The sequence below is a fragment of the Mytilus edulis genome, chromosome 11, assembly GCF_963676685.1.
Source record: "Mytilus edulis chromosome 11, xbMytEdul2.2, whole genome shotgun sequence".
Lineage (NCBI taxonomy): Eukaryota > Metazoa > Mollusca > Bivalvia > Mytilida > Mytilidae > Mytilus > Mytilus edulis.
In genome coordinates, this window is record NC_092354.1 from 80,866,781 (window position 1) to 81,010,959 (window position 144,179).

The 144,179-nt window shown below is 32.1% G+C and overlaps 6 protein-coding genes and 1 long non-coding RNA gene across 19 annotated transcripts; 5 read left to right on the forward strand and 2 right to left on the reverse strand.

Moving 5' to 3' along the window:
- Positions 1-4,877: 4,877 nt before the first annotated feature.
- Positions 4,878-34,102, reverse strand: LOC139496402 (CDC42 small effector protein 2-like). 11 transcript variants are annotated; one of them, XM_071284986.1, is made up of 7 exons: positions 33,973-34,102; positions 16,440-16,982; positions 15,938-16,036; positions 15,367-15,399; positions 12,744-12,793; positions 12,619-12,673; positions 4,878-10,708 (listed from the first exon to the last, which is right to left on the reverse strand). In XM_071284986.1, exons 2-6 carry the CDS (start codon positions 16,494-16,496, stop codon positions 12,619-12,621), a joined length of 294 nt encoding a protein of 97 aa, XP_071141087.1. In that variant the 5' UTR covers positions 16,497-16,982; positions 33,973-34,102; the 3' UTR covers positions 4,878-10,708. The 11 variants fall into 11 exon arrangements, with proteins under 11 accessions (XP_071141087.1, XP_071141088.1, XP_071141089.1 ...); XM_071284987.1 differs by lacking the exon at positions 12,619-12,673 and having other exon boundaries at positions 12,689-12,793; positions 15,938-16,033; XM_071284988.1 differs by lacking the exon at positions 15,367-15,399.
- Positions 34,061-50,875, forward strand: LOC139496401 (protein disulfide-isomerase A6-like). The gene is made up of 9 exons (XM_071284981.1): positions 34,061-34,292; positions 35,507-35,590; positions 36,468-36,575; positions 40,103-40,256; positions 41,076-41,129; positions 42,270-42,365; positions 44,917-45,051; positions 45,851-45,887; positions 47,147-50,875. The coding sequence occupies exons 1-9, from the start codon at positions 34,148-34,150 to the stop codon at positions 47,273-47,275; spliced, it is 942 nt and encodes a 313-aa protein (XP_071141082.1). The 5' UTR covers positions 34,061-34,147; the 3' UTR covers positions 47,276-50,875.
- A 3,154-nt stretch (positions 50,876-54,029) lies between these two features.
- Positions 54,030-67,377, forward strand: LOC139496395 (tyrosinase-like protein). Of its 2 annotated transcripts, none has more exons than XM_071284973.1 (4): positions 54,030-54,125; positions 62,425-62,895; positions 64,967-65,088; positions 66,460-67,377. In XM_071284973.1, the coding sequence occupies exons 2-4, from the start codon at positions 62,425-62,427 to the stop codon at positions 67,337-67,339; spliced, it is 1,473 nt and encodes a 490-aa protein (XP_071141074.1). In that variant the 5' UTR covers positions 54,030-54,125; the 3' UTR covers positions 67,340-67,377. The 2 variants fall into 2 exon arrangements, with proteins under 2 accessions (XP_071141074.1, XP_071141073.1); XM_071284972.1 differs by lacking the exon at positions 54,030-54,125 and adding an exon at positions 54,877-55,042.
- A 3,869-nt stretch (positions 67,378-71,246) lies between these two features.
- Positions 71,247-93,631, reverse strand: LOC139496396 (uncharacterized). 2 transcript variants are annotated; one of them, XM_071284975.1, is made up of 4 exons: positions 93,487-93,631; positions 79,045-79,228; positions 74,956-75,918; positions 71,247-73,829 (listed from the first exon to the last, which is right to left on the reverse strand). In XM_071284975.1, the coding sequence occupies exons 1-4, from the start codon at positions 93,491-93,493 to the stop codon at positions 73,808-73,810; spliced, it is 1,176 nt and encodes a 391-aa protein (XP_071141076.1). In that variant the 5' UTR covers positions 93,494-93,631; the 3' UTR covers positions 71,247-73,807. The 2 variants fall into 2 exon arrangements, with proteins under 2 accessions (XP_071141076.1, XP_071141075.1); XM_071284974.1 differs by lacking the exon at positions 93,487-93,631 and adding an exon at positions 84,037-84,445.
- Positions 77,304-78,866, forward strand: LOC139495345 (extracellular serine/threonine protein kinase FAM20C-like). The gene has a single exon (XM_071283648.1). The coding sequence runs from the start codon at positions 77,304-77,306 to the stop codon at positions 78,723-78,725; it is 1,422 nt and encodes a 473-aa protein (XP_071139749.1). The 3' UTR covers positions 78,726-78,866.
- A 4,731-nt stretch (positions 93,632-98,362) lies between the features above and the next one.
- LOC139496397 (uncharacterized) lies at positions 98,363-102,556 on the forward strand. The gene is made up of 3 exons (XR_011657646.1): positions 98,363-99,006; positions 101,468-101,585; positions 102,103-102,556. It is a non-coding gene; the product is annotated as an uncharacterized lncRNA (long non-coding RNA).
- An 18,339-nt stretch (positions 102,557-120,895) lies between these two features.
- Positions 120,896-142,792, forward strand: LOC139496398 (uncharacterized). The gene is made up of 8 exons (XM_071284976.1): positions 120,896-121,017; positions 123,900-124,132; positions 127,857-128,193; positions 128,716-130,443; positions 131,035-131,385; positions 136,861-137,388; positions 138,623-138,920; positions 140,660-142,792. Exons 2-8 carry the CDS (start codon positions 123,926-123,928, stop codon positions 140,820-140,822), a joined length of 3,612 nt encoding a protein of 1,203 aa, XP_071141077.1. The 5' UTR covers positions 120,896-121,017; positions 123,900-123,925; the 3' UTR covers positions 140,823-142,792.
- Positions 142,793-144,179: the final 1,387 nt, after the last annotated feature.

The following is a 144,179-nucleotide window of genomic DNA, read 5'->3' on the forward strand; positions in this document are numbered from 1 at the left end:
TAGGTTCAGTAAGACCCCTTTATGGCCCCAAAATATAGCAGTTTTAATTATGAAAATGTAATCTTTTAGCTTTTCATTGGAAAGTAGAATGCTTCTGCTACACAAATATGGGCTGTTTTTGACAATACAATGCACATATAACGGGTACTACTATCATTAAGTCATGCGTAATTACTGAAATCTTCACAATTTTAGCATTTTAGTTAAATTTTAGACGGTTTCCGTCTTAAATGAAAGTGGCTGCATTCGTGTTCATTCATAATATTGAAATGTAAGTTGTATTTGATGATAATACATAACATATATAAAGGTTGAGGATGACCACGGATGCGGCCACTTTCATTTGTGACAAAAACCATCTGAAAAGTGACGATTTTTTGCATATTTGATAGATTTTTCATATTTAAGCTTGAATCGGAGCGTTTTTTATGACTTAATCAGTTAAAATCTTTCACTTCAACGAATTGAATCAATTGAAATAGACACTAAAGTGTTTAAAAAGTGACCAAAATATTTCGTTAGATGAACCTGAAATATGAGGCCAAAATCGGCCTCTAACGGACCTACTCCTTTCTTGAAATGTTCTTGGAAAGGGTTTATAGATTTTTGTAATCAAAATAAAATTGAGAAAGGAAATGGTGAATATGTCAAAGCGACAACCACCCGACCATAGAGCAAACAACAGCCGAAGGCAACCAATGGGTCTTCAATGTAGCGAGAATTCCCGCACCCGTAGGTGTCCTTCAGCTGGCCCCTAAAATATGCATAATAGTACAGTGATAATGGACGTCATACTAAACTCCGAATTATACACAAGAAACTAAAATTTAAAATCATACAAGACTAACAAAGGCCAGAGGCTCCTGACTTGGGACAGGCGCAAAATTGCGGCGGGGTTAAACATGTTTATGAGATCTCAACTCTCCCCCTATTCCTCTAGCCAATGTAGAAAAGTAAAAGAATAACAAAAAGCCGTTCTTTTATTTATTTTCTTTTGAATTGTTTTACATATTCCATTTCAGGGCCTTTTATAACTAACTATGAGGTATTGGTTTTACTCATGGTTAAAGGTTGTGAAAGTGACCAATAGTTTTGAACTTCTACATCATTTAGTTTCTGGTGGAGAGTTGTTTCATTGGCAATCATACCACGTCTTATTTTTATACAGTTTGGTTTATATCAAAAGAAGAATTTTCTGGAAAATTTACACAACTATGACCCAAGCCTCATCAGGGTTTCAATTGCAATTGTTATTAATTAGAATGATGCGACTGTATGAGCATTTCAATTCGCCGTTTCAGAATCTAATGCATCCTGGGTAATATTTTCAAAAGCGTATACCAAAGCGTTTTGATTGGTTAAAAATGCCATAAACAATGGAAATTTAACCAATGACGTGACGTTATTTTCACTTTGGGGTACGAACAATGAAATTACCCATGATGCATTAGATTCTGAAACGGCCAATTGAATACGGAATTGCGCTCTGATAACTGAAATATAGTCTTATTTCTATAGTATGCAGATTTTTTCACGATTTCAATAATTGAACTCACATTTTTGTTTAGTCTTGAAAAATTGCAATAATAAATGCAAGCAATAATTTCTAAATTTACAGTAGTTTTCCTGAGATTTGAGAATAAAAAAGCAGTCATTTTGTCAGCTGTTAGTCAACTAGATTATATCTGTATTATTTTATATATATCTGTATTTACATGTACTCATTCCAATACAATTATGTTTTCAAATGTCAGCTCAACAAATTGACGGATGATTTCCTGATGATGTAGTTTGGGTAAGATGTACTGTTAAATATGAGTTGTGTGGGATAGAAACCAACCATGTATGGAAATGCAAAGTGGTTGAATTTCATATCATAAACTTATTCTTGTTCATAAAATTCTAAACGATAAAGCACCTGATTACTTAAAGGAACTCTGTTGTCCAATTGTTAACCTACATAGTAGAAATCTAAGGTCATCTGCAAATAATAATTTAGCTGTTGTACGACCGAACACAAATTCAATGAAGAAATCTTTTGCATATAGCTCATCTATACTTTGGAATAAACTACCAAATGAAATAAAATGTTGTGAAAACCTGGACACTTTTAAACAAAAATATGTTGATTTCTTGACTATAAATAATTTATAACAACTTACTCAAATATTCTAATGATTTGTATGTTTTGTATATATATATATATGAATTTATTTTTCTCTTGTTCTACAGACAGTTTATAGTTTGTATGAGTAGTGCATTTACATAATATGTTAGAAACTGTAAGCTTTGTAATATTTGTACTGTTTGTTCTTTGTGAGGGCCTCAAGGTAGATTAGCGAAAGCTAATTGAGTCACCCTCTATAAAATAACGTCATTACTTACTTACTTACTAACTTATATGTCAGCTCAATAAATTGTATGATGGTTTTCTGATGATGTAATCTGGGTGAGATGTACTGTTAAAAAATGTGTAAGGGTTCCACGCCTACTTTATGAAGCTAATAAATGTTTTAGGAACTTTAACTGCAGATTGTATGTAATATTAACTGGAAGAAAACTACGTACATGTACATAATTAAATAACATATATGGAAAAAAATATATTTTTACAAAATTTCCTTCTAGATACTAGCTTTTGATCATAATCAAGCTTCTGTCCAAGTTTGGTAGAAATCCAGGATTATTAAACTTTTAAAAACTTTTACCACAGAGTGATTGTAATGTTAACTGGCAGACAAACTAAGTTCATTTATAAGTAAAATAGGGAAAAAAGGATATTTTTTTTTACAAAATTTATTTCTGGACATCTTATAATCAGAAAACAAGATTCTGTCCAAGTTTGGTAGAAATCCAGTATAGTTTAATAAAGTTATTCAAATTTCAAAAAATTTAACCACAGAGTGAATAATTGTGGATGCCGCTGCCATTGCCGACAGAATGTAGGATCATTATGTCTAGCTTTGAAGGCTCAACAAGAGCTGGGTCAGTTAGAAGTCTGTGCATATTAAAGACTATGGCAATAGTGCACATACTGAAATGTCTAGCCTTCTTTACTAACAATTGATTTTAGTTGATAGTAATACTATTAAGTTTTAACACTTCTATCACATGAACTTAACATGATCCAAGAATATTCAATAAGGTCAAGGTCAGAGAGATCAAAATTAAAATATATGCCATACACCAAATATGCTTTGAATATAGTTGACCTATATATATATATAGCAAGTCTAAAGTATCCAAGAAACACATTAAACCAGGAAAATCTAACATTGATCAATGCCATGAAAATTAGGTCAAGGTCAGAAGAACCCAGCCAAACAGACATGTACCCCTTACAATCATCAAATGCTTAAAATACAGTTGACCTATTGCATATAGTATCCAAAAAAATACTTCACCAGGCAAACTTAAATTTACAAATGAACCGATCATTTCACACACCAAATATAATTTACCTATTGCTTATAATATAAGAATAAATTGCTTCACCGATCGCAGCTGAATATGCTGAACAGTTGGGGCAAAAATGGACACATGCGCTTGATACAGGTTTGAATTTGGATTGTAATTAAATATTTGACACAGAATAGGTTTCTGACACAGAATAACTGTAGTCAAAGAACTAAAAATTGGTGATTTAAATTAACATTCAATTTTTTGTTATTGTACAATACACCATGCTGGTAACGTGATTCCTTGTTTTCTTCCTTTTTCCCCCCCATTTCCTAAACGGTTTGAGCCATAACCTAAAAAATCAAATCCCAACCATCCCTTTGTGGTATGGACACTTGTGGTCTAATTTCAGAGAGATCCATACAACTTCCACAAGATATTGTCTGGAAGCTACAAAAATGCTTGTTTTTGGCCCTTTTTTGCCCCTAATTTCTAAACTGTTGGTACCATAACCCCCAAAATCAATACCAACTTTTCTTTTTGTAGTATTAAACCTTCTTGTAAAATTTCATAGCGATCTATTCACTTTATATAAAGTTACCGTCTGGAAACCAATTGCGTCTTCAGACGAAGACATCATACCATTATACAAACCTAAAACATTGATTGTGGTCCTATAACAACAGATTAAAAACAAAAACTTATCATTGAGCAATGAACTGTATCATATTCATTTAATTTAGAACATTCAAATACATAATAAAAGATAAATTTTGGTCTGTTTTGTAGATTTTCTCATATTACCTCAACTTTTAAACAGTTACAGTTATCACTGAACTAGTATATATTCGTTTAGGGGCCAGCTGAAGGACGCCTCCGGGCGCGGGAATTTCTCGCTACATTGAAGACCTGTTGGTGACCTTCTGCTGTTTTTTTTTTTCTATGGTCGGGTTGTTGTCTCTTTGGCACATTCCCCATTTCCATTTTCAATTTTACAGACAGTCAAATTGTGATTTGGATGGAGAGTTGTCTCATTGGCACTCATACCACATCTTCTGATATCTATTTCCATAGAGACTTTTTCAACCTAAACGTTCATTTTGATTGGATAACGTCACTTTCTTACATGGCATCAATTGACAATTGATGCTATGGGACGTACGCGCAAGCGCAGATGGCATATGACAGATTTTAAATACATGTTTTAACGTTGTTTTCTGTCAGTTTCATTAGAATGGAGATAACAATATTGTATTTTAAGCTTCGACGTTACGCGTCGCCAGTAAACTTAATTTGCGACCATCAAATCCCCAATTGATGCCGTCGGAGCTTAAAATACAGTTATCTCCTACTTTACAGAAGGTTGATGTCTATCTGAGGCATCTCTGATGTTGTTACAAAATTCAAATAACCTTGTGAATTTAACAAAAATAAAGCCAGGTAACTAAGGGGAGATAATAAATAATAAAACATAAAAGAACAATGTAACATTTTATTTGTCATCTATTGCTAAGCAACATAATTTCTGGGGAATCTGAGCATTGTGTTGAGCATGTGTAGCAGGTAAACTAAACAACAACTGAAAATCTGAAGCAAAAGTTTACAACTATTGAAAGCAAAGATTGATATGAAATCTTGTGACAGTGTTTTATTCTAAATCTATTGCACTTGAACAATTTACACATATTAGAGCTAATTTCCTACTGCAAGTTGAGTAAAACTTTGTTTTGTTTGTTATTGTACAATTGTAAATGGGAAAATGTCAAATAAAAAATTAAAATATCATCCATACATGTTGTACTATCCCTATATATATTGTTTGACGATGTCATTCTCAATTGCAAAGCTTGAGTAAACGTTTATACAAACAAAGTAAGCAAACCAACCAAAGTTTTACTCTACAAACAGAAGGAAATTTGCTCTAAGTATCCAAATTGTATAGATTAAATAAGTGATCAAAATATTTTTCAATCTTGAATTTATTTTACAAAATCTTTGTAAGAAAGGATATCTATTTAGCAATATCTCATATGTATTTAGAACCTTAAAAGAATTCAGTACTAACTTTCAGGCTCATTATATAATGATACCTAATTGTATATGTTTATTTGAACTTACTAGAGATTTAATATATTTTCTATTTCATATTTACTTTAAAAAAACATCTTTGTTAAATAGGATGTCCGTTTAGATGTATTAAATATGTATATAAAGCCTTAAATGAATTTAGTACTAGCTTCCAGTTACATTACAATTTGAACATGTACTGTTGAGATTGATTGGCTAAACATTTTTATCTAAAGGTAGACAACTCTAAAGTTTAAAGGTGACTATAAGAGATCATTAGTATCACTGTATTTTAACATCACACCAGTTTAATGTTAACATAGTGAAACAGAAGGGACTTACAGGAGAGAACATGTTCATGTGTGAAGGAAATTCAATGAAAACTATTATTTGTTCCTTTAAATAGTTAAAAACAATATCTTCTTGCGTTATTAAAGGGGAAAGATGCACAAATTTTTAGAATACTTAAAGATCCAAATTGGTTACCATATCTTAACTCTATTAAACTGTTGTGTCAATGCTTTAAATGGAGAACAAAAATGACATTTATACATAGTTTATTCCATGTTTTTCTTGAAATTTTCTTTTTCCCCCCCCCCAATATATTGTACTGTAGACAAATGAATAGAATCAACTTCATGATATTACACAAAGACTTATTTAGTAAAGGTATATTTTCAAGGATAGTATTGATATTCCATAAAGGAGTAGGTCCAGTTTTTGGTCCCAAAATATAGCAGTTTTACAAAATTGTTAAAATGTAAACTTTTATTTATTTATTGGACAGTAGAATGCTTCTGATACATAAATATGGGCTGTTTTTGATAATACAATGCACATATATCGGGTACTAGCACCATTAAGTCATGCTAAATTACTGAAATCTTCACAATTCTAGCATTTTAGTTGAATTTTGGACGGTTTTCGTGTAAAACGAAAGTGGCCGCATTCGTGTTCATCCTTAATATTGAAATGTAAGTTGTACTTTATGATTATACATAACATATATAAAGGTTGAGGATGAACACGGATGCGGCCACTTTCATTTTTGACAAAAACCATCTGAAAATTGACATTTTTTGGCATATTTGGTAGATTTTTCATATTTAGGCTTGAATCGGATCGTTTTTAATGACTAAATAAGTTAAAATCTTTCACATAAACTAATCAAATCAAATGAAATAGACACTTAAGTGTTTAAAAAGTGGTCAAAATCTTTCGTCAGATGAACCTGAAATTTGAGGCCAAAATCGGTCCTTACCGGACCTACTCCTTTGCCAAAACTTTTTACACCATGATTAATATGGTTTTTAAAAATAGTTTGCCTGAAAGTACAACTACAGTACTTTGTAGTTTTTGACCAATGACGGGGCTCATACTTGAAAAATGCTCAAAAATTAAATTGATGCCTGAAAAAAAGGGATTCTTTGACGGTTTTCAACCATTTATGTAAATAATAAAAACATGATTCTTTTAGGATTTAAATACTTTCATCTATATCAGAAAGAGTAACATTTTGGTGTGACCTTAAAATACATAAATGTGTAAACCAATACAGAAAAAAATAGCCTCTTAGCAAAACAAACAAAATGCCGGGAAAGGACGAAGACAACATTTGACTAGAAACAATACAGAACATAAAAAAAATAAGAAAAATAGATAAATTACGGGAAATAATAAAATTAAATCATTAAAGGTATCAAGCCTATATTTTTGTACTCCAGTCGAGCGTTTCATTTACAAAAGACTCATCATTCACACTACTGAAGTGAGTGTATAATTCCCAAGTTTTTTTTTTAGTAAGAATTAATATTTTTTCTTTCATATCATCTAAATTTTTGTACTCAACATATCAGTATAAAGAATAAATCAAAAGTCAGAAACAATGTTAAACTAAATTCATTATTAGGATTTTTTTCCTTATCTATCTAAACATAATTTTTTTTCTAAATTTCATATACAAGGTTAAAAGGCTTTTTATATTGAACTTCATGCATTATTCATCATGACAAAATCTTGTAAAAAAAAATTATAATCAAAATGAAGATTTTCTTCCAAACTGCAAAATGAAAATCCTCAAGAAAAAAAATATTAAATTGGTACAGGAATGCAATCTTACATGCAAATTATAAAGTTTGTAAAATGAAATATAAAGCACATATATTCTCTAAGGAAAATGATAGGAATTGTTATATACAAATTATATACATGTTGTTTAACAATATATACAAATAACATGAACTATATAATACTACAACTAAAGGAAATCAAACAGCTCTCACTTTCTACTCTAATGTTGTCAATCTTCGGGAGAGGCACTGCTGAAATACCCCTGGCATTTTTTATTTTACAGAAAATCTGTCAAGAACAAAATTTATCTTTAATAAAAGAAAAAGTTCTAGAAAAATGTATGCCCTTTTTAAAAAAATTGCTTAATTTAAACTTCATTAAATTTAAACTTTGGAAGACTTTTGCTCTTAGAAATGAAACAGCTTAAAAGGTAGTTAAAAAAATACAAATTTTAATTTAACATTTAAAAAAAATTCAAGACCCCTACTATTTTAAAGTCCAAAGTCTAAATACATGTAGATGTGTCAGAGGTATATGTCTATGAGACAGAAACCTAACAACATAAAAAACCAAGACACGTATTAAATCTAGAACAGTACATTTTTCCATTTAACATATTTAACAAGTAGCATATTTCCTGTAGGTGACCATAAACTAATCGTCAACACAGATATAAGGCAATCTATAAATAAACAATATTATAAATCTATTTTTAGGGATTATAACACCAGTTCTATAAATAAACAATACTATAAATCTATTTTTAGGATTATGAAACCCATTCTATATATAAACAGGATTATTATAAATCTAATTAAGGATTGTAACACCCAAGTATATACATATAAATATAAATTTTGTATAAAAATCCCTCAACTGTGTAATATGGGTATTTAACACATTCAAACATGAACAAAGTTTTCTGGATAACAGGGGAAAAGACATTTCATCAATATTCAGAATTAACTTGTATTCTATTGGTTAATAACATGTCATGTGATGCTGTCAACAGCCTTCATTCCACATAAAAGCAGGCTACCATTATTAACATATCAATTATCAAATCTAATATTTATAAAATTAAAATTTCACGACTTTTCATGCAGGTACAAGATCTTATGTATTCTAATTTATTCATCACTTCGTAAATACCCACATCTCCATATTCTCATATAGACTGACATATATTTGTTTATATTTAAATATTGTCATATATTTGTTTATATTTAAATATTGTAAATTTTACAAGACCATTTAAATCCCAAAATAAAATGAAACACAATTTATAAATGAATATCAATGCACTGCACTCTATTCAAACTCAATAAAACCTAAATAGCTTCTTTAAAAATATAAAGTTGCACATTTGTGAATTTTTTTCTATACCATGATAGCAAGTGTAAATAGTGAGTTGTCTCCCCTATACTTATTGTTTATAGTCATTTCATACAATAAATTTCTCTGTAGCACAGTGGAAATGAATATAGTACTTTCATGGTGAACCAATATAGGCAGTGTTTCCAACATCAAAAGTGCTTCAAGAATTGATCTGATTTAAAAAAAAAAAATTCCAAATTTAATTAACTTTAAAAGCAATAAAATTGATCTTACATGATAATGGAAGAGTTATCTTTCTTAGATCTGAAATCAGGTTCATTTGTTATCCAGAAAACAGTTAAAGCTTAATGAATCACATGATATAAAAAAATAGATAGATTTATACAAAAGGATAGTTAATACCAATATAAATGGTGAAAAAAATTGTAAATATGAAATCTGCATTTTTAATTCAGCATTGAACTAAAGTCAGAGTCATTATGTAAAATTATTAATTCTTTTAAAAAGATTTTACAAAATAAGTTTTAGTGACAAAAAATTAATGGAAACTTTTCTTCAATTATGTGAATTTAACGTTTTTCTGCATGTTTTATACCTATACTTTTAACCATTTCCAAATGTATATTGTACACTAAACTTAAAAAGATCATAGAAAATACATAGATTTCATCAAAAATTTGTCAAATTGAAAACATTTGTTCAAGGATAAACAGATATGGCAAGTTCATTTTGGCTTTACAAGTTAAATGGCAATTTGAAATTTCCATGTTAACAATGAAAGAATGGATTAAACACGTTATGAAATTACATCTTCATTATTATTTTTCATTGCATATCCCAATGTACCTGTCAAAGGTCCACCATTATATTTGAACACATAGTATATTAAACTGTTAGTATATATCTGCCAGTCTTTTATACAACTAAATGTGTAAAAAAAGAGGGGGGAGAAATATATTTAACAAAATTAAGTATCTACAACAAATTGCTGTAGTTATAAAAGAATATGTGCTTTTATACAAATTGCAATAATAGAAAAAGAATATATGAGGGGTTCAGCAATGGAATCCAATATTTTGATCAACTTTTGCTACCTTAATTGTTATTTATTCAAATTCTTTACTTATAGTGAGAATTTTTTGCTTTGAGTGGGCATTTGAGCATTAACATTTCTATTTATAACCCTTAAAATTTTAAGAAAAATAAGCTCCAAATTTCAAGTATAATGGGAACTAAATTTTCTTATTACAGTGAAACACTGAGCTATTTTAGCTTGTCCTGAAAACATAAAACATTCTTCATATAAGAATTTATATTTATAACTTAATTTTTAGAAAGTAAGCTAAAACATTCCAGGCTGATCAGTGTTTAGCCCATGCTATTTTCTTTCCCTTAAGTCAGCACTCTCAACAACATACAGGAGGATGTTAAGGTTACATTTCAATAACTTAATTTACCCTCTCACTGAATTACCTATTGTTCATGCTGTCAATTATTTATTCTAATACAAGTTGTGTAGAAACATTATAATGATCATGATGAAATGAAATCTTTATAGAAAAAGCAAAAAATAAATTATATTGACACATATATATAATATTTCATTATGATACATTACAGTAACAAAACTATATATATAGTAACATGACAATGAAAGAACTGTATAACCATGGAAACAACTAACATCCTTTATGTCTTTCATCCAATCAGAAGCATTGTTACATTTAGAGCTTCATAACCATGGTAACATCCAACTAAAGCACTATCTGTGAATATATACATTTCTGTTGATCAGACAGGAGTCCTGTGATTAACTACGCTATTCTTGTTAATTCTGAAAAATAAAAAAAAACAAGAATAATGTCATTGTTTTAATTTATACTACAAATTTTGTAAAAGATCTTATATTTCTTCATGAATCCTGTAAACTATTGGTCATTAATTCATAGAGTATTCATTTATAAAAGATTTTAAACATAATCTTCCTTTATACAGTAGTAACAAGCTCTAAAATTAGCCAACTGTCATTCTTGAAAATTTGTAAGAAAATTCATGTTTCATTCTACCATATAAACAGTTTTTCCTAAAAAAAAAAAGATAAACAGACAACAACATTTTTTTTAACTTAAGTCTTCAGTTTTCAAAGTTGTGTCTTGTGTACTGTTGCTAGTCTTTTTGTCGTTTTTTCACCTTGTTCAAATCAGAATTCCCATATCATATAAAAATATAAAAAAGAAGATGTGGTATGATTGCCAATGAGACAACTGTCCATAAGAGACCAAAATGACACATACATTAACAACTATAGGTCACCGTACTGCCTCCAACAATGAGCAAAGCCCATACCGCATAGTCATGCATATTTCATTTATATACTTGAACAATTTGGGATAACCAAATGTATACTAGCAGGATCCTGGATTGTACTAAATGAGTCTTAAACAGACACAACATTTTTTCAATGGCATCGAGAGGAGTACTTACTCATCTTTGTGATTGAGGCAGATCTATGACATTTAACTTGACATCGTTTGGACACGTGTGGAGTACTTACTCATCTTTGGGTTTGAGGCAGATGTATAACATTTAACTTGACATCGTGTGGACACATGTGGAGTACTTACTCATCTTTGTGATTGAGGCAGATGTATAACATTTAACCTGACATTGTGTGGACACCTGTGGAGTACTTACTCATCTTTGTGATTGAGGCAGATCTATAACATTTAACCTGACATTGTGTGGACACGTGTGGAGTACTTACTCATCTTTGTGATTGAGGCAGATCTATAACATTTAACTTGACATCGTGTGGACACGTGTGGAGTACTTACTCATCTTTGAGATTGAGGCAGATCTATAACATTTAACTTGACATCGTGTGGACACGTGTGGAGTACTTACTCATCTTTGTGATTGAGGCAGATCTATAACATTTAACTTGACCTCGTGTGGACACGTGTGGAATACTTACTCATCTTTGTGATTGATGCAGATCTATATCATTTAACTTGACATCGTGTGGACATGTGAGGAGTACTTACTTATCTTTGTGATTGAGGCAGATGTATAACATTTAACCTGACATTGTGTGGACACCTGTGGAGTACTTACTCATCTTTGTGATTGAGGCAGATCTATAACATTTAACCTGACATTGTGTGGACACCTGTGGAGTACTTACTCATCTTTGTGGTTGAGGAAGATCTATAACATTTAACCTGACATTGTGTGGACACGTGTGGAGTACTTACTCATCTTTGTGATTGAGGCAGATCTATAACATTCAACTTGACATCGTGTGGACACGTGTGGAATACTTACTCATCTTTGTGATTGAGGCAGATCTATAACATTCAACTTGACATCGTGTGGACACCTGTGGAATACTTACTCATCTTTGTGATTGAGGCAGATCTATAACATTTAACCTGACATTGTGTGGACACCTGTGGAGTACTTACTCATCTTTGTGATTGAGGCAGATCTATAACATTTAACCTGACATTGTGTGGACACCTGTGGAGTACTTACTCATCTTTGTGGTTGAGGAAGATCTATAACATTTAACCTGACATTGTGTGGACACGTGTGGAGTACTTACTCATCTTTGTGATTGAGGCAGATCTATAACATTCAACTTGACATCGTGTGGACACGTGTGGAATACTTACTCATCTTTGTGATTGAGGCAGATCTATAACATTCAACTTGACATCGTGTGGACACCTGTGGAATACTTACTCATCTTTGTGATTGAGGCAGATCTATAACATTTAACTTGACATCGTGTGGACACCTGTGGAGTACTTACTCATCTTTGTGATTGAGGCAGATCTATAACATTTAACTTGACATCATGTGGACACGTGTGGTCATACCCTCCTTTACTGGACATCTGATTCTGGACAGTTGTTAACTGCAATAAAAAATAACAGGAATACATATCAATAAGAACCCTTACTCATGGACATTAACCTGAACATTGTTAAATCAAGAAACAAGGCTAAAACTTAATACCCCCTCTACTACGGCAGGGCTTAAAAGTTAGTAATTAAGGTTTTAATTTTTGCCTCCAATCTGTTTTGACCAGAAATCTAGGATGAATTATGATTTTGATTAAACATGCATTGAAATTAATTTTTTGAGAATATTTGCCAATGAGTTTATTTGTTTGTGTGAACCCTGAAGGTTGAAAGTCTCTGTGAATAAATCTTAAATAAATAATGGAAATTTTTACTGTCTTCTGAAAATACATCTTTTCTTTTCTATGTCCATGAAAGGCACTTTGGACAATGTTGGACACTACAAATAAAAGTTCACCTTTGGAAAAGGTAATTATTTTATCTAATAAATATATGTAAAGAGAGTGCCACGCTCGTTGCACGTTAAGAAACCTAGCAACAACTCGTTGATGGGTCCGTAGGTGGCCTGTTGCAAGGCAAAATTTCTGTCCCTATCAAATATATCCTCATTTTCCAGTGGCTGTCCAAATTTTCCTGACCATCATCTTGGATGGCCTCTATTACAAGACCTACCTATTGTATTTATTGTTAACTTGTTCTTATCCTGAACATGCATGAAACATTTGGATGTAAATCAACCAACAATCAATCAATCTAATGAATATGCATCAGCATCTAATGAATATGCATCAGCATCTAATGAATATGCATCAGCATTTTAAATTTGCTATAGAGACAACTCATGCATCGATCAGACAAGTGTAAATCAAGACTGGTTGATTTTCTTCATCAATAGTCAATTAAATTAGTCTGAAATTTAAGCGTAGTTCACATTTGAGATTAGATTTTAATTAAGAGAGAAAAGCCGCTGAAAATTCAATGAAAAGTAATTTTAAGATTTTAAAACTGAAACATTTTAGCCAACTCAAAAAAGAGCAAATAGATATAGGAAGATGTGGTATGAGTGCCAATGAGACAACTCTCCATTTAAGCAGCATTTAAATTTCTATGTCCAGGAGAGATGCAAACAAACAAAGGCGTTTTCAAAACTCTTCCTATTAATCATAATTGCAAAAATGTATTATCATGATTATAATTATGTGAAATTTCTTATCAAAATAAAGTAAACTCTAAATTCTGAGATATGAAAAATAGTCATGACAGTTATAAGATGCTATACTGAAACATTTCATTTTAGGATATACATGTTCATTAAAGCTATAAAGATAAATATTTGTGGTATAATGACCATTCTGAAATAATTGTTTAGGAGGGATGTCTATATGCATATAGTGGTCGAATACTAATACAGGGTCAGGGATTAAATAATGAATGTCTATTTATAGACACAGATCTAGAGTGATCATTGTGATGATAGTCAAAGATAAGATAATGAATGTCTATTTATAGACACAGAGTGATCATTGTGATGATAATCAAAGATAAGATAATGAAGTTCTATTTATAGATGGGGTGTCTAAATTATAATCCATAGAATCTTTTAATAATTTGCCAAAATGTAGTTCATGTCCTGCTTGTTTAAAAACATTAATAAAAAGAATTGGTCAACCGACTCATTTTCACGCTACAGGTTGTTCAAAATTGTCAAGATTTTGTATAGATTATGCATGGAAGACCCATTTTTTTGCCATAAAACGCAAACCACACCATAGAATTTTGAGATAAAATATGAGAAGATAGCTTCAATTTTATGCTTTTAGAAAAGAAAAAGAAAAAATGGGGTCACCGGACTCGTTTTCTTGCTACATGTAAAAATGGGTAAATTCCTAACACATTCTATTGTAAAAGTAACACTATCTGGATTATCTGCCCTTGCATTTGAGTTGCCTCCCCTTATTTGACAAAGTTGGAAAAAAATTAATCAAACAAAAGAATTCTTATTTTTGTAAAATACAATCATAAATATGATCAAACATGGCATTTTCTATATTATAATGAAAATTCTTACACATGAATTACCTACTGCTATAAAAATTTGCACATTTCATCAAAGATCTAGACCTTGTTTTCTAGTATTTCAAAATCCAAGATGGAGGAAGACACCCTATCTACCTTAAGGAAACAAATGCAATAATAAACATGATATAAGGTAAGACCATGATAAATATTTGGTTCATCTAAAACAATAAATAAGAAACTAAATATATCATGTATATAGCTACCATGAATTTAATGGACATGAAATTTCATCATGTTCAATGAGAAATTTACCATGATGCTAAAAGGCCCTCGTGATAAGAATAAGAGAGGGTTTAGTTGACGGAGTCAGTAGAGCTTTTTTGGCGAAAAAATGGATGGTAGTGTGACAAATAAAGGCAACAGTAGTATACCGTTATTTAAACATCAGACAATTAAAAATGCTTTGTAATAAGAAAGCAAAATAGAAAAATAGTTCAACTTTGAAACCAATTATTAAGGGGATTTAATTTTTTTTCTTTATGATAAATACCTGTATATTTGACAAGCATTTACGAAATATTGTGTACAGGAAACGAGCCATACTTACTGAAATAGCCTCAGTATTCTTGGTTCCATCTGCCTAACACACAATCGTATAAAATTAACAACTTCATTATATATTTTGGTTAATTTACAAAAGGATAGGTTATGAAATTAAAACTAGGATTTGTTTGAACAAACTCATATTACGGTTCAAAGTTGAGATTACAAACTTTATTTTAACCACCTGAGTTGGGTTTGTTTCAAGATTTATCAAAAATGGAGATCCAACACCTCTTGAATACATATGATAGCCAAAGACCAAGCCATATAAACTAGTGTGATTGTTTTTCAATAACAGTTTTGGTTCAGGATTCAAAAATAAGAAAACTGCTTACAGTTTTGAACAATCATGATTCATTTCATTAAATTACTTCAAAGCAAAAACTGTTTTTGAATTTTCCAAAATGATTATGTGTAAACATGAAAATGGTTCTGTGGAAACATAAAAATGATTCTGTTGGAAAAATGTTAATACCATTTATGTATGAAACATGAAAAATGTAAAAGAAATTGAAAATAAATCCAGTTCATGGCCTAGTCCAACAGAGGACTAAAATAACCATGACAACACTTACATTTAATGAGTTTCTAGCTTCCCCTGATCCTATGTGAGCAGTGTGTCGGAATTCAGTAGGTTCTCCTATCATACTGGGATCAAGTCGTCGCCGCCTCTTCTGGGGCAAAAAAGAAGATATTAATAATTAGTAATGACTTCATTGTATAGGAAATAAGGAGAGTATGTGGACTTTTGAAACATTATTTGTGATCAGATGAAATTGTTTATTTACATTTCTGTCAGATCTGTAATCTTACATACATAATAAACTGTGGATACATCTATTTTCAGAGATACTAATATTTGTGGTTTGAGTTCACTTTTTTATATTTAATTTCTTTGTAATGTGTATGAATGACAAGGTTATACATTTTTTTGGTCATTTGTCTGAATGTCAAGGTTATACTGTTTTTCTGTAATTTGTCTGAAGGTCAAGGTTATACTGTTTTTCTGTAATTTGTCTAAAGGTCAAGGTTATACTGTTTTTCTGTAATTTGTCTAAAGGTCAAGGTTATACTTACAGGTTGAGGCTGTTCAGCTATGCAGCATGTAAAACAAAATAAACCATCACCCATCATTACAGATTATATCTGGCCACGCTTCTCAATATCACAGTCTGTCAACACCACAGGAAGGTACACACAAAATAATAAGAAAAATACAACTTTGCAGATGGTGTACTCAAAGTTTTCAGTTGTATATGAAATCACAGATTAGAGCTGAGATTGCTGAAATAAAGCCTGGATATGCTGAGATCACAAGAGGTTCACGAGTAGATAATGGATACGGCTATGTTTAAGTTACGATGAGATCAGAAGTAACTCCCACAAATAGATTTATCTTTCTTCACTCATTCAAACAAATGTGAGGTATCAATGAAGTCGGTGTTGCATTTGCAAAAATTCCTTTAATCTAAGATTTTAAATTTAATATTTTTGGAATAAATACTGATTAATTTTCAAACACAAAGGGGGAGAACTGGAATATCCTGTTTGGAATGTTTTAACTTAGGAATTATCTCCCCCTAATTCTGCACTGTATCCCTAGTCTGTCTCTCTCTACTTCTGAAAAAGACAAAAATTACATTGTAATACTCAGAGCATGTATACACAAATTGTTTATGAATAAAATAACACTATATGTACACATGTATAACACATTGCTAAATGGGGGATAATGTAGATTGTTATCTAGTTGAACATTGAACTATATATGTCAAAATAAGGAATTATTTAAATCTGAAAATAATTTTGAATTCTAGGAAAGTGATAAGAAATGTAGGATGAAAAAACTAGAGGCTCTAAAGAGCCTGTGTCGCTCACCTTGGTCTATGTTAATATTAAACATTGTACACAAATGAATTCATGACAAAATTGTGTTTTGGTGATGGTGATGTGTTTGAAGATCTTACTTTACTAAACATTTTTGCTGCTTACAATTATCTCTATCTATAACAGTAGTTTCTGTGGAAAATGTTAGTGAAAATCTACAAATTTTGTGAAAATTGTTAAAAAATGACTATGAAGGGCAATAACTCCTCAGGGGGTCAATTGACTATTTTGGTCATGTTGACTCATTTTTAGTTCTTACTTTACTGTACATTATTGCTGTTTACAGTTTATCTCTATCTATAATAATATTCAAGATAATAACAAAAAAACAGCAAAATTTCCTCAAAATTACCAATTTAGGGGCAGCAACCTAACAACCGATGATCCAATTCATCTGAAAATTCCTGGGCAGATAGATCTTGACCTGATCAACAATTTCAACTCTGTCAGATTTGCTCTTAATGCTTTGTTTTTTGGGTTATAAGCCAAAAACTGCATTTTACTCCCATGTTCTATTTTTAGCCATGGCCGCCATCTTGGTTGGTTGGCCAAGTTACCGGACACAATTTTTATACTAGATACCCCAAAGATGATTGTGGCCAAGTTTCAATTAATTTGGCCCAGTAGTTTCAGAGGAGAAGATTTTTCTAAAAGATAACTAAGATTTACGTAAAATGGTTAAAAATTGACTATAAAGGGCAATAACTCCTACAGTGGTCAACTGACCATTTTGGTCATGTTGACTTATTTGTAGATCTTACTTTGCTGAACATTATTGCTGTTTACAGTTTTTCTCTATCTATAATAATATTCAAGATAATAACCAAAAACAGCAAAATTTCCTTAAAATTACTGATTCAGGGGCAGCAACCTAACAACGGAATGTCAGATTCATCTGAAAATTTCAAGGCAGATAGATCTTAACCTGATAAACAATTTTAGCCCATGTCAGATTTGCTCTAAATGCTTTGGTTTTTGAGTTATAAGCCAAAAACTGCATTTTACCCCTATGTTCTATTTTTAGCCATGGCGGCCATCTTGGTTAGTTGGCAAGGTCACCGGACACAATTTTCAAACTAGATACCTCAATGATGATTGTGGCCAAGTTTGGTTAAATTTGGCCCAGTAGTTTCAGAGGAGAAGATTTTTGTAAAAGTTAACGCTGGACGCAGGACGACGACGGACGACGACGACGGACGACGACAGACGACGGACGCCAAGTGATGAGAAAAGCTCACTTGGCCCTTCGGGCCAGGTGAGCTAAAAACTAAACAAACATGCTATTACTTTCACTAATATTTCACTATGAATTTACTTACCCCCCTTAACCATACCTGCATGGCTAATTTTCATCATAAATTTCTTATCAATTTTCCAGTATTCAAAATTATTCTAAATTTAAATTTTTCCTTGTTTCAAGTATTTTTTGATACTACATTTAAAGTATAAGATTTCAGAACTTACTGCACGCTTTCTGTTTTTGACCTGATATTGACCTGTAATTGTTCTCTAATTGTTTGTATATATATTATTTGATTGCTGTTTTCTTTCTCTCTTCCATGTTAACCAAAATATTAAAATCTCAAATTTCAGTCAAAAAGTTAGAAGACAAAATTTATTCAAGTACTTACTTCTTAAAGTCAATGTTGTAAAACAAATTTTACTTGCTTATGGTATAAAATGTATAAGATTTTTATATCCACATACTTTTTATATTTATAAGATCCTGAGAAAAGTCCTGAGATAGTTTTACAAATTATCGTTATCTTTATTTTAAACGAATTGTACCATGATATACTCATTGACCTTTAATCTCAAACAATATCATCAATTATACGGATGTTATAAAACTAAATTTGTCTATTTTTAAAAATAGCTAACAATAATTCCATTGGTTGAGAATAAAAAATGTGGGAGGATTTGGATGTTAAAAACCTATAGTCCTTTAACGAATGCTGATACATGTAAATTAAAAATAAAAATATGTTATGCTTATAGTTATTTTTGTTGTTTGTTTGCTGTGTATCATCATCATTGATGTCACATTGAGCTAAATCACTCCAATGTTCAGCTATAGTTTTTTTTCAGTTTTTTTATGTGATGAACATGACGAAATTCTTAATCTTAATTACAAAACAGTCTTCTCATCATCTAAATGACAGATTTCAATTGTTTGGTTTTCTATTATTAATAATATTCACAGTTTTACTAATTTATGCATGATGATATAAATATTTTAAATAACAAACTTGTATTATTTCCTGGATAATGTGTACAATGTTATTAATCTAGGACAAAGTAATCATTTAACTACATATACATGTACAATGTGTCAATACAAATGTAACAGGTACTTGTATACATACTCCTACAATGTTCCTTAACACACGATTTATAACCACAAAATGTTATCACATCTGACTCTGAATCAGAAATCATTACATACACTTATCTATTAATAATTATTATTTCTTTCTTAAAATCCTTTGTAACTTATATTTCTTATATCTATGAAATAAATATTTTGGGATATTAATTTGGTTATTTTTGGAATGATCCTTTTGAGGTAATTTTCATAAGTTTATAATGCAATAATCTACTGAGTTATCAAAAAGCAGTGTTCCATTCAACCACCAAATTTGTGCAAAGGGCAGACAAATAACCTAAAAATACTATAATAGGTCTAGATTCAAATTAAAGTTTAACTATTTAAGAGTTGAGATTTAGATTGAAGTTTTACTATTAACATGATTAAAGTCCTAGGCTGCTAGTCCAATTAATTATGCCGTCTCGAAAGGCTATTATATTTTTTTGCTTTGACTTTTAAATAATTATTTCGACTACTCAGCTGCATGACACCAAATAACGACCCTCCCAGACATCCTGGCTGTAGGCCTATACATCAAGCATCCTTTTTCATTAATACTACATTAGCATATGCTGTAATGATTGTTTGTAAAACCCCATGCATTATTCATCAAAACACCCAATCATCTTAACATTTACTTCTAACAGATACATATCATATATATTTGAAACCTACAAATTCATTTCTGATAATAATCAATTTCTTAATCAGATAACTGGTGTTATACTGTTAACATTGATATATAAAACTTGTGATCAGGGGGAAATAACCAGCATCTCTCTACAGTGGTAGAAGTAGAGAATTATCAAAACACATAAAGTAAAATCCCCCCTGTATTAATCAGATAAATGCTGGTATACTGTTTAATATTGATATATAAAACTTGTGATCAGGGGGAAATAAACAGCATCTATCAACAGAGGTAGAATTAGATAAAACATGAAGAGTAAAATCCCCCCCCCCCCCCAATAGTAATCAGATAAACGGTGTTATACTGTTAACATTGATATATAAAACTTGTGATCAGGGGGAAATAACCAGCATCTCTCTACAGAGGTAGAATTAGATAAAACATGAAGAGTAAAATCCCCCCCCCCCCCCCCAATAGTAATCAGATAAACGGTGTTATACTGTTAACATTGATATATAAAACTTGTGATCAGGGGGAAATAAACAGCATCTCTCCACAGTGGTAGAAGTAGAGAATTATCAAAACACATAAAGTAAATCCCCCCTCTTATTAATCAGATCAATGCTGGTATACTGTGAACACTGATATATAAAACTTGTGATCACAACAGGGGAAACAAAACCATGATCTCTCCAGAGAAGAAGAATTATTAAACATAGATAAAAATCCACCTCATGTAGAAGTCATATCAATATTATTATAATACAAAAATATTTTCTTCATTCAATAAAAGTGTATGTTTGATAAAATAAAATATATCAACTGAATCAGTCAGCACGAATTAATGAAACAAGTCTCTTTTTTGTTGAAAAAAAATAATTTAAAAAAAAAAGATGTATCACATATATAATTGTATGAAAAAAACTTTTCTTTCAATTGCTAATCAGAATTTCTACATGAGTTATTTCTGTTGTTCGGGTTAAACATTAGCACAGTCTCATTGACAGATGTTAATTATCTTTCTTCTTTCACACAAATATTATTTTGACATTTTATATTAAATCAAAACTCAAAACGTAAGGTGTTCAGTTGGTCAATTTAGGCTCCTCTCAACAAATTTACTACAGAGATTCTAAATGTCATATTTAGAGAATTCCTATAATTTCAGATCTCAGATACAAGAAATCAGTGTCAACCAAAAATCTACGTTTAGTGTATATACAAATCTATCATAGGTGCTATCATTTCATACACTTCCTTTTCATAATGTTCTGGACATTATTTTTTTTTTTAACTTTATCTTAATTGTAATTTGTAAATTTGCTTTATTTTTGTAGAGTAGTAATTAAAATAATTAATAATTACACACAAATTTACAATCGAACTTTCAATCTTCCCAGAAACATGAGGAAATGCATACTTTCATGGTAAGAAATATTTCAAACTGATGAGAGATTAAGAGTTCAAAATATTCAGTCAAGAGTTTATTAATAAAATATTTGTGTCTGATAACAAAGACATTTACAATGTTTTATAAAACATCTGTTATTTTCACTTGGGTGATGATCTGTATTATTCCAGCACACAGCTGGTTCATATTCAGTGGCATATTATAAAACATAGAACCTATTTTGTGGACTGGACTTTAATTGTGTATATTTATATATGCACGTCAAATTCTTTTTGGGTTCTAATTACTACATGTATATCCTGCAGACATTCTGTGGTTTACTCTGGTTACTATTGCTTCCTCTACCAATTAAAACAGACGGACAAAAAATCGCAAATAAGGGTAATTGCTAAAAGTAGGTTTAAACATCAATCATTAATCAAATTCATATTGTAACACATAGTCACATACATTCAAATATTTCATGATGGACTAGCAATTAAATACAGACATTTATCCGATATTTTTTAAGAGGCAAATTAAGCCGCAATGAAATCGATAAAGCAGTAAAAGTCTTGCATCTATCCACTTCTAATATGAAATAAAAGTTATATTTTATTTATGTTTATATATAATTAAAACTGAGAACCCAGTTTATAAGGACATTCCACATTTTCATTGATGCCCTACTTTTTAAAATGAATCCTTCAATATGTGGGATCAAAGGTTGATATTATCAACAGTTGTAACTCTGTTGATTGAATTATTCAAAGGAAATTAGTAAAATATGTTGGCCATTGTATTATATTATGTATGTCAGTACAAACATGATCAATCATTACATTCTGTGTCATATATATTAGTAAAACAGTGATCTATTTCTCCATATAAAGGCCTTAAATAAACTTCAGTACATTTTCAACTTTCCACAATTTTTAAATGATGACATACCCCTTAAGTTGCCAAGTCTGATGCTTGTAAAGATAATATGCTTATATCATTTATGTAGCTCCATAAGTGGGGGACAGCTCCCTGCACAATCCTCCACCCTCTTCCCTCTAAATTAGCTATAGCCTCAGCTAACAATCACATCCAAGTTTACTTTACAACAATGCATTAAACCAAGAGCTCAATTTTATACATGTTATAATTATATTACCAGTGGCGGATCAAGGGGGGTTCCAGGGGTTGGAACCCCCCTCTTTTGGACGATCAATGCATTTGAACGATCAAACATTGAACATGTTGAAGGCCTGTTGGTGACCTTCTGCTGTTCACTGCTCTATGGCCATGGGCTGTTGTCTCTTTGACACATTCCCCATTTCCATTCTCAATTTTATTTGAATGGGGACCTTTGGTTGGAGCCCCCCCCCTTTTATCCTGGGTTAGGACCCCCCCCTTTTTTTTTAAATGACTGGATGCGCCCCTGATTATAAATATATTTTAGTTTAAAAAAAAAAGGAAACTCACCCAAATTAAAGTATGAATGAGGTATTACATACATTCTAAATATATAAATAAAACCCAAGTGAAAGTCCAACTCAGATCATAATAATGATAACATAACAATCCCAGTAGCTTTATACAGATCTGTTCATTCATATATCTGTGGGAAATCTATCACTCACTGACAAACACTTTTGATGTTTGGTTGTGTATTGGATTATTAACACCTGTTTACCTGTTATTTACCTGTAAATTGTTTACTTCTAGATGTGTAATTATAGATTTGTTTATAAATCAACTGTTGTTTTCTTTCAAGATAACAAAGGCTAACTTAAAAGTTTTATAACAAGTTTTTAAACAAAAGGTTTCATAAGTTTTTAAAATAAAAATATAATTACGAAAACAATGGTTTTAAATTACTTTCCCTTTGCAGCAATTATAAATAAATAAGTTTTGTCAATCTATAGGCTGGGGACAATTAGAAAGTGTCTTCAATTCTTCATATATATATTTATTTAAAACCATGCACTTCAAAATGGATTTGACTTTGATTAATGGATTTGAGTTTCTTGTCCAGTGGCAAATATAAGATACATATATATATATTGATATCACTGGACTATTACATATTCTTGTGTAATGAATATCAGTGGTGAATCCAGTGGGTACCAGGCGTTGGAATCCCCCCTTTTTTGTGGATCAATGCATTTGAATGGGTACATATGGTTGGAGCCCCATCTTTAACCTTCTTTGGGACCACTCCTCCCCTATTGAAAATGATAGGGTCCATCCCTGAATATGAACCTTATATTTTTGTAATAGACTACCATATATGCATGCTGAGTTGATCTTTTAATAAGCTACATAGTAATTCACAAAGTATGAAGTAACAGTCCACAGAATGAAAAGTTAAATTTAACTTCAACTGAGAACATATTATCTTACTTATAAGTCAACCAGACTATACTCTTTCTCCATAAGATATCCCATGCTGAATTGAGAGGCAGCAAATACCAATTTTGTATGATTTGAGCTTTTGAACCTACAATACCCCACACTCAACATGCTCAAGGCAAGCATACTTTCACAAGGCCAGTGAGTGGGTGTTTTTGGAGTGGAGACTTGCTTATGTGGTTTTGGAAAAATACTTAAACATGTTAAATGGAGGTGTTAGAAATTAGCAATAAGACAACAATTCAAAAACACAAGAAAAAGTAGAAAATCCTCTTTTAGTAATCTTTTTCTTTTGGGTCACAAGGCTTAATTCAGTATTGGAAAATACATGTTATTGACGAAAATTTATACAAATTCATAAAGTCACCATGCATGACTATGAGTCATCGTTAAGACATACTACATTTTTGTACTAGTACATGTAGGTTCTATGCCAAAACTGAAGGAGTTAATTAAGTCAACAAGAGAAAAGGAATGAATACTCTGGCACCTTTATATTTGTGAACTGTAAATTCAGAAATTATTGCATGCATTTATTATTGCGATTTTGTCATTTTAGACTATAATGCGATTTTAATTTTTGCGATATTGAGAAAAAAAACTGTTCAATTCATATATAAAAATGTCAAAATGCAAGTTTAAATTATTGCGATTATAACCCTGTCTCATTTTTCGTAATAATAAAAACCTCGCAATAATTTCTGAATTTACAGTACTTAATTTCAGTCAAGATGCATCTATTTCTATTGTATTCTAAAAGTAAAGCAGTGGGGATAAAACGTGAAATATTTTTTTTTTTTTAAGTTTGAATTGTTTATATTCTAATTTATTTTTTTTTAATTTCAACACTTGGTCAATCAGCTGATTTAGCTTAAGATTGCTTTTATATCTGATGACCTTTTTTTATCATTCTTCTTCTGGTTGGTAAGAAGCCTAAAGTCATTGCAATCTCAGGCTACCAAACAACTTAATTGTAACACAAACTTGCTATTTTGATTTCAAATTTCAGTACTTTTAAATCTTTTGCAATATATATATCATAAGTATAAAAATTATTATAAAAATGAAATTTATATCAAGTAACATTACAAGATTTGTTAAGATACATGTACCTCCATTTGTATAGTAATGACAAACAGGAAACTATTTCCTCAAAGTTTTCCTTATTATTAAATATAATATCTTAGTACATGTATGTATCAAGGTACATTTTTACATGTAGTAAGCAGTTTCCTTTTCAGATAAAATCTATTATTAACACTACGACAAGTACGAAATAATACAATTAATAGCTTAACTTATTGTTTTGTTAAAAATAGTTTACGTTAAAACACTATTTAATCTAAAATAATTGTACAAATATTGAAAGATGATGATTGAAAATTCTGAATATATATCTGAATCAGATTTTATGAGTATTAGATTTAAATGAATTTGGTGTAATATTTTAGAAAGTGTATATTACCACAGTGGCAGATCCAGAATCTTTTATAAGGGGGCCCACTGACAGTCATAAGAAGGGGCCTGCTACAGTCATGCTTCTGTGATTCTCTATATAATCAACCAAATTTTTCCTGCAAAAGGGTAGGGAGCCTCAGTCTGTCCTCCAGGGCCCCTTGGATATGGCTATATTACCTATCAGACATGTGATTATCTCCTCAATGATGTGTTTAATCATTTATAAAAAAAAATAATGTCTGAAAGTTAATTATTATCATTTCGTCATTTTCTCCAAAAAAAAACAACTAAAAAATAACCCCTTTGCTGTTTATAAGATTCTCTCAGATTTTCATTTTCATCTCTAAACCATGTATGCAAGTCCTAAAACTATCTTGACTTCTTACACTTTGCAATAGACCAAGATTTATTTGTTGCATCATATGATTACAAGTATCATGATTATAAGACATTCAGTAATTTCATGTATGACCCCTAGACCTTGTAATTGTCTATTTATATACCAACCTTTATATATGCATGTACATTGTATACCGGTATAATATATATATTGATTGTGTTGTTTATTTGTGTGACCTATCTGTACTTGTATTCTAAGTGATAATTATCTAATAAAGAACAACTTATTGATTGTATACTGTTAGGTATGATAATACATGTATAATCTGTCTATATAGTATACTGTTAGGTATGATAATACATGTATAATCTGTCTATATAGCTACTTGTAATCTGTCTCCTCATATACAATACATGTAACAGTCGAAGTTTTAAAGCAGGTGCTTGTTAAAAGGACACACAGACAGAAGGATATAAATTCAAAACATCATTACTAACAAATGTACAGATTTCAATAAACTAGAGGCTCTAAAGAGCCTGTGTCGCTCACCTTGGTCTATGTGCATATTAAACAAAGGACACAAATGGATTCATGACAAAATTGTATTTTGGTGATGGTGATGTGTTTGAAGTTCTTACTTTACTGAACGATTTTGCTTCTTACAATTATATCTATCATGAACTTTGCCCATTAGTAACAGAGAACTATATTTGGTAAAAATTTACATAAATTTACCAAATTAATGAAAATTGTTAAAAATTGACTATAAAGGGCAATAACTCCTTAAGGGGTCAATTGACCATTTAGGTCATGTTGACTTATTTGTAGATCTTACTTTGCTGAACATTATTGCTGTTTACAGTTTATCTCTAACTATAATAATATTCAAGATAATAACCAAAAACAGCAAAATTTCTTCAAAATTACCAATTCAGGGGCAGCAACCCAACAACCGATTGACCGATTCATCTGAAAATTTCAGGGCAGATAGTTCTTGACCTGATAAACATTTTTATCCCCTGTCAGATTTCCTCAAAATGCTTTGGTTTTTGAGTTATAAGCCAAAAACTGCATTTTACCCCTATGTTCTATTTTTAGCGGTGGCGGCCATCTTGGTTGGTTGACCAGGTCACGCCACACATTTTTTAAACTAGATACCCCAAAGATGATTGTGGCCAAGTTTGGATTAATTTGGCCAAGTAGTTTCAGAGGAGAAGATTTTTGTAAAAGATTACTTTAATTTACGAAAAATGGTTAAAAATTGACTATAAAGGGCAATAACTCCTAAACGGGTCAACTGACCATTTTGGTCATGTTGACTTATTTGTAGATCTTACTTTGCTGAACATTATTGCTGTTTACAGTTTATCTCTATCTATAATAATATTCAAGATAATAACCAAAAACAGCAAAATTTCCTCAAAATTACCAATTCAGGGGCAGCAACCCAACAACCGATTGACCGATTCATCTGAAAATTTTAGGGCAGATAGATCTTGACCTGATAAACATTTTTATCCCATGTCAGATTTCCTCAAAATGCTTTGGTTTTCGAGTTATAAGCCAAAAACTGCATTTTACCCCTTTGTTCTATTTTTAGCCGTGGCGGCCATCTTGGTTGGTTGACCAGGTCACGCCACACATTTTTTAAACTAGATACCCCAAAGATGATTGTGGCCAAGTTTGGATTAATTTGGCCAAGTAGTTTCAGAGGAGAAGATTTTTGTAAAAGATTACTTTAATTAACGAAAAATGGTTAAAAATTGACTATAAAGGGCAATAACTCCTAAACGGGTCAACTGACCATTTTGGTCATGTTGACTTATTTGTAGATCTTACTTTGCTGAACATTATTGCTGTTTACAGTTTATCTCTAACTATAATAATATTCAAGATAATAACCAAAAACAGCAAAATTTCTTCAAAATTACCAATTCAGGGGCAGCAACCCAACAACCGATTGACCGATTCATCTGAAAATTTCAGGGCAGATAGATCTTGACCTGATAAACATTTTTACCCCATGTCAGATTTGCTCTAAATGCTTTGGTTTTTGAGTTATAAGCCAAAAACTGCATTTTACCCCTATGTTCTATTTTTAGCCGTGGCGGCCATCTTGGTTGGTTGACCGGGTCACGCCACACATTTTTAAAACTAGATACCCCAATGATGATTGTGGCCAAGTTTGGTTTGATTTGGCCCAGTAGTTTCAGAGGAGAAGATTTTTGTAAAAGTTAACGACGACGGACGCCAAGTGATGAGAAAAGCTCACTTGGCCCTTCGGGCCAGGTGAGCTAAAAATTCAAATTCAAAAAAAAAAAAAAAAATAATCAAAACATCCATTGAGATGATACTTCACAATATGAATAAAGATAGAATTTATACCTCAGATTTGTCATTTTATGGATAATTTATCTCCATCTGATATACATGATATATGAGTATTTCCTCTTATTTTTTTTACAATCATACTCCTTTTTACCTTTTTAATTTCCCATAACTTTGGACCATTACTCAGTGATATCTCTAAAGGTATGTCTGACATATATTCATATGCTCAGCACTTAATGCTTTCAGAGAGCTTGTGACTTCTATAAATATCATTCCAACTTATATAGATGCAGGAATCTGATGTTCAGTAGTCATGGTAGTTGTCGCATTGTGGTAATAAGCATCTACATTGTATAATAATAAAATAACGGGGTCTAATTTGTTAGCCGTCATGGGGTAAAAACGACAAATCAAAGAATTCAACTTTATATAATATAGCTTATACATGGATATAGGATGTTCCAGACCGTATGAGTATTTGGACCGTACGTGTACGGTCTGGACCGTATGCATACTTTTTCAAAATACTCATACGGTCGGACTGTACGCGTACGGTCGGACTAATATTAAGAAGTTGTCAAAGTTAATTAGATCCATATAACATATCAATATAACTTAACTCTCAAATAGATATAAAAAAGTTTAATTGTAATTGAAAAAAACCAACAACATATTTTAATGATTTAAAAAATTCACGCTAATTGAATCTGTTAAACTCTTGTATTTAACATGTCGATCACTCAGTAAAATAATTGAATTATGATCACTAAAATTGAAAATATCGGAAGTAAATATAATGTGGGAGGACAATTGTTTTAGAATATTTAGCAACTTTACCAAAAAATATTTTTGCTAAGGAACATACACGAACTGCAAAAATGTAAATGTAAAAAAATATTAGTACGTTACTTGTGGTAGCAAGTGTAACATTGGTTGAGAGTACCAAAATTAGGATCAAGATATACAATTAAACAAATACTTAATTTCAATTGTTCATTTGTTCATTTTATCCGTGTAATTGTAATAATATTAAATTAGTAAATCTGAAAATAAAGATTGTGATAAATGTTTGTTTAAATTTAACCCATATGATCTAATAACATGTACATGCATGGTCAGCTCGTACTGGACCATATGCGTATACTCATACGGTCCGACCGTACACGTATGGTCGGACCGTACGAGTATACGTATACGATCCAGACCGTAAGCGTACGGTCCAAATACTCATATGGTCTGGAACATAGGACAATGGTGTTGATTAAAAATTACACCACTCCAGACCCTTTTGTTTTCCATATAATTGATATTACCAATAATTAAAATGTTCCGGTACCAATAGCAAATTCATCTGTTACCTATTACCTTATCTGTACGTTCAACATCTGACAGGCGCACCACCAAACGGTGTATTTAGGATTTGCTATATGGGTCATAATCACAGGGTTGACATTACTAAATTCAATCATTGATACTTTGTTTCCTATTGTCATGATTGTTTTATTTAAATCAGATGACAATATGAATACTAAAAATCTAGACTTTAAATAAGGTGTATAGGTACAGTTTCCAATTTAATAGCCGGTATGATGTAAAACAGTGATTCAAAGAATTCAACTTTTTTTATTACTAATACATTGTACATGTATAGGACAATGCTGTTGATTATAAATTAATCCATTCCAGGCTCTTTCGTTTTCCAAATAATTATTATTACCAATAACTGATAAGTTCCAGGTCGACAGGTTCAAACAGAAAGATTTTGAAAGCAGAGAAAACTGTGCATCTTATAATCAGCATGACATTATCAGATGACAATACCAATAAAAAAAAATCCAGGCTAAAATAAGGCTTACACATAGTTAAATACTTTAAATCAGTCACGGACCCGCAATATCACGGGTGTGTTCTAGAACTACTTTGTGTATAAGTTTCATAACATTTGGTTAACAACATGGTAAAGGCAAACTGCAGTAAGAGAATGGAAAAATTGAAAATGGAAATGGGGAATGTGTTGATCAAAGAGACAAAAACCAGACCAAAAAGCAGACAACAGCTGAAAGCTACTAATGGGTTAAATAAATGCAGCAAGAAACATGGGCAACAGGAGGCGTGCTGAAACTAATTTCAGAACCTTTGTACATGTAAATGTAAACATGGTAAATATAGATGGACAAGGTTCATACTAAATGCCTCTCTGCTATGGGTGGGGGCATAATCAAAAGTACCATGCAATTTCCTTTGAGGGAAAAGGGACATCATCATCAGATCTTAATCATGTTAATCCTGTCAAAAAACAGTGTATGTTATATCATCATATTTTAAGTGATTTGTGTCTAAACCCAAGCAATTTCAAATGAAATGGTGTTGCATGTACAATGAGCCAAGTAATTTCGCTTGTTTTATAATATCATGAATATGGACCATAATTTGGTATTCGGCCTTTGGTTTCTTTTTGTATCCTTTTTTAAAGTTCTAAAACTTTAACTTTTATTCTGTGGGTTGTGTTGGTGTTAGAATAGTATTAATGGAACAATTGAGTTTTTCAAGAAAAAAATAATACATTTTGATTCACCGTTTACATGACAGGAAACCAATCTTTATTTTCTTTATTTTGTACAATATATTTCAAAAGACATAAATGAACACCATTACTAGTGTTACTTGCTTCATGTTAATATTTAAAATTTATTTTCAATGTTTAATTAAAGTTTTTTTTAAACGCGACAGGAAACCATAAGAAACCAAAAGCATTTTTATAGTTTTATTTTATTGCAAAATCTGCTTAAAATAGTCTGAACAGTATACTCTTTCTTAAAATCCATCTTAAATGTAAGAGTATTATAAAACTCCTAAATATGTGCTTGTTTTGAAAACAATTAGTACAATTTATTCAGAAATTTCCATATTTTCTTCATTGATACAGGATACCATAATCGTTGTATCTTGATGTTTTAGCCAAAAAAATGTATTTATATTTGGTTTTGAAATACCAGTTATATACAATTTATTCCTAATCATTGGCAATGTAAAATTCTTTAAATCCAGTAAAGAAAAAAACTTTTAACTTGGAATTAAAATCTTTAAAATAGGCACCATGTGATATTTGTGACCTGTACACCATCTACATGGTTTCCACATTTTAACCTACTTTAGTGGGCTAAAATCAATAAAGTACTTCCTTTCAAGTCATGCATGGTACTTCTCCTTTGACAAGTTTATTGCGTTTCTGAAAAGTGTTTGCAGAACATGAATAAAAAAAAATAATTAAAAATTGTGACAAAGATACCAACTTTGTACATTCCAAGTGTAACGGTATATTAACATGTATTTTGTATTACGGTAAGTTATCTTTATTCACCTAAAATATCCACTGCTGAAGCAAAATCAATCCAACGAGCATCGGCACAATGATGAGAGACGTAATGTTGATTGAATTTTCCAAGGACCCTTTACATCGTTATCAGGAAACAAAGTGTGTCATAACGTCTGTCAAATCTGAAATCGATTTTGTCAAGTCATTGGGCATTTATTTTCACACAAGATCGTATGTAACATTATGCACATAGGAAAAACAATAGACCCCCGGTGCAATCTCTTTGAAAATTGTATTTTCCTTTTTTAAACAAGACGAAACAAGTCTACAGATTATGTTTGCCAACATCCCGTTGGAAACAAAAACAATGTTTAGACCTAGTATTTCATACATCTGGCCGTAAGGGTGTGATCACATGTTAGTCACATGTTTCACGTATGACCGGAAATGATTAGAACTTAACGACAAAAACAATTTTAATAAAAAAAAGGAAATAACTGGACTTCTGTTTCGTTTGAAATGTAACGCATAACGATAACGTCATTTTCTAACTTAATTATTACGAAGAACAAAACTAGAATGTAAATCATCTCTGATTTACCTGTTTGAACATCTCGCGAGAGTTCATATTTGCATATTGTTATAAAGAATTCTATTACAACAAAGCAGATTACATCATCTAAAATTTGCGTTACGAAATTGGAAACCAAAGTAACGCTAGTGTTCTTACACCTGCTACAGAAATACTTATAGTTCTCGGTATTTTCTTCTGACTATTCTTATTGGTCGATGTTCTTTATTATTTGAAAGCAAAAGTTACGAATTTGCCGGTGACGATTATCTATAAATCAGTCAGCGTTATGCACTTCGGAAGCGAAAAGTAACGCGAGAAACGACACAAAAATACTGTCATATAATCTTTGAAATTTGTTAATTTCAATTTTTTTTCTAGGGAACAGTAGCATACACTTGTATGTTGATAAAAATAAAGGCATCTTTAGATGTAGTTACAACTTTTCTTACAGTAATACACATTTTTATCACCTTTCTATCGTTATAGGAAACGAGCCCAATAGCAAATTATGGTCCATATTGCTCACAACAATCATGATAATAAATGATTCAACTTTAACAACAGACCAGCATCATATAGCAATTACAAAATAACACTGGACATTCCTAAATTATTTTGAGGATGATAAATCTGAATCAGTCCATGTCCTCTATTATCTATATATTAATTGTCATGTGTTTTTATATCAACAGATTAATAAGTTACACCATATGCATGTACACTGGTCGAACCAGGTTGATCAGCATAAAGAAGCCACTGAAGCAATTGGTTCTCACTTTGACTTAATAATAACGTTTACAAGCATTGTTACAAATGTACATAAGACAAATTACGGGAAAGTGCAGAAATTGGAAAGTCTTCTGTTCTATGTGAGGGTCAAAATGGGGGCACGTTCATGACGAATAGCTGGTCAATATTCTTGCTAAATAACATTAACAGCAATTTTTGGTGCATGAAAAAAAAAACAATACGTTAACCATGTTAACAATAATTATTTCAGATTACGCCTGACAAATCACGATAAGCAATGATAAGGATATTTTGACGAATCACAGTAATATTTTAACCAATTTGACATGAACAATAGCTGAAAATTACCATTTGATGGCTGGCAATAAAGGGCATAATTTCCTACACTCCTATCAAGGCTATAACAGTATAAGTAAATAAACTCATCACAGATACCAGAACCATATAAAATTATAACCCGAATAATTCAGTCGTTATATTCCGCTGATCTAAGAAGGCTACATTAACGCCTGAACGTCTTCCTCGATCAAGTATCAACCGGAAAAATCACACTGCTTTGCAATATGGGAATTTTTATTTAAATTGGCAGCTATAAAGAAGGAGGAGTTCCGGATGTTAATTGATGATAAATGATGTAAACTGATGTCAATTGATGTTAATTAATTATTATCGAATTTGTGTTAATTGAACACACGTGTTTGGTAAGACAATTTCAAGAGAGTTGCGCAGACTCATATCCTGAGCGTCGCTGATTGGCTCTCTCTCACAGAGAGCAGGCGACGCGGCCAATGATCATACGGAGTTCAAGCCCTCGTGTTGGAGAAAATCGGACACGGAAAGGGCTTGAATTATTCAAGTTAATAAAATTAAAGATATAATATACAATTCAGCGATTCTTTAAATATTTATCACAATAGACTGAAAAGTATAAGGATCACCTAGCATACACATTTTTATAGCTAATGGTGTTATTGTACTTAAATTTAAAAAAAAAGAAAAAAAAAAGTGAAATTTTATAATATTTTTGTTTTCACACACCCTGTCACCAAACACAGTTCTCAGAAAATGTTGGCTAGCTTTATACTTTTCGGAGTTTTATATGGAAAAACTGTGATAAAATATATACAGAAACAGGAGAATGTGGAGACACAAGACATTTACAAACCTAAGAATTCTATATACTTCTGAAGTTTCTTTACACAACACAAGTACCCGGAAACAACACTTCATGCAGGGATAAAATTACTTCCCTTTCACGTGTTGACGAAAACGACGACTTCCCATCTGCCGCTTAGTACACAGAAAAAAGGCCGGTGTCGCTTACATCCATAAAACAGACAATGTGTGACACGTTCAGAAGTCTTTTGCTGTTATTTTTTGTTTTCTCACTTTGTCATGTCATAAATTCCTCTGATGTGAAACAAGTGACTACACAAGAATTCCGTGAAACCATAGAAAAGGAAAAATATGTCCTAGTTTTATTCTGTAAGACATAAAAACATTCCACACTGGAGTGTTCCATATGATCCATATGATTTCTCTACAAAATATTTTATGAATCTTTTTAAATGTTTAAACCATTGATTGAAGAAATCATAGATGACAGAAAACATTTTTCGTTCTACAAAAATATTAAAATGTTTGGAAGTTAACTAATCAATAATTATGATTTTATCATTTATACCCTCTTCTTCTTCTTCTTTATATACCCTGAGGCCTGATAGAGCCATATATAGAAGGTATGATAGCTGCAGAATTGTAGATCTTAGGTCCTGCTCGGTGTGTAATTTTTGTACTATTTGCAGACATGTATGGTATGCAAATAGTTGTCACAATATTCAACGTCCTATTAATAAATGACCAATGACCATTTACCCTGTGACACTCATAAATCGAAAATGAACTGACAACGCCATGGCTAAAAATGAAAAAGGCAAACAGACAAACAATAGTACATATGACACAACATAGAAAACTAAAGAATAAGCAACACGAACCCCACCAAAAACTAGGGGTGATCTCAGGTGCTCCGGAAGGGTAAGCAGATCCTGGCCCACATGTGGTACCCGTCGTGTTGCTCATGTTATAACAAATTCGGTAAATAGTCTAATTCGGTAGGTCACATTCATGAAATAGAAGGGGATTGTAGTTACGACGTAAGGAACATATCTGATATCATTTGAGAAAAGATTATTCCATAACGGTCAACCAACTCGTGATGGCGTCCGTAAAATTTACGAAGGGATGATTTCAACTTCACCATTTGGAACTCTTGGTTTAATAGCTTCCTTGTGAGCAGCAACCCTCTATCAAGAAAATCATGATAGGAAATGCAAGCACATGAATATCGTATCAATTGGGAGATGTATACGCAATATGCAGGTGCTGCTGGAACATTGCTACTTAGAAATGGAAAGTTCACAATTGGAAAGCTGAAATCATCTCTTTTGTCGTAAAGTTTTTTTTCCAACTGACCCTCATTGTTAACTTCTAGATGTAAGTCAAGATATGAGGCCGACTAACTGATCCTTTATCTCTAGTTTGATGGGATATATATGCATTTTACATAGTCACCAAATTTTGAATTATTTAGTGAAAGAAAATCATCTATAAAGCAGAAAATAGAGTTAAAGGATATTGCTACTTATCTTAAGTATCTACCTATTCCTCTGTTTTTATGAATTCAATCTTTCTTTCAGATTATGATACAGCTACTTGTACAAGATGTGCTGATGCTGAAAAGGAAATTGAAAAAGTACAAACACCAGAAATGTTTGATCAAGGTAAGTGATATGATACATACATAATATGAAAATCTGAGGTGTGGTATGATTGTCAATGAGATAGCTATTTATAACATGGATGGTAGCTACTATTACTATTACTATTGGTCACAGTAATGAGTATGATTAGTTTTCCACTCAAACAAAAGAACTGTTCCCTAACCAGTCTTAAACTTAAGAAATGGAAATTAATGTATGATTTTTATCCATATGACAGTGACTTTTTCTCAAAACAAGGAGAAAATTAACAAGTATCATTTACTTCAATTTATGTTTATGCCCTGAATATAATAGTTTAGGCAATGTGCTTTTGTTTGTCTGTCTACTGAACTGTTGATTCCTCAATCCATTCATCTCGTATCAGGTTAAGGTTTGTGTTTTGAAGAGTTTGTCCTATATTTCATTGTAATGAACAGTATTTAAAGTTACATAGTGCGAGAGAAGCTTATTGTCCTATGGACTCATATTTTTTTAATCTATAATTTAATAAGTCTTGGGGTGGTGTTGTTATTCTAGTCCATCATATTATGAATAAATTGTATGATTCAACCAGACAGAAACCAACGAAATAACAAAATAAAGAAAGACAAGTCAACATCATGCTTACCAACTAGTCACTTCACTAATTTGACACTAAGTCCCAATTGCACAAACATGATCATAAAAACAACCTGAAACATGATATTGTGAAAATCTAAAAGAAAATACATATGTTGTTTCCTAATTTAGATTTTTTCCCAAAGGAGACAATTGTGATTGGGGATGATAAGATAACGAATCAGTCATTCCTGTGTTTATGCAGGTGTGGTGATAGCGGTTACTGACTGCAACCTTAAGTGTGATTGTAATGTCCCTTAATGTTTTTCTTTTATTACAGATATAGTAAAAGTGAAATGCGATGATCCTGGTACTGCCGTTAAGTATGGTGTACATACAGTCCCACAGCTTATATTCTTTAGAAAAGCCAGTCCTGTATTGTATGAAAGTAAGTATGGTGTACATACAGTTTCACAGCTTATATTCTTCAGAAAAGCCAGTCCTGTATTGTATGAAAGTAAGTATGGTGTACATACAGTCCCACAGTTTATATTCTTCAGAAAAGCCAGTCCTGTATTGTATGAAAGTAAGTATGGTGTACATACAGTTTCACAGCTTATATTCTTCAGAAAAGCCAGTCCTGTATTGTATGAAAGTAGGTATGGTGTACATACAGTCCCACAGCTTATATTCTTCAGAAAAGCCAGTCCTGTATTGTATGAAAGTAAGTATGGTGTACATACAGTTTCACAGCTTATATTCTTCAGAAAAGCCAGTCCTGTATTGTATGAAAGTAAGTAGATTGTACATACAGTCCCACAGCTTATATTCTTCAGAAAATCCAGTCCTGTATTGTATGAAAGTAAGTATGGTGTACATACAGTTTCACAGCTTATATTCTTCAGAAAAGCCAGTCCTGTATTGTATGAAAGTAAGTATGGTGTACATACAGTCACACAGCTTATATTCTTCAGAAAAGCCAGTCCAGTATTGTATGAAAGTAAGTATGGTGTACATACAGTCCCACAGGTTATATTCTTCAGAAAAGCCAGTCCTGTATTGTATGAAAGTAAGTATGGTGTACATACAGTCACACAGCTTATCGTCGCTGTTATGCAGAAACCACGTATCTAAGGTTTTGATAATTTTTCACCAGGCATTAAAAACTGAAATCTTTTAATCGATTATTTAGAATTAAATATGTATGTTCAACTGTATGCCAAAATATCTGATCTTCTAACCAATCAATTACCAAGACGAGCAAATATTTCTGCACCTATATTGTTTTTTCAAAGCTTTTCATTATTTTTAAGCTATATTAGCTTTGAAAACCTGAAATTGATAAAACTGTACCTGTTATAATATAATCTGCCGTGCCATGTGTTTTCTTTTGAGATACGATATTTTCGCACAACAAAATGTCTCACCGATCCGACTACACTTTTTCGTCTCGTGTCAGAATTCGAGTAAATGATTGGTTAGAAGATCAGATATTTTCGCATACAGTGGATCATACCTATCTAATCTTAAATAATCGATAAAAAGATTTCCGCAAAAAATTGAGATACGAGGTTTTTGCATAACAGCGACGTTATATTCTTCAGAAAAGCCAGTCCAGTATTGTATGAAAGTAAGTATGGTGTACATACAGTCCCACAGCTTATATTCTTCAGAAAAGCCAGTCCTGTATTGTATGAAAGTAAGTATGGTGTACATACAGTTTCACAGCTTATATTCTTCAGAAAAGCCAGTCCTGTATTGTATGAAAGTAAGTATGGTGTACATACAGTTTCACAGCTTATATTCTTCAGAAAGGCCAGTCCTGTATTGTATGAAAGTAAGTATGGTGTACATACAGTTTCACAGCTTATATTCTTCAGAAAGGCCAGTCCTGTATTGTATGAAAGTAAGTATGGTGTACATACAGTTTCACAGCTTATATTCTTCAGAAAAGCCAGTCCTGTATTGTATGAAAGTAAGTATGGTGTACATACAGTTTCACAGCTTATATTCTTCAGAAAAGCCAGTCCTGTATTGTATGAAAGTAAGTATGGTGTACATACAGTCACACAGCTTATATTCTTCAGAAAAGCCAGTCCAGTATTGTATGAAAGTAAGTATGGTGTACATACAGTTTAGCTCATATTCTTCAGAAAAGCCAGTCCTGTATTGTATGAAAGTAAGTATGGTGAAGTTACAGTCCGACAGCTTATATTCTTCAGAAAGGCCAGTCCAGTATTGTATGAAAGTAAGTATGGTGTACATACAGTCCCACAGGTTATATTCTTCAGAAAGGCCAGTGTAGTATTATATGACGTAAGTATGGTGTACATACAGTCACACAGCTTATATTCTTCAGAAAAGCCAGTCCAGTATTGTATGAAAGTAAGTATGGTGTACATACAGTCACACAGCTTATATTCTTCAGAAAAGCCAGTCCTGTATTGTATGAAAGTAAGTATGGTATACATACAGTTTCACAGGTTATATTCTTCAGAAAAGCCAGTCCTGTATTGTATGAAAGTAAGTATGGTGTACATACAGTCCCACAGGTTATATTCTTCAGAAAGGCCAGTCCAGTATTGTATGAATGTAAGTATGGTGTACATACAGTCCCACAGCTTATATTCTTCAGAAAAACCAGTCCTGTATTGTATGAATGTAAGTATGGTGTACATACAGTCCCACAGCTTATATTCTTCAGAAAGGCCAGTCCAGTATTGTATGAATTTAAGTATGGTGTACATACAGTCCCACAGCTTATATTCTTCAGAAAGGCCAGTCCAGTATTGTATGAATGTAAGTATGGTGTACATACAGTCCCACAGCTTATATTCTTCAGAAAGGCCAGTCAAGTATTGTATGAAAGTAAGTATGGTGTACATACAGTCCCACAGCTTATATTCTTCAAAAAAGCCAGTCCAGTATTGTATGAATGTAAGTATGGTGTACATACAGTCCCACAGCTTATATTCTTCAGAAAGGCCAGTCCAGTATTGTATGGAAGTAAGTATGGTGTACATACAGTCCAACAGCTTATATTCTTCAGAAAGACCAACTCAGTATTGTATGAAAGTAAGTATGGTGTACATACAGTCCCACAGCTTATATTCTTCAGAAAGGCCAGTCCTGTATTGTATGAAAGTAAGTATGGTGTACATACAGTTTCACAGCTTATATTCTTCAGAAAAGCCAGTCCTGTATTGTATGAAAGTAAGTATGGTGTACATACAGTCCCACAGGTTATATTCTTCAGAAAAGCCAGTCCAGTATTGTATGAAAGTAAGTATGGTGTACATACAGTCCCACAGCTTATATTCTTCAGAAAGGCCAGTCCTGTATTGTATGAAAGTAAGTATGATGTACATACAGTTTCACAGCTTATATTCTTCAGAAAGGCCAGTCCTGTATTGTATGAAAGTAAGTATGATGTACATACAGTTTCACAGCTTATATTCTTCAGAAAAGCCAGTCCTGTATTGTATGAAAGTAAGTATGGTGTACAGACAGTCCCACAGCTTATATTCTTCAGAAAAGCCAGTCCAGTATTATAAGAAAGTATGTTTGAACATAGAGTTATTGTAGTTACACATTAATGAATAAAAGACAAGAAAGTAGTGAACAGATATTCAATGAGTGAATATACATTAAATGAAAACAAACCAGAGAATCATAGTAAAAACTTAAATTTCATGGTTTACTAAATTGTACCAATTTTTCAATACCATTCAATGAGGCAAAGACACTGCCATAAAAAAAAATTTATTGTACCTAAAATGTTTACTATCGTTTATTTTTATATGGAAATTTTTATGCAGGTTATTTTTTTAAAGGACACAAGATATTGAGAATAATTAAGATCATGAGAAGCAAGCATCATTAATGTATTGTTGTAGTTCATAAATACACGAGTGTTATCCTTCAAAAAGATTTTTAAATCTAGTAAGATACTGATTTATACCCGGTATTTTTTAGTTCCTGAGGACACAAGAGTTATACTATGGGAAGATGTAACACTCTGGTTGGATAATGCTAAAAAAATTGCCACCCAGACTCTGTACGAGGACTCATTTGAGCACCTGACACAGGCATCTACTGGGGCCACAACAGGGGACTGGCTTGTAATATTGTAAGTGATTTATATTATTCTAATGGGGCTACAGTAGGAAACTGGCTTTGTTATAGTGTACATTTCCAATTGGCTTGACTTTTGTAAAACAAAGAAATCAAACATACACCATGTTCACCAAAATACAATTTTTTTCTTAATCCATAAAAATTGGAACCCAGGAAAATAAATGAATCCACAGTAGTACCTGTAATTAAACGACTTATGTTTTATGGATTTTCATGAGTTTAACTAGATAACCTATGATAGGATGAACTCGTCCAGTTAAAGGTAATAGTTTTTGTCTTGCTATCACCATATCTCTCCTTTAAAGAGACAAATCGTTGCCAGATATTAAATGACATTGAAGGTTAGCAAAAATAGGCCACTGGACAGCCCACATCTCATCTTTGTTTATTCATCATCATTTTCTTTTGTAACAACTAAATCAATTTGGACCAGAATAGAAGGATTATGGATAATTGAATGTTTTTTAGGTTAGATATCCATTCTTTATGACATTGTAAACATTATATTGTTTTAATATTACCCAGAGTGCTTTAGAAGGTTAATCATCCCTGTTGTTTTTTTGTTAATGTCACAATTTGTATGTTCTTTTACTTTAAACCAACCAATTGAGAGTGTTGCTGCTACAAAAGATAAATGTTCATATTGATTTTGGATGCATGTTGTTTGACTCTAAATCAACAAATGAAGATTGCTGCTATTACTATAGAGAACAAATTATGTTCAGGCATCAAAATTTAGTTGTACTCATTAATTTTTCAGTTACAACTCAGCTTGGATATCAAAATGTAATTGTATTTATTTATTTTTCAGTTACAATTCCGCTTGCCAGAGCTACCTGTCTGCAATAGAAGGGGCTGCCATAGAGTAAGTTAAGTATTATCCTTAACATAAGTACAAGCTATAAAAATCTATTAAGGGGCTCGCGGGTCTAAATCAACTTTTTTTTCTAATATAGGATTTTGCTATTTCTTTCTAAGATTAAACTTTATCTAATACCTAATTGAAATATAAAATAAGAATAAGGGGTCACCGTTCATTTAAGCTCACAATCTGCCTCAGAAAGAAGCATACATTTTTGTTAATGTCCTTTTTTTCTGTTGATCTAATAGGAGAAATTTTGGTAATATCGAAATAAAAAAAGAACTAAATTACAGAAATCGCTTAAATTTTACAATTATTTAGTTATTATATAGCTTGTTTGAAAACAATAATAAAAAATATAGGTCACCGATGAGTTAAAAAAGATATTTCAATTTAAACGTCAAAAATTTACATTTTTGCACCAAAAGGGAGATAATTTGGAGCTTTTTCAATGATATAAACATTTTTAAAGTCCTCTGTGGCCAAACCAAAGCGATTTGTCTGGATGATTTTTGTACCATATTATAAAGTAATAACTAATAGGGTAATAAATAAAATTTGTAATGAAAAAACAAATGTTTAATTTTTTGATGATTTTTTTTATACCCGCGAGCCTCCTAAAGCAGAGAAAAAACATCTTAAAAAAATCAGATCGGCCCTGGCAGACTACTTATACATCCCTAACAACAAAAGTACAGATTTGAGGGTACTCACAATTGCTGAAGAACTTGTTTCACTCTATATACACTATATAAATGGTTTTAGTTTTTAGTTCTTCAGTCTTGGTCCTAGTATCTGAAACTCTTGCATTTCTTATTATATATGTTAAAGTTTTGTTATTTAAAATTCATATTTTGCACTACACTATCAAAATAGCATACAAGAAAGACATATATCTCTTTACCAACAAAATTCTCATGAGTAATGCAAGATATATAAAAATATTCCTTGGTTTTTTTGCCATGTCTTAAGAATATTTCAGAAATTGCTGGTGTTGACAGTGCCTACAGCTGCAATTACCTTGTCATATTTACTTGCAAAAATAATCATGATAATGATAGATTTTACTTTTAGAAATTTACTAAAATATTAAACGGTATAACCCTTATCAATGAAGCTTACTTTTATATAAAAATTTTGCAGATTAAAACAAAGAATGAATGTAGCCAAAGTTGATACAGATATAAACCCAGTACTGGCTACACGATTTGGTGTCAAGGAATGTCCTACCACTTATTTGTGAGTAAAGGGGAGATAATTTGGTTATATTTATAGGTTACAATACACCATTAGATTTTATGGGCGCAGCCATTTTATGAGCATAATATGGTATTCAGAATTAAGAGTATGGCGAATCCTGATTGGTCAATATGTGCGCCCGTTATTTTTTATTATTAGAGACTTTGTGCACTCTGCTTTATACAAAAGGCAAAATAAAAATTATTCCGTAGCCCTAAAGGCACTGAGATGACTTTTAAGCGCTAGGACAAGACACATATTTTTAAGGGCAAAATTGATAGGCATGGGAGATAAGTACAAAATACGCTAAGAAAAGCAAATTCATAGGCATGGGAGATAAGTACAAAATACGCTAAGAAAAGCAACGCGAACTTATATTTTTTGGACCAAAAAATACTGTCCTAATAACTTTTCTTTGATTCTAGTAAGGTTTCGTTAAAAAAATCAACTTTCTAAAGTCTGTATCTGGAAAAAGGCTACCATTGTAGCCTACGGGGAAATTAATTGTTTATTTCAATCAAAAAGATAGAACCTTAATAAAAGGGAGATTATTGGGTTATATTATAAAAGAAAGGGAGATTATTGGGTTATATTAAAAAGATAGAACCTTAGTAAAAGGGAGATTATTGGGTTATATTAAAAAAGATAGACCCTTAGTAAAAGGGAGATTATTGGGTTATATTAAAAAAGATAGAACTTTAGTAAAAAGGAGATAATTGGGTCATATTAAAAAGATAAAACCTTAGTAAAAGGGAGATTATTGGGTAATATTATAAAAGATAGAACTTTAGTAAAAGGGAGATTATTGTGTTATATTATGTAAAAAAGATAGAACTTTAGTAAAAGGGAGATAATTGTGTTATATTAAAAAAGATAGAACCTTAGTAAAAGGGAGATAATTGGGTAATATTAAAAAAGACAGAACCTTAGTAAAAGGGTGGCTATTGTGTTATATTATGTAAAAAAGATAGAACCTTAGTAAAAGGGAGATAATTGTGTTATATTATGTAAAAAAGATAGAACTTTAGTAAAAGGGAGATAATTGTGTTATATTAAAAAAGATAGAACCTTAGTAAAAGGGAGATAATTGGGTAATATTAAAAAAGACAGAACCTTAGTAAAAGGGTGGCTATTGTGTTATATTATGTAAAAAAGATAGAACCTTAGTAAAAGGGAGATTATTGTGTTATATTATGTAAAAAAGATAGAACTTTAGTAAAAGGGAGATAATTGGGTTATATGAAAAAAGATAGAACCTGAGTAAAAGGGAGATAATTGGGTTATATTAAAAAAGATAGAACCTTAGGGACGACATCAAAAGATCGATGTAGGATAAAAAACTTAAATCAAATAGTTTGGGGTGGGGGTTTAGTAAAAGGGAGATAATTGGGTTATATTAAAAAAGATAGAACTTTAGTAAAAGGGAGATAATTGGGTTATATTAAATTAAAGATAGAACCTTAGTAAAAGAGAGACTATTGTGTTATATTATGTAAAAAAGATAGGACTTTAGTAAAAGGGAGATAATTGGGTTATATTAAAAAAGATAGAACCTTAGTAAAAGGGAGATTATTGTGTTATATTATGTAAAAAAGATAGAACTTTAGTAAAAGGGAGATTATTGTGTTATATTATGTAAAAAAGAAAGGACTTTAGTAAAAGGGAGATTATTGGGTTATATTAAAAAAGATAGAACCTTAGTAAAAGGGAGATTATTGGGTTATATTAAAAAAGATAGAACCTTAGTAAAAGGGAGATAATTGGGTTCAATTATGAAAAAGTTAAATCTTTGTGAAAGGGCACCTGCTCTTTACTTTCTAATGGGTGTGAATAAATATAAAATCAGAAATTAATGTGTGCATTTATTACTATGAATCACTGTTTACAGGCAAAAGTGTGAGGTTTAAATAATTAATACGATGTGAAAATTTGTAAAAGGGGAAATCACTACTAGAATTATGAATGCGTGCATGATATATCTAAGTCTTCCAAGGATTATCACTACCATTTTGATACACAAAATATAGTGCATTGATTCTTACATTTTATACATCCTATCCATTAACATTTCCAGAAATTTATCAATATAACATTATATGCTCAGATATTCAAATCACAAAATGATGTTACACTTGACCAGAAAATTAAATTTTCCAAGGTGCATGAATCTGTTATCTGTCCTTAAAATGAAACATGGCAGTTATCTCCCTTTGTCCAGAATTGTAATTGAATCAACTACAAGCTATGTTTTATTCAATGCAATATTTAATTTTACTTTCCACTTATGAATTAAAACAATCTTTACCCTTCTGTGCTTACAAGCACTTTGAATCTGTATAAATAAGTAAGTAAACCAAATGATAAAAGTGTAAAACCTATGAGTTATTCAATATTTGCAAATAACCAAATTTTTAGAGAATATCATTGTTATTTTTTCTCTCATGAAGGAATTTATTTCTGAAAGCTAGCATTTTTTTTTGTTTTGTAATTTACAGTTTCCATAAAATTGTTAAAATTGATTTTATAATTTAATGGTTGCTTTGTTGTATAGTTTCAGACAAGGTAAAATGTATCTGTATTTCTCTGATGACAAGAATCACTATGATATCAAATCTCTACGATTGTTTGCCACCAGCTGGTATAAAAATGTGAAGGCAGTCAAAGTTCCTAGTATACCTACTTACTTGTAAGTATGACCTCTTGTCACCTTGGTTACCAAATCTCTAAGATTGTTTGCCATCAGCAGGTATGCAAGTGTAAATAAAGGCAACAGTAGTTTACCACTGTCGAAAGTCATAAATTGATTGAGAGAAAACAAATCCGGGTTACAAACTAAAACTGAGGTAAACAAATTAACTATAAGAGGAAAACAACGAAACAACAGAAACACTGAAGTGTAACAAAAAACCAAAACGACAATGACACACACACAGAAACAAACTATAAGATAACAACTGCCAATTAATTTCCTGACTTGGTACAGGACATTTTAATAAAAAATGGTGGGTTGAACCTGGTTTTGCGGCTAGCCAAACCTCCCGCTTTTATGACATTGTTAAATATAGCACTAGAATCTGGATTTTTTATCTTTTCACCTGGGCCTATCAAAGTTTGTTATGTATGTTTTGCTTGTTTCTATATTTCATTGGTTACCATAGCTCCCACATGGAATTTCTTTATCTCTTTGATTTTGTTCAGCTGTTATGCAAATACAAAAGTTATTTGAAAAAATTATTTTAATCATAATAAATTATTGTAATCATAATCAATTATTTTAATCATTTAAAAAAAACCTTAGCCAATATACTTGTTTTTACTTATACTGTAACATAATGTAATTTCAACAGCTGATTTATCTTACTCCACAAAATGGTATAAATGAATAAAATTTTTGACGATTTAATGGCAAAATATTATATATTTTTCGATCAAAATCCTGAATCTACCACTGTCATTTGACTATGTTTGTTTGTTTTATTTTACAGTGAGAAGCTGACAGAATCAATAGCCATGAGTTTAAAGGTAAATATGATTTTTTAGTAGTGGGAAATAACTTTTGAATCAGAATTTAGTAATATTTTTTTAATTATTAAACTTGCTCATACTGTTCATTCATTTGACTAAAATTACTTTTCTTAGATTGAGGAATATTTTATTTTATGTTGATACATTTAAATGGTTTTGGCAAATGCTTCATAACAAGCCTTTAGTTAATTTGTATTTTGTTTAAAGGGGCACTTGCTGTCAAATTCATGTTCACCGATTTGACTCGAACTCTCATATTTGATTTATACACATGTATAACATTTATCCAAATTATAAAAAGATTTAAATAAACAATTACAGAGCATGGGCTTGATAATATGTAGCTTCATTTTGTTTGTTTTTCATTCTTGATGCTATTTTATTAACTATCAAATTGACCTTTGAGGACCTCTGATGGTCATTTAGCAATATCAACATAAATAAAGATATAAATAGAAAGCCAACTAGATTTTTAAGGTCTTTTTAATTTTATATTCTAAATTAAAAATATATGTATTAATCATTGTCTTTACCTATTATAAGAATGATATTTTGTGAATTAAATCAATCAATCAAATGATTTACCTTTGTTTCACTTTCAATGTTGACATTCTGTTTCTTTAAATAGCCAAACATGCACAATGTATGCGCTATCCATCTCTAGCTAAGGGGTTAAACTGAAGTTCACAAGAATACAAATTCAATGAGATAGAATTATTGAACCATACTGGCTGCTAAAAGCAAATTATTATTCCACTATTTCACTTTCATTAATGATTGAACAAACATAATCATACTTTAGATTTTTTTAATATATCTAGTAGCTATTGCCCCTTTAACACAGTTTTCCCAGGTTTGTCAATACCTGAAATATCCACAACAATAGAGTACCACATAAACTAGATTTTGTTTGAATGCTTTTACACTAGTTAGTATTTTTTGGGGCCCTTTATAGCTTGATGTTCGGTATGAGCCAAAGCTTAGTGTTGAAGGCCGTACCTTGACCTATAATGGTTTACTTTTATGAATTGTTACTTGGATGGAGAGTTGTCTCATTGGCACTTATACCACATTTTTCTATATCTATTATCTATTTTTTAGGGTACCAATTTTTCATGGTTTAAGGAAAACTGTTTTCATTGATACATGATTTTGTAGTTTTCCAAAATATGCTTACAAGCAGATAAAAAAGTTGTACTTTTTCAAATAAAAAATAAATTCACATTAGTTTACACATCTTCAAACTTTATTTGTAGGAGAAAATGAACAGTCCAAAGAGGAACCAGTTCCTGATAATAGTAGGGATAGTTATGGCAGTCATAGCATTTATTGTCTCCCTTGTTGTCGTTCTCTGTGCAAAACGAAAAGATGTCAAAACTGAATAATAAATGTGGAAAGAATATAAAAAGGGAGTTATGGTTATGTTTATATGAAGAAAGGAATGACGGAAGAAAGTGGTGACACTGATAAGATTTGAAAGATAATATTAGTACAAGATAATAAGAAGCTGTGAAATGTAAACATGTATTTTATTGCTGACTATTGGATATGGGCTTTGCTCATGTTAAAGACCATACTGTGACCTATAGCTGTTAATTTCTGTGTCATTTGGTCTCTTGTGAAGAGTTGTCTCATTGACATTCATACTAAATCTTCTTTTTTATATTTACATGTTTTAAACATGCTTGGTAATAGCATGTGTATAAGCAACACGATGGGTGCCACATGTGGAGCAGGATCTGCTTACCCTTCCGGAGCACCTGAGATCACCCCTAGTTTTTGGTGGGGTTCGTGTTGTTTATTCTTTAGTTTTCTATGTTGTGTCATGTGTACTATTGTTTTTCTGTTTGTCTTTTTCATTTTTAGCCATGGCGTTGTCAGTTTGTTTTAGATTTATGAGTTTGACTGTCCCTTTGGTATCTTTCGTCCCTCTTTGCTAAATGTGGAAAACATCAAAGAGAAAACGAATATAGTTTCTCAGGCAGCTCACCACTGAGTTCAATTTGCAAAGCTTTCTTTATTTAATACAAATCTACTTTATGTATTTTCTGATTATAAACATGGTATAGACTAGCTCTTATTGAAGTAAGGTGGTCTAGCAATAGAGATGATATTTGGTATTAATTTCCTTTGTTTTGCGTATCCAAATTTGAATTATTTATTTATTGTATGAATTAAAATAACACATAATAGGGTTGAATTACATATTAAAGGATGTGCCATTATAACATATCAAAAAAGGCACTACAAAATTTCATCTTTGGGTTTGTGTCAAATTCTTTTTGGCATTATGAAAATATAAGTGAAAAAGATTAGCACAATAAAATTTTTAAAAAACTAAGATATTCAGAGGTAATTCGGACCATATTAAAGTGTCCAAGTCAACCTGGGTATGAATTTAGAAAAAATATTTATAGATAAAGAAACAGTTTATTATACTCAAGTTAAACAAAAGCCGAAATTCCTATAAATCTGTTGTTGGGTTTCTGTCTAATTAGTTTATTAAATAAAATTGTTATATATATTGGATAATTACAAAACAAAAGACCTAAAGAACTAGGGACACAAATAATTTGCATGAAGTCAGGGTTTATATATTTGGTGGTGGAGTATTTATTTTGAGGTGCTTACACAAGTATTGGGCTTGTATTTTAAAAGTTCTTCCAGAAGTTACTGAAAAAAAATAGTATATACATGTATTATTATAAGATTTGTCTATGCTATAAAATGAATTGTTCATGAATTAAGAATGTGTTTATCATTGAATATTAATATTGGTGCTTAAATTTGTTTGAATAGTAACGTTTTACACTGTTAAGGAGGCTCGCGGGTATAAAATTTTTAGAAAAAAATTAAACATTTATTTTATTCATTACAAATTTTATTTATTATATTTAGTAGTTGTAACTTTATCATATGGCAAAAAAATCTTTCCAAAAAATCAATTTGTGTTGGCCCCAGGTGACTTTTAAAATGTAGATATCATTGAAAAAGTTCCAAATTATCTCCCTTTGGTGAAAAAAATGCCATTTTTTTGGCATTAAAATTGAAATATCTTTTTTAACTCATCGATGACCTATATTTTTTATTGTTGTTTTCGAATAAGCTGCACATAAACTAAATAGTTGTAAAATTTAAGCGATTTCTGTAATTTAGATCTTTTTTTATTTCGATATTGCCTCTATTTCCCCTATTAGTTCAACAGAAAAAAAGGACATTCACAAAAATGTATGCTTCTTTCTATGGCAGATTGTGAGCGTAAATGAACGGTTACCCCATTTTTTTTATTTCATTTTTCTATTAAATATAAGATAAAGTTTATTTATAGAAAAATATATCGAAATCCTATAAAAAAAATTTGATTTAGACCTGCGAGCCCCCTTAAGTATGGCAAAAATGACCTTGTTTAATGACCTTAGTTAATCTACAAAGAATCTGTTTTAGTTCAGTAAGCAGGTTGGTTGAGAAGACCATTTTGAAAATTGAATGGTTTTTATTTGAAGAGGTTTTGTCTTCTATGCTATTTGAACATTTTAAGGTTTTGTTGTATCCCTGTAAACAGGTCTTTAATGTGAGTAGTTGGTTTATTTTCTTTTTCTTATCCTCAAAATAGACCAATCTCTCAGATCAGTTTATATAAGAAAATATAGTCAGCTTTGAGCTGTTTCTTATAACAAGAGTGTAAGTTGTCTTTCTTTTCAAGGTCCTATGTAAGAGGATGGTCTACTTTTAGGACCTGTAAATGGGATGACACTAAATAAGGGTTTTATAGAAAGTCCTGTCAGCTTTGAGGATTTTCTTTTAACAAAAGTTTGTCTCTCTTATCAAGATCACCTTTTATAAATGGGATCACACTGATAAAGGGTTTTATATAAAGTTTTGTCAGCTATGGAAAGTTTGTATAACAAGGTTTGTATCTCCTTTCATAATCTTGTCAGAGAGTGGTATGTATTAATCTAATGTTGGTGATGGTTAAATTAAAGAGGGATGTTTATTTGCACGGAGCAACTGTTTAGACGGTTGTTTTAAATGAATTTTATACTTCTATCCTGTTATTTTATTATATAAAATGTTTATTTGATACTCTGTTAGATATGATTTTGAGGTTCACATTTATGTAACTATTTTTTTTATGTTTTTTGTATAATATTTGATCTTCTCATGTTTGTGTGCTGTACAATTATCAGTAAGAATGATTTTTATGTGTAAATGATTTAAGTCCACATTTATCATGGTCTGGAAAATCAGTCGTATATGAATTTTGTTAAAAACTAAATCAGTATAACATAATAGTATAATCCTTAAAGTATCTAATACCCACTCTATAAGGTATTTTTTTCTGAATTCACCTTGTACATCCATCCTTTTGTCTGTCTGCATTCCTGACGAATATTTCTGTCACTCTTATCTCATGTACCACTGAACAGAATGATTTCATATTTAGTTAGTAGCTTAACAGTGATGACTGTTTGAACACACTTTGATACTGTCCTACCCCTTCATCCTGTTTGTCAATACTTTCAATTTTACAATATGTGGAATAAATTTGTATAAAATATTATGTTACATTTCTTAAGTGTGTCTGTGTGGAACGACTTCATATGTGGTCAGTAGAATGAAAGTGATGAGTTTTAAAGTTTAATAGTATCAAAACAACAATTAGGTCTAGTCAGCAAGGCCAGTAATCATACCCATTACCATATTAATGTGTTATGGAGTAGTACTCAGTTAGATTTCTTGTTAAATTTCAGACTAATTTGTATGTACATGTAAATCGATTATTTCACCTAATGTAATTGTCAGAAAGTGTAAAGTTAAAACATGTACAAGTCTCCCACGTATTATTTAAATCATTGTTTTATATATTGTTGTAGACTTATATATTATTTTTTTAGTGTGGTGTTCATTTCAGAAGATATTGTTCATGGGAAGCTTGTTAATATGTCATTGTGCAATTATAGTGATTAAAGATGTTTATGAAAATACTTATGTTTTTCTTCTTCTTCAGTTATGCGACAAAAATCAGGGTACTGAAGAATACTTGACATTGGGCATGCTTGGGAAATATTTTTTTTTTGTAAGCGTCAAAAATGAAATATATACAAATTTATGGCTATAGGTAGCATGTTCCATTGTATGATGGTATGTACCAATGCCAACACGATTGTACCAATGCCAACACGAACTGAGATGTTTAGCTAGCTATTGATCCAGCTTTAATCTACAATTTTCTACATGTACCGATTATCAGGTTATCTGCATGTTGATATCGTAAAATATCAGCTGCGAGACATAATATGAAGCTTTTTGTCGAGTGAGCGTAGCGAACGAGATCAAAAAGCCTTCATATAATGTCAAGCAGCTGATATTTTACAATATCAATATGCAGATAATCTGATAATCGATTTATCGGGCTATATTTGCGTGTTTCAGAAGTGTTTTCTTTGTTTCACCAGCACACAAAAGATGACTTGATAAGTTCGGGTCAAAGTTATTAACGTCGGTTCAAACATTATGACGTCGCTGATATGTCCGGGTCAAAGTTATTAAGGCCGGGTCAACGTATTTGACGTCACAAAGACATGATACGGAATAATATTAAGAGCTGAACAGAGTGATATAGACAGTGGGACGACCGATAAAAGAAAATACCTGTACCTAGTCAGGAATATGACAGTTGTTATCCATTCGTTTGATGTATTTTGAACTTTTGATTTTCCACTTTGATTAGGAACATTCCGTTTTTAATTTTCCTCAGAGTTCAATATTTTTGTGATTTTAATTTTAACTAATGACAACACAATTTTACATAAGTCAACCTGATATCACCAATGTCAACAATATCACCAATGTCAACCTGATATCACCAATGTCAACAATATCACCAATGTCAACGATATCACCAATGTCAACCTGATATCACCAATGTCAACAATATCACCAATGTCAACCTGATATCACCAATGTCAACAATATCACCAATGTCAACAATATCACCAATGTCAACCTGATATCAACAATGTCAACAATATCACCAATGGCAACAATATCACCAATGTCAACCTGATATCACCAATGTCAACGATATCACCAATGTCAACCTGATATCACCAATGTCAACCTGATATCACCAATGTCAACAATATCACCAATGTCAACCTATATCACACAATGTCAACGATATCACCAATGTCAACCTGATATCACCAATGTCAACAATATCACCAATGTCAACCTGATATCACCAATGTCAACAATATCACCAATGTCAACCTGATATCACCAATGTCAACAATATCACCAATGTCAGCAATATCACCAATGTCAACCTGATATCACCAATGTCAGCAATATCACCAATGTCAACCTGATATCACCAATGTCAACAATACACTCTGACAGTGAAAACCATTCTACATTTGTCATCAACAACTAACCAATAGCGTCACCATCCTAAAAATGTCAACATAATCATCCTGTAACTATCAATACATCCAAACAAAATTCTACATAGCATGAAATACTGTAAAACCATCATATTAAACTCTTCTGTGTTTGTTGTAAATACATAGGTGATCTTGACGATCATCATTGCTTAAGCTTTGTAGAATTGTAGTGAATATAGGATGTATGAAGTAAAAATGAGGTTTGCTGAAAACACAAAAACAGAATAATTGAAATAGAATGAATTTAATCAATAACAAAGCCTTTTTGATTTGCATTATCATTAGTATCAATATACTAGTACTATAACTTCAGCCCTTTTGCATTGACACGAATCGTCATTGATATGGTCATAGTTATGAATTAACTTTAAAAAGCTTAGATTTTTGTCGAAATTCTTAGGTATGTCTACCCTTGGTATAGTTATTGAAGCTATTTATGGTAATACCTTTAGAAATTTGGGTCCTCAATTCTCTTCAACTTTGTTCTTTATTTGCCCTTTTGGAAAGATTGGATCGTGTTCCAATTCTTTTCCTTGGCACTGGCATCCAAACAGAAAGTCTCCAGACAAGCTACTAAATCTATACACACTGATATAATAGTTCCCAATTGTTTTCTTGTATGTGTTCCTATGCACAAGTGAACTGGAAAGCCATTTGGTTATATCTTCATTACTTTTTTTCAAATACTGACCGTGTTTTGCCTTTTTACTTTAGTGTATTTTTACATTAACAGTGTGATTAACAACTGCCATGATCAAGTTACAATTAAACACAAAGGGTGGGACAATACTTGAAATTATATATAGACTCTTCCTCCTTAATGCCAAACATAAACGACCAAATGACATGAACTGAGTTTATATTTAACACGGCAGACTACTCAATACACCCACTTTGACCTCTAAAACATTCAATAATCCATAAATTAACATGTTCTATCCCAAACATGTTTAGATCCTTATCCGTCTGTATTTTTGGATCCATCAACTTATGTTATATATATAAAATATATGAGACATGTATTCATGGAGTTTTAATTCCACGAGGGTATCACCAGCCTAGTCGTCAGCACTTCTGTGTTGGCTGGAGTTATCATTGAAATGTTCATAATTATAAATTAACTGTTAACAACACTTTGAATTGTTGAAATACTTAGGCTTTTCTACCTCAGGAATGGATTATCTTAGCTGTATTTGGCAAAACTTTTAGGAGTTTTTGGTTCTCAATACCGTCAACTTCGTCCTTCTATTTAGCCTTGTTATCATTTTTTTTATTCGAGCGTCACTGATGAATCTTTTGTAGATGAATCGCGCGTCTGGCATAAATATAAAATTTCAATCCTGGTATCTATGATGAGTTTATGTATAAATTCAATTTCATGTTTAATGATTTGAACAAGTATTGTATGTAAGGACCATAAAAGAATACATTGCTCTAAATGGCTTTATTGGGTGGATAGGGCATCAAAAGACGTTTTTGTAATAGTTAAAAATGACTATAGTAGCTAGCTTTTATACATGGTTTTAATACAACATTTTAGTAAAAGATTGTGTATATGTTTGAAACATGTGTGCTTATCAAAGTTTTATGTTTTACCATATGTTATCTATAATTTGATAATAATGAATATATCAGCTTTTGATGTCCTCTTGTTTGATAAATGTGAATAATATCTTATTTGAGAAAATAATTAAATTTTTGTTTCTATCGTCACCAAACCAGGGAAACGTTTCTTTCAACAATCTGATTTATCGAGATTGTGTATGACATATGACTTAACGGAAACAAGGTAATATTTCTAAATTGTTTTGCTATTGTAAATAATGACTATAATCGTACATTAGGTAAAAGTATTATAAGCACAAAATTAGGAGAATGAATTTGAAATTGTTTGTAAAAGAGGGTCGAAAGATACCAAAGGGACAGTCAAACTCATAAATCTAAAACAAACTGACAACGCCATGGCTAAAAATGAAAAAGACAAACAGAAAAACAATAGTACACATGACACAACATAGAAAACTAAAGAATAAACAACACGAACCCCACCAAAAACTAGAGGGGATCTCAGGTGCTCCGGAAGGGTAAGCAGATCCTGCTTCACATGTGGCACCCGTCGTGTTGCTTATGTGATTACAAATCTGGTAAATAGTCTAATTTTATGGGCATAGAGATGTAAGACAACATCAAAAAGTTAAATCACAAAAATATTGAACTTCGAGGAAAATTCGAAACGGAAAGTACTTAATCAAATGGCAAAATCAAAAGCTCAAATATCAAACGACTTAAAACTATTTTTTTAACTACCTTCCTACCTTCCTACCAAGTTTATTCTTCGGAGAAACAGGAAACAAATGTATATTTGTTCGCATAAATATTCATTAACACAGTTGCCAAGACCTTAGATTGTTTGAAATTATATTGAAAACATTCCATATGTCATATGACCTTTACACATGAAAAACATACACGGATTAACCTGTATGTAAACAATAAAACAACAGTGAGATGTTTTGTCCACTAGTATACTTATCTTGTACACTGGTAACAGGTGCTTTAATTATGTATATGTACATAAATTAACATGTACGAAAATATGTAGTTACGTTGGGAAAAAACATGAAACTCAAAGCTATAATATAGTTAATAAATCAAAGTTATGAAATTCAAAACCTTTGGAGAATTTTGAATAAGAAATTCGGACAAGTGAGTTAATTTCTTTTTGTTTTTGTTTTATGTGTCTTTGATATTTCAAAACAGCGTCTTAGTAAGTGTTTATAAACCGAAGTTTGTCGAATAATGAAGTTAGATTTTGATTTTTTTCTGGTGTGGGTTCATATAAAATTATAACACCAGGAACACGTGCTGTTGTCCACAATGAAGGCTACGGGCGCTTTCTGTTGTCTTCAGTAACGGGTACACGTGCGTGCTGTTGTCTTCAATGACGACTGCGAGTGAGTGTTGTTCTCTTCAGTATGAGCTACGAGTGATGTCTTTTAAAACGGCTGTGCCAGACCTTATACTGCTTGATAACATTTTTTTTGCATTGAAACTGGTCGCAGTGCACACACTGTTACTCTAAAGCAAGGACGTATGTAAGTTATATGTCCTTGTATCAACTTTATTCACTATGATAATATTAAGATTATATATTTTACATGTCAAACATTATAATACTTATATCTAGGAGTTAGTGAACATGAATATGTTCGAATTCATTGCAAAACTCAAAATGAAAATAATTCTATCAATGTTATGCGTCCGAATTCGAAGTTCATTGCTGGATTAATGTTCACCAGAAATGCTCCAAGCATATTCAGATCCATTTTCTACATTAGAATATAACACAGGAACAGGAAATATGGCTATTATCATGTTCAGATCCATTGTTATACATAAAAACATATTCACAGGAAGCAGATTGATAGCCAATAATCATATTCCTCAGATTCATTGTAATACACGAGAATGCATACACAGGCAGCAGAGTAAGTGGCTGCGTTAATTTTAGATTCATTGGCATACAAGATTAAATAGACAGAGAAAGCATATGGCTATGGTCCTGTTCAGATTAATTGTATCTGGTTTGAATACATACTAAAGAAGATACTCATTGTAATATGAGACAAATGGTACATTGGAAGGCCCTTATTATTTTCGTGATACCTTTTGGTAATCAGATAAACAAATTTGAGATATATCTACAAATGTCAACTAACTTCAACAGTGTAATGCGAAAGTGCAAACGTTGTTGTAGAATATTGGGATTCTCTAGTAAATAGATTTTAATAATGTTTTTTCTTTGATTGGTTTTCGTACAGCTATTAGAATACTTTTTGCGGTAGGCAGAGTCAGCGGTCGTCTGCTGTTGTTTCTTATCGCCATTTTACTGTTGGTTTATATTTTAAGAGTTTGATGTTGATTGCAGATATTTACCAGTTTTGAATAATTTATAAAAAACAAAATTAAAACCACCAAATCACACCATGAGTGGCATATGTGGAGCAGGATCTGGTTACCCTCTGGACCATCCCCGGTTTTTGCTGTGCGTTTACGTTTTTTGGAATTGATAGTTTCAAGATTTCCATCAGTATATACAGCGTCTTTTTATTATTAACTTATTTCTTTTCCTTTTAATACTCCATATTTTGGTAGAAATAAAAAAAACCAAAACAAACCCATATACATTTGTGTTTTCTTTCGTGTCACTTGCTATTGAGACTTGTTACTTGTTAAAATCAGTCAGGTCCAGTACCAATCCAGCATATCTTATTATATTTCATTGTAATGAATTAAATTTTTAATGAACATGTATTAAGAGTTATCAAGAATTGTATGAACATAATTTTTTGTTGTCCGAAACTAATAGACTCAACCATATTTTGTAGATGATCTTCTTTTAGGTAAAGAAGGTCTACAAAACAGAATAAATGAATTAAGTAGTTTCTGTGAAAATTGGCAACTTGTTATTAATATAAGATAATATGAATAGAACTAAAATTAAGAAATAATTCATGGGGGCTTGAATATATCGTGATTTTACCACGGGTTGGCCCTTTATGGCAAATATTTTACCCCTGAGCGATAGCGAGGGATAAAATATCGGCATAAAGGGACAACCCGTGGTAAAATCTAGATATATTCAAGCCCCCATGAATTATTTCGATTCTGATAGGACACATACGGCAATTCTTTTGGATCGAAGCGCTCTAGGTGTAGGCAAATATTTGCCGTTCCCATAAATAAACGCACTGATAAACTAGCGTAAAAGAACGGAGCAAACTGCATTAGTGACATGCTTAAACTATTTAAAATAATGTATTTAGACAGTTTTGGATGAATTTGAATGATAATTTATTTATATGTCTTATATGATGTACAATAAAGGGCTTTTGCCACATTTTAGCATCATTTGTGTATGTTTCCTTGTGATGATTTTCGGATTCACAAGCGTGTATTTTCCCCGCAAATGCTTACATTCTAACGTCATTGTTCTATGACGTCGGGTATCTCATTCATAAAAAAGCATATGACGTGGGAGTACAATCGGAACAGCACTGGCAGTATATTCATATTTTACCACGGGTGTGTACTCAAAGCGTTTGAAGGACGTCATGTTAGAATAATGATTTTACAGCCACATATTGGCAAAAGGGTATGTTTATTTCTTAATTACAATGGCAATAAAAATGTATAAGAACATAAATTCCTAGGAACTCTTACAAAGAGTAATAGTAAACTTACTTCAAGTTTAGAAAACCTAGCAAGAAAAGTAATGCATTTGGTTAAAGCCAATGTAGCTTCTACCAATAGACATTTCTAGTAATCTTTTTGCTAAAGAATTTCGAACAACTTGGAGATACTTAGTATACTCTTTATAGATAGCTATTTATTTAACACTTGTGTTCATTTCTTTTAGGGTTGTTATTTCTTTGCTATAACACGGTTTTTTTGGGTTTTTTTCCACAAACTTATTATGTTTATATGACAATAAAGATATTATATGATATAATGGCTATATCGTTTTCTTTTTGTAATATTAAGAATTTTTTGAATTTACTTTTTGCATATAGAGGTACAATTATATATCCCCATATACACATGAAAATCAAATTCGATCAATTCTTATTAATTGAAATAGGGAAGATATGGTCAGGGATACATGAGGAGGATAGGATTAGGTCCATACGACCTTATCATAAACCCTTTTTTATACAGAGCTGAGTCTGTATTGTTAATTGTATAAATTTTATACAAGGAACACATACTCAGCTCTGTGTTTGTTTCTAAGGATACACACATTATTTAAATTACAAGCACGTGTGATTTTCTTTAAAAGCACAAAAATAAATGCGGAAAAAAAATATTCAATAACAAAAAATATTACATATTGAGTGAACCAATTCTGGGTAACTCTAAATAAATGTTCATAGAAAATTGAATTTATTACATAGGGTTATACTTAGATATACTAGAATGGTCCTGGACCCGACTGATTTTATGATGGTTATATGATGTGTATGTTGCTGGAATCCTACTCCGAAGTAGGGACCACTCTCTTATCAGAAAGACCCAAATGTTCAACGATTGTAAGTTTGAACTGATGATTGGCTGTCAAAATGCTAACATTCCAATTTTCAATAACAGTTAACCCTTCCCTTTCATGAATTTGACCTACCGAATTAGACTATTTACCGGATTTGTAATCACATAAGCAACACGACGGGTGCCGCATGTGGAGCAGGATCTGCTTACCCTTCCGGAGCACCTGAGATCACCCCTAGTTTTTGGTGGGGTTCGTGTTGTTTATTCTTTAGTTTTCTATGTTGTGTCATGTGTACTATTGTTTTTCTGTTTGTCTTTTTCATTTTTAGCCATGGCGTTGTCAGTTTGTTTTAGATTTATGAGTTTGACTGTCCCTTTGGTATCTTTCGTCCCTCTTTTTTTAACGGCAAACACATTCTCACAATAACAGCTAACACCACATTTTATTTCTTCGGAATAACAGATAACAAAGAATTAAATTGCCCCAAAAACATAACAGTTATACACACCTAAAGTACTTCAGTAAAGTAGGGTACTACAATATATGCTTCTGTTTTCATGTCACTAAAAGTTAACGTAATTAGTGTTAATTTATTAAAAATCATATTTTATATAAACAGTAAACAGGAATTACAAAAAGAAAGTATTACACAGTAGAACTGATCACTGCAATTGATCATAGAATTAAAAACAAAAAACACATGGTTCGGGTACCCTAACTTGGTAGAACCGTGAACAATAAATAGTGTTGATACCCTAAATGGGTAGCGTTACAGTATGTTATATACAGCGAATCACAAAAAGTCTGGATGGCCCTGGATAGCGGCTCACTGTGTAGTTTGCTTCAATTTTTAAAATCATTATTTTCATTAGTAACTGATTTTTAAGTACATTATTCAGTATGCATAGTATGTACTTTTTTACCTTTCTTACAATCATGTTGTATTGATTTCAAATAATAAATCAATTAAATTAACATGTAACTGATTGACATTCACCATTAAATAACTATATAATGAACAAGTATAAGATATTTCGGTTAACTGATATCCTTCGTCGGTAATAAGACGATGTCAAATGAATCATGTCAATATATTCAAATTGAGACACTATCAAAATCCTGAAAGTTCATACATTTTAAGCGGACATCACAGACGTTGGTACAATTTTAAAATGTCCAAACACGGCGCAAAGATTACAAAGATATGCCAAATAAAAATAGTTATTTTCGATGTGAACTGGCACAACTCTAAATTTCCAAAGGCTGTGAGAGTTATCATGCTATTACCGAGGAAGGATATCTCGTATCCAAAATATCTAATATTTGTTCATTTTATAGTTATTTAATGGTGATGTTGTACCCTTTTTGACTTGTTATACATTATATTTTGTAGTGTACAGAATCATATTACATGATCCATCGCCCTGTAAGATTAATCTTTAAAATTGAGAATGGAAATGGGGAATGGGTCAAAGAGACAACAACCCGACCATAGAAAAAACAACAGCAGAAGGTCATCAACAGGTCTTCAATGTAGTGAAAATTTCCATCACCCGGAGGCGTCCTTCAGCTGGTCCCTAAACAAATATATACCAGTTCAGTGATAATGAACGCCATACTAATTTCCAAATTGTACACAAGAAACTAAAATTAAAATAATACAACACTAACAAAGGCCAGAGGCTCCTGACTTGGGACAGGCGCAAAAAAATCGGCGGGGTTAAACATGTTTATGAGATCTCAACCCTCCCCCTATACCTCTATGTAGACAAATAAACGTGACTATTTATTCAGTCATTTTATATATATATATATACAACTCGTCTAAACATCAACCCAACAATGTTAGATCTGTAAATTTGCTTTCGCAAATTTTTGGTTCTTCCCTCGCCGGGATTCGAACCCATGCTACTGTGATATCGTGACACCAAATCGCCTGCACTGCAGCCGTCCCGCTAGACCACACGACCACCTGGGCTCTCAAAAAAAGAGCTTTCGCTGGCCGTGTGTTGTATATATATATATATATATAAGATAATAGTTTCAGACCTCCTTACTCTCTTTAGTTATTTGGTCCATTATCTCTTTAAAAACTATAACCATCATTCCCATTCCTGAAAATATCATCCATATCTCCATTTAGGATGACTGTTTCTCGGTTTTATTTTAGATAGTTTTGATGAATTAAATTTGATTTTGTATAATTTGGGTTTCAAATCGACAACTTCATAAACTGTTGATGGTGTAAAAAAGTAAAATAACAAATACCGAACAGCAAGGAAAATTCAAAACGGAAAGTTCCTTATCAAATGACAAAACCAAAAGGTGATACACATCAAACCAAAGGAAAACAACGGTCATGATCCTTACTTGCAATTGGTACGGGCATTCCCTTATGAAGAAAATTGTCGATTAAATTTGGTGTTATAGCTAGCTTAAACTCTCACTTCTATAGAACATGAACTTTTAATGTGCAATATTATTTTTATGTGAAAAAATAGTTTTCATCTGAAATAATTTGTTCGTTCGTTGTAATTTGATCTGAACATTTACGGAAAGACTGTAATATATTTACTGTCTTTTCGAAATTACATAAAAAATATGATGCACACTGAATAACCGCGTACCGTGATATTTCAACAGTGTGCACTACATTGTTTATGCTATTTTGAAAAAGCCAAATAGTGTTACAGTAATTCCTTATAATTTAATTCTAAATTGCTTTTGGATCCAGGTTAAATTATAAAAAAACACGTTGCTGACGTCACGGTCACATTACAAAATTATGTCTATGAGCTGATAGACAAAACACTGTCAGTTAATCGAAAGACACGTTTAATCCAAAATTTAAAATGCAAAGAAGCGATGTTGGTGCAACTTATTAAGTATTCAACTACATGTAGACACAACTTCAATGTTAATGCGGATGTTTTCTATAAATATTATTCTACTGATGATAAACTGTAGACTGACTTATAATATAAACAGATGTGCCACTGAGACATCTCTCCACAAGAAACCAAATGACATGGAAGGTAACAACCATAGGTCATCGTACGTCATTCAACAATGATAATTACAATTGGTTAAAGTTAAACACATATCGTATTCCTATTATGCCATTTTTGTCATGATCCTCAGTTTTCAACAGAATTGCTAAATAATAAAACACACCACGAACAACTGAATTACTTCATTTATTCACGCTTCTTTTGAATAATACACTTGTTCATGTTGACATTTGAATATGGCTTGTAACTTGATTAGTATGTGTAAATGAAGGGTTCATTGATAATCGATTTAGATGTTTCAGCTGATTGTCCCGATAATAGAAAAGGTTGCGACGTATTGGCAGACGTACGACGTCATTGAAATGTCGAACACTCATCCCACCTTTTCCCAACCGACCTGTTGCATTAGTAAATAACATTTAAGTGACATTAACCATACATTGCCTCAATCAAATACACATTTTCCCTCGTGCATGTAGGTTAAGGAACAATTAATTTTTGGTCTAAACGAATATTTACCTTTTTTTAATCATAATGCATTTCTCAATAAATAAAAGACTTTTATGAGCACGACACGGAAAATTAAGTTTAATATTCGACCTTTTTTTAAATAATAATGCAATTCACAATAAATAAAAGAATTGTATGTACATGACACGGAAAATTGGGTTAATATTGGTTCAAATGTTAATATGTCTATAGAAGGATTAAGTAAGAATTATGGCTGATAACAATAAAAGTTGATGACAAACCGGGTTTCAGTTTTAGATAGTTGCTAAAATCATTTGTGCTTGTGTGTGCGTGTGTGTTTTGTGGAATTGATGACAAAGTTAACTACGGATTTATAGATAACGACCCAAGAGACATAAGATAATCTACACATTAATCAGTCAACATTGAGATTTTGATTTCGAATTCGAACCATTCTCGTAGCGAGGTGTGCTCGACTCCAAACTTTATTCGCAAGAATTGTGAAATTTACGGCTGAACTCGATTGTGCCAAACTAACAAGATTCCATTTATACTTGTAGATGATGTGGACCCTATTTCTCCATTGGACACTCTTAATGAATATGGTATGGATATCTAAAAGTGAAAAATTAGTGTATATGAAAACGGGTAATGACTTGATAAAAAGGAATAATTCTATGATGAGTAATGGCGGCTTGTCAAAGATACGTAGCTATGCTGATTGTATTATTTACGATTTAGCAGAAGCCGAGGTGAGAAATTTGTCTTTAACTAAAATCCGTCAGAACTGTAACGAATTATTTATACAACAGACACAAATATGGAAAACAAACATGAAGGACAGCAATGTAGCCAACTATGTCGGCCATTTATTAAGAGGAGTGCATTCTGGGATTGCAGATTACCAAAAGCGGAAGAAGAGGAGTATATTTGGTGTTGGAGTTATGACCAGGAAGGAAATAAGAGAGCCTCCATATGAGGATAATTGGGGTCGGTATGTGAAAGCCGTTAGACGTTTGAAAAATAGCTATGTAAGTTTTACAGTAACTTTATGTAACATTCTTCAATGCAGACTTGTAATTAATTATTTTGAGAACAGTTGAACAATATATAGTTCTATGGGGTTGCGTGAAAGTTTTTATTAAAGCTTTGTTCAACATTATTTCGAAATCTACGTAATAGTCAGAAGAAAGATCATAAACAAAATAAAAGCACATGTCAACTAAATCTGCCACATACTACGGTTTCATTTTCTAATACATATATACACACATTTTCTAGCAAACAACAGATTATTTTAAAGCGGGGTTTTTAAACCAAATAATCTGGTTTAAGGCAACAGTAGTATACCGCTGTTCAAAATTCATAAATCTATTGAGAGAAAAAAACCAAATCCCGGTTACAAACTAAAACTGAGGGAAACACATCAATTATAGGAGGAGAACTACGACACAACAGAAACATAACATTGAAATATAACACACACAGTAACAACTATAATATAACAAAGACCATTTTCCTAACTTGGTACAGGACATTTTAAGAAAAAAAATGGTGGGTTGAACATGGTTTTGTGGCTGCCAAACCTCCCGCTTTTATGTCAATGTTAAATATAAAAATACAATGATAACATTGCATAACAGGACTAAAATACAAATAAATGAGAGAATATATAGGACAAAGAAACACACTAATAAAAGCTAAGATACCAGGTTTAAGATTTAATACGGCAGATGCGCGATTTGTCCACACAAGACTAACCAGTGACGCTCTGATAAAAAAATGTTCGAAAGCCAAAACAAGTACAAAGTTAAAGAGCATTGAGGATCAAAAGTTCCAAAAATGTGTGTCTAATACGGCTAGGGTTGTCTGTGTTGGATAAGAACATCCTTATCATTTAGAATAATTTATACTTTTGCAAACAGTATTTTATTTATAAAAATGACTATATAATAGATATACGTAGTAAAACCGAACTAACTACAGGATGAAAACGGATACATAAAACAACATAAACCAGCATATAAAAATTCACAGCCGAGTAAGCCAAAGCGATAAACGCATTTGAATTTCTAAAAATTTCCAATTCATAGGATAGAATTCAAGATTAGGTTTGTAATACTGATAAAACATTTATTTATAACAAAGAAAATTACAATAACGAAGAAAATAACAATACTAATTAATATCAAAATGTAGTAGTAATTAGATAAATTATTAACCTTTACAAAATGTTATATATTTTTTATCCAAAATACCGAAAAGCAATCAGACATAAATCACGATATAAATTTTTTTTTACCCTTTTAATAAGCATATCATGAGGAATTTGTGAAATTACATTAAACTGTAAATGGAATGCCTTTTAAAGATTTGTACAGGCTAAATTCCTATAAAGGAATCATGGTTTTATATAATATATCATAATCTTCAAACAAAAACAATTTACACGCGACGATAAAACAAGAATAGTTTAATAATAAGTTAATCAATAAATATATTAAACCAAAATGAAAGATCAAAAAGACATTTCTAAAACAAAGTATGTTTAATGTATGCCAATATATCAATATAACGTTGAAGACAAAATATTGAACTTCTGCATGTAGAAACATAATTAACTAATAAATTCTAGTGTATCCTCTTTTAAGAATTCAGGAAAACTTCACCTCAGGCTAATACATTTTAAAACCTGCAGAATTTTCGAAGTTTTTTGTCAATTCCTTTTCGAGTCCTTGAATTTCAAAAACGCTGATCATTGTCATTTGTATAAACTGCATGTAAAAGAGATGCGTGGAATACCAAAGGGAGATTCAAACTATAAAGGCGAAAAAAAAAACTGACAACGCCATGACTAAAAAAGGAAAAAAGACCAACATAAAAAAAATAGAGCAACTCGAACTCTATCATTCTCTTTTTTCAAATTGTTATAGTAAAATAGAAATAGCAATTAAAAAATTTAACGATTCAAAGATCAAATTAGAGTCAATTTATCAGTAGTAATTCCTGTCTATTAAAACACAAATAAAAATTACATTTACTACCTTTTTATACCTAGAAGAAGAATATATTAAATTTTCGTTTTCTTCATCCCCGTTATAGGATATCAGACCAGACATGAACACATATGATGTCGTAGCCAATCTTCATACTGACGCGAAGGTCATTCCGACAGCACATGACGGACCGGGCTTCTTTGCATGGCACAGAGAATATTTACGAATGTAAGTATAGTGATAAAATCAGTCTACATACTGCTACAAAGGTCATTCCGACAACATAGGACGGACCAAGTTACTTTGTCATATTTAGGCAAAGTGATTAGGTCAGTTTAAATACTGCCACTCATGTCATTCCGACAGCACATGACGGACAGGGTTTCTTTGCATGGTAACGAGAGTTATTACGAATGTAAGTATATTGATGAAGTTAGTCTATATACTGCAGCGAAGGTCAGCACACCAGCACATGACGGACCGGGCTTCTTTGCAGGGCACTGAGAAAATATTGGGATGAGGTTAATCTATATACTGCAGTGAATGTTATTCCAACAGCACATGACATACCAGGTTTCTATACATGTGTAAGTAACCCGTTAACGAATGTAATTGTAGTTGTGCAGTCAGTCTACATACTGCAACAAAGGTCACCCGACAGCACATGACGGACCAGGCTTCTTTGCATGGCATCGGGAGAATTTACAAATGTAAGTGTGGTGCTGAAGTCTGTCTTTATACTGCTGCAAAGGTCAATCCGACAATTAATGTATGAATAGTTTTCTTTGCATTGCTTCGAGAATATTGTCATATTTAAATATAGTGATCTTAGTTTACCATAACATACTGCTACAACGGTAATTCTAGCAGCTCATGACGGACCGATTGTCTTAACATGCCATTTAGAATATTTACGTATGTAATTGAAATAGTGTAGTCAATCTTCATACTGCAGCATTGGTCATTCAACAACTCATGACGAATGGTGTAGTCAATCTACATGCTGAAGCCAAGGTTATCAAACAGCTCATAACGCATCAGCTTTTATTATAATTGCAACGAGCATATTAAAGAAGAACCTCAGATTAATCCAGGATATCTGTTGGGTTCATGTTGCTTTGGATTGTGTTTTATGTAAACATTTTTTTTTCTTTTCCCCTGAAACTATGAACTTTCATTTCCCCGTTTTCCTTTCTTATGGTTATATTATATCGTTTGCCCAACTGACGATCAGGAAAAAGAGGGGAGTAAAACATAATGCAAATTGCCGTTTTGAGGTCGCAAAATTACCAACGCGAGGTTATTGCTCTTTGTTGAATTTTGCAAGCTTTGGACGATCCTTTCTGGAAACTTGCTTGTCAATGTTGAATGCACTCACACGTTTTAATACGTGATTTTAAAATAATCAATAAAAATACATGTTTTATACTGAGTATTAAACATTTACTTGTAAATTTTTACTATGTCTTATTCGTAAAATATCAATAGTATAACAATGCCATAAATATCATGTCATTGACTTATGTATTGAAAAATGTATGTATGCACTGTAGTGTAAACACCAAAAAGATCAATAAAAAAAATATTTATATATTTCAGAATGGAGATTGCTTTGGGTTGTCCAATCCCATATTGGGATACTACTCCAGACCATGCAATGAACGATCCCACGGAATCTATCGTCTGGTCAGATAAATACTTTGGCAATGGATACGGCGTAGTTCAAACTGGAATTATGAAGAACCTACCTACATTACTTCCGATTATTCGGAACATAAACAATGCTGCATGGCTAGTATCCAAAGATGACATCAAAATGGCGTTAAAGAAACCAACACTATTCGAATTCACCGAATCTTCCCCCTGTGCGAAAGAAGACAGAACACAATATAGTTGGGAATGTTTCCATAAAGGGATTCATGATTGGATAAGTGGCACGATCGGACCTTCAAATACAACCACTTTTGATCCTATATTCTTTCCAATTCACGCATTTATCGATAAGGTATTTGAAATTTATAGGCAAAAATTAATTTCAAAAGGCATCGACCCAGCAGAAACTTATCCAACAAAATCAATTAAAAATCATGGACCGGACCACAAAATGATATGGGTCCCAATTTTCCCGGATGTAGAGCATTTAACCAATCGCCAAGGATATGGCCACGAGCTAGCAGCATTGACAAAGTATAGTTTCGGACCTGTTTGTCCACATTGTATGAACAGTGACGATTTATACTGTGACGTCAGTAGGCAATTATGTGTTTCAAAAGAGCGGAAAGAGAAAGATAAATCTGTCATAACTACAATAGCTACTATGACACCGACTGGTATCGTCTTCACTGATACCCTAGAACCAGATAATCATACTAGAGTTGAGCGTCTCATAGAAAGGACAGGAAAATTCCCGTTTGGTAAAAAGTTCAATGTTGGATCACGTGATAGTCGCACTCGTAACGACGGAACATCTGTTATTTAACAAACCGGGAGAATAAATTAGTAATTTGGAATCTGGTACTATGCGTTTATTCTTTAACATTTGTATATCCATGTATTATTTCAGCACTATATTAAAACACCAACAAAAATAGGAATATATATATATATAGGTCTTCATGCTCCAACCTCACTACCATGCATCCATGTTCAGTCAACAGTGAATTCAGAGTTAACTTAAAAAAAGATTGTAAAAGTTTAACTCATGTCATATGTTCAAATCGATGTGATCACAACTTGAATGCTCCTATTTATCCAGTACACATACCTTCTTTACCTACGTTGCAGTTAATATTCATTTCTATTTAGATATTAAAGTCCCTTTAAGTCTGAAGAGAATCCTAGGGAGGACTCTGTATTGTGTTCATCGTGTTGTTACACATGTTTTATGTGTTCATCGTGTTGTTACACATGTATTATGTGTTCATCGTGTTGTTACACATGTATTATGTGTTCATCGTGTTGTTACACATGTATTATGTGTTCATCGTGTTGTTACACATGTATTATGTGTTCATCGTGTTGTTACACATGTTTTATGTGATCAACATTTATATTATAGGATTACATTGAATTATGAAGAACTTATATACAGTACACAACTTACAAGTGATAGGTCATTGTATTTTACAGTATATTTTCTGTAACTTGCTATAGGTAACGCGTGTTTGTTAGATAATCCTTTCCTACATGCATTTAAAAGTACATGTGATAATACCAGGTACCGGCTCTATCTTGAAATGAAACATCTCTTGGTTTTTTTTTATGCAATTTGGATCTCAGTCTGCTTCACAAATAACCAAAGATACTTATAATTACATTAGACAAAAATCCGTTATGCATTCTAGATTACCGTGAGCAACACAACAAAAAAGATAAGACTATGTCTATATGTTTCCACAAACTACAATTGCACTAACATGCATCCATGTTCAGTCAGCTAACAGTCATAATTTTGAATAAGATTTTTTGAAGTTTAATACGAGTCATAGGTTTCAAATCTATTTAATCTCAACTTGAATAGATATAAGAAGATGGGGTATGAGTGCCAATGAGGCAACTCTCCATTCAAGTCACAATTTGTAAACGTAAACCATTATAAATCAAAGTACGGTTTTTAACACAGAGCCTTAGTCAAACGAACAGTAAACTATTAAGGGCAAAACAATGACTAGTGTAAAACCATTGAAACGGTAAAGCCAACTGTCTAATCTATAAAAAAAAAAAAAAAAAAAAAAAGAGAGAGAGAAACGAGAAACACTTATGAACTACATAAAAAAACGACAACTACTGAACATCACATTCCTCACTTAAGACAGTTGAAAACAAATGCAGCAGGTTTGAAGCTACCAAACTTCACCCTTATCAGAAACAATAGGGGAACATCACACTAAATATAGACTTGTCATATCCGGTACATATTTATTTATCTACGCTGCAGTTTGATATTCATTTCTATAAATATAAGCCCCATTACTTCTGACAAAATCCAAGTGAGGACACTGCACTGGTTTATCGTGTTGTTAAAGATGTAAAGGTGTGTTCAACATTTCTATAATAGGATAACATTGAATTATGCAGCACTTACATGCAGTACACAATTTACATGTGATAGGTCATTGTATTTTACCGTATGTATTTTCTAAAACTTCTATATGTAGATCGTGGTTGTTATAGATAATCCTTTCCTAGATGTCGCAGATGTATTGTAAAAGTACATGTGATATCAACATGTTAAATATATTTACAGGTGTTAACTATCGTGAAATGAAAGATCTCTAGTTTTTATGGATTTCAGTTTGCTTAACCTTTACAAATAACCAAAGATACATTACAATCGCATTAGACCAACTCCCGTTATGCATTCTAGCTTACCGTGAGCAACACAACGGTTATCACGTCTGAGGAATTGCTAAGCCCTGTCGGATTACCTGATCTGCCACATGTGTATAATCAGATTCGAGTTGTTTGAACATAGGTTTTCTGTTTAGTATTTTACTGATTGAATGTTTTTTCGCGATGTTGTCGATTTTTTTCCTGTGCTTGATGTGTTTGAGTTTTTGATTTGCCATTTGATTATGCAGTTTCCGTTTTGAATTTTCCTAGGAACTTGATATTTTATTGATTTTACTTATCAAATGGCAAAAGCTCAAACACATCAAACACATAAATAACAATGTCATATTCCTAACTACGTACAGGCATTTGGTATGTAGAAAATGTTGAATTTAACCTGGTTGTATAGCTAGCTAAACCTCTCACTTGTATGACAGTATGACAGTCGAATAAAATTCCATTATATTAACAACGATGCGTGAACAATATAAACAAACATAATACTAAGTAGATAATCATGTAAAAATAGCGTTACAGCAACAGCAATTAACATTGTATTTTAATCTTAATCACTAACAATTATGTTCCAAAGAAACACAAAAAGGCATATAGATAAAGCACGAAAACAAAAATGAAAGACAAGAATACAAAACTTTTCCATAGCATAATAACACAATGACGGGATGTATCGAGCCACGTCAAATTAATATCACCAAAATAGACTAAACAGTAAAAGTAATATTCAAAAGGAAAACACGTCATTAAGATGATAAATAATACCAAGAATCTATACTTTAAGACTATCGAGTATTATTTGTGAAGTTGAAACGGAATATTTATCAACAAGGTCTTCAAACCTCCGATGAATATTTCAAGAAAACGGACGTTCTTTCACATACCCCTTGTTCATCAACTTTCTGCTCAGACACTGGTGATATTTTACAAGTATGTGTAGCAGCTGCAAGCATTTTAATACCGAATACGGTGGGAAATGTATATCCTATATGCAGGCGAAGTTGCTATTAAGGTGGTGGAAGTTTATAATTTCAAAATTATTCTGGTACTGAGATGACTGTTTATTTCAAATTCGAGGTATAAGTCAAAAAATGTGGCAGAAAAGCCATGTCTGTTGTTTCTTTAATTTCTAGTTCTAGGGGATATATAAATGAAATAATATCATCAATATATATCTGAATGTGAACTTATATTAAATGACATGGCTCAATTCTTACAAGTGTCGAAAGAAACTCCGACTCATATAAAAATAAGAAGATGTCAGCAAGGAAAGACACACAGTTCGTTCCCATAGTAATGCCGACAATTGGTTTTACCTTTTTGTTCACTATTAACAAAGAATACCGTATGGTATCCCAAAGTTATACATTTATAGCATGTGCTTTCATTTCTTTGTAGAAAGCATGGTGGATTATTCTATCTAAACATCTCTTCTCCCGTATTTTCGAGCAATACTGAAAGAAACATGAAGAATTTATACTGTCTGTACTTCGAGGTTTTTATAAAAGGGTTAAATTTACAAATTTATCAAAGGTTTGTTTGTGTGTATGTGTGTGTGTGTGTGTGTGTGTGTGTTCGGCCCCAAAACGTTTGTATGATGAGTGCGTGTTGATTAACAGAAAGAGTATTGTAAATATAAAAAAGAAGATGTGGTATGATTGCCAATGAGACAACTCTCAACAAGAGGATACAAAATAACACAGACATTATCACATATGGATCACCGTAAGGCCTTCAGCAATGAGTAAATGTATTTTTGTAATCCAAATAATTGTAATTTCGAACGATTCAGTATCAATAGAATTGTTTTATTAAAGAAGCACTAAGACAAAATGTCTATCAAAATACAAATTATATAAAACAGTAATATGAAATGGCTATGACGATGACAGATTAAAATGCTTTAAATTTTGAAATTTCGATCAAGTGTAAGGGAATAACCATCTCACTGAAAAAAGGGGCGATATTTTTTCTATGATAAAACTATTCTCATTACTTATTTAAAAAAAAAATATTATGATCAGACCTATCTGCCTATGGAGAAAGATTTGATTGAGAATATTTGCCTTTAAAGTAAAAGTTCTTAAAATACAATTCGAGAACTGAAAACAATTAATGTTTGTTGGGTATGATTATTTTCAGAATTATAATAACATTCCCCTCTTTCAAAGTTAGTTGGTTGTTTCCTAACAAAATGAACAGAGTGCAATCACATATCAAATGTCATATAATAACGGAAACATAAAAATCAGATACAGATAATATAACTTATCTAACAGCTAGATAATGCAACGTTAATATTAATTATAATCTACACAATATAGCAACATCATTTATATATATATATATATTTACACACATAACTTATATTATTGTCTAATACTGATAGAATATAATCACGTGATCCACGTCAAGTTTTATAGACAAAATCATTAGTTAATAAAATAAATATACAATCAGGATGTTTAGAGGCAATCAAGAATTTTTTATTTAAATTGTATTGAATTATACTTGAATGTCTTCTGTTAAAAAGTTTTAAACATTACATTTTAAAACAGCCGCTGCCCTATTGATTGATTGTTGGTTGCTTTACGTCGCATCAACACAAAAAGGCTATATCGTGGCGAGCCCTATAAAAATGTACCTTTCAAAACATCATGTACGTCTCGGTGGTTGGGTTGTCATCATCTCTTCATACGAACTCGTGCACGTGGGGTTTTTGATTATGTGATTACTAGGCCGTTTGTGGTTAGTTAAGGTGGTAGACCTAGGTAAAGGGAAATAACTCTTAAAATCATCAGTACGTTTGTGTCAACCATTTTCAAAAACATATTCTAAGCTTCTAGGTTACATAGATTATTTTCAATCTGTTTCAGGTAAATGCTTAAAATACATTGGTGAACTCGACTTTTACAAACGCTTGACTGATTTAAAGAGTTATCTCCCTTAACCTAGGTCTACCTCCTTAAATTGTGTTTAACATACACAATTAAATGAACTGTCGTTTTCCATATTAATTTACGCATGCACTATTATTGTATTATAATTGTATACTAATATCTCTGTAACTATGTATGCTTATGAGAATAAACTATTTGTATTCGTAGAGTGATTGCTTGATTACCAGACCAAATACTTCATGATTAAGTGATTATTTGGTAATCTATGACTGTATTTTTAATTTTTTGATTACCTTGTTTAAACAAATAATTTTAAATGATTATGTGATTATATTGGCATATCATTTGTGATTATGTGATTACCTGGACACCCCATGAGGGGCCTCTCATAACAACAAGACGTGGATCCATATAAATAAGGTTATTAATAATACTGACATGGCTTTATTGTAAATATCATTGACTAGATACGGGTATGTGTATATTGCACACTGTTTGTTCTAACTGTAGTCTGGCAGTAATTTTGTCTTAGAATAAAAAAAATAAAAGATTTGTTATTTATTCAAACTATCGACTTTCGAAATTTCGTCTTTATTTTACATTACCCCAAAACTACGACTTTAGATCAAGTTTAAAATTTGATTAAAAAAATTTTGACTACATTTGTAATTACCCCAAATCTACCACGTTCAATCTCGTTTAAAAAAAAAATCAGAAAAAAAAATGTTTGATTAGATAACTTATTACCCAAAACCTACAACTCTCCATGGAACTGGTTAAAAATAATACAAGTAAATTGCATTTGACAAAATGAGAATTTGCTACAAAATATTACTATAGCTACTTAGGCCTTAAAAACGTTTATAATTCAAAAAAGAGAACCGATGGCTTTCTCCTTTCGGCACACTATTACTATGCTTTTAAGATAAAAAAAAATAAACATAAAAATAAATACATATTGATCAGTTATATACAATCAGCACCATTTAATCAGTATCGCTCAGTCTCTCCTACGCTCGCCGAATCATACCTTACCATTCACCATATTTATAATGTATAGAACAACTAACTTTAATAAAAACAATAGTAATGTGTTACCATTAAATTTAAAACAGATAATTTCAGACTCTAAAGCATTCTAAGTTGAGATGTTTTCTATTGAACGGGAGATAATCCAAGTTAAAATATTTTTCAATTGGCCAACTATACAGCCTTCAACAATGAGACCAATACATACGATATAGTGTTGGATGAAGAATGCAAAAGCACTGTATTAGGAAGGTTAAAAGAAAACAGCATCACATACATTTCCCGGTACACACACACAAACACACAACACACATACACACATCGTTGGCACATACATGGTTATATTTTTCTCTTATATCTCTGCTCTGATACTTTTACTGTCTTCACACACATAATCTATCAATTACTGGCAAGATTGCACACACAAAAGTTTTGCATTAAGTAGCCTAAACCATAAGCTTACTATAGCATATTACATATTTGTTCAGCCGAATACAACATTGAAATATAAAAACACAATTGCACTGTTTTAAAGGCACTAAAGCAATATCTGAACACATATATATGAGCATTGTGTCATAGTCTCGGCACCATTCGAAGTTCTTTGGCACTAATGGCGTCTCTGGTGTTATGCGTACGCATCACACGTAAGTCACGTGGTATGGTCGTTGTCAGAAATAATCATACTCAAGCCTGAAAAGGAAAGAAAATATATAATTAACATATGATTTTTTTGGTTCAAATTCTATAAGCCACTAAAAGGGTTTTAATCATTCATTGAACATAACATGTATATTGTTTTACGATAGTCACACTACCGGTGGTAAAAGAGTAATGGATATATCATTTAATATTGCATTGAATTTAATTAAGGTTAACATGATTTACTACAAAAACGTATGCCAGACACACATTATATATTGAATTATAATGTAATATATGGTTTTAACCGTGCCGTGGTCAATATATATTTTTGAATATCCAAATTTGACGTTCGCGTATGTTCTCGTAAACCTTTCTACTTTTGTATTCCTGCAGGACAAGCATTTTTCTATAAGCAAACATTTCTAGGAAGTTTAAATTAAAGTAAATATAATGATATGATACAAAGTCAATGCTTCATGCAAATTGAGGAGTTGAGAAAGGTGTTAATCCTAGATTCTCTTTGCAGGTGCGTTAAAGTGCTTTAGACCACACTCTTTAAGAGTAACATTCAATGTTCACGGTTAGATTCAGGCGAGAGCCAGGCGAGAGCTATATAATTATTAGTTGTGAAAGAAGTCGATCATACACGAACAGAACAGTCAGAAGAAGACATGGCTATACTGTTTTCATTGATTTGTATAACGAAGAAGCTTTTACCAGTTACAACATCTCAGCATGCGACAAAAAAACTTGAAAGTTGACAACATTGTAGATTCTGAGTAAATTATATGACAAAATATGAGGTCTGTTTAGGTCATATATCTTAAAATTTAAACGGATAGCCATATATATGTTTTCGGTAGCACGGAAGATGCCGGTTTTAAGTAAGTTATCCGACAAAACATCCTGAATCGAATGAATAGGGCTTAACAATGGAGTATGTGCGTCACAAAAGCAGAAATCGGACTCAGAATTCAAAATCGGAGCATTTAGAATGTATGTGGGGATGACGTAAAAGAAACATAAATATTATCAACATACAAACAACAACCATGCAGCAGAAAAAAATAGTCAGAATAAAGGTCAGAATCGGGGACATGGTGCACAGTTTACTTAGTGAGTTAATCCAGACAGTGACATGCGCATACAACATATATTTGACATGCACTTGTACCTAACCATGGGCGCAGGTCGATCTGTTCGGGGTCTTCTCTGGTAGTATTCCCTACTTCGAAGATCTGCATTGCGGGTGTATGGTGGTGGACCGTCCTCGTCTAACAGACTCGGGGGAATATCACACCATATCCGTCGCCCAAGGCCTCCCGCAAGGTATGAGTAAACACCCTCTTCGGGATCATAGGTGAAAGGTGGCGTTTCAATCTGAGCATTTCCCTGGCAAGGAGCAGACGTTGGTATATCATTTCTGTGTATTCTATCCCGACTGCTATACAATCGAGTTGGGTTTAAGTTGACTTCCGGCCCAAACAATGATCGTCTGCTAGGCATGGGGCTCCTTACATCGTTAGGCTGTTCATAACAACTATGGGGTCGTCGTGTTCTGTCAATCTGACTACTAGTAGTATTTCCATGGTTTGAATTTGTAACAGGGTTTCTGATTGGTTCGTTTCTTCCCATTACTCTTTGGTTAATTCGAGGACTTGAAATAGGGGTGCTTGTGAATATCTGACCGGAAGTAAATGTATTTTGTGCATTGTGAGTTGATATATGATGCCTATCTCTTTGAGCATGTGGGCTGATTACAGGAGAACATGAATTAACAATTGTTTGACCTGACCTATCACCATTAATCGAGACTGTAGATGTTATATTACTAACCGGATTTCCGTATGACGAGGTAGTTGCCGTGGATACAGCCATAGTTGCAGATGAATACCGTGGAATGCTGTGAGGTCTAGATGGCGTAGAAATGGCCACACTATATGGTGGTGGTTCTAGATTAGACGCCAGTGACGTTGATGCTGGTGATATTGTTACGTTACGTGAAGTTTCCGGACGTGGAGGACATGAAGCTTCGTCGCCCCTGACAACTGGAATCCATGTCCAAATCTCGTCGTAACTCGTGTAGCTTGGATTAACTCCCCCATTTGCACTTTCCAGTACTCTAAAAACACCAGGCCTGAAATAATACATTAAATAGTTGAACACAATGGCATGCACACATATTGGTTACATTCTAGTGAGACATTAACTTTTAGTTCTAGATGTAGATATAGACTTTACTGATAATATACGCGGTACATTCAAACATTAACTACTTGTATTAGAACTACAATACCAGTACCTTTATACCACAAAATATGACAAGTGCTACTTTTACATTTTAAATTATACATTTTCAAAGTTTGGTTTGTCATTAACAGTATAGCAGTTCTGCTTTTTCTGTGTTTTCAGTCATAGATTTAAAAATAAGAAGATGTGGTATAATTGCCAATGAAACAATTAACTCTCCACGAGAGACCAAATGGCACAGCAATTATCAACTGTAGGTCACAGTACGACCGTCAACAATGAGTAAAACACATGACGCCTAATCAATTGATGCTGTATAGAGTATTTTTACCATACAAATTGTTGTTTTTAAAAACCAGTTTCAGATTTAACATACATTAAAATGTATTGTTTTTATTTTAACTAGTAGTTACAGATTTTAATATTGAAACAAAACATTTAATGTCAACCTGTGACACAAGTAATGTTATGCTTGACTGATAACAGCTGATGCTGTATAGAGTATTTTTACCATACAAATTGTTGTTTTTAAAACCCAGTTTCAGATTTAACATACATTAAAATGTATTGTTTTTATTTTAACTAGTAGTTATAGATTTTAATATTGAAACAAAACACATAATGTCAACCTGTGACACAAGCATGTTATGCTTGGCTGATCACAGGTGACGGTTATCAAAGACATCGTCGTTTATATACTCAGCATCTGCATGTAACCTTGTGAGGTACCATCAAGGGATAATAAAAACAATACGGCATTAAATATTTTGGTGAGCAGATATGTCCACTTCAAAATGACAACTTGCGAGTCAATGTCCCTGTAAAGTGTTTTAAAGGCTTAACAGTTTTTTTTGTTTTGTTTTTTTAATAATTTGACACTTAAAAGAGCAAATTTTTTTCGGAAGACCCAAATATCTTGTCGCAATTTTAAAAAGCCAAACTGTTTTAACTGTTTTAACTAGTTTAGCTTTGATGGTATGTAAATGTTCCGTCATACAGCGCTTGGCTATAACAATTTTCCAATGTCATAAAACGTCGTAATTTCCAAGCTGCCGCTTAGATCTATTGATAAAGGTATAGAATGTAAGACTACGTGAAAACGAAGGTTAAGCAATGAATAACAAAGAGAAAGTCTAGATCTAGCATTATAGGTATAGAACTAAATGCGTACAAAGACTATAAGCAATGAAATACAAGGAGAGAATTTATCTTTTTATCCTCGTTTTCGTATTAGCTTTGATAAATATTATGAACATATCGAGATGGAATAGTATGGATTCGAAAAACGTTACGAACAATGGAACACAAAGTGTTCAGATATCTGTAAGACAGACCAACCTTAATCATAGAAGAGGGGCGAGTGGATTTGAAAATCAAATAAAAAATAATGTGAGTAAAGGCAGTTTTACTTTAAGAGTGTTACCTACTGTCAAGACTAGTTCCTCGTCAGATTTTGTAAATTATAGCGATCCTGATATCGACTATTTATTGAAGAAACTATTTAATTTTACTAATGTGATGTTTGACTTTGGAGAATTAGAGAAAATCTCATTCGAACTTGTTGATAAGTTACATAAACCTATAACAAAAGGACGTTACCTTTCTGGACTAAGATATCCTAAAATACACTCAAACAAGAGTTGGCTACAATTCCAACGAAATATCCACCAGACGGCGTTATACGATCCAATGGAAACGGATATTAAAAATTTACTGAACGATATTACAAATCAACGTATTGTAAGGACAAAATTAAAGAGTGGAGGGACACAGATTAAACTTCTTATATCCTTTCAAAACGGCGGGAGTGCATTATTTAAACCTATGAGGTTTGCAAGGGATGTCGAAACAATCCCGGACCATTATTATTTTAGTGATTATGAACGCCACCATGCGGAGATAGCAGCATTTCATCTTGATTGGGTAATGGGGTTTTACCGCGTTCCACCAACGGCAGGGCGAACTATAAATATGACTTCTGAAATATTGAATGCCACAGAGAGGAAATTGAAGATGAAATTCTATAAATCGCCAGTAGGTAACTTATGTTTCTATGGTGATTGTAAATATTACTGTGATTCAGAACATGCAATCTGCGGGAAACCTGATCTGATTGAAGGATCGTTTGCTACATTTCTACCATCTTTAGACGAGGCAGATAGGGTCACGTGGTTGAATCCATGGCGACGCTCATATAGCAAATATAAAAAGGCATCATGGGAAACTAACAGTGATTATTGCGAGGGAGTTAAACAAGAGGCGGTTTACAAATACAGCAGACGATTATTAGAACTCATTGATATGCATATTTTCGACTTTTTAACTGGAAATATGGACCGCCATCATTACGAAACATACAAAGAGTTCGGAAATAACACATTTTACGTACATTACGATAATGGCCGAGGATTTGGAAAGACTAAACATGATGAAATGTCAATTTTAGCGCCATTATACCAATGTTGTCAAATAAGTTACGAAACATTTTTAAAAGTAGTAAAGTTATATATTGGCCCTCAGCGATTAAGTGACATCATGCGGAAATCACTCGCTAAAGACTCGTTAAACCCTATACTAACAGAACCTCATTTGTTTGCTTTAGACCGGCGTGTCATCAAAATTTTAAAAGAAGTTAGTAAATGTATCCGGAAGGGAAATCATATCCGGGATGTTATAATTCATAAACCCTATTAAGTGAACATTTTGAATAAGGCGATGGGCCTTATCTTGATATAAAATTAATTGCATCCTAAGCACGATAAATTAGTTCAAGACACTAGTAAAAAAAATCTAGCAAAAATTGCATAATGCAAGAAGGCGGTGGGAACTAAAACTTAATACATTTTAAACATTTAACTGTTTTTTGTTTGTCTTTTCAATATTTGTTACATTGTATCACCTTATGAGAGGCGGATAGATAGAAAGAAAGATGGAGAGAGAGAAAAAGAAAAGAGAGAGAGAGATTCTATCCATTCCTCAGAAGATTAGAGAGAGAGACATATTTTATCCATACCGTAAAGGATTAGAACGTCTTCTGCCTTTCTTGTTTGTTCTCAGTATACATGCCAACAATATAATCAGTGCTATCAGTAATATTCCACCGGATATCCACAGAATCACGATCACTGTTTCAACCTGCATCTCTTTGTTTACAATAATGTCTGTTCCGTTGCTAGGCAACATTGTGGTGGTCAGTCCTACAAGATTTAATGATGCCATTTTCTTAATTAACTTTCTCACATAAATTGATGAATCAGCACAAATGAGAATATGCAATAACCTCAGCACATGTATCTTAATATCAATTAAAAGACGATAGAAATATCTACTGGTATTGAAGATTTGACGATATCTATACAGATATTATCAAAGTAGCTATAGTGTCGCAATAAGGTGCTTTTGTTGTGTTTTTTTTTTTTAACTTTCGACGTTCATTGTTAGAATATTCACTGTGTGGTACCGTATTGTTTAGAAAAACGTTTTTTTCTCAATGGAAAAAAAAACACAATGAAAAACTAGTATATCCTTTCTCCTTCAAAATATTGAACTTTTGCTTTGGAAAATCCGAACGTTTGAATTTAACTTTAGTAAAATGCACCCTCCCGCATAAAAAATATGTACACTATGATTGGGTCCTGGGGAATTTGTACAAAAACAGATAAATTTCACATATCATCCTGTCATCAATTTTAAAATCGTATACACCCTATATAGCCTGAGGGGTCCAAACGTTCGATCATCTGGAATTCGTCGGCCTTTATCTATACCTTAATCGCTTTAAAATCACAATATTGCATAAGAGTTTATACATAGATAATAAATCAACATCAGACCGATGTTTTAGCCTCGAAGCATTCAAATATTGTTAAGAAAACGAGGCGAAATTAGCAAACTTATTAATAAGTTCATATATCTTTCAATTTTTATTTTTTTTTATCTATTTTTAAACAGTTTGATCTGATGACAGTTTTAACACGGTAATGAATTTTGAAGAGTGTGAATGATTTATTTTGATCTTGGACTTACTAGTATAATAGTCCCAGTTTTAATATAGAAGATTATTTCTAAATTCTATGTTAATAAATTTATGAATTATTAAGAAAAACAAGTTTTAACTCCCTCTGGCTTTGATTTGATTATTTCTTGTGGTCATATAGCTTTTGACGTGTTAAATTTATGTATTTTAACATCAATGGTTTTCAATTTTTGGGGTTTAAGGGTTCCTAATTAGATTTAAGAAGATGTGGTATGACTGCCAACGAGACAATTCTCCATCCACGTCATTATTTATAAAAGTTAACCTTTATAGGTCAAAGGACGGTTTTCAACGCGGAGCCTTAGCTCACACCGAACAGCAAGCTATACAGGGTCCCATAAAAAGACTAGTGTCAAACCATTCAAACGAGTAAACCAGAACGCGCTTTGGACGTAGCAAATGTTTTATTTTAATATATTACAGTACCCAGTTGTATATGGTCGCATTTGAATTTATAATTTTAACATCATCTGCATAATCCGCCATCTGTCACTCTCCAGATGGATATCTTTACACATCTTTCCACAAATTGGGCAGTCAATAAAATCTAATTAATATCCTAAATAGTTTTCACTTTAAATTTCTTAAGCACGCTTATTACCACTAATATTTTCAAACTAGACCACAATTTAGTTTCATCGTTGATGAATATATAAGACTCGTATAACAAAGATGTGTATTGCATTTATCACGACAGCATAGCAATAGCTCGCAATGCTTGACATGTTGGGAAAATTTAAAATACCAGTCTGGGTCTGTAAAAATATGGCAGATGGTTGAAGTTTGAAAATATTCCCAATACTTTATATTTATGTGCTGTTTTAACCTTTAATGTGCAAATTCACAAGAAAAAAATATAAAATTTCAATCAATAGCTGTTTTTATTCTTTATTTGTGATTAACAGAGCTTCGACGTTTAATATATGATATTTATCACATGTATTTTGTGACTCAAAAGCTTCTCAAATCTCATTTTTTTTTCGTTATTCCATGAATTGTTGATTTTAATTTTGGGAGCACAAAACATTTATTGTTCATCACTAAAAACTACAAAATGTACATTCTTATGACCAAAAAAAATGGGTTTCATATAACCTCCTTAAATAGACAAATAGGTTCACATGCCATAGAAAAATAAGACGGTGACTGCATGAGAGCCGGAGGAAAATCTATTTGCTTCGGAAGGGTAGGCAGTTCCTGCTCCTCATATTGCACCAACGTTTTATTCTTTATATATGTTAGAAAACCGATACTTTCAAGTTTGTTTAAATGGTAATTTCCCTACTGTAAGTTTTTTTCTGGATTTTCATCCATGGAAATGTTAAAAATAAAGATCTTTCTGCTAACTTCATCGAAATTATTTATTGAAGGTTGTTAAAAGATTAACATGTATCTTAACCTTGATATGTCGTTGGTAATGTATCTTTGTCGATCTATAGGAAATCTATTTATTTATCGAACATCAATACACGTTCCCCCACGTGTTACATCAGTAAATCCTTATTACACAAATCAACATGATTACACAACATGTTAGCATACTCAAATGATTAGTGTATTTAATTATTAATGTAAATATTACACAAGCACTAGACAGGTTTATCATATTGATAAGATATGTATGTTTGTCATAGAAATTCTAGCCTTCCCCTCCTCGAAATAATCACTCTGAAAAGCGATACCTATATTTTCCTTCAGTTTTTCAAAAACAATCTTAAATGGCAAAAAGCTATGCAGAAATGTGATTTTTAAATTGTCAAAGACATTTTTTTTTAGATTATTTTGTTGCAAGTAAATAACCTCCTTGGCGGATCGGGGAGGGGGGATGGACCCCCTTATTTTGAACGAACAATGCATTTGAATGGGGACCGACATGTAGCAACGTTGGAACCCTCTTTTCTCCTGCATGATATTTTGTTGCAAGTAAATAACCTCCTTGGCGGATCGGGGAGGGGGGGGGGGGTGGACCCCCTTATTTTGAACGAACAATGCATTTGAATGGGGACCGACATGTAGCAAAGTTGGAACCCTCTTTTCTCCTGCATGATATTTTGTTGCAAGTAAATAACCTCCTTGGCGGATCGGGGAGGGGGGGTGGACCCCCTTATTTTGAACGAACAATGCATTTGAATGGGGACCGACATGTAGCAAAGTTGGAACCCTCTTTTCTCCTGCATGATATTTTGTTGCAAGTAAATAACCTCCTTGGCGGATCGGGGAGGGGGGGTGGACCCCCTTATTTTGAACGAACAATGCATTTGAATGGGGACCGACATGTAGCAAAGTTGGAACCCTCTTTTCTCCTGCATGATATTTTGTTGCAAGTAAATAACCTCCTTGGCGGATCGGGGAGGGGGGGTGGACCCCCTTATTTTGAACGAACAATGCATTTGAATGGGGACCGACATGTAGCAAAGTTGGAACCCTCTTTTCTCCTGCATGAGTTGGGAACCCACTTTTAAAAATAGCTAGATCCGCCTATGTTAACTCTTAGCTAACAACAACCAACCAATCTATGGCAAATTGGACATTGTACAATAACTTGATCTAGTCTTCAGACATTATCAGAAAGAAAAACAATTAAATCACAAGGACAATAAATTCAAATCATTTAAAGCTGCGTCAGGTCATGTTAAATTGTCATTTTAGATTTTTTTTTTAAATCAAAAGACAAATGGATGTAGAATGTATGTACAAGACATAATGAATAACTAGGACATGATAGTATATTCCTGTAAACATGGGTTTTATGGTTGTTTTCCCACCTTGTTACAGTCGCAGTGTCGTCCTAGTACAACGTTTGTGTTCATTTATGAATATTAGTAGTTTTATGTTCAGGATTCTGCCGCTTACACACAAATTTTTACGTTTCCGTTTATACTATGGAATATCATTAACCATAAATGTAGCTCCATAAGAGCCCCCTAGCAGAATTGTTCCCCTAAATTCGCCTCCCGAAGTGCTTTTTTGCGAATATGATGTACAATATATACCGGTACAAAATAAAATCATCTTATACTGATAATTGGTGTTTATAGATAGAAGAAGATGTGGTATGAGTGCCAATGAGACAATTAACTCTCCATCCAAGTCACAATTTGTAAAAGTAAAACCATTATAGGTCAAAGTACGGTCTTCAACATGGAGCCTTGGCTCACAACGAACAGGAAGCTATACATTCTTATAACATACTGGGTACTTGATGTTGGGTAGTAACAAATCTAGAAAGTACACGTAAGGCAAGCCAATATATCACCAGCGGACGTTAGTGAGAATATGCAAGTCAATACCACTAACGCCATGTCAATGTATTTGCAACAGACATTTCTTCAGTCCCTCTAGGCGTAGATTTTGAGATTGACTTACGATTACGTTATCGTATCTACGGATGGGTATGAAGGATATCTAATGCTTTACTCGAAGTATAAAATGTTATTAAACATCAGACATGAACATAAAGCAGATAAGAAACCTGTTATTATTCACTTCGTATGGTATACAAGTTAACGCTAAAAGTTCGCACATAAAGAAGCTAGAATAGAAACCAAACTCGAATGTTTCAAAGGACGACATCTTCACCAAATAAAGTTATTTCAATCATGGAAGTATTATATTGACAATGTAATACTTCCATATTACGTTCTAAAATATTAATCCGATTATAACAATGTGCACGTCTTACATAAAGAAATATTTCTATATACTACATTAAAATATTGACTTGTGGCATCAAGATTGCCATTTAAGAGTCCACCAGGGTCCACTTATGTTTTGGTATTTTTTCTCAAAATTATCTTATTTAAAGATATACCGGAATATAGCTTAGACGATGGTGTTATAAAGGTTTCTATATATAAAATAATAACTGTTATCTGATTATTCATTATTACAAAACACCTCAATATAAATTAGTTGATGTACATTTGGAACATTTAACTGTATACAATGAAGTAAATATTAAACTCTTACCCGTGAAAGCTTTCATTTTGTAATGTCACAAGTAAAGCAGGTGTTGAAAAATACGAAAATACGTCAAAGTATAAACTCCTTGTTATTTTACACACATCTTCCTCCTCTCGCAAATCAAATAATACTAATTTTAAAGAAGTCCGTTTATTGATTTTATCATCTACCCGACTGACTCGCGGAAATATTACATGCCCCTAATTAGATAAACAACTTCTATTGTACCCAGCATGTCAACTGACGGACGCTAATCGGATTTATTTGATGCAGATATGATAATTCGTGTGTTCCCTCTTGGGATCTTGTTAAACCGGAACAGAGCCCGGTGGGAGATCCGGTGTTTAGACAGCCTTATCGGTGTAAGATGAGAACGAGTAATCTCTTAGGAGTGATGGTGCTTACAGGACACACATCAAAGCACTTATATTTATAAATATATATGTCTGCTTATAGATACTTTCTTTACATCCTATATTTAATTTCCTTTTCAAGGTTCTTCAAAGTGATTATCAGATTAAAAACACCGTTTAAGCATCGACTCATAAAAATTTCATTTATTGGGTACCGGGGTTAAATGTATGATTTTCGATTTCTTTAAAAAAAAAAGATATATATTTTGTTTCAAAAAGGAAGAGTGAAATTCAAACGGTGAACAATAAATTCGTCAAGGAGTATTTCTTGTTCCTACCCCTCCGACAAAAATATGATTGGTTGCATAGGGGTTGCTTGAGCATAAAGTAACATGAAACCATATATAAGCCAATAATTTATTTTGAACCGAAGAATTATAATATACAGATATCATCTGCCATGCAATTATGGATTCCGTTAAAGTTTTAAAAGATGACTAAATTCATCTTCAAAGGGATTATTTCACGTTTGGATAATTTCAAACAAAAAATTGTAACGGGACTGAATTATTTTTTACATTCTGTTTCAGCTTCCTCGTGTCAAACTTTTTATAAAATTTCTTTGCTATTTGTAATTCTTACAGTTTTATATAAGTTTTAATAAAGGAAATCCTTACTTTTCCTTTATGGTTTTGGGAATAATTTTGAGGCTGTTCTAATGAATCACCATCAATTAATTGACAAATCGAACAGTAAGAAATTTATAGCATAAATAAATAATTAAACTCTGCATGATGTGCAAACAATTTTTAACAAAAACTATAAAAGAGCCCCTTAAATTTTATCATACAAATTATTCTGACTAATAATTTTATGTACAGATGGTCAAGTTTACGTGTCCTCTTCCGTCAATTTAATTTTGTAATTATAACTATGAGTACCCCCCTTTTTTTCCAAAATTTATCATTCAAAGTATTCTGACTAATAATTGTATGTACAGATGGTCAAATAATTGTATGTACAGATGGTCAAGTTTACGAGTCCTTTTCCGTCAATTTAATTTTGTTATTATAACTATCAGTACCCCCCCCCCCCCCCCCACCCCCCCTTTTTCCCAAAATGTATCATTCAAATTATTCTGACTAATAATTTTATGTACAGATGGTCAAGTTTACGTGTCCTCTTCCGTCAATTTAATTTTGTAATTATAACTATGAGTACCCCCCCTTTTTCCCAAAATGTATCATTCAAATTATTCTGACTAATAATTGTATGTACAGATGGTCAAGTTTACGTGTCCTCTTCCGTCGTCAATTTAATTTTGTAATTATAACTCTCAGTAACATTTGTTTAACATGATGATATTTGTCTTTTCATGTCTTCTTTGTTCTCTCTATCGATCCGCCATTATATCAAACATGGAGTCATATCAGTGGAAATTCAAACCCTAATATAATTACATTTTATAATAATAATTTCAAAAGGCCATCTTTTACATCGCTTTAAGCTGCAGGTTCGTGCTGGCAACATGGAATTGTTTGTCATATACAAAGGGACGTGTGAAAATTGGTTTTCTATTTCAAAGATTAACTTTGTAATACTGCTAGATGCTTGAAGCATTGATGTCCATGCTTGTACAAATAGTTTTTAAATGAAAACCAAGGGAAATGGTTAAAAATTATAGAATAACAGATTGGCCATTGGTTGTTTGCTTCATGGTCAGCAGAAAATAGTACTGTTCGATTACTGTTTAGGAGAAAATAGTACTGATCGATTACTGTTTAGGAGAAAATAGTACTGATCGATTACTGTTTAGGAGAAAATAGTACTGATCGATTACTGTTTAGGAGAAAATAGTACTGATCGATTACTGTTTAGGAGAAAATAGTACTGATCGAATACTGTTTAGGAGAAAATAGTACTGATCGATTACTGTTTAGGAGAAAATAGTACTGATCGATTACTGTTTAGGAGAAAATAGTACTGATCGATTACTGTTTAGGAGAAAATGGCTGAAAAATTATGTAATACTGGCATAGCAGTATTAAATTGATGATGCTTTAAATGTTTTAAAAAAATGTTGGAAAATGAAAATAATGGAGTAAAAAAACAAGGAATTGGTAAAAAAAAAAAAAAAAAAAAACCCAGAGAGAATAAAAGAACAGATTAACCATAGGTCGTTTGAGTTCCGTTCTGCAGACAATATTACATGTCGATTTCTGTCTGTATAATTATATCAAATTGTTACAAGGATTTATATTTTACTATCCATGTATTTCATTTTGTTGTTTTATATATATATATTTATCTTTATTTCTTTACGAGTTCTGCATGTGCACAGTGCGCTATAATTCGCACGATCTGAATTACTTGTCAATCATATTTCATCTCTGTCATAATTATAATCAATTAATACAATATGATTACATAGTTAATACCCTATCATAATTGTGTCACGGTAATCCGACATCACCCTTCAGAAGGGCTTCTTTCCATTGTGATTGACAATAAACAGGTATCTCTGGTTGATTGTAATCAAAGCCTTAGAAATATCTCTACCTGTTGGAATACGATAAAGATTTTACACCTGATCACACCTGTGCAGGTAACGGTATTTGATTATCACAGGTAAAATTCATTTCATTCATAATTTCTGATTAAGGTAAAGAGAGATATGTACCGGTATGCTGCTATTCATCTGAGGTCATCTGATTATTATTATAACGGCGAAAATGTGCAATACACTAATGACCTTTAATTACGATTTTATTTGAATTGCACGTTTTTGTTTAATTCTTTGAAATATATGATCTAAATTTCTACATAAAAAGGAAATTGAACTTTTAAGTTCAACTCGTTTGGCATTAAAAAAAATATGACTATCCAGCTGCATTGTTGAGAGCTCACGCGACAGCCACGTGCGGGTTTTCAGCAGACGACAATGACATCATCTGTCCCTACACAATCGACATTTAAATTTTCATTGTTGAAGAAAAGTGGTCTTTGGCTCCATCGAATTCGCCAGATGTTAATTATACAGCCCGCTTAAATTGAACATGAATAACAAGCAATTAGTTCTGACAATGAGGGCGGGAGATTAGACCATTATCAAGTGACAATTCTGATTCAGACGAAAAATCATCTATAATGGCATACTTCAAACTCTTGACTTGAGGACACATTTACACATTTTATTGGGTTTGAAAACTGAGGAAAATAAGTTGTGCATCGTCTCGGTCAAACAAGGTTTTATTTTGTATGGGAGGGGGCAATGGGGAGGGTTATTCCTTTCAACATTATGTACTATTCTACAAAATCTTATAATTCAAAGATTGGAGTTGTTCGTTTAGATGAGGCAGAGACATATAATACAAGGTATTATATGTCTCTGGATGAGGTTATACATTTGTGAAAAAAAGCTGTTTTACGAGAGGATTAAAAATCATCAATTCATTTTCAAATTTTGGAAGCGTAAAATTACGATTTGTTATTTCTCTGCAAGAAGATTCGTATGAATGAATCAAAGCCAGCCGAAGCTTATATCGATTCTGATAGTAATTAAATTTCTACTCGAAAACAAATTACGTTCTGATAGAGTAAAATTCTATCCCTTTTGGTCGAATTGGATACATATGAATGTTTGTTAATTACACAGGTTATAATTTAAAAGATTTGGTATTATTGCCAACATCAACCAAATTAAAGGAAAAGGAGGCAATCATTCAATTGGTACTACACGGCTTCAACATTGTAAGCTATGATATGCTCTAGCTTTTGATCATGACCAGGATATCGAACTCCACCGAAAATCATTATGTGAACAATTTCAAAAGAGAAAGAACAGCAGTCTGGTTTATGAATCCTAAGACCCAACACAGCTATTTTCGAACACACACTTCTTCACTACTATTACTTTACATGTACTGAAAATGTACATACATAATAAAGGATCCCCCTCATTGTATTATGTAGGACAGAAAAGTCACATTTCAGTTACGAGATTATTTTTTATTTGAATGAAAAAAGAATTATTTAAAAAAGAAAAACAAATTTATTTGTGTATTTCTTGAACTATTAATTTTACATTTTGTCCTGTGACTTTTGTCCTTCCAAATTTGTGACTTTCTGTCTGTTTATCTTACTTTAGTACCACATTATTTAAAGTACTAGTTTTTTGCTACAACTTTGAAAAATTAATTTTTTATCTCATTTTTGCAGTCCGTTACATAAATGAAACAATACATAATAGTACAAGACTGTTCATACATGTATATTTGCAGTAGAGAATCCAGTACTGTGAATTCGTGGTACATGTGCATTGGAGTGAGGTGCTCACTCAGATAGTTGTGAGGGGTGTTCCTAACAGAGGAAGCTCATACGAAGAAAAGAAGAAGAATCTAGCTATTTCCCCTAAAAATACTTTGTTATAACTTAATGAAATAAAACGTGTACTTACAATAATTCGTCGAAAAATAACTGTGCCTTTGTTATCAACTTAATGAATAAATCTTACAGCTTAATTGGTAAATAAACAAAACTTGACAAAATACTCCCCGTAACTGCTATACAAACATTATGGCTTCTACATATTTGTAAGTGACAAGAAGTTATGGTCTCAACTTGTTAGCTATAGGTATGATCCTCTCCGAAATGAAACCCTACAATTTATTTACAATTTATCCCCCAACTTGTCTGCGATTCCCTCATTTATGAATACAATCGTATCCTTTGATAGCTTAAAAAACAGGGTCGAAATATACCAGAGGGACAACCAATCTATACCAGACACGCTCTTCTAAATACTCTGACCAAAATGTTCAGGAGCCAAAACCAATTTCAAATTTAAAAGTTGTTTGCGGTAACTTTTTGTCCTATCAAAACATTTTTTCCCGTCCGAATTTTATAAAGTAAGGGCCGATCCAGCCTTTTTATAAAGGAGGGTCCGAACCCTGGATTAAAAGGGGGTCCAGCCATATGTCCAAATTCAAATGTATTGATCACCCCCAAAAAGAGGGATGGTTCAAACCACCGGACCCCCCCCCCCCCCCCTCCCCTGAATCCGCCACTGAACTGCCAATACTGTGAGGAGAAAACCTTTCGACTTGAGCTTCTTACAAAAAGATTTTATATAATTTAAAAAATGCAAGTTTCATTCATTGATTTTTCCTCCCTTTTCGTAAATACGATATATATACTACAAATTTTGTGACTTTTTGTCCCGTTTATATTTAATTTTCTAGAACACCGTGAACGGATAACCACTCAACTTCAGCCTTTTTGATTGTGGTTTTTGGTATATGGTATGAAAAAAAAAGCAAGCCAAATGTCAAGTAGCTTCCCCATCCCCCCCCCTCCACATAGTCTTATTTCTTACACAAAAAATCATTTTATGCTCCGAATAATGCAATTATTTATCCTGTGACTTTATGCCCGTTTGACCTTTATTTTTCTAAGTATCTCTCTTAGTACTTTGATAAGAAAACCACTCCACATAACCATTGCTCTGACTCAGTGGCGGATCCAGAACTTTTCCTAAAGGGGGGGGGGGGGGGGGGGGGGCTGACTGACCTAAAGGGGGAGCCGCTCCAGTCATGCTTCAATGATTCCCTATATAATCAACCAAATTTTTCCCACGAAAGCACCCCCCCCCCCAGGGACTCGCCTATGGCTCATAGTGGTCGTATGTATAAAAAGATGTCTTTCCCGCCATATTTTTACGTCCAAATGGTTCGAGGACACGATATGTATTTAATCATCATCATATATTCCCCGATCTATCAATGTCCTTCATATGACCTTTCGTGATAAAGTTCAAAATAAAAAAACACGAAAAACATCACAAAAAAAAATAGTCAATTTTTCTTCTTTCATTGAAACTACAAAATGTTATGTCAGTTTTGATTTAAATGTACAAAATACCGTGTCAATGATTTATAAACATAAATTAACAAAATATAAAAACCATAAAACACAGGGAAGACGAGGAAGGGTTAACTATTTTTTCTCAAGGTACATAATTTTGTTGGACCCCGAGGGCTAACAGGACATGTTAAACAAATAGATTGCATGGGGTCTATTATTGTGTGTGTAATCTTCATTTTATTGAAATTTTATGACCGGTGATAACAGATTATTATTTTATTGCTGAGGGCTGTGTTTAGGACGTGTACTATTAAAAATAGCACATAGAAATGATGTGATTCCAATAAGGCAATACCTAATGAATATTTATAACATATAAAAATGTATATATCTTAAATAAAAAACAATTGTATTGCCTGAAGCTTGCTGTCAGTTATTGAATATTCATTTGAAGTCTTTGGCATCCACCGTGTGGCATCACAGGCTAGTTTTATAATGTAATTTATAATTTTTTAATCATTTACAAGCAAAATCTCAATTCATTATTCGGCCAATGACAATTGCATATTTCAATTTCCCCGTAGTACTATGAGTGAAGCAATATTAGCAAAAGACGTAAAAGAGTAAATGTTGCTTTTTCAAAAAGTACTTTAACAAGTAAGACTGGTTGGTTCAAAGACCAGATAATGGATTGGGTTCACATGTTTTCAACTCTCCTGCTATCCTGACTCAATCTTTATTATACAAGGTTAGCAATCAGTGAGCCAATACCCCAGTCTAGTTTTCAACGCTTCGTTTTCAAGCGGACATACGGGAGACATAAATACGAATCAAGTGTGCTTAAATTAATGTTTATATGTTCTCAATTCTCTGCCGAATATAATTTGACTATTATATGTGAACTTGAATTATCCAGCATTCATCCATCTATCCATCTAACCTTGGAACAGTATAAGATAATATGTATGTTCCTGATCTAACCTTGGAACAGTATAAGATAATATGTATGTTCCTGATCTAACCTTGGAACAGTATAAGATAATATGTATGTTCCTGATCTAACCTTGGAACAGTATAAGATAATATGTATGTTCCTGATCTAACCTTGGAACAGTATAAGATAATATGTATGTTCCTGATCTAACCTTGGAACAGTATAAGATAATATGTATGTTCCTGATCTAACCTTGGAACAGTATAAGATAACATATTATCTTATACTGTTCCAAGGTTAGATCAGGAACATACATATTATCTTATACTGTTCCAAGGTATCTTATACTGTTCCAAGGTTAGATCAGGAACATACATATTATCTTATACTGTTCCAAGGTTAGATGGATAGATGGATGAAGAATCCGGGTCCGTTCGCCCTGATTCATGTTCGCCCTAGTACCTGTTTGCCCTGATACCTGTTCGCTCAGGGTCCATTCGCCCTGATATTATTTTTTTTTCTAATTGTTGTCTAGTCGCATTTTTTTTTTAAGTATTTGAACAAAATATGTTAAAGTTTGTTGAAAAATTGACAGCATATTTATATTGCAGCAATCAATTTATCATTTTCCCTTTGATTAGCAGAGTAGAATACTGGAATACAATAATATTTATCTTTATTGATATTTGTTAAAAAAATAAGTGTATTCAGTCAATCACGAATGTATGCAGTATGACTAGTCTTAGAGTATATTAAATGAACTTGTAAGTCCGTTTCATGATTTACAATTTGTACGTCATTGTTTTTATTGATTTCAAGCTGAATATTTTATCTAAACAAAACGTGTTTTTTTTTTTTTATTATTAATCCATCAAAAGACAAGTATCACAATAATCAGTGATCCGATATTATTTTGTCATTGAACAATTATTGATCCTAAACAAGCCATAAACTTTTAAATATTTCAATGTTTCCATAAATTTCAAGAATATACATGATATATATACCATAGAAATATCTGAATAAGTTTATTCAACTTCAATGCCCTGAATATTAATATTTTTATAGTAGGGCGAACGAACTCAGAGCGAACGGACCTAGGGCGAACATGTTATTAGGGCGAACAGTCCCGAAAATACGTAGGAACCAAATCTCTCAGAACACTCAACGATTTTACTCGGTGTAATGACTTTTCTTAAATACATGTTTATGTATAGCTTAGTACCTGGGTATATAATTATAAAGTCAAAGGATGACCACAAATGCTTGAATGCATCAAAAATATGATAAATTGTATTTTTTTACATGTTAAACTGACTAAATCGACGCACTACAATATCGATTCATGTAAAAATAAAATAAAAAAGCTTTAGATTTAGAGACATCCGAATGACTGGTAAATAATGGACTTATTTAAATTAATAATAATTCTCTCTTTATATAGATGTATAGTGGCATCAGTACTAGATTAATTTGGGGTAAAATGTTGCACCCACAATATTTTGATTGAAAAAAATGAAAATAAAAAATTGTCAATTAAAAACGTTTGATATCTTTAATATTAGAAATACAGAAATTGATGTAATTCCACAATACACTGTAATTATGACTGTCTCTAATAACAAAGGAATAATGAGATTTATAAACTTGATGGACACCAGCTGATGACCAAGTATTGATGTCATCTTGTTTCTGTGGTAACATATTGTACAAGTTTATAGTAAAATATTGACATTTATAGTAAAACATGTGTTATACTAAACATAAATGTCTTTCGGTTTTATCATCGGTAAAAATAATCGTAAAATTAAGTAAAATATTAACATACGGATAATAAACTTGTGTTGCTAAAAGTATGCATTATTCTCAGGTCTAATGCATGCAGTTTAGTTGTTATGTAATTCTATTATTTATATAAAAGTGTGTGTGCATCGATGCCACAATTCCTTTTTTTTCTTCTTTAAAATTAGGTGAAATTTCCTTTTCATTATAGATTGTCCTAACAGAAAATAGTATATAGATATAGGAAGATGTGGTGTGAGTGCCAATGAGACAACTCTCCATACAAATAACAATTTAAAAAGTAAACCATTATAGGTTAAAGTACGGCCTTCAACACGGAGCCTTAGCTCACACCGAACAACAAGCTATAAAGGGCCCCAAAATTACTAGTGTAAAACCATTCAAACGGGAAAACCAACGGTATGCATGCATAATGAAAGTTCTTATACACAAAATAAATCCTCCTAAAGTCACTATTCATTTTTTGTACTTTCTGGAAAAAAATATAAAAGAAGTCCGACTTACTTTCCATATCTGCTGATCAACAATAAGTCACTGATTTAAAATCCCAGAATTTTACAAAATCTTAAAAGCACATTAATTCTGCCTATGAATTATACGATACAATGCAGAGTGATGATGACCGACAATAAACCTCGTAATCTATCAATTACATGTGCTCATGTTTACATTGTTAGGTTTAATGACCCTTGACCTCTAACTTCATGCAGGCTTTTGATTGGCCAACTGTAACAACGCAACTGATGTAAAGAAAGATAAGAGGAAGACGTCTTACAAGATCCATGATATAGTATTGTTTAATTTCAATTTGTTTTATGCTTGAATAGCCAAAATGTTTTCTCACCATATTTCTTTCTTTTGCTGTAACTTTTTTTAATTAAACCAAAACATAAAAATAGTCTGAACGCAGATTGAGTTTGTTTTAAATACAACACATATCAAAACACAACATCACTATTTGATATCATACTTGCCCTCATTCTAGAAACATGGCACAAGTTTAGCATTTTAATCATGGATTCATAGACCAGCCTTCAATGATTTCTTGCAAGGATATTCATCGAGCAGCCAACGTCAAATGCATAGCAAACGCAGAGAAAATACCTGGGACTATTATATATATGTTAGTATAATAGTCCCAACTATTATATATGTTAGTATAATAGTCCCAACTATTATATATGTTAGTATAATAGTCCCAGAAAATACCAAGGAGCAAACAAGGATTGTAATAAGTTATTGTAAGACAACTTACTGAAGTACCATGTCTCGTCATTATCATCAGAAAAACGAGCGAAAAACAAAAAAAAATACACAATAAGTAAAATTCCATATATGTGTTTAAGAGTATAATACTTTCATCTCGGGTTTATACCAACGAAAACGTCCTGTTATGGAGTTACCATTCGATTTTTAGGGGGATGGGGTGGCTAAGTTGAAATTGAAAAAAGAAATGATAGGAGTTTAGAAAGAAAAAGGCAGGATGAGCAACCTGGCAATAAAAAATAATAAGCAGGATGACAATTTATATTATTTAGTCAGGATAAAATAATAAAAAGAAAAGGCATCCCAGCCCCCTTAAAACAGTCTAGATTTGATGCCATACTGGGCAAACTGAGGGGAGTGCCTGGTTATATCGAGTCCTTTTAAGTCATGACGTATATATATATAAACATTGATGTCTAATCGACATAAAGCCTATATCACCTTTGGTTCATATGATGTCAATTAAAACAAAGTATTTAGTTAAACCACAATGTGAACATAAATAAGTTAAATTAACCGTAATTTGTAAATAAATTATCCACAAAAGTGTGACATAGTATAAATAACAATTTAATTTGTTTGTAAATAAGTTTTAATTACATTTTTGTGGTTTTATTATCGTGGTTTAGTGTAAAGAGACAATAATACAAACGTAAATATTTGTCATATGTGCAATTCATTGTCTTCTTAGCTCACCTGGCCATGGATGTGTTCGCTAGTATGCTTCAAAATAACAACATTAATAAAATTTGATAGTATATGCATAAAGACTAAAAAAGCACACACAAATGTATGAAGGGTCCGTGTTCTTGTTCTCGAGATAAAAGCCTTTGAAAAATTTGGCGGGAAATGATTCTCTCTAGGTTATTCATACCTTTAAACATTGGGACCTTTTACTGTAACTATGAAAAAGTAACAAGGAAATTATAAGATTTCATAGTATGGCTTTTTAAACTATAGTAGAACACACCCGTGATATCGCGGGTCCGTTACTGAATTAAAGTATATTACTATACATAAGCCTTATTTTAGTATTGGTATTGTCATCTGATAAAGTCATGCCGATTATAAGATACACAGTTTTCTCTGCTTTCAAACCCTTTCTGTGTGAACCCGTCGACTTGGAAGTTATCAATTATTGGTAATATTAATTCTTTGGAAAACAAAAGGTCATGGAATGGAGTATTTTTAATCAACAGCATTGTCCTATATTTATAGTTATAAATAAAGTTGAATTCTTTGATTCGCTGTTGTACGTCATGCCCGCTAACAAATTGAAAAATGTACCTATATGCATTATTATAAGTCCAGACTTTTAGTATTCGTATTGTTATCTTAGAAAGTCTAACTGATTAAAATACTACAATAGGAAACAATTTGACAATCATTATGATTGATATAGCAAACTCCTAAATACACCGTTTGGTGGTGCGCCTGTCAGATGCGGAACTTACAGATAAGATAATAGGTAACAGGTGAACATACTATTGGTATCGGTATCGGATTCGACCCGGAACTTGTTTATTATTGGCAATATTAACTATGTGGAAAACAAAAGGGTCTGGAGTGGTGTAAGTTTTAATCTACACCATTGTCCTATATTAGCTATATATAAAGTTGAATTCTTTGATTTGTCGTTTTTACCCCCATGACGGCTGACACATTGGACCTCGTTATTTTAGTATTATAGATAGATGTAAAGACAAATTTGAAAAGAAAAGTAAGGTTTGCGAACAAATTGTTTTAATGGCACAATATGGATAAAACTAGAGGATTCCGAATATCTTGAAAAAAATTAAAAACAGGAGAAGCGAACATCCTTAACCAACATATTCGTCGTAATAAACTTTAAAAATCTTCTCATCTGAAACAAATATTACCAAACTTTACCTAAATGTTTTAGTAAATCCAGTATAAAAATTGTAAGTACATCTTGGGATATGATTCAAAAACAAGCAAGACAGTTGGTCTGAGACCACAATTATTTCGTAGTGCATTTCTTTTAGAACATAAATGAAAATTAAAAAAATCCCACCTGCGCTTTCTCAAAGAAACTTTTACAGTGTGTTGAACTACTTTTGGGACAAATTATATCAAAATTATAGCAAACTTCATCGTCTCTAACTCAAAATATGGACAATTTTATGTTTAGGGCGTCTTGAAATCTTTTGACAGCTTTCGAAGTGCTAATTTTAAACCTTTTTCAGCTGGACCAAATCACTACTTTCCTTTAAAATTCTGGACCCAAATTTTTTTACAGTGTAATTTCACCCCCCTACTTGAACAACGAAAATCAAGGGACGACAATGGTGGTCTCGGACCAGTTGATTTCAAAAATAGAATATAGGGGATAAATGCTATTTTTCACTTGTATTCGAAAAAAAAGTAAAGCAATTAAATCAAAACTGAAATGTTAAAAACAATCAGTCGTATTTTCCATTTAGTAATTGAAAAATATTAAGAGAACCCATTTTAAGTAACCAGCCCTGAAATGTCAGTAATTTTAGCAAAAGAAACCCCAATTTTTTGCCTTATATCGCAAAACCTTGTAATTGTAAATACTAAAGATTTAAAGCTAAACATATTTTGCACCTATCCTTAGTCAGGAACCTGTTTTTCGGTTGTAGTCGTTTGTTGATGTTGTTCATAAGTGTTTCTCGTTTCTTTTTTTTTTTCTTTTTTGAAATGAAGAATAGACTGTTGCTTCTTTTCATGAGTTTACACTAGTCATTTTGTGGCCTTTGGCTTTAAAGGTTTCTGTTAGATTTTAGCTAAGGCTCCGTGTTGAAGACCGTATTTTGACCATAATGGTTGTCCTTTTACAAATTGTGTCTTGGAAGAGAGTTGTCTCATTGCCACAACACATCAACTACAAGAAGAAAACAACGGAACAGAAACACTGAAGTGCAACATAAACACACGTCAATGCAACATACTAGTACATGGATACGAACTATTAGATAACAACTGTCACATTCCTGACTTTGTACAGTACGTATAAAGATGTTGGGTTGGACCTGGTTTTATGGCTAGCCAAACCATCCGCTTGTATAGTATTGTTAAAAAAACATCGCTAAAATGACATCATTATACTTGACAGAAAAGGTCCGAGACCACAAATATAGTCCCTAGTGTTGACAGTGGGTTACTTGCCGTTAATTTTTATACCCCTTCCAAATTTATTTCTCCATGTTTAATGACTCATATTGCAAGTACGGGGGTGAAATTACACTGTAAAAAAATTGGGTCCAGCATTTTAAAGGAAAGAAGTGATTTGGTCCAGGTGAAAAAGGTTGAAAAATAGCACTTCGGAAGCTGTCAAAAGATTTCAAGACGCCCTAAAGATAAAATTGTACATTATCATATTTTGAATTAGAGGCGATGAAGTTTTCTATAATTTTGATATAATTTGTCCAAAAAGTAGTACAACACACTGTTAAAGTTTCTTTGAGAAAGCGCAGGTGGGATTTTTTTTATTTTCATTCATGTTCTAAAAGAAATGCACTACGAAATAATTGTGGTCTCGGACCAAATGCAGCACAAACAAACACAATAACACTCAGGCCAGAGGAAACACATAAATAAATAACATAATAGTCGATACAACATGTTAAAAGCAGAATAAAAACGAACACCCCCGTTAACGATAGCAGAGAACATCACAAACATGAAGTGACCTATTTTTGTAACGAATATCAATCTTGAAATTCATACAATTATTCTCACAATACTAGTAAACAATTGTCATGATTGTGATGCTATTGAAAGGCTATTTAAATCAAATGCTAAGACGACGTCATAATTATTCGGACTAACACAATACTTTATATATCCATGGACAATCGAAATGAACTCGACTAAATTGATGATGAAATGTACCAAAAATACAGAATTCATGGCACAAACGATAAGACATAACACAATATCCAACCAAAAACACAACAGAGACATCATGAATAAACACATGCACGTTAGATGCACAAATACCGAGACACGTCATAAGGCAATACAAATTCACGCTCGTCAAACAAATGTTTTAAAGTAAACAAGTAAACAGACAGAGAGAGTAATACTGTCTCTGACTTTAAATGCAGGAAAAATGTACTTTCACTGCAAATATTGCAGACGCCTGACGCGTCTGGACGCGTTCCAATTTTAAACACAATATGTTCAGTTATTAACATTAGTGTTCCACATTGAACGCCAGCGTTAAAGAATATAACACATTGTGTTCAGTCTTTTAACGCACATATTCAAGACAAGTGTTCTAAATTGAACACTAAAAATGTTCTTATATTGTAATGGGGAGTGAAAAAAAAAATCATCATTTCAGAGTCAAACAGACGATGAATAAGGGTGATTCGTACTGTGATTTGACGATAAATGTATTTTAGCTGTATCGGCATATAAGCAAATTATAGTTTGGTAAAAAAAATGAAACATTTTACAAGAGCGTATTTATAAGCGTGCAAATGATTGATTTTTAATATGAATCTTTTTCTAAACGACTTAAGTTCTTAAGGTATTTTTTTTAACAATGTAAATGCGTAAATGCTCATGAAAACGTTGCTCTTGTAAAAGCGTTCTGGTGTCGAACATGATGCGTTCAAATTTACCATTTTCCCTGAACGCCATGTGTTCCAAACATATCCGCGTACATAACAGCGCGTGACGTATTAATGTACCGGAAGTTTGGTTTTTGATCGTGATTGAAGAAGCTTCACTGAAGGAAATTAACAACAAAACTTGATATAATAGGTATGCTTATCTATATTTATCTACACATGACGAACATAAAAAATATTTTTTTAGTCATGAAATCAACAAATGTCTACTTGGACAGGACACACTGAAGTATAAATGGAAGAACATTTTGTTCGAACATAAAACTGCCCCCTCCACTTCCACTTAACTGTGCTGTCATAATTCGATTAAAAAAGTAGCGGTTCTTTGAGAGATTACATTCAAATTATCATGTTTAAAACTAGAGGCTCTAAAGAGCCTGTGTCGCTCACCTTGGTCTATGTGCATATTAAACAAAGGACACAAATGGATTCATGACAAAATTGTATTTTGGTGATGGTGATGTGTTTGAAGTTCTTACTTTACTGAACGATTTTGCTTCTTACAATTAAATCTATCATGAACTTTGCCCATTAGTAACAGAGAACTATATTTGGTAAAAATTTACATAAATTTACCAAATTAATGAAAATTGTTAAAAATTGACTATAAAGGGCAATAACTCCTTAAGGGGTCAATTGACCATTTAGGTCATGTTGACTTATTTGTAGATCTTACTTTGCTGAACATTATTGCTGTTTACAGTTTATCGCTATCTATAATAGTATTCAAGATAACCAAAAACGGCAAAATTTCTTTAAAAATTACCAATTGGAGGGCAGCAACCCAACAACCAGTTGTCCAATTCATCTGAAAAATTCAGGGCAGATAGATATTGACTTGATTAACAATTTAACTTCTTGTCAGATTTGCTCTAGATGCTTTGGTTTCATAGTTATAAGCAAAAAACTGCATTTTACCCCTATGTTCTATTTTTAGCCGTGGCGGCCATCTTGGTTGAATGGCCAGGTCATCGGACACATTTTTCAAACTAGATACCCCAAAGATGATTGTGGCCTAGTAGTTTCAGTGGAGATTTTGTAAAAGATTACTTAGATTTATGAAAAATGGTTAAAGATTGACTATAAAGGGCAATAACTCCTAAAGGGGTCAACTGACCATTTTGGTCATGTTGACTTATTTGTAGATCTTACTTTGCTGAACATTATTGCTGTTTACAATTTATCTCTATCTATAATAATATTCAAGATAATAACCAGAAACAGCAAAATTTCCTCAAAATTACCAATTCAGGGGCAGCAACCCAACAACCGATTGACCGATTCATCTGAAAATTTCAGGGCAGATAGTTCTTGACCTGATAAACATTTTTATCCCATGTCAGATTTCCTCAAAATGCTTTGGTTTTTGAGTTATAAGCCAAAAACTGCATTTTACCCCTTTGTTCTATTTTTAGCCGTGGCGGCCATCTTGGTTGGTTGACCAGGTCACGCCACACATTTTTTAAACTAGATACCCCAAAGATGATTGTGGCCAAGTTTGGATTAATTTGGCCAAGTAGTTTCAGAGGAGAAGATTTTTGTAAAAGATTACTTTAATTAACGAAAAATGGTTAAAAATTGACTATAAAGGGCAATAACTCCTAAATGGGTCAATGACCATTTTGGTCATGTTGACTTATTTGTAGATCTTACTTTGCTGAACATTATTGCTGGTTACAGTTTATCTCTAACTATAATAATATTCAAGATAATAACCAAAAACACCAAAATTTCTTCAAAATTACCAATTCAGGGGCAGCAACCCAACAACCGATTGACCGATTCATCTGAAAATTTCAGGGCAGATAGATCTTGACCTGATAAACATTTTTACCCCTTGTCAGATTTGCTCTAAATGCTTTGGTTTTTGAGTTATAAGCCAAAAACTGCATTTTACCCCTATGTTCTATTTTTAGCCGTGGCGGCCATCTTGGTTGGTTGACCGGGTCACGCCACACATTTTTTAAACTAGATACCCCAATGATGATTGTGGCCAAGTTTGGTTTGATTTGGCCCAGTAGTTTCAGAGGAGAAGATTTTTGTAAAAGTTAACGACGACGGACGACGACGACGACGACGGACGACGGACGACGGACGACGACGGACGACGGACGCCAAGTGATGAGAAAAGCTCACTTGGCCCTTCGGGCCAGGTGAGCTAAAAAAATTAACCTCTGTAAATTTATACGTAAATGTTAAATGATATCGTTGCTATTGTAAATGTGTTCTGGTCTCGAACATGATGCGTTCAAGCTAATCGTTTTCTCCGAACGCCATGTATTCCTAACACGACTCAAACATTGTGTATAGAAAGCATTAAGAAGATCAAACGATCATCTACACTTTTAAGGATGTACATTTTTTAATTAAATAAAACCAATGCATAAGGATTTGTTCACAAATGCAAAAACTGTCATGACATTGCAATGTCAAGACAGAAGTTTGTAAAAAAAGGCATACTGCAACACTAATTTTAAATTTCTCATGTATATGTTATTTATAATAGCTTTGTAATTAGTAATTCATTTTAGCAAATGTCCACCCTTGTGCACTGCATTCATGTATTGTAATGTATTCCTATGTTACTTTTATAGGGTACAAACCCAACTATACTGTACTTAAGGGTAATTGTTCGTGCATACCTCGAGAATAAAGAGAACATGTTGCAGTTCAAGAGATGACTACTTATCCTGCACCATAAAAGTACTATATGTAAGTTTAAGAATTTTGAATAGGAGTGCATGTCCATTGACTTCTTACAAGTGTTGTTATTGCAGATTTATCAATAAAATGTGCACCATTCACTTGTTTACATTAATCAGAAAGCTATTTGAGCTAAATTTGATGCAATTACATCATCCGTCAATTATCCGTATACAGATCATAAGTGAAAAAATTACTAAATATCTTTCAAAATAAAGGCAAATGGTAATTAGTTTCTTGAAATGTTAGCAATTAATTTAGTGACAAGTCTCAGTTGACGATAAAGTTTTGCCTAAAAAACATAATAGCACTTGCTGGACACTTTCTATCATTTTTTTAAAAAGATATAGAACACGAGAGCACATTTGACCACTCAATTACCACTCATTGGCAAATGCATCTTATCTTATAATGCTGACAAGTATAATGGAATTACAAAAACGAAATAAGATTTTCTAATATTCTTAAGGAATGTCGACATGATGAATAATTTGTTTACTCATACACTTCATATTTCACATTTTAGAACTTACGGTTGATGGATAACAAGGTTAAAGAATAATTATAACCCAAGGAGACGAATCCTCTAAAAATGGAAGCTCAAAATCAGTTGTAAACGACTCAAATCATGTTTAAAAGTGTCCAAGGAAGCAGTGTTACATGAACACCGACTCTACCACTAGCATCATATACACAGGGTATTTTATGTTTGATATTGACTATCTGAGTGCTATGCAGCCAGTGGATTATGGAACATTTTGGTGATAAAAGAGTCAGTGGCATCAGTATTTTGTAAAGAAATTCAGAACAGTTCTTGACTTAGGAAGTTGCAAACGATGAGTTAAACATAAGACACTTGACTTTGTTGTAACATAATAATTTTAAATATATGACGAACATTTTGTTTATGAGTAAATATTTGGACACATTTTGCAAATTACAAATGTTATATTTCTAACTTGTCTAACTTGTCATTTTAAAGTTGCTGCAATATTTCACATTTTATTGTACTTTTTTTTTTAAATGTTGCCTTTTTTAATCAATTAAAGACGTTTTTAATCAATTAAAATATTTGTTTTACAAGACCACAATAATGTTTCAGAGAATATAACACTTTTTCTGGAACATGTAAAATTGTGTTCCAGTAATATACACTATGTGTTCTGGATATTAACACATATTTCTGGAACACAGTCCGAGCGTTCCAGAAGTGTTACAAGGCTTAAAACGCGTAACGGCATACAATTTTGCTCACAAGGACATGTTCCAGATTCAAACACTAGGCGTTCAAGAAGTACACGCTATCCGTTCAAGAATAACACATAGCGTTCGAAAGATGCACACATGATGTTAAAAACTGGAACACGAAAGTTAATATCTAGAACACTGTTACGCGTTCCAGATTTAAACACTAGGTGTTCAAGGAGTACACACTATCCGTTCAAAAATAACACACATAGCGTTCGAAAGATGCACACATAATGTTAAAAACTGGAACACCAATGTTAATATTGAGAACACCGTTACGCGTTCCAGAAGTGTTACAAAAGGGCGTTCAAAAAGTGTTCAGATTCTTAACACTTTTATTTACAGTGTTCCTAAATTATGCACTTGTTTCAAATATTTTTAAATGTAAATGTGTTTAAATACTAACAGAGTTTTAGCGTCGATTATTCAATATAACAACCAGCGTCTGGTCTGAGTGGAAATACACTCATCATAGATACCAGCGTCTAGTCCTATAGAAATACACTCATCACAGATACCAGCGTCTGGTCCGAGTGGAAATACACTCATCACAAATATCAGCGTCTGGTCCGAGTGGAAATACACTCATCACAGATACCAGCGTCTGGTCCGAGTGGAAATACACTCATCACAGATACCAGCGTCTGGTCCGAGTGGAAATACACTCATCTCAGATATCAGCGTCTGGTCTGAGTGGAAATACACTCATCACAGATACCAGTATCAGTTGTTTCGATATGCGCGTGTTTTGCTGTGACGTATCATATATCAACAAACGAAAGAATGTCTTCAGTAGTACGTACGCTTTTTATAAATGTGAAGGGATTCATATACATTTACTTAAACAGTTAAACAGACTAATTGGATAAAGATCGTTATTCCTTTCTTATATAAATGGACAACAACTGTCATATTCCTGAATTGTAGAAAATGTTGGAATGAATCTGGGTTTATAGCGCTAAACCTCTCACTTGTACGACAGTCGCATCAAACATTATGTTGACAACGATGTGTGAACAAAATGTCACAAAAAGGGGCACAACAACACCAACCCCATCAAAAACTGGGGGTGATTTCAGGTGGTCCGGAAGGGTAAGCTGATCTTGGTCTACATGTAGCACCTGACGTGTTGCTTATTATATAACAAACCCGGTAAATAGTCTAAATCGGAAGGTCACATTCGTGAAAAGGGAACGGGATTGTAGTTAGGACTTAAAGAACCCCAGACCTAGAAATAAAAAAGAAGACATGGCTTCCTGAGCCTGACTTTTAGACTAGACCTCGAATTTGACATACACGTTTATCTCATTACCAGAAATTATAACAACCGAGACGATTTTAGTTATGAAATTATCAATTTCCCCAACCTTACATACCAACTTCACCTGCAAAGGAATATACATTTCCAAACTTATTTGGTATGCAAGAGCTTGCAGCTGCTATTCAGACGTCACAAGTGTATGAGCAGAACATTGATGAACCAGAGTTTAGTCAAAGAAAGTCTCGTACTTTTTTCAAAAATGTTCATCGCAAGGTACCATGCATGCAAGACCTTGTTTAATATGAGGCAGGCATTACCTGTGGATGGGGACGAAGTCTGTGTGATTTAAAAAAAAATTGCAAACATGTAAAAAAGAGAAACGGAAATAGCGTAACGTTTCCGATTTTGGTTCTGTTGTAAGGGATTATAGTTGTGACGTTATTTAAGTTATGACGTCATATTCAATGTAAACAAAGAAACGCTTTCATCAGATAACGTGTTTTTTTTTTTATAACAAACAATTTTTAAAAATGAATCAGTATTTATATTAGTATAAGTTTCTTTCTTAGACTGACTGATAAATATACATCTTATTCAAAGTCTCATGCAAACAATACTGGAAACGGAAGCATATTTCTGCGCAAACCGAAAATTCAAAAACGCGACAAAAAAAAAAAAATTGAACGATTTTTTTTTTTTTTTAAATTTCTACTGTATTGGGGACTTCGTCCCCATAATAAATATTTCGTTTTAACTTCACAAATAATACACGATTGTTTGAAGTATAGGTTATGGGTACTAAACATCTTAATAACGTGTTATAATATTCTTTTATTTGTCATTTTGAATATTGTTTTTACTGTTTAGTCTATTTTTTGTGATATCTATTTGACGTGGCTCGGTACTTATACATCTCGTCATTGTGTAATTATGCTATGGTAATTTTTTGTATTTTTCCTTTCATTTTTGTCTGAGTGCTTAGTCTATATGTTTTTTTGTGTTTCTTTGTTTCATATATTTGTTATTTTGTTATTTTTTTTTTTTTTTGTTATTAAGATAATAACTATATTGACTGTTGCACCCTTATTTTGACATTGTTGCCTATTATGTCTGTTTGTTTTGTTGAAACAATGTTGCAATATATTGGAATTTTAAGCGTCTTGCATACTAGTGAGAGGTTTAGCTGGTAAGAAAACCAGGTTTTATCCACCATTATCTACAAAAGAAAATGCCTGTACTAAGTCAGGAATATGACAGTTGTTATCAAATCGTTTGATGTGTTCGAGCTTTAGATTTTGTTATAAGGGACTTTCCGTTTTAAATTTTCCTCGTAGTTTGGTATTTTAGTGATTTTACTTTTTAAGCAACTATAGGCACCGATAAAAAAATAATATGACTTTGAACAACTCAAAAGAAAAAAATAACGCCTTGATTCATGTCAAAACTACATGAATCACAACAAACAAATACCACTGTTAAACTACGGCTCCTGACTTGGAACAGGAACATTTAAAATACCACGTGGCTAAAATTTATGTATATGAGCGTCAAGTCTCCCAAATATTGAGCAGATATGTAAGAAACCAATGCAACTTTCCTATGATGTAAACAAATTTATCTTACCTCCTATAGATTTATAAAGATATGATTGGTTAAGGGCAATAACAACCAAAACCAAGGAGTAAACAAAGACTCACAAAACCAATTTAAGACATTTACATAAACCAGTTATAAATAATAAATAAGAAACAACACGAACTCCACTAAAAACGGGAGTGAAATCAGGTGCTCCGGAAGGGTAAGCATTTCCTGCACCGTATACGGCACTAGGGACTACACGTGTAGACTATATTTTATATAGGGTGTCCTAAAAAAATATAAGGAAAGCAAGAATACATGGTTAGTTACTATATGGAGTTTCTCCACTTTCAAAACAAAAATAATGCCACAGTCAATACAAAAAAAACGTGTTGAGGAAAAATCTGAAAGGATTCAACAGACGACGAAATTGATGATGAACGGTTAAACATGTTCATAAAAGACCATAACACATAATTAAAGCTAACAAGTTGTTATTGTTGGCATAACAGAGTTATTTCCCTTTCTAAACATATGTAAAGTTATATACATCGTATTAGGTCACAAGCACACCATGTAACGAATTATAGGATGCCTGAGTTTGTAAAAGCTTCAATAATAATGCCATGGAAATTAGAAGGAACCACGTTGGAAAGTATAAGGTTATCAAGCAAATAAACCCGATTGGTTTAAAAGGAACTGGCCCAAGTTATATATTTAAAAGCATACACTTTGTGGTCGAAACGTACATAAAAATTATGAAGCAGAAAACTAGCAGCTTCAATCATCTTATAAAGTATTCTTTTATTTTTTTGTTTCAATATTACTTTAACTGTTTAGCTTTTTTTGCTAATATCAATTTGACGTGGCTTGGTATTTATACATCCCGTCATTGTGATATTATGCTATTGTATTTTGTGTACCTTTTCTTTCATTTTTGTTTTTGTGCTTTGTTTATATGCTTTGTTTATATGCTATTTTGTGTTTCTTTGTCACATATTTGTTGTTTGAGTTGTAATACCGTTTATAACACTATTATGCTAACTTTCATACACGTGAGAGGTTAAGCAAGCTATGAAACAAGGTTTACTCCACCGTTTCTACATTAGAAAATGTCTACACCAAGCCCGGAACATATTAACAGCTGTTATCCATTCGTTTGATGTGTTTGAGCTTTTGATTTTGCTATTTGATGAGGGATGTTCCGTTTTTTTTGAATTTTCTTCGGAGTTCTATGGCGCGAAATTAGGGTCAAAAATACTTATTTTTTTAATTTCTGTATATACGGAATTCAATTATGTAAATACGTAAATGTTTATACAAAAATAATGTATATACGGAATTCAATTATGTAAATACGTAAATGTTTATACACAAATAATGTATATACGAAATTTGATTAACGTATATACGAAATTCAATTTATGTATATACAGAATTCGATTAACGTATATATAATACTTTTTTCTGTATATACATAATTCGATTTACGTATATACGTAAATCCGAATTTATATACGTAAATCGAATTCCGTATATACAGAAATACTATCTTTCTGTGTATACATAAATATTTCTGTATATACGTAATTATTTTTGTATAAATGAATTTCGACATATTTATATACGGATTTTTTTTTCTGTATACACGTAATTCGATTACCGTGTATACGTAATTATTTTTGCATATACGTAATTCGAATTATGTATATACATAACAGCATAAGATAGTATTTTTTACCCTGTTTCCGCGCCATAGAGTTCGTTAATTTAGTGATTTTACTTTTTAGCAACTATAGACCCCGATAAAGCAAAATATGACCTGAACAACCCAAACGCAAACAAACCTGCCTGATTTATGCCAAAACTATACGACTCGCATCAACAAAAGACAACCGCAAAGCTACGCCTCCTGACTTTGGACATGAAACATAGAATTGCGTGTCTAAAATTTTTAAGTATATGAGCGTTCTAGTCTCCCAAATATTGAGCAAAGATGCAATTTTCTTATGATTTAAACTAATACAATATGCGATGCCTGAAGTTTGTAAAGTTTAAATAACAATGCAATGAAAATTAGAAGTAACCACGTTTAAAAGTATAAGGTTTAACCGTTATCAAGCCAAAATAAAATATTGGTTTTAAGAAACTGGCCCAAGTTATATTTAAATGCATACATAGCTCATAATATGCAAGAGTTGTCTCTCTTTAACTGGTTTCTACATGAATATGATGGAAATTCGACTTTTACGATTGATAAATTTTTCATAAAATGTCGCATATTGGGTTATTTTCCCAGCTTCATATTAACTTCTTTTTCAATTTGCGGGTTTGAAATAAAGTATTTGTCATTTGCTTGTTTATTCCGATGTCATGAATTTATATGCTGATCAAATAGTTAAATTTAATGAGCCCTTAGGCTATCATACCACCAGGGTGGCCTAAATTCACAAGCACAATCATTCATAATAAACAAACTTAATATTATGTTCACAATTAATTATCAGACAGAACAAAATTATATTATTTATAGTTAACTTCAAAAGTTTTTAGTTAAGGTCAGGGCATATGATAATTAAGTTTATGGTCTAATACGTGCATCTGTCAGGCGAATTCTGACGTTTCGTCTTTAAATGTCATTGTATTTGCTGGGTTAATCTCATAGCTTGTTTTCTTTTGGTCTTGGAATTTTTTTATTTGCATTTGAACCGCGCATCAATTTTAAAGAGTTTTTTTTAATTTTTTATTTAATTTTAGAAAATCTCCCTTTCACCGTAAAGTGATTTAATAATTCGTAAAAAAACAACAATTTTCAAAAGAGTCAGTAGAAAAATCATTCTCGGGATAAATATACCTTTGATAAAAGAGGGACGAAAGATACCAAAGGGACAGTCAAACTCATAAATCTAAAACAAACTGACAACGCCATGGCTAAAAATAAAAAAGACAAACAGAAAAACAATAGTACACACGACACAACATAGAAAACTAAAGAATAAACAACACGAACCCCATCAAAAACTAGGGGTGATCTCAGGTGCTCCGGAAGGGTAAGCAGATCCTGCTCCACATGTGGCACCCGTCGTGTTGCTTAAGTGATTACAAATCCGGTAAATAGTCTAATTCGGTAGGTCATATTCATGAAAGGGAAGGGGATTGTAGTTACGACGTAAGGAACATATCCGATATCATTTGTGAAACGGTTATTCCATAACGGTCAACCAACTCGTGATGGCGTCCGTAAAATTTACGAAGGGATGATTTCAACTTCACCATTTGGAACTCTTGGTTTAATAGCTTCCTTGTGAGCAGCAAACCTCTATCAAGAAAATCATGATAGGAAATGCAAGCACGGGAATATCGTATCAATTGGGAGATATATACCCCGTATGCAGGTGCTGCTGGAATGTTGCTACTTAGAAATGGAAAGTTCACAATTGGAAAGCTGAAATCATCTCTTTTGTCGTAAAGTTTTGTTTTCAACCGACCCTCATTGTCAATTTCTAGATGTAAGTCAAGATATGAAGCCGACTTAACTGTATCTGTAGTATCCTTTATCTCTAGTTCGATTGGATAGATGCGTTCCACATAGTCACCAAATTTTGAATTGTTTAGTGAAAGAACATCATCTATATAGCGGAAAGTAGAGTTAAAGGATATTGCTAACTTCTTATCTTTCTTCCTAAGAAGTTCCTGCATGAAGTCAGCCTCATAATAATAAAGAAACAAGTCGGCGAGTAGAGGGGCACAGTTTGTTCCCATTGGAATGCCGACAGTCTGTTGAAAAACACGTCCTCCGAACGTAACAAATATGTTGTCAATCAAGAAATCAAGCAACTTGATAATATCAGTTTCAGAGAATTTTTTGTTAGAATCAGAGTGATTCTTTACAAAGTAGGATTTATCTACTATACATAGAAATACCGGATATGAAAAAGGAAACATCGAGTAAACGTTGATGTGATATACGTATAAACAACACCAATGACTAGAAACATTTGAATGTAACTAAATTTGGTAGATTTCTAGAAATATCAGTCAAAATAGTTAGGAAACATCTTTTAATCGCAAATTCTTTTAACATGGAGCGATGGTCTTTTTTTTTGGGGGGGGGGGAGTTTTCAGAGTAGTCTGTTCATAAGTGAAGTGGTGATCTTCCGTATCAATTTTCTCAAACAAAATGTACATGTATATTTTATGATACCACGACAAATATACAGATAAAGTTCAAAACAGTTTTAACAGTTAGCATAGCAAAAAAACCACAAACTGAACTGAACTTTTTATTTTCAATAAAAATATTGATTCTTACCAACCTTTCACAACATACTAATAAAAAGAAAGATTTTTCATATAATGCTTCTATAAATATATCAAAAAAGTAAAATAACTAAAATACCGAACTCCGAGGACAATTGAAACGTAAAATCCGTATGCAAATGATAAATCACACTGAACGAATGGATAACAACTGTCATATTACAGACATTTTCATATGCAGAAAATTGTGCATGAAACGAAACTAGCAAAACTTCTCACTTGTATGAACGTCTTGTACGACAATCGCATTAAATTCAATTATATTGACAACGATGTGTGAACAAAACAAACAGACATAATGGGTAAAAATTCCAAACATAGGGATACAGCAGTCAACATTGTATCATAATCATAACAACTACAAAAACAAGTAAATATGTCAATAAAGACAAACAAAAAGGCATATAGATAAAGCACATTAGCAAAAACGAAAGACAAGAATACCAAAATTTACCATAGTACAATGACGGGATATACAGGTGAAATGACTTAATAAAATGTTCATGGTTATTCCATAATAAAACGAAATCACAATAAAACCATAAGTTGGTTTTGCAAATGATTGATTGCCATTTAGGTCGGGAAATGATGACCAATACGGGACAAAAAAGAAGATATTGAATCGTGACATACATTTTGCCATGCAAAATAGACAATATACGGATAGTTCTGTTAAGTAATGCCAGTTTTTAATTACGTGTATGGATATTCTGGTACTCTGGAAGGAGCTATATATATGACTGGTCAACTCGGAATCAAAAACGTGTTCCTGTGTAAGGTGACAAGTCAGTAGTATGATATCGTATGATATAGCATCTTAAAAAAAAGGTTTAAGAAACTATAAAGAACCTAAAGTTCAAATTCCACCAGGCAAAGTTTTCTATATTTTTCGCTATTCTTTTAAAACCTCACTCGGTGTTATAGCTTCTAACGTTACTTCGATATTTATACATACATATTGTCTAAGATCTGGGCGTGTTTCTAAGAGAAGTATGCGCTTCGGACCCAAACAATGTATGCAGTACTGTTTTCATCAATAACCGTGACTCAGCTTGTTGAACTGGTACTTAGCAGTTTTCATATTGATGTATTATTTATATTCTCTCGCCTTATATGCAAGAAGACCGATACGTGATAGGACTGTGCAAAAACATTGAAACAGAACTAGTGAAGACTACTACCAGAAACTGTTTTCGAGTTTGTTTCAATCCCCGGACAGTTCCCTGACATAGTTTAAGAAAAGTGACCTTTTTCTATACTAACTGAAAATGCCTGTACCAAGACAGAAATATGAAAGTTGTCCATTCGTGTGATGTGTTTTATCATTTGATTTTGCCATTTGATTAGGAACTTTCCGTTTGGAAATTTCCTCGTAGTTCATTTTTTTCTGATTTTACTTGTTCCAAATCATTGTTGTTACAAAATGTTTAACTGCAACTAATACTAATATACGGTGTACGTGCTGATAACGTGGTGAATAAAGGATATCCCTTAACTAATTAATGCAAAGACGACACTTCTGCATAAATATCTTAACAAATCTATTAACCTCTGACAATTACCACACAGGAAAATACAACGTTGACACCTCCAAACAAAAGAGCGCTACCTCCAAACAAAAGATCGCTACCTTCACAAAATAACATCTCCGGTGTAAGAAGTATAAAGTATTATTATATAACAGCTTAGATGTTTAAATTGTTGTTGTAGTATTTAAGAAAGAAAATACTATTTTTATTACCGTGACAATTGATATTAATTATTTGAGACAAGACATACTTAGTACTTTGTCGCGTGCGTGGCGTAATGCTCGTTATTTTTTTACAATTAATTTTGAGACGTATAAAATGGAGAAGATATTCTATTAAAGTTTAAGTATTGAATAAAATTAGCATAAATTGCATTAATTATATATTCATTAATAGTTTAGGTTCTTTTCTAGAGGTTTAGAAGCGATACACAATATTTAAATCAAGAAACAAGAAATAATTGCATAAATAAATGTGCAAATTTTAGTCTTCATTTTACAAAAAGTTAATATTTATTTTCTGATAATATGGAATTAAAGCGATGTGGTATGATTGCAAACACGACAGTAAGCAACCATGGTTCATTTTGTCTTTGACATTCTTTACCTACTAGTATTCACAAATGTGTGTTCTTCGTCGTATTGTGGATTACGGATTTATCCAAAAATCATTGTTACATGTACAACTAAATTTGGTAAAGATCAATTTCCGTTTGAGTTTATAACATCTTCATCGTCATTACAAATTTAATGGAAAAGTTGAACTAAGGATTACTATTTAGTTCCTTTTGGTCATATAGCTCTTCATTTGTTTCGGTGCTATATGTATAATATTGGCTTTCTTTATAATTGGCTTCCTTGTGGAAATAAATACAAAAATACGTGAATTCATCAATTCAATTCCCGCGACTTAATCTATTGCAACGTTTGTTTTTTTTATTTCATATTCATATCAACAAATAAAACAAAATGCTGATGTTAAATATTGTATACTGACTTTATCAGCTCAAATATTCCTTGCTCTATAACGGAAAATTTAGTTTACTCCTTGGTTTTGATTGCTTTTGTCTTACGCACGATATGGTATAGATAATATCAGTGCCGACGCATCTTATACATAGCTGATGCTACGTTTGAATTGATGGGTTAGTAACACACCCTTTCTTTCTAATTATATGCGTCCAATGCGATTTTCTAAATTTACCTACACCAGGAACGCTGGAAGTAAAATATTTGAAAGTCTAGAATGTAAAAGGACACTGTGTAACATTTGTAGACACTGCATTATTTCACAGACCCGCTATTGTCGTGAAAAAGTATTTCAACAAAAACGTTTTACTCTCTACACTGGGAACATCTTTTTCTATGATGAGTTTATTTACAACCACTGGGTCGATGCCACTGCTAGTGGAAATTTATTTCCCCGAGGGTATCACCAGTCCAGTAGTCAGCACTTTTCCGTGCTGACATGGATTATCATTGATATGGTTATATTTATAAATTAACTGTTCACAAAATTTAGAACTTTTGAAATAGTAAGGCTTTTGTACCTCAGGTATAGATTACCTGGATTTGGCATAACTTTTAGGAATTTTAGTCCTCAATGCTCTTCAACTGCGTACTTTATTTGGCTTTTTTTGGGGGTGGGGGGATTCGAGCGTCACTGATGAGTCTTTTGTAGACGAAAGGCGCGTCTGGAGTATATACAAAAATTTTGTCCTGATATCTATGATGAGTTTATTTCTAAGTTAATATTTAGACATACATAATGTGCAAAAAATGGCTTCACCCTTTTTGCATACAAAAGTGCACAACGTAGGTACACATTCATTGTTTTAAGAACAGACAAATCATCCTTGTTAAAAAAAAATGAAATCAACACGTCATTAATTTCAAGGGATTGTCTAGATAAACTTTCATCAGGAAAGCCCAAAGCCGAATATCTGAGAGCAATATATGTATAATAAGCTCAACAGTGTGAATAGTTATCAAAAGTACCAGGATTATAATTTCATACGCTAGACGCGCGTTTCGTCTACATAAGACTCATCAGTGACGCTCAGATCAAAATAGTGAAAAAGCCAAAACATATACAAAGTTGAAGAGCATTGAGGACCCAAAATTCCAGAAAGTTGTGCCAAATACGGCTAAGGTAATCTACTCCTGGGGTAAGAAAATCCTTAGTTTTTCGAAAAGTTCAAAGTTTTGTAAACATAAAATTTATAAAAATGACCATATAATTGATATTCATGTCAACACGGAAGTGATGACTACTGGGCTGGTGATACCCTCGGGGACGAAACGTCCACCAGCAGTGGCATCGACCCAGTGGTGTAAATAGTTATCAAAAGTACCAGGATTATAATTTCATACGCCAGACGCGCGTTTCGTCTACATAAGACTCATCAGTGACGCTCAGATCAAAATAGTGAAAAAGCCAAAACATATACAAAGTTGAAGAGCATTGAGGACCCAAAATTCCAGAAAGTTGTGCCAAATACGGCTAAGGTAATCTACTCCTGGGGTAAGAAAATCCTTAGTTTTTCGAAAAGTTCAAAGTTTTGTAAACATAAAATTTATAAAAATGACCATATAATTGATATTCATGTCAACACGGAAGTGCTGACTACTGGGCTGGTGATACCCTCGGGGACGAAACGTCCACCAGCAGTGGCATCGACCCAGTGGTGTAAATAGTTATCAAAAGTACCAGGATTATAATTTCATACGCCAGACGCGCGTTTCGTCTACATAAGACTCATCAGTGACGCTCAGATCAAACTATATGACCACTAAGGAAATAAGATAAAAAAAATTAAAAAAAAAATTAATTCTAACTTTGTCTGAGGGCGTTGAAATCTTAGGTTCTTATTATTTTATGATTTATAAATAGACAATTTTACTTTGTTCTTGCATTTATTTGTTTTTTATTCCTGTCATGTGATGTTGTCATTTAAGTTGTATATTCACCATTGCCATTAAAGCGCGAGGTTTGGCTAGCCACAACATCAGGTTTAACCCACCATGTTTCCTTAAAATGTCTTGTACCCAGTCAGCAAAATGACAGCTGTTATGTTGTAGTTCGTTTCTATGTATGTTGCATAGTCGTTTGTTTTTTGTTGCACTTCATTGTATCTGTTGTTCGTTGTTTTCATTTTATAGTTGATGCATTTCCATCGGTTTTAGTTTGTAACCCGGATTTTTTTTCTCTCAATCGATTAATGACTTTTGAACAGTGGTATACTACTGTTGACTTTATTTACAAAGGTTTGTTATACCCACTACTGAGTTGTTAAAATACTCGCGGGGACCGATAGTCCACCAGCAAAGGGATCGACCCAGTGCTGTTTAAATGAAAACAACGCGTTACTAATTGAATGCTCAGAAATGTTTTTCTGGATTGACCTTCATCAGGAACTCAGGAACGCCCATTGCTGAATGTTTGTAAGCCAATAATGTATAATAATCTATGATAAAATAGGACCCAAAAATTACCAAATATACCAAAGGTCAACTTTGCCTAAGGGAGTTTAAACCTGAGTTTCTTATAATTTTCAAAATGTGTACAGACGTTCTGGTCTTTAAGCAAAGTTGTCTGAAATTAATTTAACTACTTTCAGTAGACATTTTGATTCCAATGGGAACCAATTGTGACACATATCTCAACGATTCGTACATGTATTCATTTGGTATTAAGACTTTTATATAAAAAAAAACCAAACCTATAATTTGACATTATCTTTCAGTTTAGATAGTCCACTCATTTAATAAATCACAGTTTAATCTTAATTGTAGTTTTCAAAATGCGTGAAAAACTGGTATCCCTTGATATCGAGTCGATTTTCATAACCAATATAGAAAAATAAACGAACCTTCGAATAAGTTATAAGTTAAATAACGAGATTCTATATCAAGCGATATCAAAATATAATCACTACTTGTTTCTCATATGGAAACACTATCTTCATGTTTAATGGTAAAACTTGCTATGTTGATCTATTATTTTGCACATTCAAGTATGATGTCCTGTTATGGGTCAAAATTTAACACCAGACACTTTAAACCTTGTGTTTGCTGCAAAACACATCAAACTTTGGTAAAGAAAAACAGATTTTTATGCGAAATATGTAATTGCTATTTTAAAACTCACATTATCTTATGGCCATGGAGGAAAAGAACCCAACCAAAAACTGCGGAATAAGTCATTTGAAATAAAAAATACAATCAACAACCAACTTGAATGATATCCGATACAAACATTACGTTTTATAATTCAACTTTCTTATGGTTAAAGTTACATTTTTTGTCTGTAACAAACAATCCAGCATCGACTGGATGGTTCTTAACGTGTACATATATCAAAATTGTGTATGATATTGCAGGGATTGTTCATAAAGTGATTTCCTTGGTGGAGGGTTGATGCTTTCTTTTCAATTATAAAGCTTTTAATGTATACCAACCATTACAACTGTACCACAGATGACTACAGATTGACGTGATTACTTAAGCAGACATTGATCTGTTTTCAAAAAGTATGAAATACAGATCAGAGTTCTTTTTATACATCATAAAAAAAAACATTACAAAAATACAAATATTGTCCATAATATATCATTAAGGTATTTAATATACTCCGGTGGTGGATTTTAAGTGTCCGAGTTTAACATCAGCTCACTGCGTCAGTACTGACAGTTATGATTTATAAAAAAATCTTCTGCATATATCGATTTTATCAATTTAGCGTCTGGCGTACTAAATTATAATCCTGGTACCTTTGATAACTATTATAACATGTATAAAGAAACTAAGGTTACAACTTCCTCAGACAAGGTTGACTTTAGATAGATTTGACTATTTGTTTAGTTCCCTTTTGGTCATAAAGCTGTTGTGGTTCTTGCACACCTTTGGCTTTAAATTGTTTGACCGAATTACTGTTAATAGTAAACCAAGAAAACGCGTTTTGGATTACAATATTGATTTAGATTTCAATTCTTTTCTTGGAGGAACAAGTTGAATTATTCATATATGTACTAATATCATTGCGATTGATTGAGGACATTAAGGTACACAAAAATTACAAAACTATGAATGATCTTATGAGCCACAATTGATGGTTTATGAATGTTACGTGGTACACCCAATCATTGAAACAGATATTTTTATATCAGTTGCCAATCGGTAAAAAATTGTCGACAATTTATAGATATCAACCTTTTACTCGGACAAAGTCGAACTAGAGCTTACGGAAAACCCACTAACAGTTGAACTAACCAAATGAATTTTACATGGGAATTTCTGTTGTAATCTTTCCCTTAACAGTGTAATCTAAATTTTCTTTGGATGAAGTGAATTGGACTTTGTGATTGGTTTAGATTAACGTTTGGTAGTTACTAAGTGTCTACCAATTGAACTTTAACTTGTTACTGATTGTACAGTGTAGCATAACTTGACCTTAGTTTTCTAAAAAAAGATATAATATATGCAATTTCATTCGTCCTCTTAAAGCCGAGCAGAATTTGATAACATATAACATAAACCTAAGATAACATACTATCGATTAATCTTAAATAACGGTACTCTTTTTTATTTGGTTCTGATGTACTACATGAATGAATTTTCAACAACAGTCGTGATAGTATTACACAGGATTATCTGAAAACAGGACTTAGACTTAGATTGTTATCAACTCGTTAATCGTCCAACTAAGGTGTCATTGTATATTCATAGTATATTCATAGTCATTAACATGTGGTTGCTATTTATATTGATGTAATATTTGACATAAGATAGCAAAAATGGTAAAAGTGCTACCCAAGAATATCTGAAAACAGGATTCAGACTAAAGTTGTGATCAAATCGTTAACCGTCCGTATAAGAGCGTCGGTGCAATATTGTATATTCATAGTCATTACATGTGGTTGCTATTTAGATTGATGTAATAATTGCCATCATATAGCAAAAATCGTGATGAAAACAGGATTCAGACTGAAGTTGTGATCAAATCGTTTACCGTGACACTAAGAGCGTTGGTACCATTATATTTTCATAGCAATTAACATGTGGTTGCTCTATGAATGGATGTAATATTTGCCATTAGAAAGCAAGCATCATTTAAATAAGCAATCAGGGAAATACACAACCATATGGGACCCCAAAAAATCATTTGCCTAACACCAATGATGGTCTTAATCCATTTAACAAATTGTCAAATGTTTCGCAGTTATTCCACTTATGTACCTTTATCATTCACCAAAAAATGAGATATTTCAACAAACAATTTGCATTCCAATGGTCACCAATCAAGCACCCTTACTAGCATTTCCCTCAGATTTTGTTTAATCCCTTGATTTGTCTTTTTAATTGAAATAGGAGATCTAAACATAAAAAAAACCTGGTGTGCCCACATCTATAAATCCTGAGTGGTTGTTTTGTTTATGTAGAAATGGGTTCGTTGATATCTGCTTCGTTGGTAATAATTTGTTTTAAACAAAAAAGAAAAAATGTCTTTAAAGGTGTGTTAATTGATTTATAACTACCAATTGAAATGCTTGACAGGAGAAGAATTTCAATAGTTAATTCAAACCAATAACAAAGGCAAAATTACAAACGAAATAATTTAATTCCACTCTGTTTTACTTTTAAAATGCTACTTTACAATGGAATTTTATGCGACTGCTGTACAAGTAAGAGGTTTAGCTTGCTATAAAATCAACTTTAATCCACCATTTTCTAAACTACAAAAATGCCTGTAGCAAGTTAAATATTTAACGGTTTATTCATTCGTTTAATGTGCTTGATCTTCTGATTTTGCCATTTGCTTATGAACTTTCCGTTTCGAATTTTCCTCGGAGTGTGGTATTTCTGTTATTTTATTTTTTTAAATAAAAACAAATTTCCAGTTATTCTTTAGAGTATTAACACAGTTTAGAACAATAACATACTGTCAAAGACTAAAACATAAAGAATCTGCGAAAAAACATTACTACTTCTACAACACCATATCTACTGATACATATTTTTATCATCATTTTGTTGGGGCCATTGCCTTGAGATATTAGGTGTCAGTGTTTTAAAAAGAATTGGCATTTGACGTCTAATGTAACAGCTATAATTGAACCACTTGTTTGTTTAAACACCAATATATAAAAGATTAACATTGGCTGCTGTTGTAGATGTTATGTATTCATTTGAAATAAAATATCCACTCGTCTGATGTGTTTGAGCTTTTGATTTTGCCATGTGTTTATCCGTTTAGAATTTTCTTCGGAGTTCGATATTTTTTTATTCTACTTTTTTTATATACAAGTTCATTTCCATTTTGATGTGTCTGGTTTGAATTATAAAAACTGTATTCCCCAAAATCAGTTTCCTCTTATAAATGCATAAGTACATTTTTCAATTTTCTCAATAAATGCTTTAAAATATTTCCAGAAACTTGAATACAAAGTAATGCCATTAAACTATTGCAGTGCTGAAGATATAACAACATTAGGACGGAAATGATTTTATGGAATTGCTGGAGAATTTACGATAAGAGGAATGATATAATTGGGACAATGTCGAAGATTTAACAAGAGGAATGACCAAATGGTGACCATGTCAAAGATCTAACAACACGATGAATAACAGACTGGTGACAGTGAAGAAGACTTGACTTTTATAAGAATGAAGGAATGATGCAACGTGTTTAACCAGAGCAATTTCAGAATAGTGGAATTGCCTAGTATTTAACTACAATGGGAATGACATCCTTATTCAGATGTGGTAAAGATTAAGGACAAGGGTACAAAAGCATATTTTCATATAAAGCAATTCCTTTTTCAGTACTTATCACTCCTCGTTATCATATATATAATTCATTCATAACGTTATGTAAAATAACGGTCTGCAATATAATATAATACAGATCCCTAAAATGTGATTGGGTGATCCAGAAACACAGGTGTGCTTTATACCTGGTTAAGTTGACCTTTGACATATTAGCGTGGGAAAACGTCTGGAATTCATACAAAATCGATAAATATTAAAGTTATATATTTTTTTTAAATATTTCAGTTAGTATGAAACTTACTTTTTCGTGTAATTCTAAAAAGGTATTAATGATAAATTCCACGAACAAAACAAATTATGTTACGAACATAAAGATTTTTTTACTTAATGCTTCTTGAAAGCCAATAATTTATACCATGGTTTAATTACCTTGTAATGTAGATTCTTAATATTAATATTAAAGTTAAAGTGTAAATCCCAAAACATATGATATCTTTTAAAACCGAAATGTTTATATCGCAGACGTGGTCATGACCTGAATCCTATTTAATAAGTCAAACATGTATCCCTAAGTTGATATCTTCATTTTTTTCTTCTTCTTCTAATTCGTCTTCTCATAACTCATAAATATCAATTTTTTTACATACATTGTAAGCTTCTATGTAGCGAAGAATACGAATTATAATATTTATATACCAATGTGAAGACAGATTTACTTTTACTAAATATTTTATTGAATAAAACAAAATGCCATATATTTATATCAGCTCATATTTGTAGAATAAATTAGCAATTAATTCATCCTTTGTTTATTTGAGAAATTATATGAAAAAAGGGTACCAACTCTTTCAGTCAAAGATGTAATCAGAGAAAATATGTTATTGTTTTATACTCTATTGATTATATTGCCTCTTCATGTGTTTATGTAGATGTTTTTAGTATTTATATACATGTATTTTAAAAAGTGTTGATATCAAATTCACAAAAACAATGTTAAATAATTCGTAATTGTATAAAATTAAACATTTAAACATGTTAAAATATCAATTTATTAATTTATTTTTATTTTCCTTCTCAACATGAGATTTATTTCTTTAATTTACATAAATTTCTTTTGGATTATAAATTCACTTCTTTAAGTCTGCAGCTTAGTAGATTTTTGTTTGAATGTCACGTCATGAAAGTTTTAATTAACTATGCACTATAGCTATGCATTATATTATATGTCTGTAAACAAAGATAACGTCTGGTGAAAGGTGTTTTTTAGAATTTCAATAGCCCAAATATATAGGTTACCAAAAAGGTCTATAAATTTGAAAATTTAGTGGTTAGTGGAAATCGTGCTTACTTTTTGACAGACTATTCAAACCCTTTATATTTGAAGGTAAATTAAACCGATATGTCATCGTGAAGTATTGCCTCATTCCGAGGCTCATTCAAAACAGATAAAGTGATAAGATTTAATACAAACGCTACCTTGCGCCAGATTTAAATTATAAAACCGTTTAAAATCAATAGAATACACACACAACATATATTTGCATTTATAACTGCATCCGGGTCTTTCTTTCCAGACGATGACCTCTATATTTAGTACGTTCCTTAGAAACGGATATGCGCAATGGCTATCAATAGAAACATTGGCGGTGTTTTCAAAAATGGTAAAAACCCGACAACTTTAAAAACAGACTTGGATTACAAAATGACATTATTGTAGAGTATTATTTGTTATAAAGGTAAGCTTTTCAGTTTATTGATGTAATATACTTAAATCTAACATATTCAGTCTTCTTCATTTTTTATTGAACCAAAACATTTGATTGATTATTGTTTGCTTAACGTCCAATGTCAAATCTGTCTAAAATTTAAAAAAAATCTATTTTAGTGCAAATTATTATAGAATTAAAATATTAAAACCATTCACAAAACTGCACAAATCTTAATGAAACGTCATTTTACATACTAAAGAAAATGCATAATGAATTATTGAGAAGTTATAGAGCAAACTATTTTTTCGTGTATTATATCGCGTGTTTCCAATGTACACACACAGAAAAACACAAATCCGGTCAATAGCTAATAATGTTTTAAAAAAGATAAAATTTATTTTCTAGTATGTAATCTTAAATACTCATTCGTGTCAGACATCATTGATTCAGACATAAAAGACGGGGGGTAAAATTCAGATTTATAGTATTTAAATGCGTTAAAATTACTAAACGTGAAGATAAATAAACTAATCATTAAAAAGGAGGATAATATTTGTTTATATATTTCCCCCCTTCAAAAGTATATTTCAAAACTGTATTTGATTTATTCTGATCGAATATTTTCGTTACGCATCATTTTGTCCCCATAATGATATCTTCAATCTTACTCTAAGATGTTACATCATGTTTGTATTAAATACACATTGCCTTTCAATCCTGGTTAGGGAGTTCCCCTTTTTTAATAGCTTATTTTTTAACAGAGCATCAATCAATTCAGCATATTTTAATTAGAGTAATACAGCCAGGGTAACTGTTTTAGCAGACCCTTACCGAAAAATTGAGTCCAGCTCGGTTTGTTGGATTCGTTTTGCGCAATCTTTAGTTTTCTATTTAGTGTTTTGTAGTTAGACTTGTTTGTCTTTTTGTTGTTAATACTTCATACCATAATGGTGTTTGATTTTTCCCCGTCACCTTCTTTACAGATAAACTGTATAAATATCTTATGTTCGTGTCTTTTGACCTGCAACACAATTTTTGTTTTTAAATAATACATTTTTTTTTTACCTCAAGACGATGTTCTAAATCGAAGTGCAATATCATGTTATGTTAGAGAAGGGGCGTGGCTTAAATATGTAAACTCCTAAATTTTTTTTTAATTTTGTAATCAGAACATTCAGAACATTCGATTTTTTATTCTCACGAAAACAGTTATTTTGGAATTGTTCCCGTCCATTGTAGCAAACATTTAAATAAAAAAAGTACAAAACCACATGTATATTGACCAATTGCATTACTCTCCCACATTTATATTCGAATTTTTACCCATAATTTTGATAATGTTATCAACCCTCAAGTGTACATGTCTAATCTTAAGTCAACATTCTAAAAGGTTTTAGATTTCCGTTGAAAAGCAATGTTTATACATTAACTCAAATTTTAAATACGACCTCATTCATATTGTTAATGGATTTATATGACCGTACTTATCTACAAAAAAAAATTAACTTTGAAACATGCACCAATTTAGGAGTTTCGTCACTAAAATGAACAAAATATCATATAAAAAAGCTCATCGCTGAAGGGTTTTCAGTTGTTGTGTTTTTTTCGTGTCAGGGATTAATACACTATATACTTTTCTGGTTATAGGTTTACACTTTTTTCTCTAATTTAAAAATTTTAAACAGATTTTAAAAACATATGCTCCTAATATTACCTCGTTTTAGTAACATGCAAAGAGGTAACATTTTATAATGCTACCCTACTATTATTACAATGTACGTAACATTAAACGATGGAAGAGGTAGCATTTTATAATGCTACCCTACAATTATTACAATGTACGTAACATTACACGAGACTTTAATCCCCGGTAGTGGTATCTCGACATATCATCACAATACAAATAGATGGATGTATTTACACCATTAGTAAAATACTGTGATTTAAATCATGACACGCGACCACTAACATGTCCAACCTCGTGCAGGTTCATATTTCCCCACACATTTAATGTTTTTAGTAAATTCATGAAACTGAATTCGAATACCCTCATCCAAATGGTTTCTTTTACGAAGTGTCCCTTTTCCTCGTATGAGGTTCTTTATGCTATTTCGTTTTGTCTATAAAAGACTCATCAGTGTAATAATGCAAAAAGGGCATTGAAAGATTTTCTTACAGTTGATTGTATGGTATCTCGTTTTTTTTTAATTTGCTTTCATTATGTAATCAGTTGTCACACAATAATTAACTAACATCCAAATAACTGAGGAAGCATGAATGGCGAAATCAGATTCACATAAATATACTAAACACTTTAAAAGAATGATACAAACACATTGATATTTCCTATTTTTCACATTCCTTTTTTTTAATTATTTGTTTCGGCATACAAATGTTTTGCTCACGAAGTACGAATTATCCATGGATCCCATCTACACTTATGAACTGAGTTTTCTATAATCGCACATTTCCCTCTTATAACATAATTCGATTGATAATCATATTTCACTTTTGAAGAGAAAAACACACATTGTAATCCTGTTTACATGTTTTTCCTCAATATAAATATATATCCACAAAATAGAGCATTCACTTGAATCTTTTTCAACTTCGAAACTCAAACACGCTTAATAGCACAATGACTGCAGGCAAAAGAGCACTTTCTATTTATACTCGAGGAAATAATTCCTTATGTAGGGTTTTCATATTCCAAATCAATCTTCCTTAGTAATTTTACAAATTTCTTCCCGTTTAGTAGATTTCCTTTTTTTTTTAAACTTCCTTGGTTATTAGAATAATATTAATGTATCAAGAACGAAAATGTACCTTTTGAATTTCAGCAGACATCATACAATATATTTGTAAAAATGAAAAATCCAAATACTAAATTTTTAACCTTATTTTTCCAGATTATCCAAAAAACGTGTTTAAATTAATGGCAGGAAACAGACAAGATGCGTCCTATTTAACAAATCAAAACAGCACTGATCCAAAACAACAAAAAGGTACCTGCTTTTTATATGAAGACACCCATGGCAGACGACATTTCCATGACAACTCGCACGCGACAGGTGCGACTGATATCGAGAATAATCAATATCAAGGACCGGAAGTACCTGGCAGGATCATCTTACATCATCCAGTGAGTGGAGAAATTTATTGTGATATATCCGGTCTTTAATATCTTGGATAATAACTCTTTATTCTTATAATCAACAACTAATAGATACACATCAGGTTTATAAACCTTTTCCTTTAAACAAATATTCAGTTCAGTTTTTTTATCAAATATTTTTATTTTTTTATTTCTTTATTTTTCTTTCTATATCTTACATAAAGAAAGCTCACAAATATCATATGTTTAAACGAAGAGCAAATATAAAAATATTGGAGCAGTTAGTTTAAGCGACAATGCATTATGTTATAAAATTTGTATTGTATGGTTAACACTGCTAGTACTTGACAAATTATTGAATAATCCAAAAGAACTTTTAAATAGCCTAAGCCCCTACCCCCCCTTTTTTCTATAAAAATTGGTCGATTATATAGGGAATCACTGAAAATTAACCGAAGCAGTCCCCTCTTAGACAGTCAGTGTGTCCCCACTTATGAAAGTTATGGATCCTCCACTGATGCTTAAACTTTACCAAGGTAGCTACTTACAAAATCTCTGACATTAAAATGCACAAAAAGTAGAATTATTGATATCGATATGAAACTCATTGGGTGATTGAGTATAATTATAAAGTTTGTCTACCAATGATAATCATTGCATTATTGATTTTAACTAAAAAGTTAATTTACCAAGCTGAGGTATTTTCTACAATGTTTCATAAAGAGCAAAGTTATAATGTCTGTGATAAAAAAAAAATTATCTTATCAACAAACGATGTTTTAAAAATATATAATTACTCCAAGGAATGCAAAATATAACTGGTAAATTGTGGGGGAAAACGATTTAAAAATGTGGTGCGTCGATAGTAAACCCCGTGGTGTAAACAAATAAGGAAAGCGCTTCGATCGTTTGGCAATTATTTTATGCTGTCTTCATATTTTAGGCCACGGGTTTCTTAGTAGCTCTTCATCACGTATCTCAAATCATACATAAGTAAGGATTACCAAATACATTTAAACCTAAAAAAACAAAAGATATATAAAATCAATAGGTACAAAATAATTAAGTTAAACCGCGAATGTAAACAACGATTGGTACAGCATATAAAACTTCCACTAATGCATCAACCCATTATATCTTTTGACATAAACTATCTTACCACCTGGAACCTTCGTATAAATAATTGTTTACACGGGCTTTACTACTGACGTAACAAATGTGTTAAGTGTTAGTTTGCATACTGAATCAACGTACGCAGCAAATAAAAACACATTAAAAATTGCATGCGACCGAAATTTTTTAGTAGATTTATTTCATCTTGAACGTTCACAGCCGAATATTTGAAACCCAAGGATGTATTAAAACCACAGTATTGAATGAAAGTATAGAAAAATGTACTTAATTTAAAATTGTAATCACGTGACTTCATAATTAGACGCATTAACATGCATTCCTGTGTTCTATAGCAGCACCTGTATGCAAATAGCAGACAAAATGTCCCATTCCTATCTTTTATTAAAATCATTTAAATATTACGTAATTATTAAAAAGCAAACATAAATTATTTGACACAAACTTTTTGTCAGTGAAACAGATATGGCATTTGATATAGAAATAAGGATATGGTATGATTGCCAATAAGACAAATATCCACCAAAGTGCAATTAAAGTGGGTGTAAAAAGTAAAATCACAAAAATACGAAACTCCAAGGAAAATTCAAAATAAAAAGTCTATAATCAAATGGCAAAATCAAAAGCTCAAACACACCAAACGAATAGATAACAATTGTTATATTCCGGACTTGGTACAGGCATTTTTTAATGGACCTAGTTTTATAGATAGCTAGAGAGCAAATTCAGATTGTTAGAAACCTCATGATGGATTTAACAATGAGAATATGATTAAAGGCAATAGTATAGTTTTCCGATTTTTCAAGCTTATAAATCTATTTAGAAGATACAAACAAGATAAAATGAAAAAACCTGACGGATTCGTTTTAACTAAAATAGGAGCGAAGCTGGTTGTGTCGACAGGAGTATAACTATACTCTGATAAAACTGATATTCTACAGAATAGGACACAAAATCCTTCATTTAAAAATCATACAGTAAATATTAAAATTCTACGGTAAAGAAAATATTTAAAAAAACCATCAACTTATTTTTTCCCCTTACAATATGCTGAGTGAATTTAATTCAATGCGAATAATTTATTATTGAATGCACAATATCAAAGGTTCTCAGTTACCGTTTTCCCTTTAAACCTCGACATGTGTACTTTCTAACGTTATAATTGTGATGTTATCGCATGTTATACCCGTATAAACTCTTTTCATTATGACAAATGTAATGTTTTGCATGATGAAATATTACATTGATAGGAAGTAGCGGTATGTTTAATATTGCAGTCACGTGATTTCCCTAAATTTAAATAAACAACGTGATGATTGTGCACTTTCAAATAACCCATTTTTAATGAGCTAAGTACCGGAGATCACTTCCGGTTTGTTTTTGTTTGGAGTTCGTGTTGATCAGTCTTCATTTGTTATCTGTTGTTTTCCTTTCTGTCGCGTTTCATTTATTTGACTTTTTGACATAGCTTTGTCGGTATATTTTCGCTGTTTGTTTTCGACTTACTTTGAGTTTTGAATTACCTTTTGGTACCTTTCGTCTTCTTTTTTTTTATCACCAATCAATATATAAGGGTTCCTTCCCTTTCCTTTTTTGTTTGCTAATGAATTGTAAGACATTTATATAATCAACACAATTATACCATATTCAACGGTAACTGACCCTAAAGATAAATAGAAATATTCAATGAGGATTGTTATAATACCTGTTAATGTGTGCTTCACACCATGCATCACGTACACTCAGATACGTATCTTGAAGGAACAAAGTAAAGGAAGAAGCATAAACGGACCCGAAGTTCTTTTGGTCATAAATCCCTCAACTGTGTATGTTCTTATAGTTTAAACATATGCATCCTCACCTTTCTAATATTCATCGAAACTTTGAGCGAACTTGATGTGGGTAAATTAAAACGTTCTGCTGATATTACAGAGTTATCTCCCTGTAGTGTTAGGTACCACCTTAAATGTTATTGTAATAGTTTGGATGAAAGTACGCTATTCAATGATGACTATATTGACTGCAAGGAAACCATCAGTATATCTTAAATTGAAAGGATTATGTTTAAAATTTTGCTTCTGATATTTTAAGAGGGTTAGTATTATTATGCTTCATGAGTAAAATAAAACCGAATCGGTGGTCGTGTCAATTTCAATTTTTTGGGAATTTATTTCCTCCCAACATAACAAAATCTAAACTAAACTAGACTAAATTGGTATCAAATGTTCGGCACTAATGTATATTTCACTGTAAAAGTTTTGATTAAAAAACACGAAATTATCTGCTATACCATTAGTATACTTACAAATGTTTAGTGATAAGTTAAGTTATTTATAAGATACATCTTTGACACATTTAAGTAAACACTAATACATGTCCTTATAATAAAAAAAAAACAATCGTTCAACTATGTCCTTGTTTTTCGAAGAGTTTACATTGGCAACATCCGCTAATTTGGAGTCCTTATTTAGCATGTGTATGTTCATTTAGTTAAATTTTGTGCTTATACTTTTTAATATTGTTCTTGTGTGTTTATTTGCAATTCTGATAGATTTCATTTTTAGAAATTGTTTTAAAGATATATACTATATTATTGATTATAATTAATAAATTCTTGTAGATGGCAGATAGACCGCATGTTGAACACGATATGCCATCTAGACAATTTACAGGTAGAAGAAGATCACGTGATAGCGATACAACTACAATGTCATCGACAACTGTACAACAAACACCGACAGCGTTCATTTCTCGACCTATGTCACCATTAACAATCAACACTGACCTAGACAACTACCCGCCATCCCATTCCTTAAACGATGAGACCAAAGCATCTTCCCCATTTTATTATTCACATATACAAGGGCCGCTTAAGTCCCCTGGAATATTTGTACCTTATACAGATGAACGGAAGAGGGAAATAATAGAAAAAGCCATCAAGGAAGCATTGGCTAACGGTATGTTTATTTTTGATTAATTATTTTATGGAAACTTTGTATAATTTGTAATATGCATGACTTTTATGTCTGAGTATTTGGAATTAAAACAAACAGGATGTTTACCTTTACAACGTTCTACAAATAGTTTACCAGAACATGTTCATCGGCTTTCATCATTACTTTTCTACATTACATGTATACTACAAGGAAAAACGTAAAAGCGGAGATTTGGCTAACAAAAAAAAAACATGTTTAACCCACCAGTTTGTCTTAAAATGTCCTGTACCAAGTCAAAAATCTAATATCTTATCTGCTAGTTGGTGTGTTTACCTCGGGTTTTGTTTGTAACCCGTATTTATTTTCTTTCAATAGATTTATGACTTTTGAACAACGGTATACTACTGTTGCCGTTATTTATTCATGATATTGTTAATTCCTTAAGCTTTTTGTACACCACTAGAACAGAAAATTTTCAAAAATCAGTATTTCTTGAGCGTTAAATTCCAAGTTGAATAAAACCCTAAACATCGTTTATTGCAGACGAACTTTCAAGACAAGCCGAAATTTCAAATACGTTCCCCCTACAGGATCCTCCAAAGTCAAAGTTCAAACGTCAAATGTCAGCTGATTCCAATGACTCCAATGATAACCGTTCACAAGTGTTTCCATCAAAGCGTCATCAGGACTCATATTCAGCCTCCGGTATCGACAATATCGATCGTTATCATGGTATATATTCTACTCCAGTTCCAGAGTTTTCCAGTTTACCTAAAACCAGCATGCCTGCAAAGTCTTTGGATGAAACTTATCGTCAGAGCGAAACAGTTAACCCTTCTGTCAGGGAGAACTTAGTGCAATTCATTCATGAAGAATTGAATACACCAGATATGCGAGCATCACAACAATATACAAGGGATTGTTCTACTGATAATTGCAGGAATTCAACCACTCTACGGAGACAATCAATATCGGACACTATTAACAATCCTCATAAAATAACAGAAAGCCCCAGAAAGGAAAAAGTTTTAGCAGCAGTACCTGAAAAACCATATACCAAAAATTTACAATGGGTAGTTTCAGATCCAAATCCAAATTCTGTGAATGATTTTGTACCAGCAACTCCTACCGCTTTATATTCCGAACGTTCTACCGCTTTATATTCCGAACGTTCGTCAGATCCCTTTAATAACACATTAAGATCATCCACGTCCGATAATAGTCCTGGTAAATTGTTAGGCAATTCAAGATGTGACGAGATTGACCGAACACTTTGCACAAATGATTTTTCAAAAGAATTCAACCATGACTCATTTCATCGGGACGCCTTACCTTTGCGCACTTCTTCTACTATCGTTTCTGGCAGTACAGTAACAGAAAAGGGATTTGTTTTTCCTCCTTCTCCAACAATCACATGTCCCTTACCTTTTAGTCCAAGAATAGTTCATGAACAATTTACACCTAAATTCAAAAGTACTCCAAAGGATAGCAGGGAAACATTTCCAAATCCTGTAATAAGACGAACAGTGGACTCACAAGTGTATGACTCTCCATCAAGAAGTTCAAGAAACAAGTTGCCTTTACATAGTCCTGTTAAAGAACAATGGAACAAATTAAACAATAAAAGTCCGAGTAAAAATATCGATCCATTGAATCAGTTACTTAATCAAAGGAACAATCAACATAGTCAAAGATATTGTAACCAAAATCTGCACACTGAATATGATTCTGAAAGGATAACAAATTCATTTAATTCAACGCTTAGCAGGTCAACCTCACTCTCAAATCATACGGATTCCTTTGGAAGGGAAAAAGCAAATGAATATATACAAAATAATATTCAAAACAAAATCCAAATTCAGCCGAACAGTGGAAACTGCACAAATAGCCACATACTAAAAGGGGATGTTGAGAAGGAATTACTTTTAGACCAAGCCGTAAAACGCTTATTGTTCAGATCGTATAGCGCAATTGAGTTGTCGCCCTCTAAAGCTGATATAGAAAGAATGAGAAACAAAGTAAGAAATATGTATCGATCTATGTCAAGTCCTGCAGAAATGAAAGAAATGTTGAAAAATCTATTAGTGGAGGAGAGAATCAAAGAAGAATTTTTTATGGACAATGATGTGTTTGACACGTCTTCTTCACCATCAAAATTACAACGACATCCGGGTCTTAGTCAGTGTCAACATGGTGATCGAAATGTATATAGACAAGATGATATAGCGGATGCTCGAAGAAGACTTTTTGTTGATGCACAGCTTTCAAAAGGTATCATACTTCAAACAATACTTCCCATACTTTTAGTCTTCCGGTACTATTTATTCACTTCAAGTTTCATTACTGTTATATTGGACAAAATGTTTTTCATTTTGACATGATTTAAATCATAAACTTTTATCGAACAAGTCCAGTTTAAAACTTTTGTATACGTATTCAAACAGAATTTGCAATCCTTTATTGTTAATGACGGTTTTATCGTTGATTTCTAAGTCTATGTCAAGTTGATGATTTTCGGACATTGGTTTTGGTTAAGTGTATTGTTATTTTTGTTGTGTTTACTCATTTTCATACAAGCCAATGCGTACGTAAATATTGTTTCTGAAAAACTACACGTTTTGACTACTCTGAGTCGCAACTAACAAGTGTGTCGTTACGTTGAATAGGTTTTATCAATATATAGTAGAAATCGCCATTGATCAACTAATGAATTTCGCAAAAGTTGCATCTACACCTTATTCGTTTAAATCAATGTAGTTATTTGAATTATTTATTAATGCTTTATACGGGTTGTTGCAACAATTAAACTAATTGGATTTTTGCACATGTAAATACAACTGACATATTTACGTCTTTGTATAGATAACAGAGAACAACAATATGCCACCATAGCTAATGCTGACCTTCCCCACCTTCTTGAAATGTTTAAACCTACTGTGGTCTCAGAAGATGATCACGAATCAACAGACCATGCTCAATATCTAATGAGCAAGTCAACGCAAAGTTCAACGAGATGTTGTCAAAGAGATATACCTCAAACAGCAAGATTTGCTAATCCTGAAAAAGCACATAGCTCTTTCCGGTTTCCAGCGCCTTCGTCCACAGTTGACAACAGGTTCAGTGAAAGAGATTATGATCGTGAATGTAATATGCCCGCATGTTCACACTCACAACCGCGATATGAAAGAGATCCAAACAGAAAGAGAAAGCATGGTATTTTATTTTAACATTTATAACGGAGCAACCATTTAACTTCCAGGTTTCTAAAAAAAGAATTCTAATCCCCAATTTGATGAAGAAAAAACTTCTGCTCAAATATACTAGTATGACGAAAAAAAAGAGTATAGTCTAAAAGCAAACTCCATCTATACCTTATAGTGTTAATTCTAGAAAAAAAAAACAATAATATGATTGATCGCGTCGAAAAATTAAATAACTTTGTTCACTAAGTTACTTAGAAAAAAATATATATATGTTACAGGGAATTTGTGAAATCAGGGATTTTGTAAAACCGCTGAAATTTCAGGGAATTTGTAAAATCACTGAACTGAGGAGTGATTTTATAAAATCCCTGATTTGGACTAGTGATTTTACAAAATCCCTGAAATAATTAAGATCTTTTTTACAGATTCACTGATTAAATTCAGGGAATTTGTAAAATAAATTCATTCACTTTTATAAGAATTTCTGTAAAAAAAAATACATATCAGAGAAAGAGCATCTTGTTGTTGCATGAAATTCATATATAAAAAGCAAATAAGTGTATTATGGAACTTTGCTGTCTACAAAATAACAATTACATTCACAAAATCAATAGAAAATATAAATAAGAATACTTTGTTTTGTACTTGCAAGTTTATGAAAAGGTTCTAACCAAGCAAAAATGAAAAAAGTTTTACTTACTTTGGTCATATATCAGTTACATGTATTCTACCACAAAGTGAAATATCTGTTAATAAGTTTCTAAACTTTCTTAACTCTTTTAATCCAAATGAAAGTAGATAATTTGGTTAATGTAGGTATGAAGTTCTTCAATGTGAAGATTTGAAAAATCGTTAAAAACGGTACAATTCATTACAGAAAGATGTCTAAAAAAATATTATGCAAGTCTTGAAGACATGTAAAGCATAGTTCAGAAAATTCACAAATCAATAGGTCATGGTGGTAGGGACAAAAATGTTATTAAAAGTACGCAAATAGAAAGTGTGAAAATGTTTCAAACAAAGCTTTAGAACTTTTCAAAATTTTGAGAGGAATGCCAACAAAAAAATGTAGAGCTGCTAAAGTAAAGTTATTGTCGTTAAGTCTATAATAAGCAAAGAGTTCAATTTTCCGAAGGACAGGTTGATTTGATACAGACATGCATCGAAAAGCAGGGCAATGATGTAACGGTAGATGTCATCCAAACTTGCCATGCATAAATAATTAAATTCACAGTGGTCTAAATATCTGCTTATATGCCTTTTAGTCATTATCATTATACACTAGTTCTAGCTCACAGTGTTTATTAAACAAATATATTTCAAAATCATTAGTGATCATTGGTCTATTTTTATAATAAGAAAAACACATTTCTAAAAGCAAGTTATACTTAATTGTAATCAGGGATTTTACAAAATCCCTAGCCTTATTTTCAGTGATTTTGTAAAATCCCGAACAATTTCAGGGATTTTACAAAACCACTGAAACTGTAAGTGAGTTTACAAAATCACTAAATAGTCCAGTGATTTTACAAAATCACTGGTTTTACAAATTCCCTGTAACATATATACCCCCTTTTTACTCCTTTGAAGTTAAATGGTTGCTCCCTAAACCCTGTTTTTTTACAACCAAACATCGACATTAAGAGTACACAAAATATTATACATTTTATACAATAAATTCACGTTTATGAAAACAGATTCAGAGATCTTGATCGACAAAAATCTACATGCACAATTCATCATTGGTATACACAAAAGCTTCAAAGAATATATTTTTTTGTTTTAAGAAGACATTTATAATTATACCATTATTGATTTATTATCTTGAATACCTAGATAAATAAAAACAAATTTCGACTCGTTTTTGTGTTAAAATACCTATTAACAACACTAGACACTTTCAAATAGATTATACATATATTGTTTAAAAACAAACAGTATGAAAAGTTATTAAGATACCAAAGTGATCCAACCATAAAAACGGTTTCAAATCATAGAAACACGGACAACAAAATGGACAAAGAAAAAGGCGAACGGTTCACAAACAACTACACAGAAACAATAATTAATAAGCGTAACGAAACCTTCCAAAAACTTGGAGAAGCAATACATTGTGTCTTCACTATTATATATAGTATTCTTTTTACCATTACATTTGTAAATTCTGAAAATGAGTACCTTTGAGTTCCTGTTTTTAACAAATACATTTTTTTCTGATATTACCCTGTCATTTAACACTTCTATTGCTGAAGACGCATACTCAACTTTTTTTTGTTTTATTTTTGTGTCACCTTGGTAAACATATGAAGAAATGATAAAACCCAAAAGAACCAAAGTGTATAGGTTTGATCGTGTTAGGTCAGATGTATAATATAAAACATATGAAGAAATGATAAAACCCAAAAGAACCAAAGTGTATAGGTTTGATCGTGTTAGGTCAGATGTATAATATAAAACATATGAAGAAATGATAAAACCCAAAAGAACCAAAGTGTATAGGTTTGATCGTGTTAGGTCAGATGTATAATATAAAACATATGAAGAAATGATAAAACCCAAAAGAACCAAAGTGTATAGGTTTGATCGTGTTAGGTCAGATGTATAATATAAAACATATGAAGAAATGATAAAACCCAAAAGAACCAAAGTGTATAGGTTTGATCGTGTTAGGTCAGATGTATAATATAAAACATATGAAGAAATGATAAAACCCAAAAGAACCAAAGTGTATAGGTTTGATCGTGTTAGGTCAGATGTATAATATAAAACATATGAAGAAATGATAAAACCCAAAAGAACCAAAGTGTATAGGTTTGATCGTGTTAGGTCAGATGTATAATATAAAACATATGAAGAAATGATAAAACCCAAAAGAACCAAAGTGTATAGGTTTGATCGTGTTAGGTCAGATGTATAATATAAAACATATGAAGAAATGATAAAACCCAAAAGAACCAAAGTGTATAGGTTTGATCGTGTTAGGTCAGATGTATAATATAAAACTGATGCGAAATATGATAAAGATGAATGGGTTTCACTGGCTATGAATCGGAAAAAGCTCATGTTTAATTTCTTTCTAGTTAGAATCATCACCATGTGTAATGTATTTTCCAAATGCATTTATAAAGTTGCTTTTAACTTAACATACTTGATTTCAGCTGTATACTTTTAATTGGCTACCCATTTTACCTACATTCGATAGACCATTTTATTACCCTATTTTGCATTTTTAATATAAGATAAACTTCCATAAAATGCAATGATTTATATCATATAACAAATTGAACTCTTGTCATTTTTTATATCCCTTTATAAGTAATATCTTTTTTTTTAATTTGGAACACTGGAACAATTTTACGGTGGTATGACAACTGTGTCACGTATTGTACAATTTCAACTGGATTTAAAGTGTCATTAACTGTATAATTCACGAAAACTAATTTATTATTTTACTGTCACAAGATCAACATTTCTTTTAAACTTAACTGCACCAGATGAACATTTCGATAACAACCGTAAAACATAATGAAAATGAAGATTAAATAAAACCGAAAATAACCAAAGTGTATAGTTGCGATCGTGTTAAGTCAGAATGAGATATATAATAAAATGTGTTTTTAAAAAAGAAATTTTAACGATGAATTAATACTGGTGAAACATAAGGTCGCTGACGTTTTTATTGCTGATATTCCCCTTGCTGTCTTTTCTCTCTTTCCTATCGTTTTATACTTATGAACAAACTAAAAATTTTAATCAAATGATTACTTAAGGGATAACTGTATTGTATTTGAAGCTTTAAGTTTTCTGGCTTCTGTGCCGCTTCAGAATGTAATAAAATTTGTTAAAAAGAAGATTTTTAGACGCAACAAGTGAGTTTTTTTGTTTATTATTGTAGAAATAACATGTCAATACATTCCGAAATTCAAAATGTCGGCTTCCTTAGTTACAGACAAGGAGATAGAGAATTTCACGCTTGTTGTTATCCAATCAGAACAATTGTTACAAAATAATTGCATTAGAATTTGTAATAATTTGCACCAGATATCATTACAAAGTAGAAAGGTGTTTAGGGGGTAACTAATGCATTAAATAGATATTGAAACAATTTGAGAGAGACGGAAAATACAAAAAGGAAGATTCAAACTCACAAGTTGAGGACACTGACAATGTCCTCAATATATAGCATAATACAAAACCAAAGAAGACCAAAAGACAAACAACAGTTTACAAGACGCAAGATAAAATGCGAACAACCTCCGAAAACCGATGGTTTATCTTGGGTCATTACAAGGGTATGCCGATTCTGTACTAATTATGGAAAAGTCAATACAACGATACCAATAACATTTCATTATAAGAAACCACGCCTACAAAATAGTTTTTAAACTGTGTTACTCTTAGTTATCGACACGTTCAAGATTATATGTAATTGCCTCATTATAGGGAGGTAGACCTAGGTTAAGGGAAATAACTCTTAAAATCATCAGTACGTTTGTGTCAACCATTTTCAAAAATATATTCTAAGCTTCTAGGTTACATAGATTATTTTCAATCTGTTTCAGGTAAATGCTTAAAATACATTGATGAACTTGACTTTTACAAACGCTTAACTGATCCGCTCATAAAGACAATTCAAATGGTCACATGTTTTATGGTTTGCTGTTCTTATACTCCGTAGCATAGAGTCTTATGATTTATTAAATATAGCTGTTTCTATCAATACAAAAAAGTGGTATTAAGCTTTAATTTAAAAACAAGTAGTGTACTGCTAATTCGACTTTTCAGAAACTAGATGACTATGGGTAATCTCATTGTTCGTACACCAAAATGAAAATAACGTTACGTCATTGGTTACATTTCAATTGTTTAGAACATTTTTAACCAATCACAACGTTGTGGTGTACGCTTTTCCATATATTACCCATAATGCATTAGATTCCTATACGGCGAATTTTAGATGACATTAACGTGTATCGAGTATTGTTAGTTTAAAGTGAAATTAAGAGTTGTGAGAATTATGAAACAGTTATAGTCTAAGGTTAAAATTAATAATGGAAATGGGAAATGTTTGGTGAATAAGATAACAATATTGATTGTTGTACCTCTTTTTTTTATATTTGAATGATTATGTCTGATTGTTTTGTTCGCACATAATTGTAAATATATTAAAATTTGATGCAACTGTCGTACAAGTTAGAAGATAAACTAGCTCTTTTTCCTAGGAATTCAGTATGTTTGTGATTCTTACTTTTTCTAAGAGACAACAACCCGACCAAAGAGCAGATAACATCCGAAGTCGTGGTTGATATATTGGGTTCTGTGAAATGTGAAGCCCTGTCATGTTAATGTGCCATCAATATGTGTGTTTACTTCGAAGTATTGTTATTTTCATTTGACATTTTGGTTTGTGAGAAAGGTGAAGCACTGTTTTATTCATGCAACATTAAAATTTATGTGAAGTGTGAATCATTGTTTTTTTTTTAAGGTGATGTTGAAGTTTGTGTGAAATGTGAAGAAGATGAAGATGAAGTATCGGATAAATCTCGTTGTCTTCAATCAGCTCTTAAAAAGGTTCAGCATCCTGACGGGAAAACATGTCGTTGTGCAAACATTGAAAGCGCTATTTTGGAAATGGCACGTGATGCATATAAAAAGATAAGAAGGTGGGACTCTAGTGAATATTCATTTGATAGATTTAACACCGAGGCAACAGAAACTCGAGAACAAATTTTCGATTCCGTCAAAGTTTTATGTGAGATCAAATCAATGTGTAAATATGGCCGTATCATCGAAGACATATTTTCTGGAAGTATCATATTTTTGTTTAATTGTCCGACATTATTAGCACTAGATGACTTATGGGAAATATATCTGTCTGGAAAATTAAAAGAAATGTTTAATTCGGCTTTCATAACGGATGAGTTGAAACATAAATATCGTGCTAGTACGGCTAGACTTGAAGTGGTTATATCTCAAGAAGTATATCATCGCGCAAGATCGGAACTACTAATAAGTAAGTATACTATCGGTCAAGATCGGAACTACTCATAAGTAAGTTTATCTTCGGGAAAAATCGGAACTACTCATAAGTAGGTATATCATCGGGCAAGATCGGAACTACTCATAAGTAAGTATATCATCGAGCAAGATCGGAACTACTCATAAGTAAGTATATAATCGAGTAAGATGGGAACTATTGATAAGTAAATAACTCATCGAGCAAGGTTGGTCCTACTGATATGCTATTTAATCAACAATATACAACTGAAACATGTAAAACATGTGACAAGAAAGTTTCAATTTTATAATTTAATTGCAATCTTTGTCATCGTATACTGAAAAATATATTTGACCTCTTGTTCAATATCTAGGTATTATCAACAGTTTGTAATGGTTTTGTATTTCATAATATATTTGATTTGAAACATGTCTTCTCTTGGTTTTCTTGACTAGTCTATAAAGATCATCATATGTATCAATAGTTAGAAATTAAACAGACAAACATTGAAATGGATAGATTACAGAATAAAAATATGTTGCGACCGGATGCATCTTCAGGGTATGCATATTCTATATTAATGCACCTCCTATCAAAGAACTCCCAAAACTAAGTACTAAATCTGTCAATAATTAAATTAATGTATGTTTTATTATCGCTATTTTGTGCACTTTTCCTTTGATTTTTTTTGTGATAATTTTTCATATCATACAACCCGCTTGAGATGGAAAATTATCGCTAGAAACTAAGCAGGTACGTCGCGTTGCTCACGAAATTGGCATGAAATTGACAACGTCGTCATAGGTAAATAGCGATAACCAGATTATCATTGGTCATCTCAATTCACCGTCCCGGCTCAAGCGAGAAAATCAATCTCGTTGAGATGATCAACGATAATTATAATACGTTATTCTGATTGGCTATACTGCAATCTCGTATTATTCCTTAATCAACTTCATTACACAATAAAATTTAGCATTTGTGATGACACGAGGTCCCACAATAAAGTGCACAGGTAAATTAAATAAAACTAGCTAAAAAATGTAATTATAAGTATTGAATGCTTCTTTTTGTAACTTCATAGGGTTGAAAAGGGGTTGACCATGTGCACATTTTTAGAGTGAAGCTCTGTCGCGCTTCATACAAAACATACAAAATGTACTTCGGTCAACGCTTTTACACCCCAATGAAGTTAAAAAAGAATCATTCAATGCTGTCAATTATTAAAAATCAATAACTTTATTTTCAGGGGAGATTAAATCACCAAAACTGAACACGACTCTTTCTAAAAGCGATACTGAAATAGCAAGTGTGTGCAGCTCTTCTAAGGAAAACTATATACGAGATACATCACCAAGAAAAAAGGTGAAACCTTCCGCCCTAGCTATTATACACATGCGCAGTCAATCAGCACCAAGTGTTAATCAGTCACCATCCCCAAGTCCGTCCTGGATATCGCAGCTTTCTAATTCACCGTTTTCAAAAGAAAGGAAGTTTTCTTTCTCAAATACAGGAGAACTGTCACCACGTAAAGTTTTCCAAGAAATGTAAGTATGAGTTAATTAAAATTTCAAGTCATCTAACACTGCCATTCACTCATCGTCTTGTCAACTGGACACTGAATATGCACTCCTACTTGCCAACTTGCTGTTGTACTCATATGATAATAAGCATTCAAACCAAATCTTCTCAAAGAAAAAAAAAAGCCTCTTGACAAATCTTTTTACTTTCACTTTTAAACATTTTGATGAAATTATGTCATTCTCTGGTATTTCTGGTTTTAAAACCAGTAGTTGCATGTGTTCGCAGTCTTTTGTCATTCGAATCTTGCACGGCGGATAATGCATGAATATTAAGGGAAGGTAATCTATCGACGCATCCGCTCGTTTTGGAGTTAATTACTTTTCTCTATTTTATTGATTTGTATTTTGTTCGGTAAACTTCTGTTGTCATAATCTATAAATATCCTGATAACCGAGATCCATATTGTGTATTAACACCCACTCTTTGATAGAACCATGCAAAATGCCTATAAGTGGGTCCACATTACATGTCAACTAAACGAAATTAAATTTGGCACACATGTTATGATAGTCAAGAGAAAATAAATTCTAACTTTAAAATTTTATTTTAAGCTATTTTTAGATTTTACAGCGCCATCTACTGGAAATGCCTGAATTTCCAAAAAAAATCTACAAAAATAAAACAACATAAAAAAGATTTAAAAAAAATCAGTAAACAAAACACAACATAGCAAACTTAAACTTTGCAACATGAACCCCATCAAAAACTTGGGGTGACCTCAAGTGCTCCAAAAGCCTAACCATGTCGTGTTCAACAACAGTATCGTTATGGTGCAACTGTACTTACAAAGCCGATGAGAATTCTAATTCAATGGGTCACATTCGATGAAACAAGGACGACTTTACGACAATCGAAACATATCCTTCGGCATCTGTAAGGCAGATATTCTAAAACAGTCAACCAATTCGTGATGGCGACGACTGAAAATGTTCGAATGGATGTTTTCAAATTTACCACTTGGGACTCTTAGTTTGAAAGCTTCCTAGTTAGCAGCCGTCCTCTGTCAACTTAAAAGGAAGTCGTGATAGGAATGCAAACTATAGAATATAGTATTAAATGGGAGATTAACACCTCGATTAGAGGCTTTATCTAAATATTGCTTCACAAAAATGAAAAATTAACAATTTGGAAGCTGGTATCATCTCTCGTGTCTTAATGTTAGGTTCGCATTGTCAATTTCTAAATGTAAGTCAAGATATGAGGCAGCCAAACTATCTGTTGTTGTATTCTTTATTTCAAGTAAAATATGATAGATGTGTTAAACATAGATACTAACCTGAATTATTAAGTGGTAGAATATCATGTACATAGTGAAACGTAAATATTAAGAATATGCTAGCTTCTTTCATTCATCATCAGAAGCTCCTGTATAAAGTTCACATACATTTCCGTTTAGTCTTTGGTGGATAGTTCACTTGTACAATTGTTACTCATATTGTTTCATGAGATTTCATCAAATTTGTTTTTAATAAAACATATTCAAAATACGAAAATGATTGAGCAACAGGCACAGCCAATGAAAGATCTCTCAAAACAACATCAAAAGCACATAAGATGGATTTGATTGTTCACAGGAAACATATGTAGTACGTTTAATGTTAATCTGCAAGCATATTTTTTCTATGTCCGTATTATACGCTGATATCAATACATGTCTGAATTTATTGATTTTTTTTTTATTTAAACTGTTCTATCTATTTAGAAATACAGGTTCGCCAACGCTCAAGAAAGTATTTGATTTTGATGTGAACATTACTTCAAAATTGTCACCTAAAAGAAAGACATTTGGTGATCTGATGCCATGGGAAAACCAAAACGTTCAACAAGAGACATCTACATCCAAGCGGAAATCAATCCGCGACTGACGTCATCTACTAATAAACTGATATTAAATTGAAGAATGATATGATGTCCTTAAAAAACAAAAAAGTACAAGTGAAATCAACATCAAAGCGTAAATCAATCCGCGACTGACGTCACCAGTTGTCGGCATCAAATAATGTCCTTAATTAAGAAACAAGAATGTACAACAACTGAAATCATTCAAGCGTAAATATATCCGCGACTGGCGTCATTAATTGACGTCATGATTCATGGTAAAAAATGTAAACAGCCGAAAAGAACTTCGGTTACGTTCTGGGTTTTTTTGGCCAGATAATTTATCTATGTATCCCTGAATGCAGAACATAATTTTGTTTAAAGCAAGGCAAAGTATGTATATACGAAACATTTGAATCCAACCCGATATTCTGATTGTAATTATAGCTGATAAATCGTTTCCATAGTTCATAAGTCTAATTTCTTTTTCTAAAGTATGTTTTCAATTTCTAAAATATAATTTCTATCAGAAATGTATAAGGTTCATTATATATCTAAAATACTAAAATAACGAGGTCCAATTTGTCAGCCCTCATAGGGGAAAACAACAATTCAAAGAATTCAACTTTATATATAGCTAATATAGGACACCACTCCATACCCTTTTGCTTTCCAGATAATTAATATTGCCAATAATTAACAAGTTCCGGGTCGAATCCGATACCGATACCAATAGTATAGTCACCTGTTACCTACTACCTTATCTGTACGTTCCGCATCTGACAGGCGAACCACCAAACGGTGTATTTAGGATTTTGCTATATACACGGGTCATATTTACAGGGTTGACACTGCTAAATTCAATATTGTCACATTGTTCCCTTTTGTAGTATTTCAATCAGTATGACTTTCTAAGATGACAATACGAGGACTTAACATAAGGCGTATAGGTTCAGTTTTCAATTTGTTAGCCGGCCTGATGTATAACAGCGAATAAAAGAATTCAACTTTATTTATAACTATTATAGGATAATGCTGTTGTGGTTTTTTCCCCCATAATTTTCGTATAAAAAACTGTTTAAAGGAAGTCCTTTCCATAACATTTAAAAAAAAAAAAAAAGTAAAAATCGGCTACAGAACAATATCGGAAAAAAGCAGTCTACTAGTAAGAAACCGCCAGCATTATTTTTGAAACATGACAGTAATTACGTTTCATACATACATTATAGAATTGGTATTCAGTGTGGTTAATGTTTTTATCTTTAGTATATATGATAATGAATGTGTTTATTTTCAACAATTGATGACCGATATATTCTTTATTCTATATTTTCCTTGTGCGTTGTCTTTATTTATATTTCAGTTCTTGTGCACCTTAATTTGCTCATTAATGTGTTCATTGAAACCTGTATGTTTCAATTGCTGTGTTACGATGCTCATTTCTTTGATTTTTGTTATGTTCATTAGCACGTGTGTGTGTGTTTTCTATATTGCGTGTATGTTTTCATAAGTGCGTGTTAATGTTGATACGCATCTTTTAGTGTGTGCATCATCACCTGGTTGAGTTCATAAGAACCTGTATGAATTCATAAGAACCTGAATGTGTTTATAAGAACCTTTATGTGTTCATAAGAACCTAAGTGTGTTCATAAGAACCTGTATGTGTTCGTAAGAATCTAAGTGTGTTCATTTCCTTCCTGTATACGAGTTTACAAAAAGAGAGAGAGATATTTAATTTTTCCATAGAGTTTGCAAAGTTATTTATTTATTTACTTAATTTTATTTTTATATAATTGTTATGTGTGAAATTAATTTAATGTTGAACATAATAAATAGTGTATAACAGTCAATGTGCAACAATTTAATGGTTTTAGTTATGATATAGATTGTTGTTTTAATGGAAATGTTGATTAAATGAAATAATTTTATGACAATTTGTTTTTTACATGTGAAGTTTATTTTATTATTAAGCAGAAGACAGAATAATTGTATAATTTCAATAAAGACTTTTGTATATGACTTTCTCTGTATATGCATTTTAGAAATTCGGCCGAAAGAAATCAAAAGTTCACAAGGTAGGCGAAATATATGAGAGGGATATGCAAATCTTCAAGCCAAAAACAAACTAACAATTTCTTAACAAAATCCAAGAACAATCAAATGGCAATAACATTACACAAAAGACAGCATAGAAAACTAAAGACTGACCAACACGAACCCATCCAACCAAAACCCGAGCGTGATCTCTGGTGCTCGGAGATAATTGTCATGTGATCTCTGGTGCTCGGAAATAATTGTCATGTACTACAGCTCATCAGCGGAACTTATGTGATAGCTGTTGAGTACTACAGTATTCAATATTAATTTTGATTGATGCATTCTTGATCGACACTTATTTGTATACAGCCTAGTTGTCATAATATTCTACAGTATTGGCGGTGTTGTATAAGATCCTACCAGGTCTGCTTGAATCCTGCCTAGGGACAAGTATAAGAGTAAACACGGACATCATCATCACTGTGCTGAAAAATACGAAAAGTCTAAATACTTAAAATACTTGTAACTTTGACTTGTCATTTCAATGGAAAAATGGTTTTATTCAATTTTCGCAAGTAAAATGACTTGTTATAAATAGCCAAAAGTAAAATCACAATAATACTGCACTTAATCTAAAAAAAAAGAGTCCCCAATCAAATGGCAAAATCAAAAGCTCAAACACATCAAACTAATAGATAACTGTCATATTCCTGACTTGGTAGAGGCATTTTCTTATGTAGAAAAGAATGCATAACAAGTAAGATTGTCACATTTTCAAATATAAATCATGATTCCCGATAATACCTTGTTATTATAACGTTTATCCTACTTGGCACACGAACTGTATCCCTAAAACCTTTGTTGATAACATCGTGGCGACAAGTATAATCAACTTTACATTAACAGGGTAAACAGTTTGACTTGTGCATTACATGTTTTACTAAATATTTATAATGTCAGTGTTTTTCTTTTAAATGTTTACACTTACACGGGGATTATTTAAGTTTACAAACAGGAGATAATAATTTACCCATTAAACATGTAATACGTTGTGTCAATAGAGACTGAAGTGACTTTTCGCGAGTTGTAAGATTTATCTCCCTTTAACACACATAACAAAATTCATTGATTACAAAAAAAAAGATGTGGTATGATTGCCATGTTGAGACAATTCTCCACAAGAGACCAAAATGACACAGAAATTTACGACTATAGGTCACCGTACGGCCTTCAACAATGAGCAAAGCCCATACCGCATACTCAGCTTTAAAAGGCCCCAAAATGACGATGTAAAAAAAAATCAAACGAGAAAACTAGCGGCCTTATTTATGTACAAAAAAGGAACGAAAAAACAAATATGTAACACA

Excerpts from the sequence above, each read along its gene's own strand:
- LOC139496396 (XM_071284974.1), bottom strand. Across the intron at positions 75,919-79,044 it reads AGACGTTCTAATCCTTTACG|GCCTGGTGTTTTTAGAGTAC; the intron begins GTATGGATAAAA and ends GTATTATTTCAG. Across the intron at positions 73,830-74,955 it reads CGACCTGCGCCCATGGTTAG|GCTTGAGTATGATTATTTCT; the intron begins GTACAAGTGCAT and ends TTTCCTTTTCAG.
- LOC139495345 (XM_071283648.1), top strand. The coding sequence starts at position 77,304 with ATGGATTCGAAAAACGTTACGAACAATGGAACACAAAGTGTTCAGATA.
- LOC139496401 (XM_071284981.1), top strand. The coding sequence starts at position 34,148 with ATGTGTGACACGTTCAGAAGTCTTTTGCTGTTATTTTTTGTTTTCTCA. Across the intron at positions 36,576-40,102 it reads CAGTCCTGTATTGTATGAAA|TTCCTGAGGACACAAGAGTT; the intron begins GTAAGTATGGTG and ends GGTATTTTTTAG. Across the intron at positions 42,366-44,916 it reads GAATGTCCTACCACTTATTT|TTTCAGACAAGGTAAAATGT; the intron begins GTGAGTAAAGGG and ends TTTGTTGTATAG.
- LOC139496398 (XM_071284976.1), top strand. The coding sequence starts at position 123,926 with ATGGCAGGAAACAGACAAGATGCGTCCTATTTAACAAATCAAAACAGC. Across the intron at positions 124,133-127,856 it reads GGATCATCTTACATCATCCA|ATGGCAGATAGACCGCATGT; the intron begins GTGAGTGGAGAA and ends AAATTCTTGTAG. Across the intron at positions 128,194-128,715 it reads CAAGGAAGCATTGGCTAACG|ACGAACTTTCAAGACAAGCC; the intron begins GTATGTTTATTT and ends CGTTTATTGCAG.
- LOC139496395 (XM_071284973.1), top strand. The coding sequence starts at position 62,425 with ATGATGTGGACCCTATTTCTCCATTGGACACTCTTAATGAATATGGTA. Across the intron at positions 62,896-64,966 it reads GACGTTTGAAAAATAGCTAT|GATATCAGACCAGACATGAA; the intron begins GTAAGTTTTACA and ends TCCCCGTTATAG. Across the intron at positions 65,089-66,459 it reads CACAGAGAATATTTACGAAT|AATGGAGATTGCTTTGGGTT; the intron begins GTAAGTATAGTG and ends TATATATTTCAG.
- LOC139496402 (XM_071284986.1), bottom strand. The coding sequence starts at position 16,496 with ATGATGGGTGATGGTTTATTTTGTTTTACATGCTGCATAGCTGAACAG. Across the intron at positions 15,400-15,937 it reads AAGCTAGAAACTCATTAAAT|GCAGATGGAACCAAGAATAC; the intron begins GTAAGTGTTGTC and ends ATTGTGTGTTAG. Across the intron at positions 12,674-12,743 it reads AAAGGAGGGTATGACCACAC|GTGTCCACACGATGTCAAGT; the intron begins GTGTCCACATGA and ends AGTACTCCACAG.